Source organism: Leucopleurus acutus, assembly GCF_964270905.1.
Source record: "Leucopleurus acutus genome assembly, chromosome: 8".
NCBI classification, from domain to species: Eukaryota; Metazoa; Chordata; class Mammalia; order Artiodactyla; family Delphinidae; genus Leucopleurus; species Leucopleurus acutus.
Window position 1 is genome coordinate 49,838,312 of NC_139151.1, and position 144,179 is coordinate 49,982,490.

General features: G+C 39.6%; 2 protein-coding genes across 6 annotated transcripts; one reads left to right on the forward strand and one right to left on the reverse strand.

Annotated features, from left to right (window-relative positions):
• Nucleotides 1-1,700: 1,700 nt before the first annotated feature.
• On the reverse strand, nt 1,701-15,405 carry DDIAS (DNA damage induced apoptosis suppressor; the record flags this gene model as incomplete). The annotated part of the gene is made up of 6 exons (XM_082844122.1): nt 15,360-15,405; nt 14,420-14,466; nt 13,955-14,083; nt 7,054-7,215; nt 5,426-5,543; nt 1,701-4,301 (listed from the first exon to the last, which is right to left on the reverse strand). Exons 3-6 carry the CDS (start codon nt 14,065-14,067, stop codon nt 1,701-1,703), a joined length of 2,994 nt encoding a protein of 997 aa, XP_082700248.1. The 5' UTR covers nt 14,068-14,083; nt 14,420-14,466; nt 15,360-15,405.
• A 6,248-nt stretch (nt 15,406-21,653) lies between these two features.
• On the forward strand, nt 21,654-92,650 carry PRCP (prolylcarboxypeptidase). Of its 5 annotated transcripts, none has more exons than XM_082844920.1 (11): nt 21,654-21,707; nt 23,134-23,316; nt 51,950-52,090; nt 55,641-55,742; nt 58,850-59,031; nt 59,268-59,425; nt 60,119-60,291; nt 75,744-75,908; nt 82,697-82,884; nt 91,698-91,919; nt 92,016-92,650. In XM_082844920.1, the coding sequence occupies exons 2-10, from the start codon at nt 23,149-23,151 to the stop codon at nt 91,912-91,914; spliced, it is 1,494 nt and encodes a 497-aa protein (XP_082701046.1). In that variant the 5' UTR covers nt 21,654-21,707; nt 23,134-23,148; the 3' UTR covers nt 91,915-91,919; nt 92,016-92,650. The 5 variants fall into 5 exon arrangements, with proteins under 5 accessions (XP_082701046.1, XP_082701047.1, XP_082701043.1 ...); XM_082844921.1 differs by having other exon boundaries at nt 91,698-91,914; XM_082844917.1 differs by having other exon boundaries at nt 21,673-21,754; nt 91,698-92,650.
• Nucleotides 92,651-144,179: the final 51,529 nt, after the last annotated feature.

Here is a 144,179-nt window from a genome sequence, read left to right on the forward strand (position 1 = left end):
CCTTAAAAAGGTTCAGCAAAGGGACTTCCCTGGTGGCGCAGTGGTTAAGAATCTTCCTGCCAATGCAGGGGTCACGGGTTTGAGCCCTGGTCCAGGAAGATCCCACATGCCGCGGAGCAACTAAGCCACATGCCACAACTACTGAGCCTGAGCTCTAGAGCCCGTGAGCCACAACTACTGAGCCCGCGTGCCACAACTACTGAAGCCCACGTGCCTAAAGCCCATGCTCTGCAACAAGAGAAGCCACCACAATGAGAAGCCCGTGCACCACAATGGAGAGAAGCCCCCACTCACCGCAACTAGAGAAAGCTCGTGCGCAGCAACGAAGACTGAATGCAGCCAAAAATAAATAAGCTAATTAAAAAAGGTTCAGCAGAAACAACTATATATATCTATAGACACAATGGAAAAAATACACCCATACATAAAAGGCAAAATGTTAAATGATTGAATCTAGGTCGTATGTATAGATGCTGTAACATTGTATCATTCTTTCAACTTTTTTGCAAGTTTTCAAAATTAAAAGTGGGGGAAGGGGAGAGAGCCAGTAGAGCAAGACGATAAAGATGGGTATAATGGATCAACAGCCCAAAAAGAAAGATTAGCACTAAATAGGAGGTGTGCATTATTTTTGAGGTTAGAGGAAGAAGAGTTGTGGGTGAGTCGATACAGACAAGTGGGTAAGTATGGGTGTGGGAAGGTAAGGGAATACAGGTGATCTCCGTGAAGTACGAGGCAAGAGTAGGTAGGTCGGTGGCACGAAGAATGGTGAGTATCTGGAATAGTTGCTGTGGGGAATGGCAAAGGGAGCTGACCAGAGACGCACAAATATTTTACAGGGTGCAGCTGAGGTGCTGCTAAGGACGTGAATGTCTAGAAACTATTCTTCATTTTTGCTCCTTATTAGCCCTTTGAGCTTATCTCCCTATCAGAGACCTGTTTACTCTTCTAGACCATGAGTTTCTGAGGTAAGAGCTTGACTTTCATTTTTGAATTCCCAGCATCTAGCATAGTGCCTGGCATGTAGTAAGCATTCAACAAATAATTACTGGATAAAATAGTGACAGTTTCACATTTACCTCTAAATTGTAAGTTTTTATTGACCTTTCTTCTTATCCCCAGCCCATAGATGCTGCTGGGTTAACTGATTCTCTGCCATGCTCCCAGAGCAACATAAATTTAATATCCGTTAAAAACTTCTATCATCGCATTTACTGCATTGTATTGAAATTGTCCATTGTATTTCTGTCTTACCCAGTAGACTAAAATCTTTTAAGATCAGTGGCGTTGTAGCTTTGTATCACAAACTCAGAACAGTAGTTGGCTTAATACATGGTAGACATTTTCTGATCTAAGCTGAACAATTAAGAAAGACTTTAAGTTTTGGTTTGCAAAGGTTTTATTTCTGAATGTATGTGTGATTTTAACAAATACTTTCAATAAGCAAAACTGACAATATTACATAAGTACAATCAATAATATAAGATAAAGTGCCAAATTATCTGAAATCAGAGTATTCTGGATAAAACACTGGGAAGAACAATGGCTTCCCCCCATATAAAAAGGCACAACAGCACCTCTTTTCTATTTGCTTCTCTTCAAGTGTTCAAAATGGTAAGAATGCTTTCCATGACACTGGAGGCAAGAGTTTCCAAACAGACTTACCTTTAAAAGCTCAGAAATTGGGTTCAGGTGACATTTTATGAGAACAATTCAGGAGACCAAGCACTTTTAGTTTCAGGCACTGAAGGTGACCAACCTTCTGAAAATGGAAGGCAACATTTGACTTCTGAATGCGAAGCAAGTCCCAAAACCGACTCCTTGAAAATCCAGCCTAACCCTGTACTGTTATAGTCAGGAGATTTCTGTTCTGCTGCTGTAAGCATATTCTTCAAATTTAACTTTTTCTTAATTAAGCATTTATCAGTTCTTTGTTTGACATATTTCAGTTTTTTTCTTGGTAACTTTTTTTGATCAGGAGAATTATAAGCAGATGGGCATTTCCTTAGACCCATGGCCTGGAATCCAAGCATTTCTGAAGGAAATGCTTTTTGTGTGGTAGGAGGGACCCATTCATCAAAATCAGTTTCAAGGTACTTAGCAACAGGACAGTTGTTGGAGATCTCTGGTTGTGTAATACTAGATATAGTAGGGCTTCTGGATTTCTGGCTGGTTGTCTTTATATTTTTTGGACAGCTTGGGGTGGTTTGCTGTGCATCATTTACAGTGGAAATCCTTGTCTTTTTATAGTTAGCATCAAGGTCCAAATAAAAGGCAGGTAATTTTTTGAAAGCTCCTGTCATTCCATGAATTCTAGTTTGGTGGAATCCTATAACTGGAGTTGACTGTGAACATGGAACAAAGTCTTGGCTATCTTCAAAATCATATTCTGAATCTGACTGAAAATGAGGTGGAGAGGGACATGTTTTTAGATACAGAGAGGCAGATGTGTTTTGCAAGGATAATTTTTGTGAAGACTGGCTGGAGTTTTCAGAGAATGATCTCAATGAAAAATCAGATTCTGTATGATGACTTTCTGCCAAAGACTTTCCCCACTGTAACAAAATATCCTGTGACTTTTGGGTCATTTCTGTTGCCATGTCCATTTCTTTAGGACTATCATCAAAGAGATCAGCAGAAGCATTGTAGCCACCTTCATGACCAGCAGAACAGTTTGCTGTTAGGTTATTACCAGTGTGCTCATAAGACATTTCTTTCAATGCGTTCGTACTTCTATTTGGCATACTGCAAAGAGCTTCTAAAGGATATGTGAGTTTCCTGCAAATTGTCAAACTGTCACCCTGGTTCTTTGGCCGCCTACAGTATTGTTTATTTTCTAAGTTGTGAAGGTTGGAAACATCATTATATCTCCTAGAACTCAAAGTTGTCAACTTTTCACTCATTTCGGATAGTGATTTTTCTCCACATCCATTAAAATATTTGCTATTGAGACAAGAATGGTCAGTCTTTGAAGTATCGTGCTTAATTGAAATTTCAGCCTCATGTGGTGGAATTCTGGTAGACTTAAGAGTAACTGTTGTGCCTGAGCCTTTTGAAGATGGAAACAGAACTGACAGATAAACATTTGGTAGAAGATTTTCAGAAATGCCTCTTTCACTACTACTTATAGAGATAGTCTCTGCTGTGTTCTCTGGTTGTGACTCCTTATGAACGCTAGGACTTGGATTTGCTTCACAGTTGGAAAGGAAGTTATTTTTGCTGGAGTTTGCTTTGACTGTTGCTTGTGGTGATCTTAAGCCTACAGGTGGTGCATGCAAGGATCTAGTAGTTCTCTGTGGAGTCACGGATATCCTGCTGTGGTCTGCATGTAATTTACTGACGTCATTATCTAGATGACATTTCCTGCTACTGCCATCTGTCTGGGTTATAGCAATCTCACTTTCGATAGCTGCCAGAAATTTGTTTAGGCTTTCAGAGAGTGGAAGGTCAGCCCAGATCTCAGGGTCACAGTCCTGAGAACCCCCAGCTATCTCTTCAAGTCTGAGTGATGAAGGTGGACAACACACAGATCTCTCCTGAAAGCTAGCGGGAGTATCTACATCATGATACTGGTGACATGTTAGCTCACGCTGGGAATATATATTCTTAACTTCCACTGCACTGTGGAAGGATTTTGTATTACTTGGCTCAAGGGGCTCTTGCACTTTCAAAGGGAATAAATTAGAACCAGGAACTCCAATTTCATGATGATTGCTATGAACCGCACTTGGCTGATCAGCTTGTAAGCCAAGTTCTTCACCCAGCTTTTGTGCTGCACTATTTTGATCCATATAAGAAACAGGGCTCCATAAACCCTGAATGGTATCATGGCAGCTATTGGAACCAGTGGCCTCTGCAGAGGAGATGCACATTCTGTTCTGGTGAAGAGTATCAATGGCCTCGCTTTGTTCTGAAGCTGAAAAATCATCATCATCTGTTAGTTGTGAAACAACGGAAGTCAGTTCAAGTGATAGCTGCCAGAATCCTGAAAAATCATCGCTGCCATGGAACTCAAAACAACAAGAACTGCTGTCAGGGCCACATATGCTGCTGACATCGCTATTTGAATTTTCTAAAGCAAGTAGGTGGTTATTAGGTGCCTGGGAGCCACAGCGAAGTTTCCTGATATCAGAAAGCTGCAAAAGCCGATGGAAATAGTCAATGACAGTGAAGCCTACGACACCTGGGTCTGGTAGAACAATCTGGCAAGCTACTAGCGCTTTAACTTCTCTCTTGTGGTCTGAGCACTGCTCTAAGAGGTTACTGGAACCTGAACCTTGTCGATGTTGGCTTTCAAAATTCTGTGAAAGAAGTAAATGAATTTAAATCAGAATAATATTTTCTTCCTTTGACTCAAATGTGAAACAGGGTTTTAAAAGGTTAAAAACAGATGCAACTATAACCCCCACCCCTGTAATTTCAATTCCTCTAGAGTTATAGGGTTTAACGCTAGAGGAATTGAAATTATGGGGAAGTAAACCTTGGAGTAAAGAGACTTGTCTTTAAATTTTGGTTCTAAAATTTCCGAGTGTTGGGACTTTGGACAAGTTATTAGGAGCCTTAGTTTTCTCATTTATAAAATAAGGATAAAAATGCAGGATTACTGTATTAGCAATAACACACAAAAAACTATACTGCTTAGCAAATAGTAGTTGCTCAATAAATGGTAACTACTATTATATTTCTCATTAGCTTCCATAAGCTTTCAGTGTTTAAAGGAATGTTCTCACTTTAAAAAAAAAAAAAGAAGAAAAAGCCATCTGAGATTTTAAGAAAGAAAACCTCTGTAGCTTCTGATTTCATCTTCCCTTTGGGTTTTCTCACTGTTCAGCTGTGAAGTGCTGTATTCCGCTTTTTAAAACACTGACTGCAGTGTAGGCAAAATACTGATTTTGTTCCCTTTAGCATACAAGAGACAGAAAACGATTACTCCTTCAGTCAGCACATTCTCTGGACTTTTTCTATAGTCACTTTTATAATTATTTAAGATGATCCTTCCTAACCTATTCTTACAGTTATCAACACTCAGTTACTTTGCCTTCAAGGTTAGTTCCCTCTTTCTCCTTTTATAGATAAGATTAAAAAGCTAGAGTTGACGAAAGTTTTACTACAGAACCTGAACTGAATTTAGAGGGTACAGTAAATACCAAATATCAAAACAAAATATCTAACACTTGTGAATTTAGAATAAATTTAGATTTTTAAAGTTCTGAATGCATTTGAATGGGGCTCTTCTAACTTTTGAAAGAGGAAGTTGTCATACATGGTATTTTAACAGATCACCTATAGCCTATTTTTACAAAGCTTAAAGTGCTTCCACAGGCTCTCACACTTATGACTCCTAAAAACTATTTAGAAAATTAAAATCATTTCATTACAATGGAAATGTTAGCATAATAATAAAAAGAAAGCTAGTCTCAATTACCGTCACTCCAAAAATAAAGCTTTGTCCAACAAAGCAAGTTTCAACTGCTTTAGTTAATAAGGTCTGAGCTGCATCACTGTTCAGTGTTTCTGGAATTTCATTACGATCTTGAATGTACCTTGATTGGAAAGAAAATAAAAAATGGGAAGAGATAAGCTTTGAAATTTTAACTTTCCACAAAGACGACACAATTAGTTTGAAAATACAGCATGAAACTTTTGAGTTACATATAGGGGGAAAAAAAAAGTGACTTTAAGAGCTACGCATTTTGTTCCCTCTAGGTTCTTATAGCCTAGAAAGACAAAAACAACTGATCAAATGTGAATAAAGTAGATGCCTGCCTAGTAATCAGGCCCAGCAATTATTCTAAAAGTGTCAGTGGGAGTAGTGCTGGGATCTTTAACCCTTCTCCTCAAAGCAGAGGGGGAAGTCTTTCCTCGTCGCTGGCAATCCTGGCTGTGGTCCCTTGGCCCTCCCTTTCTTCAAATCGCTTTGCTCTCAACTATAAGGAGATGAACAGAGATTTCCTCTATTAAGTATTAGGGGAGGAGGGCAGAAGATTGAAGGGGAGAAAAAGCTTCAGTTGCTTACATATCTCCTTACATTCTCAGAACATCTTAACAGGTCAAACTATGCAGATGAACTTGCAATGCAAATGAAATAAATGACAAAATTCAATTTCTGATATGCAAATATTCCTTCAAATAGCTTCTTCCACCTCAAGAGACCTTAGCCACTTGATTTGAAAAATCCTTCAGTTTGAAACAATTTTACTTTCTTTTTTTCTTTTTTCTTTTTTGCGGTATGAGGGCCTCTCACCACTGTGGTCTCTCCCGTCGCGGAGCACAGGCTCCGGACGCACAGGCCCAGCCGCTCCGCGGCACGTGGGATCCTTCCGGACCGGGGCACGAACCCGTGCCCCCCGCATCGGCAGGCGGACTCCCAACCACTGCGCCACCAGGGAAGCCCTACTTTCTTATTATATATTTCTCTAACTTGGATTAGAGTTTTGTAATTTAATAGTCTAATTACAGTTTGGTTGGAGCATGGTTTAACATCATCACAATAGGTATTCAGTAAATAAACATCTTTCTATTTCTCACTTGATTATCTTTTAAATGAACTGATGATCTGAGGTCGAGTGATCATCTGTTTTTACTAAATGCATATTACCTTAAAAACACATATCTTTGGGGGCTTCCCTGGTAGCGCAGTGGTTAAGAATCCGCCTGCCAATGCAGGGGACCTGGTCCGGGAAGATCCCTCTACCGCGGAGCAACTAAGCCCGTGCGCCACAACTATTGAGCCTGCGCTCTAGAGCCCGTGAGCCACAACTACTGAAGCCTGCGCGCCACAACTACTGAATCCCGTGCGCCACAACTACTGAATCCCGTGCGCCTAGAGCCTGTGCTCCGTAACAAGAGAGAAGCCACCACAGTGAGAAGCCCGCATGCTGCCACGAAGAGTAGCCCCCACTCACCACAACTAGAGAAAGTCCACAAGCAGCAACAAAGACCCCACACAGCCAAAAATAAATAAAACAAAAAAAACAAAAAAAACCCACGTCTTCAAATTCTATTGATGTACTAAAGTAGTAGCTAGGAAAAAGAATGTTTAAATATTCTTACCTGTGCAAACCAGTGGCTGTAAGACCAAAAAATGCATCTAAGCAGCTTCCAAATACAGTAATACCAAATAATTTGTTTGATTCTGCAACTTTTAAGGCAAGCTTATATCTGTAACTGGCATTTTCAGCTTCACCAGTAGAGCCACATTTTGGACAATTAGACCTGGAAAAGTGGAGGAAAAAAAGCATAGAGACGTTCACTTACTTTTTTTTAATATGATGTAAAACAAATCTGGAAAAGTAAAGATTAAAAATAATATTTTATGTACAAAATGTACAAGTTACATCCTTCTTAAACGATTTCAGATCAACCTCTTTTGAATTTTCTCTATTCATAACAGTTACTTTACTGATTTAAATTAAGTAGCACCAAATTGATAGAAATTGAAGGAAAACTGTGTGTGTGTATGTGGGGAGAGAGAGGGGTGTGGGGAGGGAGGGTGGCTGGTTGGTTGTTACTGGGTAGCTAAGTCATCATTAACAAATGAGGCATATTATAGTCTGTGGTTGGGGCTGGGGGCAAACTAGATATAATGAAGCAAGCACCACACCAACAGAAGACCTGAGTCTATCTTCTGTTAAAAGGACAATGAATAATCTCAAAACATTTAATAAATATTTATACACAAAGTACCTAGTCATATTTTTCTCACTATTATAAGAATAACTTTACTTTCTTTAATTTAGTTCACTGAAATATGCTGAGAATTTATTAGATTACAAAAAATAGGTACAAAACATCTTGTTTAACTTGTTTGTAAGGCAATTATGGCCAAAGGCATTCTTTTTTGGGGGGGTGGTGGTGGTGGTTCATGTTTAATAGTGAAGATGGCCTAGGTCATGTTTAGACATTAGTTGGTTTTCTTTTTTTCAAGTTTGAATTCTATCAAACACTTTTTTTTTTTTGGGGGGCCAAATCCTTTCTTATCAAAAATTACTGTGTATGGGCTTCCCTGGTGGCACGGTGGTTGAGAATCTGCCTGCCAATGCAGGGGACACGGGTTCGAGACCTGGTCTGGGAAGATCCCTCTACCGCGGAGCAAATAAGCCTGTGTGCCACAACTACTGAGCCTGTGCTCTAGAGCCCGCGAGCCACAGCTACTGAAGCCCGCAGGCCTAGAGGCTGTGCTCTGCAACAAGAGAAGCCACCGCAATGAGAAGCCCGTGCACTGCAATGAAGAGTAGCCCCCGCTCGCCACAACTAGAGAAAAGCCCACGCACAGCAATGAAGACCCAACACAGCCAAAAATAAAAATAAATAAATAAATTTATAAAAAAACAAAACTACTGTGTGTCAAGTATAACACTACTGTTATGTACTAGCAGTCTGGTCTTAGGATAGATACTAAATCCCTTAAATTTAGATTTCCTCATCTGTGAAATCCAGGGTTGAAGAAGGATAAAATGAGACAAAGTATAAGAAAAGAAAGTAAAGAAAGAATCTAGTACAGATCTTGTCAAATTAATGTGTTTAGTCTGCTTCTCCCTCATAATTATATTAAGTATTGTGATGGTTACCGTCACTTCTACTTATGCTTCCCCTCTTTTCTAGTTGTTTGCAATATCTTAGAACTCTGCTATCCATTTTTCACATTCTTAATTTAACAAATTGACCCCTTAAAACATCTTATGGTAATGGTTAATCCTAGAACTGTTTTTTCTTCATGTCGCTAATGATCTGGCTTAAAAATGTGCATAGAAAATGTTAGAGACAGTTGTATAAATTTGATTGCTCCCAGACAGCCACTAGGGGGAGCCTGAATTCCATGGCTCACAAGGTGACTCTTGAACAAAGGTTAATCCTTCATATAGGAAGTTACTGGGGCTTCCCTGGTGGTACAGTGGTTAAGAATCCGCCTGCCAATGCAGGGGACACGGGTTCGAGCCCTAGTCCGGCAAGATCCCACATGCCGCGGAGAAACTAAGCCCGTGGAGAAACTAAGCCCATGCGCCACGACTGCTGAGCCTGCACTCTAGAGCCTGCAAACCACAACCACTGAGCCCGCATGCCACAACTACTGAAGCCCATGCGTCTAGAGTCTGTGCTCCGCAACGAGAAGCCCGTGTAGCCCCCGCTCGCTGCAACTAGAGAAAGCCCACGTGCAGCAATGAAGACCCAACGCAGCCAAAAAAATAAATAAATAAAAACAATAAATAAATTAAAAAAGAAGTTACTGATTCATCATCATTACATCTGCGCTAATTATTAATTTTTTTTCCCACACTGATGATGGATCTGTGCCAATCCATTCATAGAATCTTAACCAAATTGGCTGGAGTTTGTGTTGTAGTCTGGCCATAGAAGGAAGTGAAGGTAATCGACTTACTGGGGCATAAAACCTCATTAGTACCAAGCTCTAGTGAAATGAATTAAGTGTTTTAAATATATATTAGAACTTCTTTAAAAATTATGTACTAATAACGTATTCAGATCTAATGTAAAATTCTTAGCAAATCTTACAATTAATGTGCATCAGTGTTTTACAGTTTACAAATGTTTTCAACATACATTATTTCCTTCTGATACATAAACAAGGCATTTACTCCCATTCACAAACTGGGAAATTGGGGTGAATTTTTGCCCAATGTGACAAAGTTAGTGATTTTTATGACCAAATCCAAGGCTTTGGATTCCTTGCCTGGAGTTCTTTCTTGTATAACTGTAAGAACAGTATGGTTAATAATGAACTACCTTACAAATACAGAGTATCAATGATAGCCTAAGAAAGACTAGTATTAATGCATTATTAGCATTAATGCATATATACACTAAATTATTTATACTTTTATGTTATATATAAAATGAAGATATTTATGTAGTTTCCTTTAATCCTTTTGGGAATAAGTCTGAATTGAAATAAATGTTAGTATGGAGTAATACAGATCACAGCTTTTCAAACTTCAGTATGTATACCAATCACCTAGGGATCTTCTTAAAATGAAGATACTGATTCACTAAGTCTGGGACAAGGCCCAAGATTCTGCATTTCTAACAAGCTCCCAGGTGATGCCGATGCAGCTGTTCCTCAGACCACATTTTGAGAAGCAAGGGTAGAGACAACACATTGAAATCACAGTCCTCTGATTTAACTTCTAGAGGCACCCCTATTTCCAAAATGTCATTTGTTATGGAATAGCAGTTTTCAAACATATTTGGTCTCAGGGACCCTTTATACTCCTAAAAATTATTGAGAATACCAAAGAGCTTTTGCTTATGTGGGTAATATCTATCTATATTTCCAATTGAAAATGAGAAGTTAAATGAAAGTGAGAATTCTAAAAAATACTTATTAATACCTTAAAAAATAGATCCATTGCATAGTTAACAAAAAGAACATATTTTTACAAAAAATAACTATGTGTTCCAAAATAAATCAGTGAGAAGAGAGTGGCATTGCTTTATATTTTGCAAACCTATTTAATGTCTGTCTTAATAGACAGCTGGATTCTCATACCTCCTTCTCTGCTCACTCTGCTGTGATATCACATGTCATGGAGCCTCTGGAAAATTCCACTATGCACTTTTACGAGAATGAGAGTGAAAAGGCAAATTATGCCTTAGAATTATTATGAAAAGTTTTGACCCCAAGAAGCCTCTGAAAGGATCTATCTAAAATAATACTTATATTTGCTACCTTTTTTGTTTGATACCAGTTAAAACATTCTTTCATTCATTTATTTTTCTAGGTTAGTGTACTTATATTTAGCCCCAAAGTAGAAAAATTGATGAGATTAGTAACTCTTTGAAAATCTGATGAAAGCAATGGACTCTCTTCTCTCCCAGAAAACTGCACACATAACCATAACACACAATATTTTACATATTTCACAGGTAAAGGTAATGAAAAATATTAAAAAATAACAGGAAAAGAAAGTTCTTAGTGCAGAGACAGATTTCTAGACCAAAGGGATAATGGGTTCCTTTAAGTGAATCAGAAGGGCAATTTACATGTTTGGCCTGGCCAGATTGCTTATATGGACAAATGAGTCCCCTTTCTTGCTCATAATTTTTGGGAGTACATACACCTCCCCCATACATCTATAAAACCATATATATATATATATATATGTTTGTTCCTTCATATGAGATTACCATATTCACATATACAAATGTGTACATATATATATATATACATATTCACATATATATGAATATGATAATGAAGGACCAAACTAACTTTTATACAGCTGACCCTTGAACAACACAGGTCTGAACTGTAACAGGTTCACTTATACATGGATCTTTTCAAGAGTAAATACTATATAGTACTATATATTCTGTGGTTGGTTGAATTCTTGGATGTGGAACTGTGCATATGGAGGAACCACAGGTATGGAGGACCTGCATAAATGGAGGAACTGCACATATGGAGGGCCAACTATAAGTTATACTGTGTAGAGGGTTGGCGCCCCGTGTTGTTCAAGGGTCAACTGTACATATAGTTTTTACATTTCTATTTCTTTATCTGTATCTTTATGTCATGGAATCTTTTTTGAAAAGAAATCTAATTTGGAACCCTAATTCAAGGCTGAGAATGGAGCTGTTGTTGAAAATAAAGTGGGGGCCCTAAAGCCCTACCTACTAGTCAGCACAATCCACTATTACTTCTCTAATCCTATCTCCTTCTAGAAGCATAGAACCCTAAGGCTCTGCAGAACAGTAATTTGAAAACCACCACTGGTCTAATCTTGGAGGTTAACAAGAGAAAAAAGTTAATCCCATAAAACACAAAACGTATTATGGTGGTTGTCACTAAGGATTTGGGGTTCAATGAAAAACTTTTAGGGAGCAGTCTTTTTGTTCTTCACTGTCTCTAAAATCTTCTGCAAAGGCTACAGTGTGGAATTCCTCTGTCATAAACTTGCTGTGCTGCAGCAGTGAGGAATTTCTGTTTCCTGTGCTGGCTTACAACTGACTCCAGGTAAGAAAAAAGGAAAGCAGAGATAACAGTAGAAAAGATAAGCACTGGAAATTATGGGAATAGACTTTGTGTAGCACTGTTAATGTAATATCTGTAGAGGAGAGGCTATATTTTTGTGGACTACATTTCCACAGGCAAGGACAAAGTGCTGTGGATTTTATGTGACTAAATGGTCCAATTAGAGCTCAGTTTTCTGGGGGCATCTTAAACTCTGGGAAAGAGAGCGGGAGGTATCATTCTGGATACAAATTTCACTGCTAATTTAGAGGTAATATAGTAATTATGGATCTAGATAGCAGTCAGACTGTTTAGGCTTGAATATGTTTCTGCCACTAACTATCTGGCTTTGTGATTTGGGGCAAGTTATTTTACTTTTCTAAGCTTTAATTTTCTCCTTTGAAAGTTGGCATTAACAGTAGCATCACCTCACAGGGCTGTTGTATTAAAAGATATAATGCTTACAAAGTTCCTAGTACCATGTGTAGCATATAGTAAACATTCATTAATGTTATCTATTGTTATTACCAGTCTAAAGAGGTAAAAATGGCAGTATTGTTCAACCTAAATGGTTGTTATAGATTATCTTTAAAAGAAATGACTTGGGGGAAAAAAACTCAGTTTTAAAAATGTTTCACATTTATATATTACTAATTATGTATCACACAATGTTTGAAGCATTTATTAATTCACAACAATCCTATGAAGCAGATATTATTAGTTTCCCCATTTTGAGATCCAGATAATTTAAGTGACTTGCCCAAGGCTACAAAGCTTTAAGTGGCAGGGTTGAGAGTTGAACCCAGGCAGTCTGGCTCCAGAGAACTGTGCTTTTTAATCACCAGGATATAATGCAATAGGTAAAGTATACTTGCCCAAGATCATACAACTGTCAAGTGCCAGAGCCTATCTACAACCCTGTTGTGTTTTCCGAAGCTTGAAATCGTTCCATTTTACCACACTGCTTCTAAGAATAGGTCCTGATCAAAGGAAAACAGTCCCTGGGTTTTAGTTTTTTCAGAAAATAGGTAGGAACCTGAAAATGAGTGAAGCTAAGTCTAGATCGAAGACAACCTAGACACTATCACATTGTCATTTATTCATTCATTTAACATTTATTGTGTATTTTCTATGAACTAAACCATAGGCTGAATGCTGAGGATTTAATGATGAATAACACAAATAGGTTCTTTCTCTCAATTTACAAATGAGTACTTGAAAGAATAGCTTAATAAAGAAATAGTGAAAACTACTGGAAGGATGACTTAAGAGTCCAGGTGTGGGTTGGAACTGTCAATTCCTCCCCATACAATGCTAACTAGACAAAAAAGACTAGTTAAGCATATTGCTGGCCTACTACTCTACTTACATACTACTAGGTACTTACTAGATATTCTTATTCTCACCCCTAGGAAGAGAGAATGTATTCTTAAGGAGCTCCAACCCTAACCTCTCACCTGTACTCTATAAAGATCAGAGAAGAATCCTAGGCTCTCAGCTCTAGTTGGCCTGAATCTGGGCACCATAATAAAGTATTATGTGCCAAGCACAGTTCTAGGTGCTGAAGGATACAGAGGTTACAATAACAAAGTCCCTGTTCTCAGGGAGTTTACTCATTTATTAAAAAATAATCTGGAGATTATGCAAAAATAAGCAAACAATGAACAAACAAAAAACCCCTACACTATTTCCAGGGATATCCCAGAAGTGTATTAAGTTTTTGCATCAGGCTTGTGACTTCCTCCCTGAGAAATTAGTTTTCTTCTCTGAAGCAGGTACTTAGTAAAGACTTGGAGATAATGTGAAACATTCCTCTAGTAATAGAGGATTACCAGCCAATTCTATTCCAGGATTTACAGAAGAACCAATCTAAGAGAATCTTACGTCCTGATACATATTTAATCCTTACTTGCCTTTGAGCCATAGGAAATCTACAGTGTACACTTGCATTTTCTTTCTCACACTTTCAGGCTTTATTTTTACCTTTTGGAGACCAGGAGTATTCGAGAGAAGCACTTTTGACATGAAGGATATATAAAACTAGAATTCTGGAGAGCAAGAACTGAGGCAAGAAGAAATTTTCTTCTTCTATTCATGTGTCCTCACTGTGGTCTGCAAAACAAAATAACCACGGGATGAATGGCAAATCTTTAATTGCATGTGTGTAATTCATTTCTTAGGAAAATCACTTAAACTTCACTGCAAAGTCAATAGATGTTTTTTTTTGTAGTAAATGTTAGTGTATTGGAAAACTAATGTTCTTTTTCTGTTTAATTAAGAAAATAAGATTTAAAACAGAGTAGTTCAAGCAAATATTCTGTTTTTGAATAAATGCTCCACCCCAGTAATTCAAGAAAGGTATCATTTAATTTCTTTCAACATCTTTATAAGAAGAGCTATATAGAACTTGTTTCCACTATTAATAGAAAGGAACTTAAATGAACTTACAGGAATGTTTAAAAGAAACGAAATTGGTGGGAAATAGTTCTTTTCAGCTGGAAAAAAAAATCACTTCATTAGATTTCAGTATGTACATTTCTACACAGCTTGAAGAGGAAAAAAAGACAATTTAGAGTGTACAGATAGAAAAATAAAAATGTTGCATGGTCAAATGAGAGTTCAAAGTGCTTTATGAGCCTTGTATAAAACACGTCAGAGAAGTAAAACAATAAAATAGCAGTTCGCCTCTTTTATACTTTCCTTTTAAAAACTCAAATGTTGGTTTATTAAAATTTTTAAAATTGATTAGCTTATTTATAGCATAATATAAATGCTCTGAAATAAAAATCTCTGTACATGTTCAAGATAAAGCTATACCAATAAATTTTCATTTGTAAACACACGGCAAAAGCTTTTAATTTCTGCAAATGGGCGAAACTGTTTCTGAGACTGGCATCAGCAAATTTTGACAAAGTGTAAGTCATCAGTTTCAAAATCATAAAAGAATCTTTTAGGTATAGCTCCTCCTGAGGATGATCACGAATTTAGAAATGTGGTTATGGAATGGGTATCTTAAAATGTTACTAATCCTGTCTACCAATCAAAATATTCCTGTGAAAATAAAATCTTGCCACCTAAGGCAGTAAGATGGAAACGTACAAAGATTATAGATAAATGGATTTACATAAATCACCGATCTATGTTATTAAAGTGGGCATAGAAAAAAAAATCTAACTCTGCTTAATTCTTGTTGTTATCCTTGTTTTTGAACCCTTAGGTATACATGACTAATAAGGTTCTACCAAAAGCAGATATGTCTTCCTAGATTTGGCTGTCACTTTAGGCTACATGGCAATCTCTAAGGACAAGGTAGAGGAGGTGATACAGGATACAAGGAAAAGGCAGAAAGAAAAGGCCAGAGAACACTGCTATTTTTAGTGCTACTTACCTCAAGTTCCTTTCACCAATGCAACAAATGATGGAATGTATGTCAGCAAAGGCATCCTCCCTCTACACTTCCTCTAAAATCCAGTTTGGGGTAGGGTGTAACAAGGTGGTACACCTGCCTAAGAGCTAGGAGAGATAAAACAAGGCAAAACTCCCTCCTGAAAATGTCATCTTTTACCTGATTAAAATCTTGCAGTTTAGAATGAAGCCTCAATTCCTCACAATGCCTGTCAGGCCCTAGCTCATCTAGCCCCACCTCCTTGACCTCACCTTGTACCACTCACCCCCTTAATCACTGCACTTCAAGCCATGCTAGCTTTCTTTCTGCTCCTCAAACACACCAAATAATCTTTCTTAGGCTTCTGTGCTTACCTTTCTCTTTGTCTAAAATGCTCTTCCCTCAGTACTTCAAATAGCTGGCTCATTCTCATCCTTCAATCTTTAATGTTACCCCTTAGAGAGCCCCATTTCATCTCAGGTAAATACTTCCTTCCTCTTAGTTTCTATGATATCACACAGTTTACTCCTTCATGGTACTAATCGTGCTCGTGATATATGCAATCATGAAAATTATATATCAGATGATACATGCTTACTTGTTTTTGTTAGTTCTACCCCCATTAATCTTAAAGTTTCATGAAGATGGAGACCTGGTCTATCATGTCACCTATAAATGAAAAACATATATAAGCAGAAATATTTGGGAATTAATTTCTAAATTAATTGTGCAAGCACTAACTGCTGTTATTTTTAAAGGAAGGAAGGTTAAATTGTCATTATTTAAGGGTTTACTGCCCTCTAGTGGAGAAATAAATAAATTTGAGAACTGAAATGAAAAAGGTCATTGAAGTATTTTTACTATTTGCGTTTCACTTGGTAAATTCCAGCAAATGGCTAAAAGACTTTCCATTCATTGGCTGGTGAAAAAAATGCAATAAGATCCTTTTAGACAGTCACTATTAGTTATTCCTTTTGTTATTTTCATAGTATTTCCTTATGATTCTTGTCATCTAGTTTGTTTTGCCTCTCTCTCTACTGCCTGACTTAAAGTATGTTGAATTAATGTTTGATGGATAACTGAATGAAGCATCAGGAATGAGCGAATATTAAAGTTAGGAAAACATGATCACAGACTTAGGAACAATTCCATATGTGGTATCTATTGCAATTTATCTTTCTTCTTGATTTTATTGGGAAGGATGGTGATATTGCATTACATTACTTTCAGTTCCATCACAGTCAGCAAACCATATTCCAAGTTAATAAGTCCAATATATTTACTTATTTATCAATCATTTATTGTGCAGCTGATAAATACCAGGTGATGGGAATAATATAAGAGATGGACAAAATATACAAGGTCCCTACCTGGTCACTAGACTTATAGTGACCAATAATCACACCAAAAAACTGAAATTGTGGAAAATTCTATAAAGAAAAAGTACAGAATACCATGAGAAAATACAACAAGGGGACTGATCTAGTCTTAGCTTGGCGGGGATGGGGAGAAAGAGAATAGTTAGGCACACAGATAACCTTCTTTTAAAAAGTACTTTCTCTCAGAGTTGTCAGATTAAAGGTGATTTTTATTTCCATTTTAAATATTTTCTAAATATTTCTTATTTAAATATTTTAAATATTTCTTATTTAAATATTTTATAAATGTATTACTTTTTTAAATTAGAAAAACCAATAAATATAATAAAAACCTTGGGGCCTCTTAATCTCTCACATATAAAAGTAGAAACAGGAGAATGAGATGGAGAGAGAGGGAGAAAAGTATAAATGTTAGGGAATTAATTAGGACCTCAGTTGGCTTTTGTTTTGACGGCCAGAGATTGCTCAAGTCAATGTCCAGGACTGAAGACTCTGATAGACTTATGCTTATGAAAATATGCTGGGTCCAGGTGGACATATTATAGTGCATTTTTAATTTAACATGGAATACTCTGGACTACTTGCTTTCTCTGTTTCTAGCCATGGGAGATGAACTATAATCCAAGATGCTTTACTAATTTATCACAAAAAATTACTGTCACAAGGAAGGAACTCATCTTAAGCCCATATCTTCTTTTGGATAAAACTAGATGTTAAAAAAAAATATTAAGCTAAATTATAAACAAAGTTACTTGAAGAAGGGGCATTAGGTGAAGCAAATATTTAATGGAATCATGCTAACACAGGTGATGCACCCTTTTCACACTAGAGATGCTTTGGGTTCTCAAACTTTAGTGTGCATCAAAATGACCTGGAGGGACTGATAAACCACAGATTTATGGGCCCCAATGTCAGAGTCTGATTTCATTAAGTCTGGGATGAGGGCCTGAGAATTTGCACGTCTCACAAGTTTCCAAATAAGGCTTATGTTGCCTACACGTGAAAACTACTATTAAGGCTTTTCAGCTTAATTCCCTCATTATCATGTTTTTAGAAGTTAACTTAATAGCCTATAAAAAAATCACGCTCATATATGCACACACACTGATACAGTTTTTTCCTCCTTTGGACTAGATTAGAAAATCCAAAATAATTGGTCTACTAGAATAATTCTTCTTAAGTGTTAGATCATGGAGAAAAAATTTAATTAAGTATTTAATGTGAATTAGCCTATGGGGAGGGTGGTGAAGAGAAGTGTAAGATGTGGATTCTATTTTAATGAAGTTTATAACCTGGTTGGGCTCATAAATTCTTCTGAATGCTTTACAGTTCTCTCTCTTATACGATTATCTGATCCACTCAGAGAAATTAAGTAACTAATTAAAGGTCAAGAAGCAGGTAGCATCAGGTCTGGAATTCATGCCTTCTGATGAGTAGCTCACCAGTCTTTCTAGTCCATTACATTGTTTGCTCAAGCTTCACACAAACTATTTGTATTTGTTTCAAGGCTGTGACCAAAGGATGAAATCACTCCTTTAAAAAACGACTCCCCACTTCTAATGGCATACAGAAAAGGAGATGTGACTAACTCTTCTCCCTTTCTTCATTCCTTCCCAAACTGTTCCTGCTTTGCAAGAAAATCTTTGTCACTTTGTTGCTCTCAGATTTCCCGTTTCACATTTTACAGGACAGAGTCCTCAGCTATGGAAAGGGTGGGTATTCTGAGTTGCTTTATTAAGACTAACTAATGGTCTCCTCGAAGGGTACATACTTTGTCTAATTTTCTAAAGGCAGTCATAACAAGTCCCTGAGAAATGATTTTCTGACGTTAACATGAAAAATCTGGAAAGGGGAGAGGCAGGCAGGAGATAAGAAAATTAAATAAGCAAAAACCAGACAAAACCTCTTTTATTTGGAGAAATACTGGTGAAAAATATTTTTAAAACATTAGCCAGGAAAATCTTAGTGAGTATAATGCACAGTTTGTCCACTGCATTTATGATAGGTAAAGTACTATTCTAGGGATGGGGAAGGGAACAGGGTTACAGATAGAAAAAACAGGCTCTGTGTTCAAAGAATTTATAATCTATTGGCTAAGACAGACAATGTAGAACTACCAACAAAGTGACACAAAGGTACACAATATGTGTAAGTTCCAGACTTCCATATCTCAACTGCTTATCTGACAGCCAAATGTATTTGGATATCTCATAGTCATCTCAGGGCTTAATAGGCTAAAAAAAAAAAAAATCTGAATTCTTAGTTTCCTTTCAAACCTCTTTAATAGTAATTTTCTCCATCTCAGTAAATGGCAGTACTCTTCAACTAGTAATTCAAGCCAGATACCCAGGAGTCAAGTCATCTTTCATTCCTTTCTTTCCCTCAAGTCCCACATCACATTCATCAGTCTTTTTTGACACCCTTCAGTCTATTTCTGCATCTAAAAACCATCATTCTGGGACTTCCCTGGTGGCACAGTGGTTAGGAATCCGCCTGCTAATGCAGGGGACATGGGTTTGAGCCCTGGCCCGGGAAGATCCCACATGCCGCGGAGCAACTAAGCCCGTGCGCCACAACTACTGAGCCTGCACTCTAGAGCCCGTGTGCCGCAACTGCTGAGCCCACGTGCCACAACTACTGAGGCCTGCATGTTCTTGGGTCCATGCTCCTCAACAAGAGAAGCCACTGCAATGAGAAGCCCGCGCACCGCAACAAAGAGTAGCCCCTGCTCGCCGCAACTAGAGAAAGCCCACGCAAAGCAAGGAAGACCCAACGCAGCATAAATAAATAAATAAATAAATAAATACATAAATAAATAAGAACCATCATTCACTCTTCCCCTAATATATTCTACCACCAGCTTAATCCAAACCACCATCATCTCCTGCTTATGCTGCTGTATTAGAATCCTGACTGTGTGATCTGGTCCCTGACCATTTCTCCAGACTCATCTCATAAAACTGTTCTTTCTGAACATGATCCAGCCACACTGGTCTTTTTTTAGGTTCTTGAACACTAAGATGCCAAGCTCTTTCCTGCTTTAAGGTCTTGGCATAACCTATTCACTCTGGAATGTTCTTCCTTTCTTCTGTTGCATGGCTGTCTTTTAGGTCTCAATTTAACTGTCAACTCCTCAGAGAGGCCTTCTCAGACCAACCCAAATCAAACAAATTCCACTTTACTCTTCTTAAGTCCACCCATAAAAGGTTTAAGTTCCATTAGAACAGGAATCTCGGACTGCCCTGGTGGCATAGTGGTTAAGAATCCGCCTGCCAATGCAGGGGACATGGGTTTGATCCCTGGTCCGGGAAGATCCCACATGCTGCGGAGCAACTAAGCCCGTGCGCCACAACTACTGAGCCCGCGCACCTAGAGCCTGTGCTCCACAACAAGAGAAGCCACCGCAATAAGCCCGTGCACTGCAATGAAGAGTAGCCCCCACTCCCCACAACTGGAGAAAGTCTGCGTGCAGCAACGAAGACCCAATGCAACCAAAAATAAAAAGAAAATTAAAAAAAAAAAGAAAGAACAGGAATCTCACATCTTGGTCACCATTGTAATCCTAGTACCTAGCAGTTCTTGGAACAGAGAAGGGAGGCATTTAAAAACTATCTGTAGAATGAGTAACTAACTACTGGGTGCTTTGTGACCCAATCTTGCAGGGTTAGGAAAGGCTTCTTAACTTAGAAGGCTTCATAAACGGAGACCCAAGGAATGAGTAAGAATTAGCTGTGTTGGTGATGGGATTTAGAAGAGGTCTGGAGGTGAGGGATAATGGTGCATTTGAGGAACTCAGAAAGACAAGAAGGGCCCTGTGAACCATGTTAAACTTAAACCTGAGGGCAAATAGGAGGGGCTGAAGGAAAGGTTTTTAATGGGGCATGCCAGATCAGATTTGTGCTTTATCAGCCTCCAATGTGGTGTCTGGATTGAAATGTAACAAGATTGAAAGAACAAGAACCAGCTGGGAGGCTACTGGCATAGTTATGTAGTAGTCGTGCTGAACCAAAGTAATGACAGTAAAAGTGGCGAGAAGTGTATGGATCTGAGATATTCAAGAGGCTGGTATGACTGGCTGGATGTGAAAGATAAGAAAGGCACCTAGAAAACTTTCAAGTTTCCCAAGGGGGAGGGGGAATAGGGGAGAAAAGGATTGCGAGTTTGGGATTAGCAGAGGCAAACTATTATATATAGAATGGATAAACAACAAGGTCCTACTGTACAGCACAGGGAACGATATTCAATATCTTGTGATAATCCGTAATGGAAAAGAATATGAAAAAGAATATATGTGTATAACTGAGTCACTGTGCTGTACAGAAGAAATCAACACAACATTGTAAATCAACTATACTTGAATAAAATTTTTTTTTTTAAAAAAGTAAACTTTCAAGTTTCTGGTTTGAGCACACTGCTCAGTTAAGCTCTTTCCCTCTGGGTCGTCAAAGCAGTTTGGAAAAGCCAGCTGCCTACTTACCTCCGAGCACCTCAAAAGTCGCAAGTAGCACCTTTTCCTCCCTGTATGTCCGGTTCCAGACGCTCACCCGTGTCCACCTGATGGCACATACAAAAGCTAGCTGAGTGACTGCAGCAGCACTGTCTCAAATTAAAATAATTGACCTTCTTACTCTTTTACGCTCATAACCGCCCTTTTCTAGAAGAGACTGACTCCTGAAAAAACAACATAGAATGCACTGAGTCTCACTCAGAATGACGTTAAGGGTCTCGTTAGGAGTCTCCGGCCCTTGCTCCCCGAGAACCTCCTCTTCCAGCTCCTCACCTGAAGCACAGGACGGGGATCCTTGCCCGGGCGAAGCACAGTGACGCAGACCCGCAAGACTCAGCGGTAAACGAGCGCCCTCCAATCGAATCTCCCGCGCTTCCTTCCGCCGGAAGTGACGCTATAGCCGTCCTTCCTCAGAGCCAATCAGAAGAAGGAGCCGCCGATGGTGGAGATTTAGCACAACAGCCTGTGAGCCTTTGCGGATGACCGTTTTTGTCAGACAGGGTTTGACGAAGGTTCTTTACCGACTGGGGGAGCACTAGTACAGTCTGTAAAGTTGGTTTTCGGGTAGCGTTGAGCCAGCTGGGCGTAGGGACCCCAGGAAGGGGTGGGGGTGGGCGGGAGCGCCCCTTGGACCGGGGTTCAGCGGGCTGACTGGAAGGAGAAGCGGACGTGGGTGCTGGGGGAGCCGCGAAGACAAAAGGGGCCTCTGCCGGCTAGGGATGGCACTGCCGGGGGGCGGGGGGAGGGGAAGGCGGGGCTTGAAGCGGTTGCGGGTTGCCGGAAGAAGAAAGGAGGCGTAACGTGGAAGAAGGGCCCTGGATCTAGTGGGATTCCCGGGCGACCTCCGTTGTCGGTGAGGGATGGCCTGTGTGGGCTACATGGAGGTTTGGGGTGACCCACCAACAGAGTACCATAGGAGGTGGTTAGGCTGACATCATGGAGGTGGGGTGCAAAGGAGCCACACTCAGCGGTCTGCGAAGCCAGTGCTCCACCGCCTCCTGAGTGACCTAGTGCAAGTCCCAGCACCTCTCGAGCCTCAGTTTCCTCAGCTATAAATGGGAATAACAATCATACAGGACCCACAAAATAGGTGGGATGGTTGAGTTAGATGAGATGGTGCGCCACTAAGCCTAGTGCTGTAGTGAACCATCAATAAATTGTCATGGTACTGCCCACTGGGAAAAAAAGAAAAAGCACACAGTGAGAGTTGTGAGTTAACTTTTATTGGGGACAAAATGAGGACTAGAGCCCGAGAGACAGCATCTCAGATAGCTCTGTGGAGCTGCTCCAAAGAGGTAGGGGGGAAGGTCAGTCACAAGGAGCAAATGTCACCATTGATGATCTTAGTGCTTTTCTAGATATGAGAAGATGCAAGAATTTGGGCTCATAAAACCTCCTAAAACTATATCTGAAAGGCCTGTCCTGCCAGTTTTTCCCAGAGCACAGAGTGCCTCATTCCTGATCACCCTGAACTCCTTTTAGGGTGTGTTGAAGGTCAAGGCTGCAGTGGCTAGTGACTTAATCCTTGTAGAGGCTGATGGCAAGTACCAATTTTTAGTTGGCTATACTATTATCGATATTATTACTATTATATGGAATTTGTGGAGGACAAGGCTGTGGCAATGGAATTAGAGTGCGACCGGAATAAAGGTGGTCTCTAAAGAGGGAATGGTACAAGAGAGAAGTAAAATCTGGTGGCACCTTCTGGGACGGGGACAGGGACGGGGTCTGTATGGCTTGGGCGACCCGGGTTTGTGCGGAGTTGCTGAGGGGCGGGGTGTGGCTTTGGGTTCCCCCCGGGGAGGAGGGGCTTGCTGCCGCGGGCGGAGCTGCGGGCGGGCCCGGCTCGGGCTGCGCGAATCTGGCAGTCTCCCTTTTACCCTCTCTGCAGCAGCCAGCCTGAGCCATGGGGCGTCGCTCCCTCCTGCTCCTGCTCCTAGCTTTCCTGACTCCTGGGGCCGCCACACCGGTACCGCCGGCCCTGAGGGCCCTCAGCAGCCTGCACTTGTCAACCAGCTTCAGATCCCGTCCCGCTGTTGCCATGAAGTACTCGATTCACTACATCCAACAGAAGGTAAGGGGGAAGGGGTTTGGGGTGGCGGAGCGGGTGGCGAGGACTGGCTTCGTGGTTCCCAGGCACCAGAGCTCACCCGAAATTTCGGACCCCTAATGCCTAGGACTTGTCTGAACTTTGGCTTACACTTTACAGATGGTGGCCCCAGGTCCCCAGTCTGTTTAAATTCTGTCCTCCCATTACCAATGATTTATTATCAGTTCTGGCTCTACACTCTCTTCTGTGATTGGCCACAGCAGTGACTCCAACGCCTTCTGCTTCCAGAGGCTGCCCTAATGAAAACTCCTTTGGCCTCCCGCCAAATTCAAATTATTTAATCCCAACTCTGGCACCTACTTCAAGGTGACAGTCATCCTTTGTCCCAAAGCAGCCCCTAAATTCAAACTTCCACTATCTTATTAGATAATATCTAGTATTTATTCAACCTAAATTACCAGCCTGTTGTCTCATGTTCAGCTCAGAGTTGATTTTGTAGACCTTTTTAAATTTTTTTATTTTTTAAAAATAATTATTTTATTTTTGGCTGCGTTGAGTCTTCGTTGCTGAATGCGGGCTCTCTCTAGTGATGGCGAGCGGGGGCTACTCTTTGTTGTGGTGCGCTGGCGTCTCATTTCGGTGGCTTCTCGTTGTGGAGCATGGGCTCTAGGTGTGCGGGCTTCAGTAGTTGTGGCACGTGGGCTCAGTAGTTGTGGCTCGCGGGCTCTAGAGCGCAGGCTCAGTAGCTGTGGCACACGGGCTTAGTTGCTTTGCGGCATGTGGGATCTTTCCGGACCAGGGCTCGAACCCGTGTTCCCTGTGTTGGCAGGCGGATTCTCAACCACTGCGCCACCAGGGAAGCCCCGTGTAGCCCTTTTATTAAGAGTTTTTAACCTTCCCTATTCTCCGTGAAACTGAACATATATGTAGCTCACACTTGTAAAAGAAGTTATAGGATTTTCTCAAGATTTGGGGAGGGGGGTGGGGGTGAGCATCTCTATAGTTCTGAAGCCTGAGTTTAGGGGTTTAAGGTAGGCATAATGCCTTTGTGCTTGGCTGAAGCATGAGGTAGGTATTCCCTGAGAAGCCTGGATGAAGAAGTACATCCTGTGTGAAATGACAGGATCCCTTACAGTTCTGTATTTCTGGGAGCCTGTGAAAAGATAGGCAAAGATTTGGGAAAGGTTGGGATTAGAAGTGCAAGAGTCTGAGGTTTGGCTTTAGGAGTCAAATAGACCAGGATTCCAATCTACTACCTCTGTGACCTTGGGAAGTTTCAAGTACTTCTCTGTGCCCAATTTCTAGATCTCCAGAGGATTTGGTGATGGTTAAATGAGAGCAGATCACATGTCCCTAGCAGAGTATCTGGCCTCAAGTAAGCACTTATTAAACTCATGGTTACTGACCTATGAATTCTGAATAGGAATTTGAGATAGAGGGATGGTGTGAACTTATAGAATAATTTGTAAGAAATTGTTTTTAACCCAGAAATTTAGAGATTATGAGGAAGAGAAAGCATTCTAGTTTTAGCAGGAGTACTAGGAAACAGGGGTCTTTTTCTTAGGCAACTCTCTAGGCTACAGTTTCCTCATTTGTAAATTGAGAGATCTGGACAAGGACCAGTGTGTTTCACATTTTACTGAGGAAAATTAAGGGCTCTTTATGGAGCTGTCTCAAAGGGATGGGGAAGGCCCAAGTGGAATCCAAGTTAGGGTACCCCAGAACTCCCTCTCTCCCTGACCTCTTTCAGCCTGAACTTTATGTTTTTATCTGTTTTATATACTGGGATATTGCAGAGTTCCATAATTAAAGTGAAATTGAAGGGGAACTATTGGAATGAAGATCTCTACAATCCTTTTAGGAATGATGAGAGAGAACTATCAGCAGAAAAGCGGGGTAGGGATGAAAGGGTAGAAGAGACTGAATGATCTCTTAGGTCCTAATTTATATTCCTTCACTGTGGATTCCTTTCTTGACCATTTCACTCTTTAGATATATAAGTTGAGGCCAGTTCTTTTTCCATTTTTGGTGATTTATAAGATCTGGCCTTAGCCATGTTTTGCCCTCTGGCTTATATTTAGTTCATATTTTAGGACACAGATTCTACAAATGTTTTATTACCATGATAATTTTCTCTACATCAACTCCAATTGAGTTTTATTTCATTTTTTTGAGAAAAACTTTCACATATGTATTTGTTGCATAATAATGGTTTTATAGTAATTGCCAACTTTTCTGGACCATAGATTTTTAGTTGGGACTGAAAAGTATGTGTAAACTCAACTTTAATTTTTTTAGTTAGAGCACATGAAATACTTTTATGCCTTTTAATAATAAGCAATTATTATTATAACTAAGGTTTAGTTTTTTTATTTTTATTTTTTTTTGCAGTATGCAGGCCTCTCACTGTTGTGGCCTCTCCCATTGCGGAGCACAGGCTCCAGACGCACAGGCTCAGCTGCCATGGCTCACGGGCCCAGCCGCTCTGCGGCATGTGGGAACTTCCAGACCGGGGCATGAACCCGTGTCCCCTGCATTGGCAGGCGGACTCTCAACCCCTGCGCCACCAGGGAAGCCCCTAAGGTTTAGTTTTTATTCAAGGTTTAATTTTCATCAAACATTATGATAATTTTATTTATCTGTGGTTATATCTGTCCAGCTGACCAAGCGATTCCCAGCTGTCCTTATATGCACATAAGCTCCATGAATGGTCTTGGTAAAAAAGCTGAGCCCTCCTTCATAACTCTGATTACTTGCAGAATGAAGGGCCAAGTCCTTAGTATTGTTCCTCATTTCATAACCCCAGCTGGTCTTTCAGCTTCATTTCCTGCCATAGGCCCCCGCCTCCCCGCGCCTTCCCTGTACACATATACTTTTAGCAACATAGAACATAGAATTGAAGTTGACTGTGTCAGAAATTGTGTCTGGAATACCATCCCTCTTCTCCGCTAGTTAAACTCATACCTCTAGCCCAGCTGAAATGTCAACTTTCTTGACTTTAGTTGGTCTTTTTTCACATGTACTATTTTGTATGTGTCTCCTCAGCTAGATAGCACTGTCCAGTACCCAGAAGAGCCCATAAAAATATAAAGTACAAAATAAATATTTGTTGAGGGAGTGAATGGATGACTATCCAATGAAAACCCAAACAAAGCAAAGTCTACCATTATTTAATTGACACAAATCATTTTTTGTTTATTTTTCTTTTTATCTTTTAATTCTGTTCTTTACCAATTATATTTCCTCTTCTTTCAGCGTCTTCAAATGTTGTTGATTTAGTAGGAATATTTGATTTCTTTTATCCAAAATAACTGAATCAGGAGACCAGACAAAGGATAAGCACATCACTCGGGCACATCAAGGCTCTGGGTACATGTGTGATGCCAGTGTTGTAAAAGGCTCCTTGGGATGCATGGCTTGTGGTTATGAGGTTTCCCTACTCTTCATTACCCTCCTACTCCCACCCGAGCCCCTCTGACTGGAATGTGAATCCTGAGGGCATTTTACTATGTGATGTAGTGAGGAAGGAGAATGGGTCCTTTCAGGCTGTCATTTTCCTCACTGGTGAAAATAGAAATCAGTGTTTACTGAATTAGTCAGGGTTCTCTAGAGAAACAGAATCAATAGGATGTGTCCGTGTGTGTGTGTGTGTGTGTGTTTATGTATATCTTTCTCCACAGAGAGAGATTGATTAATTTTAAGAACTTGGTTCATATGATTGTGGAGCCTTGTAAGTCCAAAATCTGCAGGGTTCGCCAGTGGGCTGGAGACCCAGGGAAGAGTTGCAGTTTGAATCCAACGGCAGTCAATTTGCATAATTCCTTGCTCAGGAGAGGTCAGTCTTTTTTTTTTTTTTTTTGGCGGTACGCGGGCCTCTCACTGTTGTGGCCTCTCCCGTTGCAGAGCACAGGCTCCGGACGCGCAGGCTCTGGACATGCAGGCTCAGTGGCCATGGCTCACGGGCCCAGCTGCTCCGTGGCATGTGGGATCTTCCCAGACCAGGGCACGAACCCGTGTCCCCTGCATTGGCAGGCGGACTCTCAACCACTGCGCCACCAGGGAAGCCCCAGTCTTTTTTACTATTTGGGCCTTCACCTGACTGGATGAGACCCACCCACGTTATGAAGGGTGAAGCTGCTATACTCGAAGTCCACTGATTTAAATGTTAATCCCATCCAAAAAACATCTTCACAGAAACATCTAGAATGTTTGACTCTTTTGGGCACCATGGCTCAGCTGAGTTGACATGTAAAATTCACCATTACATCTACCAAGGTTGTTGTGAGGGTTAAATATGGTAATTCAGGAAAGCACATGCATGGTGCCTGGAACATTAGGAAATTAAGGAACTTAATAGAGTAAATGCTGGTTCCTCCCCTGCTCTCTCTTAAAACCACACTCTCCGTAGTGCTATACCTTTCAGGTTGATCCAGATGCTGACAGTTGTGGTAATGTCTGTTCTAGAAACCTAGTGGTCAGTCATCTACACTCAACTATTCTTATTTAACTACTGAACAGTGTTTATGTGAGAGCTCTGCATCTTGGCCCAGCATTGAACTCATGGCTGCTGACTCCTGCAGGGCCTTCCCACAGCTCCTTCCTTATCTACTGTGAGACCATCACAGTGGACTAAGCTATTTTGATTTATGTATGTCCCTTACAGTTCTACTTTCAATTCCTTTTCTGGGTTTCCCTTTCTTGTCATGGTGGCCCTGATGTCTAGTAAAATGGAGCTGTGTCAGGCCTCTTGGAAGGGCCTATTGCTTTTTCTCCTCCTCGTCCTCTTTTCATTTTTCCCTTCTTCTCTTTTTCTTATTGGTTCATCTGTTGATGGCCTTCCCTTGAGGCCTGGAGCATACCGTCACAAATATTATGTGAATTCTGAACTGATTTCTGTTTTTGCTCACAGAATCATTGTCAGAAGGGGTCATTGTAGTCCACCCCTTAGATATGATGAATTGACTGTGATCAAAATTATGGAGGGTTAAGAACTTGATAGAGCTTGAATACCATACAGGTTTGAGAATGAATTCTGTTTCTAACACTACCTGAGTAACTTCAGACAAGTTACTCTGAGCCTCCATTTTTATAATCAGCCAAATAGGGATAATTATACTACTCATCTCACAGACTTCTTGTGAAATGAGCTGATATGTGTAAAGTGCTTATCAGGCACAGTTTAGATCACTTGGTAAACACTCAATAAATGGTAAATGTTATTTTTATTTTATCTTGCAGTTTCTTAATATGGCTTTTAACTTACCTCCTCTCCACTCAGAATAAAATATTTAAGTCATTCCTTATCATACCTAAAATAATTATTCTTGAAAATATGAAAATCTTTGTGAATTCTTTTCTGTTACATAAGTAGTACATATGTGTCTTTTTACCAGTGGGATATAATATAGTACATTTGTAAATGAGGCATAGAAATTAATTTTTTTCCTCACTTGAAATCATTTTCTTTCACATAAGACTGATATATAAAGAAAGTCATCTGAAGCTATTTCTATTTTTTTTCTATGCTATTTTGAGTTTTGGTAAATTGTGGAGGGGAAAATATATGATAATAAATGTATCCTTTTAGGTTTTTGCAAATACCTTCTCTTCTTGATAATAATACTAAATCTAACCTGTCTTTCTGATAGAAGAGTTTTGAATATTTTATCAGTTAATGCTAAAATGTAATTTCAGCAAAAATTTTAGATTTTGTACTGTCATGTTTGTATCCATCAGCATACAGGGACTTTGTGCTTTAGCCACATAAAACACATTTTCAAAATTTGAGTGCTAGTATCAGCCCTGCCACTAACTTGTGTTAATATTGATACCTTGGGCAAATTGCTTCGCTCTAGATCTCAGTGTACTAATATGTAAGATAAGAAGATTAGATCTGCTGATCTCTGATGCATCTGTAATTCTGTTCACAACTGCCTCCTGTCTATAGGGCATTATATCAGGAGCTGTGGAGATGTAAGCACAAGTTCTATTTTTTGCCCTACCCATTAATTGCCTTTGGTAAATCAGACCTAAACAATTTTTCCATGTCAACTTTGAATAAGATACAGACTCAAATCATGTAAAATGTTTTTTAAATTAAAAATTAGCTCTCCCACTGATACCATATTTATAACATAGAACATTGTATTTATGTTTATGATTTTAAAGTTTGCTTGGTTGAAGGTGGATTGGAGAAGAAAGAAGAATCAGAGGTAAGAAGAATAACTGATGATATGTGTTATTTGTTTTCCTTCCCAGTGCCTTGCATGGTACCCTCTACATAGTATTTCTTAATAAAGATTTTTTGAATAGAAAAAATTGGCTATAAATTAAAATGAATATGGAGTAAGGGGGGAGAGTAAATTGAAATATGCAGTGCATAAGTATCTAATGCATTAATAATAATAATAATCTGCTACCATTTATTGAAATATTTATATGCTCTAGATACTGTGCTAAATACTTAATAGACATTCACTTATTTAATCCCTGTAGCCATCCTACAAGGTAGATGCTATTATTGTCCAGCTTTATAGGTGAGAGAACTATCATACAGAGAGGTTAAGTTACATGTTCAAGGTAAACCACTTATCTGTACCATTTTGTTTTTCTAAAAATAAACTCATGAGTTCTAAAATGAATGTCATTACCCTGCTTGTTGTAGTAAGCAGGATAGGCTAGGTTGTGCTGCAGTAACAAAACTCCAAAATTTCAGTGATTTAATCCAATAGAAATTTGTGGCTCACAGTGTATTTCCATTCAGGTGAGCAGAGGGTTCTGCTCATTACATTCACTTAGAGACTGAGGGTCTGATAGAGGCTTCCTCTCAATTTATGCTTTCACGATCAATGTAGCAGTGGAGAAAGAACATAGAAGGCTTCTGCTAGCATGTAAATGCTCCAGCCTGGAAATGATAGGTCACTTCCTTTCATAAGTCATTGGCCAGAACAGGTTACATTGCTTTCTCTAACCACAGGGTGGGGAGACAAAAAGTATTGACTCTGGAGTGCCTAGAAGGAGAGAAGGCACTAAAGACTGCCATACTTAATCAGTCACTTACTCACCTACCCATCCACTTACTCAATGTTTATCTAATTCCTTTTATATTTCAAGCACCAGGCTAGGTCCTGGGGAGGCAGCGATGATTACATCCTGGAGGACTTCACATTACATTTTTTGACCATTCCAATAGCACATACTTAAGTTGTATCTGAAAAATATGGAAAAGCACTAATAAATTTGTAATGTCTTGGCATTTATTTGATGTTACGGAAAAACCCGAACGAACATTTTGGCCAACCCAATATATGGCTGCAGCTCACAGATTGCTTCAAAAAATAGCCCTAAAGTGAGGCTGTTCTACTTAGTATTTTCTTGCTCAGCTTACCATCATCATATATATGTACATATACACATATATGTACACATTGAAGCACATAATAAAAAAGGGAATTAATTTATTCATATTGTCATTCAGTAATTAAAAATAATTGTTTTGGGGCTTCCCTGGTGGCGCAGTAGTTGAGAGTCCGCCTGCCGATTCAGGGGACACGGGTTCATGCCCCGGTCCGGGAAGATCCCACATGCCATGGAGCAGCTGGGCCCGTGAGCCATGGTAGCTGAGCCTGTGCGTCCGGAGCCTGTGCTCCGCAACGGGAGAGGCCACAGCAGTGAGAGGCCCGCGTACCGCAAAAAAAAATAATAATAATTGTTTTGCTTTTTTTTTTTTAATAAAAGAAACAATATATAGATTTATACAAAAAATCTTACTTGTGCTTTGTAGGTATTATATAATTGTCCATCAAAACAGGAAAATTCTGCATTGATAATATATATTTTATTGGGGAATATATAAAAATCTTTTTTTCTTCTAGTTCACAATTTAAGAAAAGTCCTAGTTATTGTTTATGAGCAGCGAACAATGAAATTTATTGATTATCTAATCTGGGCCAGATATTATGCTAAAATCTTTTACATACTGGTTAATTATTACAATCACTTTTAAAAATAGATGGCTTCATTGAGGTTCATATAGGCTAAATGTCTCGATCAAGCTATTAAGGGAGAATATTGTGAGTTATATTTTAATCTGTTGCTTCCAAGATCTATGACCTTTCATTCAGTTGACACCATGATGCCTCTATGTTGTAAGCAGTAGTAACAAAACTCACATCTCTGTATCTATTTATATTCCACATTCAGTCTTTACAACAATCCTGTGAGGTAGATATCATCCTCATTTTTAGATGTGAAACTACCAAGGTTCAAAAAGATCAAAGAAGGAAACATCCAAAATAGCCTACTTGTAAATCTACTGGTTTTTCACTGTAAATATATCATTGTAAGTGATTTGTGGTGTATCCATTAAATGGAATATTATTACCTGTTAAAAATGATGGTCTTGAAGTATATCTGATGATGTGGAAAAATAGTCATGAATTAATGATGTGAAAAAAACAAAATGGAAAACTGAATGTACAATGTATTTCCAGATTCATTTACTCAATTTTTTTTTAAGTGCCTACTATGTGCCAGGCACTATTCTAGGCAGTGGGGAAAGAGCATTAAAAGCATTGGGAAGAGCAAGTACAAAACCCATGAGGTAGGTGTGTGCCTGATGGGAAAAACTGCAAGGAGGCCAGTATGGCTGGAGGGATGTGCCCAAGGGAGAGAGTAGTAGGGGATGAGGACAGTGAGGAGGAGAGAGAATGTACATACTCCTCTAGTAGAGAAGGAAGGCAAATGAACTAGGGAAATAGAGTTTGACTGCAGGGCCATTGTGAAGTCTCATGCAAGTTAGTAAGACCACATGACATGGCTGTATGTTTCTATAGCTATATTCAGTTTCTTGGGTATGGGTGTGGGGTTGGTGGAGAATGCTTTTCAACTAGGATTTTGCCCTTTTGCCAAATGAGTAAAACAAAATGAGAGAGAGACATGGAAGCTGAGGGGTGTATGCAAAGGAGTTATGGACCACAGGATTTAAGCCAAGTAGGGAGGTGAGTGAGGATGGGGTGAGGGACAGTGAAAAGGTGGATAATGTGAGGTTGAAGGATTTGGAGAATCATAGTAGAAGAGGGAATGAGCTGGAAATATAGAGGAAGTAGAATGCTTAAAATTGAGGGTGTGGCAGGATTACAGTTACTGGGAGTGACAAGGTCTAGGGTTTGACCATGGGTTAGTGACCAAGGTAGGTGAAGGACAAGGTCCTTGGAGGAGAGGAGCAAAAGGAACTAAAGGGCCAAGATACTGAAGTCACTAAGAGTTTTTTTTTTTTTAGTAAGTATTTATTTATTTATTTATTTATTTATTTTTGGCTGTGTTGGGTCTTCATTTCTGTGCGAGGGCCTTCTCTAGTTGTGGCAAGCAGGGGCTACTCTTCATCACGGTGCGCGGGCCTCTCACTATCGCGGCCTCTCTCATTGCGGAGCACAGGCTCCAGACACGCAGGCTCAGTAGTTGTGGCTCACGGGCCCAGTTGCTCCGCAGCATGTGGGATCTTCCCAGACCAGGGCTCGAACCCGTGTCTCCTGCATTGGTAGGCAGATTTTCAACCACTGCACCACCAGGGAATCCCATCACTAAGAGTTTTGAAAGGAGTTATGTTGGAGCGACAGTGAACAAGGAGCTAAAATCTTCAAGGCATGAAAGGAAGTGAACCAGGGGTCAGTAGATGATTGTAGTGAGAAGGGTAGTGGGGTGTTATAGTTTGATGACATAATATTTAAAGGTAGCGAATTGGGGAAGACGGAGGAAGAATTAGGAACAATGGAAATACCTATTCCACCTTCAGACCCAGTGGTGGGAGAGGTTTGAGAGAAAAATCAACTACCAATTGAGAGGGTCAGATATGTTTAACAATATGTTTATAGCGGCACAGAGAAAGAGTAGAAGAAAATATACTAAAATAGTAACAATGGTGGAAAGATGTGTGATGTTTCATTTTATTCTTTATACTTTTCTGTATTTTTCACATTATCTGTGATGAATCTGCATTGTTTTATAATCCATTTAAAAAGAGTATTATTAAAAAAAAAAAAAAGCAGTTGCCCTGTCCTGGCTCACACAGGCAGTATGTGGCAGTGTCAGAACCTGGGCCTCAGGACTCCAGACTGCACTACCCAGCACCACATCTCTGGGTAAACGCTCAGACTACTCTTGTTTCTCTTTCGTTGCCTGGCTATGGCTGCTTTGCCATTTTTTCCTTGAATATTTTACATCCTTATCTTCCATACACAGCTGAAACAAGGATGAAGAACTCATTTGAGTGGAGATAGAGGAAAAAAAGAACAATGGCCCTTTATAACCCCATTTCAACCTAAGGTTTTACTGAAAGGAAGGGGAGAAGAGGGTGACAGGAAAGAAGAAAGGTTTCCAGAGGAATTGTACATGTTTCAAAGAGACGGGGAGGAATTCAGGCCACCTAAGTAGAACCAAGGCATATATTTTCCCTAAGTCTCCAACCCCTCCTATCTGTACTTTTCACAGATAGGAGCCCATGGTTCCTCTCATGGCTGCTTTGCAGATCATTCCCAAATCCATAATTGTAGATCGATCTGTCTTTGTCTCACTTTTGACATATTTCTCTAAGAATAATCATAATAGTAATAATCGAAAATATTTATTGGGCTCTTACTATGTACAAGGCAGTGTTCTAAACACTTTACATATATTAGCTAATTAATTCTCACAGTGACCTCACGAGGTCTCGGTACTGCTATCCCCAATTTATAGATGGAGAAACTGAGGCACCAACTGCGTTTTAATTACTACCTCATCTGCCTCCTTATATTTCTACTTGGATCTGTAGTTCTAACTCAAAACCAGACTTATCTGGTTAAGTGGTGACTTTCTCCTGGTGGCGCTATTATCATTTAAAAAAAATTATTGAGGGCTACATATATGCCAGGCATGGTTCTTGAGACAATAGTTGGACTGCTTGTGTGGAGCTTATTTTCTGGTTAGGAAGTAGATAGTAAGCAAATAAACATTAAATAAATAAGATAATTATAGATTGTAATGATTGCCTTGAAGGAAATAAGCAAGGTGATATGTATGTGTAAATATGGGGTACAGCGGATGGGAAAGGCTTATCTCAGGAAGGTTTCTCTGAGGAAGGGACACTGGATCAGAGAGGGAAAAGAAAGTATAAAGTCCCTAAAGCTTGAAACGTCAGGTATTTTTGGCTCTTCTTTCTCCCATATTCTTTGTAACAACAAGTTACGTTGATTCTATTCTCAGAGTATATCTGTTATTTTCACTTGTATGGCCGTCATGCTTTGTTGCAGCTTCTATTACTGCCTTCTTGGACTGGAAGAGTCTCTTAACTGGCCTTCCTTGCAACCTACAGTTCCCCCTCCACTGCAGTCCCCATGGGCCACATTAATCACCTCCCCTCCAGTCAAACCACTCTTCCGCTCAGGACCTGCAATGATTCCTGATTGTTTGCTTTATTAAGAACAAAATCCTGTATGTTTGAGGCCTTCCACCCTTTGGCTGCAACCCACCTTTCCAGTTTGCTAATCTGTTCTCCACACATGCCCATTTCTTTCCTGTTTCTATGCTTTAATCCACATTGTCCCTTTGCCTGGAATGCCTCTCCTCTGGCCCTTCCCTCCTTTATCAACCCCTTGCATTTTTTAAGCCCCATCTCAGACACTGCCTCCTCCAGGAGCCATTTCTTAATCGCCCAGAAAGTGTGTGATTGGTCAGATCTTTCTTTGTACTTCTCTCATGGCATGTGTCTTACTCTAGCCTTGTGTTAAAACCTTTTGTTCCCTTTTTAAAGCAGGAAGCCTGTCTTGAAGGATCCATACCCCTCCACAGCATACAGCACACTCTTTTACTTAGAGTGTCATCTGCACAAACGTTTTTTGAATCTATATCTTCCCCCTTCCCTTTTTCTGCTTCTCTGCACATTGCGGTAAGGAAGGGGTGTGTATGTATAGGGAAGGAAAGAGTGTGGAAACTTGATTCTCAACTGTCTAAAAGGCTTTGGGGGAAGAAGGTAGGAAGCCAGGCAAATAAAAACAGGCTTACTTGTTCTCATCCTCTTATTTGGATGATCTGGAAGCTGGTTGTACTGACCCTTCTCCCAAAGTATCTACATAGAAGGAGTCGTGGGAGGGAGTGCCGCAGCCCCTGTTTTTTCTGCTTTGTGTGAGGATGTGGGCTAGGGGAAGGGTGAAGAATGAATGTATCAGAAACAATATCTCCTTAAAAGCTCCTTCTGTGGTGGCTGTGTACTTGCCTTTGTTTATTAGAGAGCTAAAGTAAAGGGAGTACTTTTTATGGTTTTGGCTTTTCATTTGTAAACAGAGGCTAATTAACTATGTGTATTTGTAAATCCTTGCTTTCTATTGTGTATGAATCAGTTAGTTCCAAGTTGCCCTTCAGTGCTGCGACTGGAGAGAAGCAGCTGCCCTGTCTCTGTCAAGCTCATGATCTCTTTCTTGCTGCTTGTATTGTGAGGACTGCCCACGTGGGGTTAAGATAAGGCAGATTTATTAAAGTCAGATTTCTTTAGGAACTTTTCCCAGAGCAGCCCTGCAGTTTGGTTATATGATACAATTTATATGTATGAAAGTATAACTATTACAGAAGTTATGATAGCTAACATTTATAGAGTAAAGCAGCACAGTTATATATTCATTCAACAAATATTTATTGAACTCTCCCTATGTGCCATATATGGTGTCAATAGCTAGGGATAAGGGGAAAACAAAAACGTACATCATAAAGCTTACAGTTTAGTGGGAAAGAAGATAGTGACAAGTAATTACAAGTGTGATGTGTGTTTTAAGGAAGTAGTTTGCTGCGGAATCTATGGTACGGTCCTAAGTCTTGCGTATTAGGGCTTCCTCTGGTCAGTAATGGTGTTAAAGCAGAGACAAGAAGCTGAGTAGGAGTTGGCAAGGAGAAGGGAGGTGATGGAGATTTCTGTCCAGGTAGAGGATGTATCATGTACAACATACTAATTTAGGAAAGAGTAGGAGGAATTGAAAGGAGGTCAGTAAGACTGGGACAGGGGGCAGAGATGATGAGGCAGGAGGTGGGCAATCAACACTGTGAAGTCAGTGTTGTCACTATTTCCACTTACACACTCATGGTGTGGGTATTCCTTCTTTGAAGCTTTCATTGACTTTAAGAACATAACTTGGTGTTGAGTTGGTGCTGGGGCAGAGCACTGCTCTGTTCACTATAGTACGACATGTTCACCTTGTGACAGGTACTGCATATGTGCTCTTCATATAATTATCTTAAACCCTGCATGAAGGTACTACATCTCTTTTACAGAGGAATAGAGGGCTCAGAGATGAAGTAATTTTATTCATGATCACATAGCTGATAAATGATAACACCAGGATTTAAACTGAGCTTTTGTGTCATCAGAACCCATACTCCATGTTGCCTCTGTAATAGCTGTATTTCTGGAATAGATAGAAGATTTCGTAATTTATGGTCTGATTTAGAGATAGTTGTGGAAGTCATATTATATTAAGGAAATCCAGATTACACATTAATAAAGTTGAGGAATAAGAGGAGTTTCAATTCTCTTTTTAACAGCAAGTTGGGTGATTTTGGAGAGTAAAAAGAAACATAACAGAGTTTTTAACAATACAGAGCTTTCTTCTGGCTTTGGTTTTCTGTTATGGAAAGAAGAATTTAAATGAATGGGATTATAGGATTATATGGTAGCTCTAACTACCATATGATCCTGCATTCCCATTCCTAGGCGTATACACAAAGAAAACCATAATTCAAAAAGATACATACACCCCAGTGTTCATTGCAGCACTATTTACAATGGCCAGATATGGAAGCACCCTAAATGTCCATCGACAGAGGAATGGTTAAATATGTGGTATATATATACAATGGAATATTACTCAACCATAAAAAAGAATGAAATAATGTCATTTGCAGCAAGATGGATGGACCTAGAGATTGTCATACTGAGTGAAGTAAGTCAGAGAGAGAAAAACAAATACCATATGATATTGCTTATATGTGGAATCTAAAAAACATGTTACAAATGAACCTATTTACAAAACAGAAATAGAGTCACAGATGTAGAAAAAAAACTTATGGTTACCGGGGGGGAAGAGGGGGCAGGGATAAATTGGAAGATTGGGATCGACATATATAACTACTATATATAAAATAGATAACTAATAAGGACCTACTGTATAACACAGGGAACTCTTCTCAATACTCTGTAATGACCTACATGGGAAAAGAATTTTAAAAGGAGTGGATATATGTGTATGTATAACTGATTTACTTTGCTGTACAGCAGAAACTAACACAACGTTGTAAGTCAACTCTACTCCAATAAAAGTTAATTTAAAAAAATGAATGGGAACTACGTTAGTAGCAGAAGGGGACTATGACACCTGAGACAAAATGTACTATGAAATATTTTTGGGTGGCTCTGTACATTCTAGAGTAAAGGATGTTAAGAGACCTCCATTGATGATCACAAAAAGGCATTCTCCATGGGGAATAAAGTAATGAGGTCACTACTGTGGAACTTTGTCCCCTTAAGCTTGGTGCTTAATACAGTTTACCATAAATACATTAGCAAATCCTCCATTTTAAGCTTTCCCAGCAGTCCATGTACAAAATTTGGCTTGGAATAAGTTAATAAGAATTCATATAAAGGTCCCTAATCTATGCTGCATGGACTAGTCCCTGCCATATCTTCATCTTCCACTCCACTTGCAGAGGGCCTTGCATGTTCCCCCTCCTACCCAGTAACTCCAAAGGACAGAGGTCACTGTTTGGCACTCTGTTTTTGAAAGTCTCCCAGTCTCTGGGTTAGGGAGTCAAGTCCAGTTAACTCTACCCATGTATTTTGTTTTCTTTAGAAGTCTGGATATTGGTCTCATCTTTAAACACACTGTTTAGAATAATAGTACTAGGCTCCTGTTTATTTAATAAAGTGTTATTGTTTTAAAGGATATTAGACTGAAAATTTAAGCTAATCTCTTTAACCAGTTTTATGAGAAGGCCGGCTATTTGAACCATTGTTTTGCCACCTAAGAGGAAATAAGTAGTTCCTTGAGATGTGGATTTATAATCTTCAGCATATGAAGTGATGAAGGGGATATCACAGATTATTTTAAATTTCTTTATAAATAAGATATCCAAAGCTACCGTGTTTCATTGCTGCAGTATGTACCTTTCCTCAGAGCTACGTAGTTTATACAGCAATGAATGTGTACCAAAAATATATTGCACTGTCCTAGCACTGGTTACTGGTAACTGGGCAGAAAGTCAAAAGCAAAAGCATATCCCATACTAGACCACAACATATTTGGTGTGTGAGATGCTCTCACTGTCACCAAGTCATTACCTAAGAGAGCTGAAAAAAATTTTATTTAAAATTTTACTTTGCAAGGTTATGGCTTTTTAAGTGAACACTCAGAACAAATTGCTGAGGTTTCATATATTAATTTCTTCCTTCTAAGTGGCAATATTAAACACATAATATAAATTGTGTATGTTCGTGTGTGTTTTTGGAAGTGGTTTCAGACTTGGGAGGTGCATGCTAATAATACACTGCAAAATATATTAATAATACACCAAGCTCTCACTTCCTGCCGGCCCTTGCTGGGCACTTGCATGGATGTATTATCCAAGTTAATCATCACAAGACACATCTGGGATAGGTATCATTATTATTATTATTTTTTATTTTACGGATAAGAAAACAAACCCAAAGACATGAAGTACCTTGTTCAAGTTCAGCTAGCTCTAATAGATAGCAGATTTGGCACTCAAACTCAAATCTGTCTTCAAATTCCCATCTCTTTCCACTACATCACAGAACATTTGTGGTTTTCAGGAGGAAAACAAAAAACAAAGTGTTTGAAAGATGCCCTTGGTACTGGTTAGATTTTATTAGTGTAAAAGCACGTGTGTGTTTTGTGTGTGTGTGTATTTAAGCCTTGACACACTTTGGCATTTTTGATAAGTTTTGCTGATAGCATATGACTAGCATGTTTGGCCAGCATCATTGTGATTTAATAACCTAATTTAAACAAGGAACTGCAACCCAAACAATGGCTGATTCATCAGATAGGAAAGTGAGGAAGTACTTGTTATCATTTGTCAGTTAATTTTTATTTTTATGCAGTTTGAACCATGGGTCACACTGCAGACACTGTGCTTTAAAACTGTCGGAAACCTCTGTCACTTCCTGAGCACTGATGGCCTCTTCCTTTGAGGGAGCCGCTCATACAACAATTTTGGAAAGCAGTGATGATGACTTCCTTCTCCTTGGCGTCGGATGCTTCCTTTCTCTTGAACAATTGGCTTTAAATGACCATGACTGGTGCAGCCAGTGCAGACCAAAACAGGCTTTTTGTTTGCCTTTATATATAGTCTAGACTATATAAATATCTAGAAATGACCACACTTTAAAAGAGAAGGGAATTCATATTTACCGAGCATCTCTCCATGATCTCCTCAAAGGCAACAATCTTGGGTTTCACTCATCTGTGGTTCTGGGAGGCCACAGCACCAAGCTCTGTATATGTGGAACTGAGCTGATGGAATGACACTGCGTATTATGTCCTGTTTTATTGCAGACATTAAATGCAAATATCTGACCTTAGGCAAGGTATAGAAGAGCCTATTGCTGTTACTTATATACCCCCAGTGGTTTGGTCCATCTCTGAAGAATGTGAGTGTTACCATGGTGAAATGGATGTTGGCTGAGATGCTAGGGGAGTTACTTTCCAAAAAATATGGATCATGGTTTTTAAAGATTTCCAGAAAGGCTTTTTGCAGTCAAATTCTATAACATTGCCATATCCTTTTATTAATTTGAATTTATAGTCATTTGTCTGTAGTGTCTATTCTTCATGTGACCTTTCTCTACTCCACACTCAAGGCAAATATATATGTACACTTTTTCCTGTTGGTCTTCCTGCAAAGCTTTATTCTTTAAATACTTCAATTTTCGAGGTGTCTGGCTTGTTTTAACACTCGCATGTTCCCTTCTGTTAAAAAATGTCTCCCTCTAGGAAGCCCTTTTTTGTTAATTGGAAAAATAGTGAGGTCTTCTGTTGGTCTTTTGCTCCTAATTCATACTCCAATTCATTTACTGTCCCTCCTTCATCTTTGATTACACATATCTAACAAGTGCAGGCAACTTTAGTTGACGTGCAGATTCCATGTACTTCATTTAATTCCAAACTGACTGAATCCATGCCTCTCAGGATATCTTGACTGCCCCATTCCTGGCTTAGCTAGTGTAGACTTAGGCAATGGAAATACATTTTAGGATCAACCTTTACAAACATCAATGTGCTAGGAAAAAAATCTCTAACACTTGTTATTTATTATTGACACTTTGTGCCATGCATTACACATTGGTCATCTCATTGTTTTGTACACACTATGCTGGGATGTGGTTTATACAGTGCTGGTATCTCTCTGCTTGGAATGGTTTGTCTTTCTCCTTTCTTTGCTTGGCACGCTCCTGTTCATCCTTTGCTGCTCATGTCTTGCACCACCTTCTCTGTGAAACTTTATGGGACTGCTTTTCTTCTTTCCGATGGGCTGGGTAATTGACTTCATCCCCTTTGTGTCTCCCATTGCACTCTACAGGTACTTCTGTGCTACTACTCTGGATTGCAATGATTTGTTTATATGTTTGTGTTCCCATTAGCCTGTGAGCAGCCTGAGTGCTGGGACCACATCCATCAGTGTATCTTCAGTGTATGCGCTCAACAGCTGTTTGAATGAATAACTGGCCCAAGCTGAAGTGGTTACTCCGTCTTCTGAACGCTGTTGGGTATCCCTTAGTAGTCTTACAGATTTTTCCTTTGGTAGTTAAATCATTCCTTTCAGGGATTTTTCCTTTCACAGGGGCAGGTGGGAATAACACACATTCATTTCCTCTTTACTTGTTTTCTTCCTTAGTGTTTATGTGCTTGCATAATAGCAGGGCTTGTAATTGAGATTTCCTGACTTGGATTGTATTTCTAAATACTAAGGAGCAAAAGCAGGATACTGTAAGGGAGAAGATTTATTTCTTGTTTAATACTCATCCATTTTGAGAATGAACAAAAAAGACTTTTTAAAATGGGGAACTCTAAGAGGTACTATGCTATGAGATGAAAACACCATCACTTACAAATAGTGGTAATTACCTTTTCATTGTAGCCTTCTAGAATTATAGCTGTTTTTTTTTTTTTGCGGAGCACAGGCTCCGGACGCGCAGACTCAGCGGCCATGGCTCACGGGCCTAGCAACTCCGCAGCAATGTGAGATCTTCCCGGACCAGGGCACGAACCCGTGTCCCCTGCATCGGCAGGCGGACTCACAACCACTGCGCCACCAGGGAAACCCTTGAATTATAGTTTTAAAGGAAGGGGATATTCTTTTTTTTTTTTTAACATTTATTTATTTGGCTGGGCCAGGTCTTAGTTGCAGCATGTGGGATCTAGTTCCCTGACCAGGGATCAAACCTGGGCCCCCTGCATTGGGAGTGTGGAGTCTTAACCACTCGACCTCCAGGGAAGTCCCAAGGGAGGGGATATCCTATAGTAAGTAGTGTTGACAGACTGTAATTCTTACCCCTGAATAATTTTCCTAAGAATGTGCTGTTTCTTTTCCACTGATTTTTTCCTTCCCTTCCTTTCTTTCCTCCCTTCCTTCCTTCCTTTCTTTTTTAAATGAAATGAGCCTTTGAGGCGAAGCTTTTCTTGGTTATATACTTTCTGGCAGCTCTTTTCTCTTGTAGAAGATCCTTTATGTAAAGGCTATCTTGCATGATTTTTTTTTTTTTTTTTTTGCGATTCACGGGCCTCTCACTGTTGTGGCCTCTCCCGTTGCGGAGCACAGGCTCCGGACGCACAGGCTCAGCGGCCATGGCTCACAGGCCAAGCCGCTCCACGGCATGTGGAATCTTCCCAGACCAGGGCACGAACCTGTGTCCCTTGCTTCGGCAAGCGGACTCTCAACCACTGCGCCACCAGGGAAGCCCCTATCTTGCATGATTTTTACTGCCTTAGTAAAGATAGAATTATACTTGGGGAAAATGCATTGTCAAATTGCTTTTTAGGTTCCCCAGGGTCACATGTTAAATGTTGTAAAAATATCCATATGGTTGTAATGTACTTTTGTGTGTTTTTTAAATACAAAAAATAAAATTATTGATGGCCATCAATCCTCAGGGGTTATTTGCTATAATTCAATAAATTTTGAGCCTTTACTGTGGTCAGGGATATATATACTTGAATCCTGGCAACCTTGTCAGGAAGATATTAGTAGCCCCTTTTAGAAATGAGGCAACTGAGGTTCATAGATGTGAAAATATTTGCTGGAATCTACCTCACTGGAAAGTAGTACAATCAGCATTTCAACTCAGGATTGCCAGACTACAAAGCAGGGCTTTTTCCACTGGATAAGGAGCATTTTCCTCTGGGCCTAGGGTTGTCTTGGAAGGCTTTACAGAGGGGACAGTGCTTGAGTGAACACCTGGATGCATGGAGGGTGAAGTAGGAGTTTTCTGTAATGACGTGAGGGAGGAGGACATTCCAGGCAGGGGTAAATCTGTGTGCAGCATATTATATCCAGATGATATGAAAAAGCATGTTATATCCAGATGATTTCTGAATTTTGAAGAATTGAGAAAGCATATTATATCCAATGATTTCTGAATTATGAGAGGGGCAAGTGGCAGAAGGTGAGGTTGGAAAAGAGGTGGGCAGGGTCCCAGCACAGGCATTGTCAGCTTCTCTGAGTTTGCCTCTTCTCTAGCCTCCTCTACTGGCAGTTAGTTGGGTTGTGTCTCCTCTTGGCTGCCGTAACAAGCATCCTGTGCATAATGTGCATCCCTTGGTAGAGATAGTTTCTTTACTCACTTGTTTCCACTAGTCTGTGTCCTCTTTAAGAGCAAAGACTGTGCTTTTTATCGTATCCAGTATAGCCAGACACATGCAGTAGGCACTCAGGAAGTGATGGGGTATGAAAGGGCCTTGTCCTTGCTAAGGAGAATCAATATTAATCATGGTCACCTCTGTTTGCCACTCTTCTACTCTTTCACAGTTGAGTAGGATTTTAACTTGGTAATTTTAGGATCTCTTCACATTTCCTGAGGCTAACACACCTGATAGAAAGCTAACAGAGGGGGCTTTCCCTGGTGGCGCAGTGTTTGAGAGTCCGCCTGCCGATGCAGGGGACGTGGGTTCGTGCCCCGGTCTGGGAGGATCCCGCGTGCCGTGGAGCAGCTGGGCTCGTGAGCCAAGAAAGCTAACAGAGCCTCACTGGTGGCCCCAAGGGCCCGGAGTAGAGTTAACTGGTATAGCCCAAGTCCAGCCTGGGTTACTTGGTCTCCTGGTGTCACATCACACTTCTCACTTTTTCTGCTCAGTTCAACTCAGCAGTCATTGATGGAGCAAGTCCTGTGCCCATTGTACTTTGTTCTATGAGGATTCAGACATGAACAAGAAAAGGGAGGCAGTATGGCACGGTGCAGCCTCTTCACTTCATAGGGTTCCTGTGACGAACAAATGAGAGAATGTACATTTAGCCCTTAGTGCAGGCCTTACATTATTCACAGGGCAGGTGGGAATAATACACATGGTTTTGATTAATAGATTCTAGCATCTTATTATATAGGGTTACTTTAGTCTAGGGTTTATAATAGTATAGCAGGTGTACGACATGTGTAAATAGGTAAATACAGTGCAAAGGCTACATTTGAAAAGCACTATAATAGAGCTGAAATTACCATGGAAGCACAAAGAAGGCAGGAAGACCAAGGAATGCTTTGTGGAAGAAGTGGCATTGAATAGAATCCCCTTTTCACACAGTTGACATACCTAACTAGAAGGCTGTGGAGATTAAAGGCTTAATTAACTATTGCCTGTTCTGAGACCCCTTCTCTGATCACCCTATTAAAATTAGGTCTATCTCTGTTATTCTCTGTCAGAGTCAAACCTGCACAATTACAGTTTCTAAGTGTTTCTTCTTTTTGAAATTTATTTTATTTTATATTTTATTTTATTTACTTATTTTGTCTGCGTTGGGTCTTCATTGCTGCACACAGGCTGTCTCTAGTTGTGGTAAGCAGGGGCTACTCTTCGTTGCGGTGCACGGGCTTCTCATTGCAGTGGCTTCTCTTGTTGCAGAGCACGGGCTCTAGGCGTGCGGGCTTCAGTGGTTGCGGCACGTGGGCCCTAGAACGCACAGGCTTCAGTAGTTGTGGCGTGTGGGCTTCAGTAGTTGTGGCTTGCAGGCTCACTAGTTGTGGCTCGTGGGCTCTGGAGCGCAGGCTCAGTAGTTGTGGCGCCTGGGCTTAGTTGCTCCGTGGCATGTGGGACCTTCCTGGACCAGGGATTGAACCCGAGTCCCTTGCATTGGCAGGTGGATTCTTAACCACTGAGCCACCAGGGAAGTCCCTCTAAGTGTTTCTTTATTTGTGTATTTGCTTGTTTATTATCTGCTTCTTTCATTAGACTATAAGCAGTGTGAGGGCAGTGACCATATCTACCTTGTTCACTGTTGTATCTCTAGCACTAACCCCTGGTAGGCACTCAAGAAATACTTGTTAAATGAATGAATGACTGTAAACAATGACTGTCATTTATCTATATATCGTATTAGCTCTGGGCAGTTGCTATGCAGGACTGTGGCCTAATGACAAAAGCACCTGAAAGTAATCAAGGAGCAGCTTGGTCCTGTTTGAACTTGCTGCCATTGTTCTGAGCTTTTTGGTTTCAGCTGAGGATATCCTTTTCCCTTCCTTTATCTTTCTTACAGCGCCCTTATCATTCAGACCGGATGAATGCTGAAAACAATGAGTAGTCTATAGAGTGTATTTTTAAGATGATGATTAAGAGTCTCTAGAGGCTATTTTATAGTGAAACCAGGACTGAAAATTGGATGTTGGAGTTCCCCAGAAGGAAAAAGCTCAGGCTGCTACTTTCTTCAATGCTTCCTTTTGTGTATGATCTTCATGTGGGCATTTTGTAAAGTTTAATTTTTTGGAATGCTAAAAGCCTTTAAAGTCATGTATTAGTGTAATAAAAAATTATTTCTTTAAAGCAATCTCTAAAGAGAGAATGCTGTAAGTTTTCTGTTTCAGCAGTTCTCACGGTATGATTCACAGAAGGTCCTTTGTGGGGGAGGAAGAGATGCATTTTAGCATTGTGTAGTAGTATCTTCTTTGTATACACTACTTTTTAAAAATGTAGTTTATTGATTTGACAGAGGTAACTAGGTAAAGATTGTGGTCCCTGATGTCTTTTGTCACACCAGAGAGGAACAGAGACCATCAGCTTTGAGAACAATTACATTCTCACGTTGTATAATTTCTTTAGTTTCTGGATGAAAAGGGTAGAAGTAAAATCTGCTTTGTTCACATCCATTAAATGCTACTGGGAGCCTGATGGCCTTGGAACTCTTTCACCATTTTAGCAGGGCTCTTGCTATTTAGAATGCCCAGAGTCAGGGTCAGTGCAGAATCAGTTATTAAAGGACAATAGTGGTGGTTATAGCTATTCAAAAGACTTCCTTTTGTTGATTGCTGTTATGCAAATACTACTGATGTCATACATTGGGTCTTTTTTCATTGTGATCTTTCCTGGGTGTATTATGATTTTAGAAAGTGGTGTATGATGTTATATATATTATATATATAGTGACTGAAGAAACCTGGCTTATTTTTCAGTCTTACCATGATCTCTTACCTGGACCTTTCAGTAGCCTTTTGTTTACTTTTCTCCCTTTCTTTATCATCTCATTCTCCAGGCCAGTCTCCACAGAGCAGCCAGAGCGATCTCTTTAAAACATAGATCAGAATAACTCCTACAGCTCTTTAAGGCTTTCTCACTGCTCTTTGTGTTAAACTCCCTACTGTGGCCCACCTGGCCCTGAGCCTCATCCCATACCACAATGCTTCCCCTTGTTCACCATGTTCCAGACACTGTGGTCTCCTTTCTGTTTTTACAACATGCCAAGTCTCTGAGCCTTTGTATTTTCTGTTCCTTCTTTCTAGAGTTCTTCCCCTGGCTGGCTTCTTCAGGCTTTACCCCCAGTGCCACCTCCACAGAGAGGCCATCTATGTTAGTTTCTTAGGGCTGTTGTAACAAAGTACCACAAACTGGGAGGCTTAAAACAACAGAAATTTATTTTCTAACAGTTTTGGAGGCCAGAAGTTCAAAATCAAGGTGTCGGTGTGATTGGTTCCTCCTAGGGAGAATCTGTTCTATCTCTCTCCTAGCTTCTGGTAGTTGCTGGCAATCCTTAGTGGCTTGCAGTTGCATAATTCCAGTGTTGTCTTCTGTCATCATGTGGCTGTCTGTCTTTTGTATAACTGTGTCTTCACATGGCCTTCTCTTTGTATCTGTCTCTGTTTTTCTTCTCTTCTTATAAGGACACCGGTTATATTGGACTAAGGGCTAACCCTATTCCAACATGACCTCATCTTAATTAATCATATTTGTAATGACCCTATTTCCAGATAAAGTCACTTGCTGAGGTTCTGGGAAGAACATGAATGTTGGGGGAGACATTATTCAACGCAGTACACTTTCCCTGACTCTCAATTTAAAGTAGGCTGAATTAGTGGATCTATATCTATAAACATACTCACAAGTTATTTATTTCTAGCCATTGGTGAGCAAGGCACTTCATTAGACCACATTTCATGCATTGTGCTCAATTCTGGGCACACCGTCCATGAAAGGGAAGATAATTGAACTAGGATGTGAATGGGGTTGTGAAGATTTTAGAAATCATGTTATATGGGTAAGAACTGGGGTTTTGCTCAGTTGGAGAAGAGTAGATTTGGGAAGTCATCACAGCCCTCTGCAGGAGGACCATCCCTTCAGAGCAGGGGGAATACGGACAATTGGATTGTAAATTACATACATACACAGGTCTGTATCCTGTACTTGAGAAGTATGGTTTTGCCTTTTTGGGGGTGGGGGTCTTTATCGTTTTACCTTTTACCAGATACCAGCCTCCATCTCTTCCATCATAAAGGAAGAAAAACATTAGTTTGTCCCCCTCATCTGCGGTTTTCCTTTCCACAGTTTCAGTTACCTGCAGTCAACCTTGGTCCAAATATATTAAATGGAAAATTACAGAAATAAACAATTCATAAGTTTTAAATTGTATGCTGTTCTGAGTAGTAGTATTGCCACAATAAACTATTTAAAGGTTGTTGTTCTCTTTATTCCTTCTTGCCTACCCATTCTCATGGATCTCTTTATCCTCTACAAGGTGAAGAAGGGAAGCATCTCTTGGAATTTCTAGGACCACATTCTAGAAAGGACTGCTGTGTGTGACTAGAGGTGTTTTTACTTTTTGAGGTCATGCCTGTGTGGCTTTTACAGTGCTATTAATTATTTTAGTTATCTCAATACACTAAATTGAAAAAACAATTAAAAATTCCAGGTTTGCCTCTGACTTGTAACCTTGACCAAGGCACTTGACCTCTTTGAGTCTGGTTTCTTCAGTTGAACAACGCAGATAAAATGGCTTCTATGTCCCTGTCTCCTTTTATGTTGTGATTTATAAAATCTCTGTGCAGGAGCACAGGACTGTAAGTGGCGTGCAGGCCTCAGTTCTCAACAGCAGAGGGCATGCTGCACCTAGTATGCTGGGTCGTTAGGTATTGGAAAATATCTATAGTTGTGTAGCCCGAAGTTGATATCGTTGATAATTAGGAAGAGTCAAGAAAATTCTGCAAATTAATGTTTTGTAAATGATATTTCACTACCTCTTTCTAGCTGTTTAACATTTAGGTGAAGCACTCAAGAGATAGGAGATTTTGACATTCTAAGGGTATGTCCTATAATTCTGTGAAGAGCTTCATCACTCTCTGCCTTATTTACCCCATCTAAGTACTCCATGCTTAGGATTGGTGTGCAGATGGGATGGAGTGGAGAGCTAACATTCACTGAGCATGTATTATATACCAGGGACTATACCTAATACTTTGGATATGTTTTCTCTAATCTTCACAGCAATCCTTTGAGTTATGTGTTATTATCCTTATTTTATATAGGACAACAGTGGGGCTCACAGAGGTTAAGTGACTTGCCTGAGGCCCCACAGTAGGAATTCAAGTTTAGATCTGTTGACTTCTAACCTGCTTTCTTTCTGTCATACCAGAGTTCCACCCGCTTTTCCCCAAGCTAAACAGTTAGGGATTGCTAGGAGCAGGAGTGCCCTGAGAGCAGCCACAGAAGGAGGTTTGGCTTTCTCTGTCTAAAGTTCTTGTGGCTCTTGTAATTCTAGATACAGGCTCTTCCTCTGGCGAGAATTTTTTCACCATATACATTTAACATGATATATACAAACACATACCCATGTTTTCAAATTTGAAACCTTTAGACTGTATTATTGAAATAGGTTTCTTTGTGGGCTGCTTTTAAAGGGAACGGTGATATCTCATTGTACAAGGCTAGGCTCTAAAGTCAGTGGGTAAGTTGAAAATCACTATGGCAGAATTATCTTTGAGAATACCAGGAGAAGGCATCTTGTTAGAGAGCTGTGTACTTCCTTCCTTTAAGTCCAACACAGCTAGTCCTTCCTCCTTTGTTGAAACAGATGATGGTTTTTCCTGTTGAGCTTCAAATGATGCAGTTGGCTTGTATTTAGGGGCCATGTTGGGTGGTAATTCACATCTTTAAACATCAGAGTTTCATTCAGCATACTGAGATGCTTACATATTAGAAGTATTCTGAAACCTAGATCAAGAGAAGGAATAGCAGATTCTTGTCTTATTTGGGGGCTTATGCTAACTCATTGTTCTCAAAATGTTAGCTGTACATCAGAATTACTTGGAGGGCTTGTTAAAACACAAGTTACTGAGTTCTACTCCCCACAGTTTCTAATTCAGTAGGCCTGGGATTCAGCCAGAGAATTTGCATTTTTAACAAGTCCCGGATGAAGCTGATACTGATATCTAGGGACCTCATGTGGAGAAACACTACTAATTTGAATGGAAGCAAGTGGAATCACTTGTCTATCTTCCCTTCACTGTTTGCCTGTTTCTCTTGCTCTTTTTTACTTTTAGGCTTAGTGGGTATAATTGAATTAGTTTAAGTTAAATCAAGGAGCTGTGGCTCAGCTAACTCTTTATCCTGTTGCTTAGTTTACTACTTGGCCTAGAACAAGTACTTGGCCCATTCAATAGATGCTTGTTGAATAAGTGATTGAGAGAGTTAACATATGTCATGGGAGGGGTTTTTTAGCACATGGACATCATTATTATATACCTGTTCCATACAGACTGCTTATTTTACTGAAAGGTAGATAGTCTTTATATTAGAATAGCTTGTATTTTAGGACTATATATGGTGATGATCGTGGACATTGGGAAGTGTGCATTAGGTGCAGTTTTGAGAAACTTGCATTTTGGGACCTCTGGTATGAATGTGAAATATGCATGTATATGTGTGTGTGTGTGTGTGTGTGTGTGTGTGTGTGTGTGTGTAGATGGAGTGGGTGCAGGAAGTTCCATCTGTTTTAGAACGGCCAAGGGAAATCTTACAAGATCTGGATTAGGTCAGAACCAGCTCCTGCCCCAGGAAGGCTGGAGCAGTACTGGATCAGCCTATGTGTGCCCCAGAGCACCCTGCATTCTCACTCCTGTCCCTCCAAAGCACTGAAGAATTCAAACACTATGACCCTAAAGGCTCAGTGGGCTCTGTACTGTTGGGTAACTCTTTAAATTCAGATAGTTGTTTATGAACTTTACCATATTATAGGGTTTAATAATTGTATTTTTTAAATGGTGAGTTTATTAAGAGAAGGGTGAAAAAGCTCAAAAAATATATTTAAAGTGCAATGTAAGCTTAAAATTGTGTCATTCTGACATGTTTTATATTGTATCTCACAAAGTCTCAGTATCCAGTGTGTTTTTTTCTCTCAGTGTAGATTATATTTTTTCCTTTAAATTCATTTTACTTTTTTATGCTGAAGTATTTTCAAGTAAATTATAAACTGCATGACGTTTTCTCTCTAAATCCTTCAATGTACAGCTGTAGAAAAAGAAAAACATTTTTTTATGTAGCCAAAACAATATGATCACTCTTAACAAAATTAACAAGTCCTTAGTCTCACCTAATGCCTAGTCCATATTTAAATTAACCCAGTTGTCCCTAAATTGTCATTTATATCTTGTTTGTTCAAACCAAGATACCATCTGGAATCATGCATTGCATTTGATTATTATGTTCCTTAAAATTTATTTAATCTAAAACAGTCCTTTTATCAGGATATTGCCTTGCCTTTTTCTTGTAAAATGTCTTACCTTTGGATTTGTCTGATTGCCTCTTCAGAGTATCTTCAGTTTGTTTTTCTACCCTTTGTATTTCCCAGAAACTGGAAATTAGATCTAAAGACTGGACTAAGCTAGAAGTCGAACATTTTTGGCAAGAATTCATCCTAGGTGAAATGTGCTTTGTGTTGTACCATGTGAGGAGATACATAATTCCTGCTCACACCACTATTAGTGATGCTAACTTTGATTACTAGGTTAAGGTGATGACAGCCTGATCTTGTGACAGTATTCTCTATGGTATTACTTTGGAAATAATATGAATGTTCATTTTCCTGTCATCCATTCTCCTAATGCTTTTAACACTATTTGGTAATTCTTGCCTGAATCAGTAACTTCACTAGGGTTTGCCAAATATCATTTTTCTAATTCTGTCATTCCTTCTGCATTAGCTGACATTTGGTAAAACAGAGCTCTTTTTCATCAACTGGGACTATTTGGTACCCTGAAATATAATTCTATTGGAAAGGCAGGTTAAATGTTGAGTTCTTTACTTTTTTTATTTACAACTTCTAAGTGAGGAGTTGGTTTAATAAATAACTTAAGTGGTGGCGAATGAATATTTTTCTTGCTTTTTCTTTTTTGATATCCTTATGGAGTAATGGATTTTCATGAATTGAACATTTCAATCAACTACAATCATTATTCTTATGTTCAATTTGTTTTATGTTCAATTTATTAAAACTTTAGCCAATGATAGTCCTTTGTAGTTGTCTCCTATATTTGTTAGATATAACTCCATTAATTTTTGAGTGCTTCCTTGCACAGGAAGATGCATTGGTTTATCTCGTAGCTTTCTTGTCCCAAATGTCAGGCAGCCATTTCACTAACAAGCCCTATTCGTTTTAGTGGGGAATAGTATTAGATACCAAAATCCTGGCCCTTGGAATGTTAATTGTTATTGGGGTGACAATGTTTATAGACCTTTTCAGTGGTCTGTTTAGTCCTTGAATTTTGATATTAAAAGTTTCAATAATGAAAATTCAGGTAGTAAGGAATGTCTGTATTTTAAAAATGAATAGGTTCCAATTAATAGGTTCTACTGTTTCATTCAATTTTAACATTATTGTTTTTAAGTAGCTACTTGATTTTATAATTGTATCTTTTGTCTTACACTGAAAATCTTGACCACCAATAACATTGCTTTATCTTAAAATATAAAGAAAATAATTTCAAAATAACAATATCAATATTACTACTACTAATGAAACCAAGTGAAGTTTAAATTTTTTTGTGATTTTTGTAGCATAGATTGATTTTAATGGAGGAATAAATATAAATACTTGTTTGATATTTAATTACTTTCCTTTGAAATATGTCTTGTCTGTTTCTTTTTTGTCATAGGTTGATCATTTTGGATTTCATACTGATAAAACTTTTAAACAACGGTACCTAATAGCTGATAAACATTGGAAGGAAGATGGTGGATCTATACTTTTCTACACTGGTAATGAAGGGGACATTATCTGGTTTTGCAATAATACGGTATGTGCAGATTTGTGAAACTCTGGGCTCAATTTCCTTTTTATTATGATCAACTGGAAAAAATCTTTTGCAGTATATATGACTGAGTATTTCTGTATTGTGAAGTTCTTTAAAAAATAACAAAAAGATAAACTCATGAATAATAGAAAAACAGAAAAAGTACATGAATAGGCAGTTCACAGAAGAATAAATACAGATATCCAACAAGCCTGTTCAGCCTTAAAGAATTACACATGAAAAGAATGAAATACTCTTTTTGGACAATTGAATTTTAAAAGATTTAAAAAAAGAATCCCAGCTTATTTAACGATTGAACAAGGATATGAGGGAAATGGGAGTGGGAATGTTATGGCATATAGTTTATTATTATTATTATGGTCTCTAGAATGTGAACACAAGGGCAGGAATTTTTGTTTGTTCAGTGTTGTATGCTCAGATCCAGGGCTGTGCTAGGCATATAGTAGGTACTCAATAAATATTTGTTAAATGAATGAATTAATAAAATCTAAACAAAGCCAGTGCAAATAAGAAAAAATAATACAAGTTTGATTGTCAAATAGGAATGGACAAAGGTAAAACTGTAGCTATATTTTAGCTTTCCTGTTCTACCATTTTTCTTATATTTGTGAGGGTAAAAAAGTGTAGCTGTTATCTTGCTTCCCTGACTATATATTCTGTCATCTTTTATAGTAATGCTTGAATCTGTTAACAAAACTTAATTTAGGAGGACACATGGAAGGAAGAAATTTTCCTTTTTAATGTTCCAGAGCTAAGACTAGAAAATGGGAACTTTCTACCGAAAAGCTAGTCTGTGAATTACCTTAAAGTGAGGACTGAATCATATTTTCTCCACTGCCAATGTCTGGCATGGTGCCTGGTATTCAGGAGGTCTTAGTAAATGTTGAACTGAACTGCACTGAAAGCAAAGATATGAACCCAATTATACTGTGTTATCACATTCCACATTTCTGATTATTTCCTTAGGAATGCTAATAGTCTAAATATGTTAGTTGAAAATAAAATAATTCCCTAAGAGCTGAGATCCTAGATATCTGTCTCTCTTAGATGAGTGACAGATGAAATCAGGACTTACTTTCCATCAGATTCCTGCTCTGTTATTCTGTGAAACAACTGAGGCTGCCTTGTCTCCCTTTCTCTTTCTAATGTGATTTCTCTTTTATGCCAAGGCCACGGGGCAGCTTCTCGTATCCAGTTATTTTCCCAGCTCCTGTTCTTTATCATAGGTAGGCAACTGTTCCTGCCTCCACAGACCCCACTGCTCTGACAGGCACTGCAGCATAATTTAATAAGACTTGCTGGGAATCTCTGACGTCTGAAGTGGTAGAAAGGAAGAGCTACTCAGGGTAGGAAGAGTTCCAGGTACCTGATAGAGGCAGATCCTAGAAGGACAGATCTTGACCCTTTCCCAGCCCTAGACACACCTTCCTTTACATACTAAAATGTTTGGGTTGCATATTTACATATTCTGGACATTTATTTATTGAGAGGCAGTATAGCATAGTGGTCAAGAGTGAAGATGTCAGCCAGTGATAAGATTTGAATTCTGGTTTTGCCACTATGCTTTGTGATTTGAGTAAGTTTCTTATTCTGTGCCTTAGTTTTTATATATTAAACGGTTATAATAATGTCTAGTTAATTGAGTTGTTATGAGGGCAAATAAGAATTAGGAACTTAGAACAATGCTGACACATAATGTTATTTAATATTAATATGTTACATGGACCTCTTTTGAAAAATAAAAACACCCTGAAATAGGTGCAGGTAAATAATCAATACAGTTGCTTCCTCTCAAACCCTGAGGTCAACTCCTCTGGCTATTTTGGTGGATGATCCTTACCCTTAAGAAGCTCATAGTCTGGTAGGGTCAGACACACATGTAAGCAAATATTGCAGCAAAGTAATAGAGATCTATACCTAGCACAGTGGTGTTGAGCGGAGGGTGTGATCAGTAAGCCATAGTGGGGGCAGGCAGAGGAGGGCATCTTGAGCTGGTGTTACAGAATCTGTAGATTCATGGCAGGGAATGAGCAAGGTGTTAAGAGAGAAAATGGGGGTTATTGAAACCATCACAGATACCAGGTTAAATTCTCTGTCCTCACATGCATACAGCCCTTTTAATTGTTCATTTATTGGTCAAGACAAACAAAAAAACCTTAGAGGTTCTTAGTCTTTGTCAGGGAGCAACAGCTCATTAAAAAGCAATAATGTACACAGGGAATGACAAATCTAGTCGATTTGTCTAGATCGACTGTGCTAAATCTAGTCGATTGAAGTTGGGCACCTAGAATGCTTTGTTAAGAAGGATTCTGAAGGCACAATTTGAGGTAAGTGAAAAAATGCAATGGTTGATTAATGACCAGCATTATGTGTGGAAATAAGGAGGTCTTACTGCACTTGATGTGGTTGTGTTCTGGAGCCAGATGGCCTGTGCTTGAATCTTAGCTCTGCCACTTTCTAGCTGTGTGACTGTCACAGGTTATTTAAACTCTTGTGCTTCAGTGTCCTTGTCTGTAAAATGGGTATAATCAAAATGCCTATCTCTTAGATTGTTGTGATAATTAAGTGAATACATATAAAGTGTTTAGAAGAGTATCTGACAAGTTGTAAGCACTCAATTAATACTAGCTATGGTTAGCTACTATTTATCTTCATGTAAATAAGATTAACCTAAAACCCAAGGGAGTCCAATATGTTTATTTGTATTGTTCTCTTTCATGTTATAAATAAAAGTTATCTGTGAGTAGACAGATAACTTAGTTATCCGCAGGTCTTTCCTAGATTTTTTGGCACACAGTGCAATTTGAAGGCTATTTTAGACATAATGTTGATTCTGAGGCTAGAGTGTCAGAATAAGGAGAGTTGGAATGACTGGTAGTTGAGCAACTTGGGCTTATTTTTAATTGTTTCGCTCTAATACTGTTAGACCTTCGCGGTCTCCTAGGAGTTTCGACTCGCCCAGGAAACAAGAAGAGTCGGAAGTCGATGCAAAACGCAAGAGGTTTATTGAGGGCCGGTGCACCGGGGTTCCTTGGTCCTCACGCAGGAGGTCGAAGAAGGAACCCTTTTGGGCGCGAATATGTCAGTTTTATAGGTTCCCACTTCCCCGTATGTAAATTATAGATTTGGTTGTGTTCTCCTGCTGATTAGTCCCGGCTTAGGCTCGGACCAGAGAGGGAACTTGTCCCCAGCTGCCTGATTGGTCTTTGACAGACACCTTTTTTACATTTTGTTATCTCCCTCCTTCTCGGAAGGGGGCCGGACATCCTGGAAATTCACCCATTGTCTAAGAAGCCCCTATTGTCTGGAGAGTTCTTAATCATTAGCTGGAACAATGTCCCTCGAGTCCCACAATACAGTGTGAGATTGATGTGCAACAGTGAAACAGCAATTATATTGTTTACCTGTGAAACAAATATGAATTGTGCAGCTTCTCAGAGAACTCTTTTTGGTCCATTTCATGAGTTGCAAAGAGATTCAGACTTTTTTTCACGACCTGATTTTATCCTGTGAATTTGTAAATTCCTCCTAGGGGTTCATGTGGGATGTGGCTGAGGAACTGAAAGCTATGTTGGTGTTTGCTGAACATCGATATTATGGAGAGTCCCTACCCTTTGGTGCCAACTCCTTCAACGTAAGTGTATTTTCTACTTTTAAGTTTAGAACATTTTCTAATTACATGTCCCACTGTAAGAAAGAAATGATAGCTTTAAGTTGAACTGCCTGAAATTTCAGTAATTTGTATTTAATCTTTACTTTTTATGTATAATGATCAGCCTTTAACTCAGTGTGATGAGGCTAGCCTTCACCAGGCAAATCTTAATCTATGGCTGCAGAGATTGGAGGGAACTTTTCAGTGTTTAAAAAATGTCAGTAAATAATCTGCTTTATAAATTATACACTTAAATTATTGGGTCTACCACTGGAAAAAAATGTAATGAGTGCGCAAATGTTTGCTTAGTAAGGTGTTTTTCAATACAATAAGGACAAATCATCACTGTGATTCAGTGAGGCCAGCTGGCCACTTGGATTCCCTTCTGGCCTTTCTGTTCTCACAAGGAGCTTTGGCCTCAGCCAAAGCTACAAATCTACGCTTAATAAGCCAGGCGCTTAATAAGCCAGGACACCTTTTCCTCAACTGAGTCACTCATGTACTACCCTTGTGATTCTGGCTATATGAATTTGCCATCTGTATTATTATTCATTGACTATTTTTCTTTAAATAACTCACTTTTTTTTTTTTTTTTTTTTTTTTTTTTTTTGCGGTACGCGGGCCCCTCACTCCTGTGGCCTCTCCCGTTGCGGAGCACAGGCTCCCGGACGCGCAGGCTCAGCTGCCATGGCTCATGGGGCTAGCCGGTCTGCAGCACGTGGGATCTTCCCGGACCGGGGCACGAACCCGCGTCCCCTGCATCGGCAGGCAGACTCTCAACTACTGCGCCACCAGGGAAGCCCCTTTTCTTTTTTTTTTTTTTTTTTTTTTGATGTGGACCATTTTTAAAGTCTTTATTGAACTTGTTACAATATTGCTTCTGTTTTATGTTTTGGTTTTGTGGCCTCGAGGCACGTGGGATCTTAGCTCCCCACCAGGGATCAAACCTGCACTCCCTGCATTGGAAGGTGAAGTCTTCACCACTGGACTGCCAGGAAAGTCCCACAACTCACTTTTCAAACTTAGTGTTATCTTAGTAAGGCTTTATGTACTATTTTTCTCTAAATTACATTGAAATAAAACAAGTATTACATTAAAAATGTTTGCTCACTACCTAAGATCATCATGCATACCACCGTTATACACATACCATGCTTTTGGAGAAATATGAGTTAGAAATGATTGGGGTTAATCATTTTCTAGGCTTCCTGTTTTGAAAGGACTTTTTATTTTTATTTTCAGAGGTTTTATTATCTCATGTTATAAATAAATAAATAATAAATAGTCCTTGTTTTATAAATGAAAAGCAGAGCAATTTGCTGATATTTGTTAGGCTACATAGGAAACTCTATCCTTTAGCTTATTATTTTGCATAATTATCTGATTAGGGGAGTTGACAGGTCCTGAAACCATTGGGAGGTAGTCAGCTTGTTGCAGGTAGAAACATAACCTCCTCTCCTAGGTCCCTGTGGTTCATATGTTGCTAGCAAAATGGCGGTAAGGGCTGTCTTTGATATGCTTCCTTCCCTTCATGTACTCACAGAATTTGTCAGTAGCGTAGGGGAGTATTACAGATATACTGTGAGAATTGGGAAAAAACTGCACTCAGCTATACATAGTGCCATGAAAACTGGAAGTAAAGAATAGTGACAGACAATGAGAGAGAAGGTAAGAAGCCAGAAAGCATACATCTTGGATAAGAGGGAAGGTTAAAGGAGTAGGAAAGAGGAAAGATGGAACTCTGGTTCCAAAATATACCAGGTGATGGGAGTAGTCAGAGTGGTGAGACTAAAGTATGAAGGTCAAATAGGATAGTCTGATATGGGTATGTAGGTGTGTTAGTCATCTATTGCTACATAACAGTTTACCTTAAACCTTAGTGGCTTAAAACATTTATTATCTTACAGTTCCTATGGGTAAGGAATTAGGAGTGGCTCAGCTAGGTGGTTCTGTTTCAGGGGATCTCATGAGCTTAAGATGTCAGTTAGTGCTTCAGTCATCTGAAGACTTGAGTGAGGCTGGAGGACCCTCTCTGCTCATATGGAAGATCCACATGAGTGACAAACTGATTCTGGGTATTAGTAAGAGGCTTCAGGGTATCCCCTCTTGGGTTTTTCCAAAGGCCTGCTTGAGTGACCTTTTGACATGGCAGCTACCTTCCCTCAAAGTTGACAATCCAAGAGAGCAAGGTAGAAACTGCAGTGCTTTTTATGACCTGACATTGGAAGTCACATATCACTTCTGCCACATTCTATTCGTGTTAGAGCCAAGTCACTAAGTCCAGCCCAAGTTCAAAAGGAGAAGAATTAGTTTTCACCTTTTCAAAGGAGACACTTCATTAGCCTTCTCAGCTAAGCAGGACTCTCAGTTCCACCTCCCTATACTGCAATGAGGAAATTCTCCCTAGGTAGAGAACTAGATGATCATGGAACTTACTTGCGGAGTATCCTTCTCTCAGGACTCAAAGTCTTGTGTTGCTTGTTTTCCAATGTCTGAAAATAGTTGTTCCATAGGTTGCTGTTTTTCTTTTTTTTTTTAAACTCCAATTTTATACTTGTACATCAGGCAGGCTGATTTGTTCCAGTTGTTGGTATATCAGACGTAATAATCATCTTTCTGATGAGGAAGGATGAGTTTTATTTTTACTGATGATTCTTACTTCAGTTTTCCACAGGATTTAGTTTACCTTTGCCTATATGGTAGCCATTGTAAATGTTTCAAGATTTGAAATAAAATTAGAATAGAGTAGTTGTCTGTTAAGATTAGTATTGTATTCTATCACATTTGTTGTTAACTGTTACTTACAGTTTGTCTCTGCTGTTTCTACTACCTCAACAAGGTCTTTGGTAAATAGCATTTAATAGAAATTACATTGAATGCAAAATACATTATCTTCTTCCCACAAACTTAAAGTCACTTTTTCATGAGTTTAAATCAGCATTGCTATTGCTTTGACTGGGCGTTTTAACTCAGTTGCCTAGAAATTCTATTTGGAGAAAAGCTTATCTGGCTTTTTTCTGGATCTATGCTATGCCTAAGCTGCTATTATGTGCACATTTATACCCATGTTCTTTGTTATTTTTCTTTAGGATTCCAGACACTTGAATTTTCTGACAACAGAGCAAGCTCTGGCTGATTTTGCAACGTTAATCAAATACTTGAAAAGAACAATCCCAGGAGCTAGAAATCAACCTGTCATTGCCCTAGGGGGCTCTTACGGTGGCATGCTTGCAGCCTGGTTCAGGATGAAGTATCCTCATTTGGTGGTTGGGTAAATGCACTTAAGTTGGATGTGAGCACTTTCTTAATAATTGTCAAAGCAACCGTAGGGATTTGTTTTGGGTAAAACATGTTCTATTCTGTTGTACTGAGATTTTTCATTTCTATTTCATTAACAGCTGTTATTTTTCTCACCATTTTTGTTCAATATAAGTTTCAATTTTAAAACTTGAATTCGATGAGTTACATTTTTTTCTTTTCTCCTTCCTTGGACTTCTTACCATTTAGAGCTCTTGCATCCTCTGCCCCCATCTGGCAGTTTGAGAATATGGTACCTTGTGGTGTATTTATGAAGATTGTAACTACAGATTTTAGGAAAAGTGGCCCAAATTGTTCAGAGAGTATCCGCAGGTCCTGGGATGCCATTAGTCGACTCACAGAAAAGGGTAAGCTTTAATTAAGAGAATGGAATCTTGGGATTTTTTACCTTTTAAGTATAAAATTTAACACTTCCCACTTTCTAAGTAAACTTTTTATATATTTAATTATAACATATGTATTTAAATATAACATATAGAAAAGTACACAAATCAAAATACACAGCTTGGTGAATTTTTGCAAGGTGAATATATAGTGTAATGAGTATGCAGATCAAGAAATCCCCTCAGAAATCCCCTCAAGCCCTTTTCAGATACTACCTCTGCATTTATCAGGCTACACTATCCTGCATTCTAGAACCATAGATTAATTTTGCTTGCTCTTGAATTTTTTAGTAATCAGAATTGCATAGTATGTATTTTTTGTCTCTGCTGTCTTTTGCTCGGCACTGTCAGATAAATCCATTTGTATTATTTAGTTGTAGTTTATGCATTCTCATTGCTCTATATGTTCCATTTGTTTATTTACAAAAGGGAATGATTCAGAATACTAATTCTGGTAAGCTTCATAAAGATAGGCAACTTATCTATCACGAGATTAACCAGTTCTAAAAATATTTTGTTCAATGTTGAAAAAGCATTCTTGGAGAAACTGTATAGAAGACTGAGTTTTCTAAAATACCAAGTGAAGAATGAATGATCTGTAAAGCCCTTCTGTTGAGCAGTGCTTATTAGATTCCAACAATTTGATTCTATTCTCAGGTACTGGCTTGCACTGGCTTTCTGAAGCCCTTCACTTATGCACTCCATTAACAGAATCTCAGGATGTTCAGCATTTGAAAGACTGGATCTCTGAAACCTGGGTGAATCTGGCAATGGTGGACTACCCTTATGAGTCCAACTTTTTACAGCCTTTGCCTGCTTGGCCTATCAAGGTAATAGGAAAATGTCCTTTCATCACTTTTAATCACATACTTCTCTCTCTCTCTCCTTTTTTTTTTTTTTTTTTTTTGGTGCATTCTCTGACTTTCAACATCAGAGGAAGTCCTAGTGACAAAGGGGCTCTGAAGTTAGTCAAACCTCAAACCTAGGCAAATCCTGGCTTTTGTCACTTTCTGGTTCCTCAAACTTGGACATGTTACCTAGCTCTTCTGAACCTCAGTTTTCTCATTTGAATAATGGAGATAAAATGCAGAGATTACAGAGTTGTATGAATTACAACTCTTAGACCTAAGAACCAACTCTTAGAAATAAGACCAATAGTTGCTGTTAATGGAATAATTACTATGTACCAAATTCTGTGCTCTGCACTTCATATACACAGTTTATATATGTGAGACACATAGAGCTATATAATACATGGTCTGTGCTTAATAAATCGCAGCTGCTATCAAAGTGCTATGATTCAGTCAACTGCTAACACATTCTAAGTGCTACATATATCATAAAGGCATGATCCCCACACAGCAAGGTAGAGTGGAAAGAGCACTGACTCTGGTTCCTTGTTCAGAACTACCATTTACCAGCTGCGTGATCTTGGGCAAGTCTGTTCTCTTCTTGGGCCTCCGTGTCTTCCTCTGCACAATGGGATAACAATACCTATGTTCTCAATAGGGATGTGCTGAGGATCAAATAAAATATTGGATGTGAAAACACTCTGGAAAATTTAAAAACACTTGACACAATAAATTTTAAGGTTCTTTTCATGCCAGAATTCTTTATTGTATGTGTTCTTTTTAAGCATTCCTTTGTAAAGAGCATTCCTCTTAGTTTTAAAAACAAAAGCTGGCCAACTTGATGGTTATTAAATTTAGAGAATACAGCAGACTCTACAGCTAGAATGAATGCTGTGAATGTAGATAGAATTGGTAATACAAGAACCAGGTTTCAAAAGCACTTTTAATTTAACTGTCCCTTTGAATTATTAAATGCACACCTTGTTTAAAACTTTGTAGCCTAAATGGAACAAGATCATTTGCTATTAGAGATATTTTTCTTCATCTAAAAAGTAGAATGACCAGTGAGTATATTGCACATAGCAAGCCAGAGGTAAATGCATATTGAATTAAATTGAATTTTGACAATACAAAGTTATTTTAAAGAACAGATCTCTCCCATGGTAAGAAAACCTAGATCAAAATAATGAGAAAAAACTAAATCCGAACCAATGAGTCTCCATAAATGTCTATGTGCTAATAATGTCTTATCTTTCTGTATTATTTTACTATTTACAAAGCACTTTCATATATACTATCTCATTTAATCCCCACAAAAATACTGTGGGAAAAAAGAGTTATAATTCCAGTTTTATGGAGAGGATATTTAAGCTCAACTAAGAGGTAGTGGTAGAGGATATTTAAGCTCAACTAAGAGGTAGTGGAAGTGGGATTTGAACTCAAGTCTACCATTGTTCAGAGGCTATGATCTTCTCCCACATTGCACTGAACTAGAAGACTTGACTGAAGATTTGGGTAGATTGCTGGCCACAGTGTGACAACTATCAGATTTAACTTTGAACTCTGTGTACAAAGTGAGAATTACATTTGCATCTTTATGCCCACTTGGAGAACAACTGAGTTGTCAGATGATAAAAACATATGGGCAATTCCCTCATTACTTAGAATAGGGGTTGGCAAACTTTATGTGTAAAGAACTATATAGTAAGTATTTTAGGCTTTGTGGGCCATGTAGTTTCTGTCACAGCTACTCAACTCTGTAGTTCTAGCAGAAAGTAACCATAGACGATATTTAAATGAATGAGGAAGACTATGTTCCAACAATACTTTATTTATAAAACAGGCAGTGGGCTGGCTTTGGCCTGGGGCCTGTAGTTTACCGCCCTGACTTAGAAAAAATGCCAGAGGAATACAGCTTTTTAATATTCATTTGTTTGTGATTTGGAACAGTGAACAGTCTAACTGGTTTTATCTCTGCTTCTTTAATGTTCCTTTTGAGATATTTTGCTGTTGAGTCTTAAACGTAAATATATATTCTATCCTATCTCTCTCCTAAATAATCACTCAAAATTAGTGGAGTAGATCTCAAATATTTTGTCATCTGTTTTTGATTTAGCACAATCTTTCTTTTATCTTTTGTGTACATATGTATTTTAAAAGTTTATTTTATTTTTTTTTATTTTTATTTTTTTGCGGTACGCGGGCCTCTCACTGCTGTGGTGTCACCCCGTTGTGGAGCACACGCTGCGGATGCGCAGGCTCAGCGGCCATGGCTCACGGGCCCAGCCGCTCCGCGGCATGTGGGATTTTCCCAGACTGGGGCACAAACACATGTCCCCTGCATCCACAGGCGGACTCTCAACCACTGCGCCACCAGGGAAGCCCAAAAGTTTATTTTTAAGGCAAGATAACGTTGTGTCTTTGCCTCACAATCACCTTTCACTTCTTTTTTTTTTTTTTTTTTTTTTTTGTGGTACGCGGGCCTCTCACTGTTGTGGCCTCTTCCGTTGCGGAGCACAGGCTGCGGACGCGCAGGCTCAGCGGCCATGGCTCATGGGCCCAGCCACTCCGCGGCATGTGGGATCTTCCCGAACTGGGGCACGAACCCGTGTACCCTGCATCGGCAGGTGGACTCTCAACCACTGCGCTACCAGGGAAGCCCACCTTTCTCTTCTTTTATCCAGGACTTGTTTTTGTCATTTCCTCCAGTTAATATTTTTTTTACCAACTTTATCCTTTCTTTTGACATACTAAGGAATTCTTGATTGCTTATGATATATTTATAATTCTGTTTCCTGCCTGCACCCCACCGAAAGTAATCTCTCTTTGACTTTTGCTTGAGAAACTTCCATTGCCTACATCTATCTCTAATTTTATCCTATCTGATTTCAGAATTTTTCCACTACATGCCTCTCTTCCCAACTCTTAGCTTCAGATCAATTTCTTTCACTGTTCATTCTGTTTCTCCTTTCTTGACCCCCTCTCTGTTCTCCCAACCCCCTAATCCCTGGAAAACTACCCAGTTGGGGACTGCTCTTTCACTTGGATAGTTCCATTTAACCAGGACTCCTCCTCCCTCTGATACACTTCCTCCTTTTTAAAGGGCTGACAAACAGTCGTCCTTTTCTGAGCCTGTAACTCAGGCTTAGGATGGTGAGATAATATGTAATAGTTGGGTTATGAAAAAAGCAGGTGATTTCCAATTCTGCCTGGACCTTGTACAGTTCTGAAGTATCCACATGCAGCAACTGAATGCCATTTTCCATGTCAACTCAAATATCATTCTTTCTAATTTATCTTTGAGCCATGCACACTCAGACTCCATTTGCTTTTGTTTACTGTTAACAGAAGCTGCAACATTCATGCAGAAATAATCATGGACTTGGCTGATAGAACACAAGGAAGAAGAGAAAAGGGAAATAGAAAACCTCTGTGTCATTTGACTGCTCTGTCAGCATAAAAACTGCTAGTTCTCAGTTCTCAGCTTAATGACCAGTTTTAAAGGATACTGTAGAGTTTGTCTATTTTGGAATCATTTTTCAGCTGATAACTCACCAAATCTTTTGGCTTAGCCTCCTGAGCATGCAGATAGATACAGTGAAATAATAAGATATAAGATGGAAAATCTCTTCCGTTTGTCTTGGTGTTTGATAATGTATGCGACCTCTCTGGGTGGTTTAAGCGGTTTAGGTGCATTCTATGAAAAGGGAGCTTTTAATGACAAAACTAATGTGATTATCTGAGTGAGGGTGAGAGGCGTATTGAAGCCTTAGAGAAAGAAAATCTGTTAGAAAAGCTGAATGTATCTGCTTAATCCTTTCTCTAATGTGGATGGACCATACTCTCTGAGAAGAGATGGGTTTTTTTAAACCTATCTTCTTTCCTTCTCCTTTAAAAACATTTTCTTTGCCTTCTTTTTCTCTCTTATTCAAATGCTTATCCTCATAGGTACAGAGACACTTAAAGCTTTTAAACAATTCATTATCTTCACTTTCTCTGGTGTACATGGGTCAAAGAGCAGAACCTAAATATTTGGGTACAGAGTTGATTAGTTTGGTACTAAGATTACAATGTTCTACTATCTCCATAATTTCTACACTCTTTAACACAGAATTATTAAAATGGACCTCATGCTCTTTTTACATTTTTCCTGAATGTTCACATTTGTTCTAGGAAGTAGAAAGTGAATTAAGTCTGTCCATTTCCTGAACCTCATTTTGCTCTACTCTTTTACAGTTTCCTTTTCACTATTGCATAATAAGAAGTTTTATAATTTTATATTGCCACAGAATCCCTTCTATCTAAGTTTCTACCTAAAACAAATAAACTTAGAAAAATATAATCTAAGAATAAAAAAATATTTGTTTAAAAATTAAGCATGAGGCTACAGGTATGTTTAGGTACTGTACGTGTTGTTATTTTTCTCTTATATTATAACTTCTAGGTTGAGTGTGTGTAGTGTAGTGGTTACAAATGGAAACTTCAGAGTAGGTCTGCATTTGAATCCCCGTTCTGCTACTTCCTAGCTGTTTGACTTTGGAGAAGTTTCTTAACCTCTCTGTGCTTTAATTTCCTCAACTGCAAAATGGGGATAATAATAATTATAGTGCTTCTTAGGGTCATTATGAGGATTTAATAGGACGTAGTGTATAGTAAGCACTAAGTTGATGCTAGTTATATGCATATAATTGTTATTATATGATGTCAAAGAGATATTCGTATACCAGGACTTTGTAGCCAAAGTTTGGGTTCAGAACTTATATTCACAGTTTTAAATTTGGGTATCTGTAGCAGACCTCTTTGAGCTTATTTCCTTCCCTGTGAAATGCAGATGGTTATTATATGTTTCTCCCCGGGTCATTGTAGGGAAAGCACCTGACCTCAAGGAATAGTCAATAGTTTTACTAGCAGACTCAGCCCCAGCTGCCCCCTTATCAGTAGATTTATAGTCTAAGTAGGAATGCTGTGCCTTTTGTAGAAATTGTTTAGAAGATACTGTTTGCTAGTGTCTACAAAATAAATGGAAAGTGTAGTACAGGGGCTACCTCAGTGCTGAGTATTTCGGATGGCAGTGGTTGGCAGAAAATCTTTCCTTGTCTGATTAGATCACAGTCCCTAAGTAAATAATCAACAGACCAAGTGCTTGCCCTCATCAGATGGGTAATACCTGCAAATTATTAGGCGTAAGCTGAAGTGTTATATGAGGTTGAACCAAAAATGCCAATATTTGTGTTTGACTTATAAACATGGCAATTTCATATGGTTCGGCTTAACATTTACATATTTTGTGTATCCTATAGATCTTTAATAAAAGTATATGAATATATCCTGTTGAATTACTAGTCTTTAAATAAGCATGGGAATAGTGCTGAGGTTTTGCTATTATAATTTAAGTATTTTGGGGAAAACTTTATTTACTCTTGGCTACTAAAATTCTTAATGGAATTCCCTCAGTATCCATGGTATCCTCAGGGGATTGGTTCCAGGAGCCCCTGTGTATACCAGAATCCATGGAAGCTCAAGTCCCTTATGTAAAATGGTGTAGTATAGTCAGTGGGCCTCTGTATCCATGGGTTTCCCATCCGTGAATTTAATCAACCTCAGGTGGAAATGTCCATGCATGGATGCCAAACTTGTGGATATGGAGGGCTGACTATATATTTATTGAAAAAAATCCGTGTATAAATGGACCCACTCAGTTCAAACCTGTGTTTTTCAAGGGTCAACTGTACATAGAGAAATGTAGAGAGTGTGTCTTTTATCTAGAGGATGATGCTTAGACTCACAGAACCTTTGAGTTAGAGAGGAAATTTAGAAACACCTAAAACAACAAAATTCTCTTATTTTAAATATTTGTAAACAAATTTTAAGTGATATTTTTCAGGCCTACTGTCTATCTTACTGGTAGAGTTATCAGCTGGTACTTCCTTCCTATAAGGCAGTTTGACATGATGTAGCAAAGGCCTAAAAAATGTTTATTTCCTTCAAACCAATAATTCCTCTAAGAATTTATCTCAGGAAAACAAGGGTAGATAGGTAGATAGATAGATAGATAGATAGATTTAGCCCCAAGGATATTTATTGTAGCCTTACTTGCAATAGTAAAAGATTGGGGATGATTCAAATGACCAATTATAGAGTTTCTTCAACTATTCCTCAACTCCCCATCCTGATTGCTCCCCTGTGAATTTCCTCATGTTGGTCAGTGTCCTTATTAGAGTGTGGTGCTCAGAATTGGACACAGTACTCCAAGGGTGCTCTGACCTCACAGAGGACAGTGGGCCCAGGATTGCCCTTAATCTGGACATGGAATTTCTATCAGCAGAGGCCAAGTTTCTGACCAGGATGTTCTCTCTGTGTAAGTGGGGCTGCCAAAACCCAAGTATTGTCAGCTGGTGCCAGTCCCCAGCCATGCTTGTGTCTCTTAGGGAGTGACAGTAACTGCTGTTTGCAGAGATGGCTATTCATAGGGACTCCTTTTCTTTGCCTGACAGAGGCCCAGTGTTCTAGCTCTGAGAGGGGATCTGATGCCAGCATGTGAGTCACACTCACTTGTTACTGTTCTCTTCGAGAGTATTAGGCCACTTGCTGCTGCATATCAGCACTCCCTTCTCCCCCTGCCCAGCTTGCACTGTCACCCGGCCTCATCTACCATGCTGTGCTTGAACGTAATGCTCTTCTCTGCATTGCATGGGTCTACTCCGTAGTTTTGTGCTGTATTTTGAAAGAGCTAAGTCCAGTGGGGGTGTCCACATGCAGGAAAGAATGCTGATCAACTGTTGGCATTAGATAGTTTAGTAAATTCTATGATTGGTTCTTGATTTCCATATATTCTTGAGTATATCTAATTGGCATATTTCTCAGGAACATTTTCTGAGAAAAGGGCTATGCAATTAGGTATTTTTGACTTACCATGAATAATTGAGAGTTGTCAGAATAGCAAAACAATCTTTTGCCTTTTCTCTTCAACATGCATTTCCTTATTGCTTTAGGCTTGATAGGTTTTTGCAGCTTTCAGTTTAGTTCAGTTCCGTTTCTTTCTTTTTTTTACATATAAATTAATTAATTTATTTTTAGCTGTGTTGGGTCTTCGTTGTTGCACGGGGGCTTTCTCTGGTTGCGGCGAGCGGGGGCTACTCTTTGTTGTGGTGTGCGAGTTTCTCATTGCGGTGGCATCTCTTGCTGCGGAGCACGGGCTCTAGGTGCATGGGCTTCAGTAGTTTTCACGCACAGGCTTAGTTGCTCTATGGCATGTGGGATCTTCCCAGACCAGGGATCAAACCCATGTCCCCTGCATTGGCAGGCAGATTCTTAAGCACTGCACCACCAGGGAAGTCCCAGCATGGTTTTTTAAATTAAAAAAAAAAAAATTTTTTTTTTTGGATTCTACATATAAGAGAGATAGATCATATAGTATTTGCCTTTCTCTGTCTGACTGATTTCACTTAGCATAATGCCCTTAAATTCTACCCATGTTGTCACAAATGGCAAGATTTCATTCTTTTTTATGGCTTAATAATATTCCATCGTATACATGTACCATATCTCCTTTATTCATTCATCCGTTGATGAACATTTAGGTTGTTTCCATATCTTGGCCATTGTAAATAATGCTGCAATGAACATGGAGATGCATATATCTTTTTGGATTAGTGTTTTTGTTTTCCTTGGGTAAATACCCAGAAGTGGAATTGCCGGATTTTATGGCATTTCTAGTTTTAAGTTTTTGAGGAAGCCTCCATACTGTTTTCAAAGTGGTGTACCAATTTACATTCCTACCAACAGTGCATAGGGTTCCCTTTTCTCCACATCCTTGCCAACACTTGTCATTTTTATAATAGCCATTCTAATAGATGTGAGGTGATATCTCATTGTACTCTTGATCTGCATTTTCCTTTTGATTAATGATGTAGAGCATCTTTTTATATACCTGTTGGCCATCTGTATGTCTTCTTTGGAAAACTGTTTATTCAGATCTTCTGCCCATTTTTAATAGGATTTGTTGTTGTTGTTGTTGAGTTGTATGAGTTCTTTATATATTTCGGATGTTAGCCCTTTATCAGATATATGATTTGCAGATATTTTCTCCCATTCAGTAGGTGGCCTTTTCATTTGTTGATGGTTTCCTTTGCTATGCAGGACGCTTTTAGTTTGATGAAATCCCACTTGTTTATTTTTGCTTTTATTGCTTCAGGAGTTGTGGCTCACAGGCTCTGGAGCGCAGGCTCAGTAGTTGTGGCACACAGGCTTAGTTGGCCCGCGGCATGTGGGGTCTTCCCAGACCAGGGCTCGAACCTGTGTCCCCTGCATTGGCAGGTGGATTCTTAACCACTGTGCCACCAGGGAAGCCCCCCATTGTATATTCTTGATTTGTTTGTCATAAGTTAATTGACCATATATGCATGAGTTTATTTCTGGTCTCTCTATTCTGTTTCATTGATCTATGTGTCTGTTTTTATGCCAGTACCATATTTTTTTTTGTTTTTTTGTTTTTTTTGCGGTACGCTGGGCTCTCACTGTTGTGGCCTCTCCCGTAGCAGAGCACAGGCTCCGGACGCGCAGGCTCCACAGCCATGGCTCATGGGCCCAGCCGCTCCGTGGCATGTGGGATCTTTCCAGACCGGGGCATGAACCCGTGTCCCCTGCATCAGCAGGCGGACTCTCAACCACTGCACCACCAGGGAAGCCCCATATTGTTTTAATTAATACAGGTTTGTAATATAGTTTGAAATCAGAGAGTGTGATGCCTTTACCATTGTTCTTTCTCAAGATTGCTTTGGCCATTTAGGGTCTTTTATGGTTCCACACAAATTTTAGAATTTTTAATTTTATTTCTGTGAAAAATGTCATTGGAATTTTGATAAGGATAGCATTGAATCTGTATATTGCTTTGTGTATGGATATTTTAACAATATTAATTCTTCCAATCCATGAGCGTGAAATATATTTTCATTTATTTGTGTCTTCTTCAATTTTTTCATTAATGTCTTGTATTTTTTTTTTTTTTTTTTTGCGGTACGCGGGCCTCTCACTGTTGTGGCCTCTCCCGTTGCGGAGCACAGGCTCCAGACGCGCAGGCTCAGCAGCCGTGGCTCACGGGCCCAGCCACTCTGCGGCATGTGGGATCTTCCTGGACCGGGGCACGAACCCGTGTCCCCTGCATCGGCAGGCAGACTCTCAACCACTGCGTCACCAGGGAAGCCCAATGTCTTGTATTTTTTAATATATAGGTCTTTCATGTCTAAAATACCTCCTCCCAGGTATTTTATTCTTTTTTGTTTGTTTGTTTTTTTGTTTTTTTGGTGGTATGCGGGCCTCTCACTGCTGTGGCCTCTCCCGCTGTGGAGCACAGGCTCCGGACGCGCAGGCTCAGCGGCCATGGCTCACAGGCCCAGCCGCTTCACGGCACGTGGGATCCTCCCGGACCGGGGCACGAACCCGTGTCCCCTGCATCGGCAGGTGGACTCCCAACCACTGTGCCACCAGGGAAGCCCTATTTTATTCTTTTTGATGTAATTGTAAATGGGATTGTTTTCTTAATTTCTCTTTCTGATAGTTCATTATTAGTATATAGAAACAGAAGATTTTTGTATGTTGGTTTTGTTTCTTGCAAGTTTACTGAATTCATTGATTTTTCTTAATAAATTCATTAATTTTTCTAACAGTTTTTTTTTTGGCCACACCACACGGCTTGTGGGATCTTACTTCCCTGACCAGGGATCGAACCCATGCCTCCTGCAGTGCAAGTGTGGAGTCCTAACCACTGGACTGCCAGGGAATTTCCTCTAACAGTTTTTTGATGGAGCCTTTATGGTTTTTTATATATAATATCATGTCATCTGCAAATAGAGGTAGTTTTACTTATCCTTTCAGATTTAGATGCCTTTTCTTTCTTTTTCTTACCTAATTGCTCTGGCTAGGACTTCTAATAGTATGTTGAATAAAAGTGGTGAGAGTGGGCATCCTTGTCTTGTTCCTGATCTTAGAGTAAAAGCTTTCAGCTTTTCACTGTGAGTATGATGTTTGCTCTGGGCTTGTCATATACAACCTTTATTATGTTGAAGTATGTCCCCTCTATACCCAGTTTGTTGAGAGTTTTTATTTTTAATCATAAATAGATGTTGAATTTTGTCAAATACTTCTTTTGCATCTGTTAAGATGATCATTTAATTTTTATCCTTTATTTTGTTAATATGGTGGTTCACATGGACTGATTTATTGATGTTGAACCATCCTTGCTTCCCTGGATAAATCCTACTTGATCACGGTGTATGATCCTTTTAGTGTATCATTGAATTCGGTTTGCTAATATTTTGTTGAGGATTTTTGCATCTATGGTCATCAGGGATATTGGCCTGTAATTTTCTTTTCTTGTGGCATTCTTATGTAGTTTTGGTATCAGGGTAATTCTGGTCTTGTAAAATGAACTTGGAAGTGTTCCCTCCTTTTCTATTTTTTTGGAAGAGTTTAGGAAGGATTGATATTAATTCTTCCTTGAATGTTGGTAGAATTCACCTGTGAAACCATCAGGTCCTAGACTCTTGTTTTTTTGAAGGTTTTTGTTTACTGATTCAATCTCCTTACTAGTATTCAGCCTGTTTGGATTTTCTGTTTCATCATGATTCAGTCTTTTTTTTTGGCTGTATTGCACAGCATGTGAGATCTTAATTCCCCAACCAGGGATTGAACCTGTATCCTCTGCAGTGGAAGTGTGGAGTCTTAACCCCTGGACTGTCAGGGAAGTCCCCCATGATTCAGTCATGATAGGCTGCATGTTTCTAGGAATTTATGCATTTCTTCTAGGTTGTTGAATTTGATGACATATAATTGTTTATAGTACTCTGTTATGATCCTTTGTATTTCTGTGGTATCAGAAATACACAGGATCTGTAGTATCTGTAGTATCTCCTCTTTCATTTCTGATTTTATTTATTTGAGTTCTCTCTCTTTTTCTTGGTCACTCTGGCTAAAGATTTGCTAATTTTATTTTTCAAAATCCAGGTCTTAGTTTTATTAATTTTTTTTCTATTGCCATGCTCCGGACTGCAGTGTTTCCTGGAGGGGAGCTTTACATGTGTCTGGTGCCCTGGCTTTTATGTCTGGCACCCCAGTTTTTGTGGCTCCCACCCAGGGGACACCCCTTGATCACCTGGCTCTGGTGGCTGGGGGGTTGGGTCTTACATTCCTGAGTCCCATGGGACTGTGCTATTGGAGCTCTGGTTCTTGTCAGGCTGCCACCCTCAGGGCACTGCATAGACAGCAGACTGAGGTACACCCCCTAGTCTTTTTGTGAAGGAGACTTCTTTGCTTGTTTGGAGCTTCTGCCTGAGGGGCAGGCTTCAGGTTTAACACGTATTTAGTGGCCTGCAAAGCTGCTCTTAAGGGATGTAGGCCATGGATGCCATCTTGGTGCTTTCCCTCTGCCTTGCTTCAGCTTGCTGATATCACCTAGAAAAGAGCTTATACACTCATCTGGAGCCCTGTTTTTTGTGACTGCCCAGTGGACACTTCCAGATCACCTGACTCTGGTGGCCAACAGGGCTTATGCTTGCAGTCCCACAGCACTGTATATATTTGCATACTTTTAAAAGCTAGTGCTTGAGGGTCTGGCTTCTAGTCATCCCGCATGAAAGGGCTAAGATCCTCCCTTTTGGGATGCTGACAGGTTTTGGCATGTCCTCAACTACTTGGAGTTATTAAAAATATAATAGGCTGCTTGGATAAGCACAAAGGTTTGAAAGACACCCAAGAGCTAAGGCAGGGTTGAACAGCAAGGGTCATCTCCTACACGAGGCCACTCCTTCATGACTGGGAGAGGTGGTTTTTTCTATTATATAGAAACTAACACAGAGAGTCAAACAAAATGAAGAAATAGAGGAATATGTTCCAAATGAAAGAACAAGATAAAACCTCAGAAAAAAATCTTAATGAGAGAGATATTAATTTACCTGATAAAGAGTTCAAAGTAATCGTCATAAAGATGCTCACTGAACCAGGGAGCAAGAATGGATGAACACAGAATTTCAGCAAAGATATGGAATATATAAAAAAAAGTACGGGCTTCCCTTGTGGCACAGTGGTTAAGAATCTGCCTGCCAATGCAGGGGACACGGGTTCGAGCCTTGGTCCGGGAAGATCCCACATGCCGCGGAGCGGCTGGGCCCGTGAGCCATGGCTGCTGAGGCTGCGCGTCCGGAGCCTGTGCTCCGCAACCGGAGAGGCCACAACAGTGAGAGGCCCGCGTACCGCAAAAAAAAAAAAAAAAAAAAGTACCGCATAGAAGTCACAAAGCTGAAGAATACAATAACTGAAAAAAATTACACTGGAGGGGTTCAACAGCAGATTAGATGAAACAGAAGACAGGATCAGTCAACACAAAGACAGGGCAGTAGGACTTACCCAGTCAGAGCAGCAGAATGAAAAAAAGTGAAAATAGCTTAAGGGACTTATAGACTAACATTTACATCAGGTGGTCTAACGTTCACATCATAGGGTTCCCAGAAGGAGAAGAGAGAGAGAGAAAGGGGCAGAAATCTTATTTGAAGAAATAATAGGTGAAAGCTTCCCTAATCTTCCAGATCCAGGAATCCCAGAGAGTTCCAAATAAGAGGAATCCAAACAGACCCATACCAAGACACATTATAATTAAAATGTCAAAAGTTAAATACAAGGAGAAAATATTAAAAAACAACAAGAAAAAGCAATTTGTTACAGGCAAGGGAGCTCCCATAAGACTATGAGCAGATTTTTTAGCAGAAACTTTGCAGGCCAGAAGGGAAAGACACACTATATAAGGTGCTGAAAGAAAAAACCTTTCAACTAAGAATACTCTACCTGGCAGTTATCATTCAGAAGTGAAGGAGAGATAGAGTTTACCAGACAAGCAAAAGCTAAAGGAGTTCATCACCATTAAACCAGCCTTATAAGAAATGTTAAAAGGTACTTCTTTAAACTGAAAAGAAAGGGCACTAAGTAGTAACAAGAACTCATATGAAAGAATAAATCTCACTGGAAAGGCAAATATATAGTAAAGGTAGTGGATTAATTACTTGCAAAACTAGTATGAAGGCCAAAAAAATCAAAGGTAGTAAAAATAACTATGATTACAGTAACTTGTTAAGGATATACAAAAGAAAAAGATGTAGAATGTGACTTCAGAATTATAAAATGGGGGAGTAATAATGTTGAGCTTTTCAGTGGGATCAAACTTAAGTTGTTATCAACTTAAAATAGACTTTTATTGATATAAATTGTTATATGTAAGCCTCATGGTAACCACAAAACAAAAACTTATAGTAAATATACAAAAGATAAAGAGAGAGGAATATAAACATACCACTAAAGAAAGTCATCAAGCCACAGAGGAAGAGAGCAAGAGACAAAGAAAGAAAGGAGCTAGAGGAGCTACATAAATAGCCAGAAAACAATGAACAAAATGGCAATAAGCACATATATATTAATAATTACTTTAAATGTAAATGGACCGAATTCTCTAATCAACAGACATAGAGTGGTTGAATGAATAAAAAACCAAGACCCATCAATATGTTGCCTATAAGAGACTCACTTTAGATGTAAGGACACGAACAGACTGAAACTGAAGGGATGGAAAATGATATTCCATGCAAATGGAAACCAAAAGAAAGCTGGGGTAGCTATACTTATATTAGACAAAATAGACTTTAAAATAAAGACTATAATGATATACAGAACAGTGTGTTACATAATGATAAGGGAGTCAATTCAACAAGAATATATAACATTTGTAAATATTTTTGTGCCCAACATAGGAGAACCTAAATATGTAAAGCAGATATTAACAGACCTAAAGGGAGAAATAGACAGCAGTACATGAACAGTAGGGGACTTTAATACCCCACTAACATCAATAGATAGATTATCCAGGCAGAAAATCAATAAGGAAACATTGATTTTAAACAGCACATTAGACTAGATGGACTTAATAGATATTTATAGAACATTCTATCTCAGAGCAACAGAATATACATTCTTCTCAAGTACACATAGAGCATTTTCTAAGATAGATCAAATGTTAGGCCACAAACAAGTCTTAGTAAATTTAAGAGGATTGAAATCATATGAAGCATCATTTCCAACCACAGTGGTATGAATCTAGAAATAAATTACACAAAGGAAACTGGAAAATTCACAAATATTTGGAGATAAAGCAACATGCTATTGAACAACCAATGGGTCAAAGAAGAAATTAAAAGAGAAATTTAAAAACTACCTTGAGACAAATGAAAATGGAAATGTAACATACCAAAATTTATGGGATGCAGCAAAAACACTTCTGGGAGGGAAGTTCATAGTGATAAATGCCTACCTCAAGAAAAGTCTCTAATAAACAATCTAAATTTACACCTCAAGGAACTAGAAAAAGAACAAGTGAAGCTCCAAGTCAGTAGTAGGAAAGAAATAAAGATTAGAGCAGAAATAAATGAAATATAGACTGTGTACTTCAGCTTTAACATCACTATCTAGAGTTCAATATTTGTTTATAAATTTTTTGAGGTAAAATTTACATAAAAATTGTGTGTTGTTTGTTGTATAGTCCAGACCCCTGTGAAGATAAGAAATATTTTCATAACCTTGAAATTTCCCCATGTCCCTGACTAGTCAGTCCTGCCTTCGCTCCCAACCCCAAGTATTACCTGTGACTTTTAGCTCTGATTATAGTCGAGTGTTAGGAGTATTTTGAACGGGGGAGCTGCCTGATATGCTTCTTATAATGTTACAGATGTAGGAGCTTGGTGTAGTTTTTCCAAAAGAAATTTCATAAATTTTGCATTTTCATAAAAATATAGTCATTCATTCAGCAAACATTTAGCTGCCAGATGCCTTGCTAAGCACCATGGGAGACATTCTGGAAACAAATGAGTGCGGTATCAGCTCTGATAGAAATAAGCACAGGATGAGGAGGCACAAAGAAGGGAGTGATTTCGTTCTCCCTGACTTGAGGGCATAGGCAACAATGGCCTCATAGAGGAGGTGACACTTGAGCTGCGTTGAAAAAGATGAGTTGGTGTTTGCCAGGCAATAGTGGAGTGGGAAAAGGGCATTTCAGTGTGAGCGAAGGCAATGAGGAGGGAAAGAAGTTGGTGTGGTGGGAATGGTTTTGCTAGGCTGGAGCAAAGGCTGCTGAAGATAAACCTAGAGTGGTAAGTGGGGAGGACTTTGCATACCATGCAAATGACTTTGGTTTATTTCTGTAGTTTGGGGAGTAATTTGAAAGGTTTATTCATTATGAAGGTGGTTATATGCAATAGATAGAAATTGTCAGGCAATGCCGTTAGATGCTTAAGATTGTTTTATGATCAAATCAAACTCATATTTCTTCTTTGTTTTATTAAACTGTAATATTATATTTTTATTCGACTCTTCTCCCTTTTATCTCTCTAAAATGACAGGTAGTGTGCCAGTATTTGAAAAATCCCAATGTATCTGATACATGGCTGCTGCAGAATATTTTCCAAGCTCTGAATGTATATTACAATTATTCGGGCCAGGCGAGATGCCTGAATATATCAGAGACAGCAACCAGCAGTCTGGGAGCCCTGGGTTGGAGCTATCAGGTAAGTGTGTATATTTCCCCAAGTGGAACTTACTTTTCACTGATATGGTTGTGCTATAACGGAGAATTTGCAAGATTTTATCACCTGGATCCAAATCTGAGTTCTATTACCTTATACTTTGAGACTATGGATAAGTTTCCTCATTCATACATTCATTAAATACCAATTCCATTTTTTTTTATTTTACTGAAGTAAAGTTGATTTACAATGTTGTGTTAATTTCTGCTGTACAGCAAATTGACTCAGTTATACATATATATATTCTTTTTCATATTCTTTCCCATTATGGTTTGTCACAGGATATTGAATATAGTTCCCTGTGCTATAGAGTAGGACCTCGTTGTTTATCTGTCTTATATATACTATATATACTAGTTCAGTTTGGTATTTAATCATCACAGAATATATTCTGAGTACTTACCACCAGTCAGGCACTTTTCTAGGCTCCAGAGACACAAAGGTAAATGAGATACGATCTAATCATCAAATATAGCTTGGTGGAAATGATAGGTAACTAAACTAATGTTACAATAGATCTTGGTAAGTCCTATAAAGGTAGCATTTTATGGACACAGAAAAGAAGGGGGAGTCTAACTTGATTCTGTCTGAGCCTCCATTCATTCCTTCATCTGTACAATGAGACTAGTAATAATAATAGTAATACTTTCCTCCAGAGTTGTTTTGAGGATTAAATATGATAATAGATGTGAAATGAAGCAGTTTGCAAAGAAGGAATGTATAGCCCCAACTTCTTTTTTTTTTTTTTTTTTTTAACATCTTTATTGGGGTATAATTGCTTTACAATGGTGTGTTAGTTTCTGCTTTATAACAAAGTGAATCAGTCATACATAAACATATGTTCCCATATGTCTTCCCTGTTGCGTCTCCCTCCCTCCCACCCTCCCTATCCCACCCCTCCAGGCTGTCACAAAGCACCGAGCCAATATCCCTGTGCCATGCGGCTGCTTCCCACTAGCTATCTACCTTACTACGTTTGTTAGTGTGTATATGCCCATGACTCTCTCTCGCCCTGTCACAGCTCACCCTTCCCCCTCCCCATAACCTCAAGTCCGTTCTCTAGGAGGTCTGCGTCTTTATTCCTGCTTTACCCCTAGGTTCTTCATGACATTTTTTTTCTTAAATTCCATATATATGTGTTAGCATACGGTATTTGTCTTTTTCTTTCTGACTTACTTCACTCTGTATGACAGACTCTAGGTCTATCCACCTCATTACAAATAGCTCAATTTCGTTTCTTTTTATGGCTGAGTAATATTCCATTGTATATATGTGCCACATCTTCTTTATCCATTCATCCGATGACGGGCACTTAGGTTGTTTCCATCTCCGGGCTATTGTAAATAGAGCTGCAATGAACATTTTGGTACATGACTCTTTTTGAATTTTGGTTTTCTCAGGGTATATGCCCAGTAGTGGGATTGCTGGGTCATATGGTAGTTCTATTTGTAGTTTTTTAAGGAACCTCCATACTGTTCTCCATAGTGGCTGAACCAATTCACATTCCCACCAGCAGTGCAAGAGTGTTCCCTTTTCTCCACACCCTCTCCAGCATTTATTGTTTCTAGATTTTTTGATGATGGTCATTCTGACTGGTGTGAGATGATATCTCATTGTAGTTTTGATTTGCATTTCTCTAATGATTAATGATGTTGAGCATTCTTTCATGTGTTTGTTGGCAGTCTGTATATCTTCTTTGGAGAAATGTCTATTTAGGTCTTCTGCCCATTTTTGGATTGGGTTGTTTGTTTTCTTGTTATTGAGCTGCATGAGCTGCTTGTAAATTTTGGAGGTTAATCCTTTGTCGGTTGCTTCATTTGCAAATATTTTCTCCCATTCTGAGGGTTGTCTTTTGGTCCTGTTTATGGTTTCCTTTGCTGTGCAAAAGCTTTGAAGTTTCATTAGGTCCCATTTGTTTATTTTTGTTTTTATTTCCATTACTCTAGGAGGTGGGTCAGAAAGGATCTTGCTGTGATTTATGTCATAGAGTGTTCTGCCTATGTTTTCCTCTAAGAGTTTGATAGTTTCTGGCCTTACATTTAGGTCTTTAATCCATTTTGAGCTTATTTTTGTGTATGGTGTTAGGGAGTGATCTAATCTCATACTTTTACATGTACCTGTCCAGTTTTCCCAGCACCACTTATTGAAGGGGCTGTCCTTTCTCCATTGTACATTACTGCCACCTTTATCAAAGATAAGGTGTCCATATGTGCATGGGTTTATCTCTGGGCTTTCTATCCTGTTCCATTGATCTATCTTTCTGTTTTTGTGCCAGTACCATACCGTCTTGATAACTGTAGCTTTGTAGTATAGTCTGAAGTCAGGGAGCCTGATTCCTCCAGTTCCTTCTTTCGTTCTCAAGATTGCTTTGGCTATTCGGGGTCTTTTGTGTTTCCATACAAATTGTGAAATTTTTTGTTCTAGTTCTGTGAAAAATGCCAGTGGTAGTTTGATAGGGATTGCATTGAATCTATAGATTGCTTTGGGTAGTAGAGTCATTTTCACAATGTTGATTCTTCCAATCCAAGAACATGGTATATCTCTCCATCTATTTGTATCATCTTTAATTTCTTTCATCAGTGTCTTATAATTTTCTGCATACAGGTCTTTTGTCTCCTTAGGTAGGTTTATTCCTAGATATTTTATTCTTTTTGTTGCAATGGTAAATGGGAGTGTTTTCTTGATTTCACTTTCAGATTTTTCATCATTAGTATATAGGAATGCCAGAGATTTCTGTGCATTAATTTTGTATCCTGCCACTTTACCAAATTCATTGATTAGCTCTAGTAGTTTTCTGGTAGCATCTTTAGGGTTCTCTATGTATAGGATCATGTCATCTGCAAACAGTGACAGCTTTACTTCTTCTTTTCCGATTTGGATTCCTTTTATTTCCTTTTCTTCTCTGATTGCTGTGGCTAAAACTTCCAAAACAATGTTGAATAGTAGTGGTGAGAGTGGGCAACCTTGTCTTGTTCCTGATCTTAGTGGAAATGCTTTCAGTTTTTCACCATTGAGGATGAGGTTTGCTGTGGGCTTGTCATATATGGCCTTTATTATGTTGAGGAAAGTTCCCTCTATGCCTACTTTCTGCAGGGTTTTTATCATAAATGGGTGTTGAATTTTGTCAAAAGCTTTCTCTGCATCTATTGAGATGATCATATGGTTTTTCTCCTTCAATTTGTTAATATGGTTTATCACATTGATAGATTTGCGTATATTGAAGAATCCTTGCATTCCTGGAATAAACCCCACTTGATCATGGTGTATGATCCTTTTAATGTGCTGTTGGATTCTGTTTGCTAGTATTTTGTTGAGGATTTTTGCATCTATGTTCATCAGTGATATTGGCCTGTAGTTTTCTTTCTTTGTGACATCCTTGTCTGGTTTTGGTATCAAGGTGATGGTGGCCTCGTAGAAGGAGTTTGGGAGTGTTCCTCCCTCTGCTATATTTTGGAAGAGTTTGAGAAGGATAGGTGTTAGCTCTTCTCTAAATGTTTGATAGAATTCGCCTGTAAAGCCATCTGGTCCTGGGCTTTTCTTTGTTGGAAGGTTTTTAATCACAGTTTCAATTTCAGTGCTTGTGATTGGTCTGTTCATATTTTCTATTTCTTCCTGATTCAGTCTTGGCAGGTTGTGCATTTCTAAGAATTTGTCCATTTCTTCCAGGTTGTCCATTTTATTGGCATAGAGTTGCTTGTAGTAATCTCTCATGATCTCTTTTATCTCTGCAGTGTCAGTTGTTACCTCTCCTTTTTCATTTCTAATTCTATTGATTTGAGTCTTCTCCCTTTTTTTCTTGATGAGTCTGGCTAGTGGTTTATCCATTTTGTTTATCTTCTCAAAGAACCAGCTTTTAGTTTTATTGATCTTTGCTATTGTTTCCTTCATTTCTTTTTCATTTATTTCTGATCTGATTTTTATGATTTCTTTCCTTCTGCTAGCTTTGGGGTTTTTTTGTTCTTCTTTCTCTAATTGCTTGAGGTGCAAGGTTAGGTTGTTTATTCGAGATGTTTCCTGCTTCTTAAGGTGGGCTTGTATTGCTATAAACTTCCCCCTTAGAACTGCTTTTGCTGCATCCCACAGGTTTTGGGTCGTTGTGTCTCCATTGTCATTTGTTTCTAGGTATTTTTTGATTTCCTCTTTGATTTCTTCAGTGATATCTTCATTATTAAGTAGTGTATTGTTTAGCCTCCATGTGTTTGTATTTTTTACAGATCTTTTCCTGTAATTGATATCTAGTCTCATGGCGTTGTGGTCAGAAAAGATACTTGATACAATTTCAATTTTCTTAAATTTACCAAGGCTTGATTTGTGACCTAAGATATGATCTATCCTGGAGAATGTTCCATGAGCACTTGAGAAAAATGTGTATTCTGTTGTTTTTGGATGGAGTGTCCTATAAATATCAATTAAGTCCATCTTGTTTAATGTATCATTTAAAGCTTGTGTTTCCTTATTTATTTTCATTTTGGATGATCTGTCCATGGGTGAAAGTGGGGTGTTTAAGTCCCGTACTATGAATGTGTTACTGTCGATTTCCCCTTTTATGGCTGTTAGTATTTGCCTTATGTATTGAGGTGCTCCTATGTTGGGTGCATAAATATTTACAATTGTTATATCTTCTTCTTGGATCGATCCCTTGATCATTATGTAGTGTCCTTCTTTGTCTCTTGTAATAGTCCTTATTTTAAAGTCTATTTTGTCTGATATGAGAATTGCTACTCCAGCTTTCTTTTGGCTTCCATTTGCATGGAATATCTTTTTCCATCCCCTTACTTTCAGTCTGTATGTGTCTCTAGGTCTGAAGTGGGTCTCTTGTAGACAGCAAATATATGGGTCTTGTTTTTGTATCCATTCAGCTAATCTGTGTCTTTTGGTGGGAGCATTTAGTCCATTTACATTTAAGGTAATTATCGATATGTATGTTCCTATTCCCCTTTTCTAAATTGTTTTGGGTTCGTTATTATAGGTCTTTTCCTTCTCTTGTGTTTCTTGCCTAGAAAAGATCCTTTAGCATTTGTTGTAAAGCTGGTTTGGTGGTGCTGAACTCTCTCAGCTTTTGCTTGTCTGTAAAGGTTTTAATTTCTCCATCAAATCTGAATGAGATCCTTGCTGGGTAGAGTAGTCTTGGCTGCATGTTTTTCTCCTTCATCACTTTCAGTATGTCCTGCCACTCCCTTCTGGCTTGTAGGGTTTCTGCTGAGAGATCAGCTATTAACCTTATGGGGATTCCCTTATGTGTTATTTGTTGTTTTTCCCTTGCTGCTTTTAATATGCTTTCTTTGTATTTAATTTTTGACAGTTTGATTAATATGTGTCTTGGCGTATTTCTCCTTGTATTTATCTTGTATGGAACTCTCTGTGCTTCCTGGACTTGATTAACTATTTCCTTTCCCATGTTAGGGAAGTTTTCAACTATAATCTCTTCAAATATTTTCTCAGTCCCTTTCTTTTTCTCTTCTTCTTCTGGAACCCCTATAATTCGAATGTTGGTGCGTTTAATGTTGTCCCAGAGGTCTCTGAGACTGTCCTCAGTTCTTTTCATTCTTTTTTCTTTATTCTGCTCTGCAGTAGTTATTTCCACTATTTTATCTTCCAGGTCACTTATCCGTTCTTCTGCCTCAGTTATTCTGCTATTGATCCCATCTAGAGTACTTTTAATTTCATTTATTGTGTTGTTCATCGTTGCTTGTTTCATCTTTAGTTCTTCTAGGTCCTTGTTAACTGATTCTTGCATTTTGTCCAATCTATTGTCCATTGTATCTCCAAGATTTCGGATCAACCTTACTATCATTATTCTGAATTCTCTTTCAGGTAGACTGCCTATTTCCTCTTCATTTGTTAGGTCTGGTGCATTTTTATCTTGCTCCTTTATCTGCTGTGTGTTTTTCTGTCTTCTCATTTTGCTTATCTTACTGTGTTTGGGGTCTCCTTTTTGCAGGCTGCAGGTTCGTAGTTCCTCCTGTTTTTGATGTCTGTCTCCAGTGGCTAAGGTTGGTTCAGTGGGTTGTGTAGGCTTCCTGGTGGAGGGGACTAGTGCCTGTGTTGTGGTGGATGAGGCTGGATCTTGTCTCTCTAGTGGGCAGGTTCACGTCTGATGGTGTGTTTGGGGGTGTCTGTGGCCTTATTATGATTTTAGGCAGCCTCTCTGCTAATGGGTGAGGTTGTGTTCCTGTTTTGCTAGTTGTTTGGCATAGGTTTTCCAGCACTGTGGCTTGCTGGTCGTTGAGTGAAGCTGGTTGCTGGTGTTAAGATGGAGGTCTCTGGGAGATTTTCGCCGTTTGATATTATGTGGAGCTGGGAGGTCTCTTGTTGATCAGTGTCCTGAAGTTGGCTCTCCTACCTCAGAGGCAGAGCCCTGCCTCCTGGCTGGAGCACCAAAAGCTTTTCATCCACACGGCTCAGGCTTTTAAAGAAACGGTATGCATCCAAATTTTAAGCCTCTCTCTCCAGAAGTTCCTTAACTTCAGACAAGTTCTTTAACCTTGAGAGCCTCTGGCCACAGGCTATCCGGACCCTCTCTCTGCGAGCCCCAAGCTTCCTTTTCCTCCAGACCCTTATAACTCTAGCCCCAACTTCTGTGACTTCTCAGCTGAGCCTTTCCAGGAATAATGAGAGGTGGTATGGCATAAAGAACAGGGGCTCTGAAGCCAGACTCCCTGAGTTCAAACCCTGGCTTTACTGCTTACAAGCTGTATGACCTTCGTCAATTTCTTTAACATTTTATGCCTCATCTTCTCACTGGAATCTCTCCTGGTTTGCTTTTTCAGACCTGCACAGAAATGGTCATGCCCTTCTGTTCTAATGGTATTGATGACATGTTCGAACCTCACTCGTGGAACTTTAAGGAATTTTCTGATGACTGTTTTAAACAGTGGGGTGTGAAACCAAGGCCCTCTTGGATCCCTACTATGTATGGAGGCAAAAACATCAGTTCGCACACGAACATCATTTTCAGGTGAATTTTTGCTGATCCAAAGAAAACTTTGGTTGACGGAGACATTTTTAGAATAGCTGAGAAAAGAGAACCAGGAAAACGCTGCACAGTTACAACAATATAGAATACAGCAGTGGTATCCATCATGTTTTTCTACTTCTTGAAAGACAGAGGATGCTGAGAGGTGATATGAATTTTTGCTCTATTACCAGTATGCTTAAAGGCTTAAAAACAACAGCAGCAAAGTTAAAATATTAAAAAAATACTCTCCAACACAAAGTGAAGCATATCTGTTGTTCTCAATTTGTGTTACTATTGTTATCAATGATAATAAAAAATTTTAATATATATTTAACAAACACTTTTTTTTTTTTTTTTTTTTTTTTTTTTGTGGTACGTGGGCCTCTCACTGTTGTGGCCTCTCCCGTTGGGGAGCACAGGCTCCGGATGCGCAGGCTCAGTGGCCATGGTTCACGGGCCCAGCCGCTCCACAGCATGTGGGATCCTCCCAGACCGGGGCACGAACCCGTGTCCCCTGCATCAGCAGGCGGACTCTCAACCACTGCGCCACCGGGGAAGCCCAACAAACACTTTTGAAGTGCCCACTCTGTTCTGTCCCAGGCACTGTATGAGGCACTTTAAATAAATTACTTAATTCAATTCTCACAACAACCCTTGGAAGCAGTTTTTATAGTCCCTTTTTTACTGAGGAGAAAAGTGAAGGTCACTGTGAGCAGTCACTTGCCAAAACTCATCCAGCTTTGTTTTAGTTACCAAGTGATAAAGTCAGTTTGCAACCTTGGTGTGTCTGACTACAAAACCCGTGTTTGTTCTTCTGTTACACTGCTGCACTAGTAGTGTCATATTTGGTATTGGTTCACGTTGGAGTTAATTGAGTAGACTTTATGTGTCTGATTGCAACTTCAAAATTTCCATGTTTTGGCTTGAATATTAGGTTGTTAGTTATTAAAATAGCAACCATTTAATTAAAAATTTCCCCAAATCTATATGGAGATAGTAGAGAGATACCTGTACATATCCCTTAAACGGGACCTATTGTTTAAATTGTAAATGTCATTCTTTTACAAACTCTTCTAAACAGAGTTACATTTGACCTTTTAGACATGGCCAATAGCTTTTAGGAGTGAGGAATGCTGTTTTGACTGAAGGATCACTCTCTGGGTTTAGGTCAGTGGCACTGCCCATTTTGCAAAAGAGCCTCTGTCTTATTGGGTTCATGCTATTTTCTCACTCAGTAGGGTACCTGCCCCCACTATATGGAAAACTTAAAGATTCTTTTTAATTTCCTGAAATTGTTTTCCTTGTCCTCAATAGGAGTCTGCAAAACTATACTTTTCATCTCAACCTTATGAAGTGACAGTTGAGCAAATAAGTATATTTAAGGTATTTAAGGAAACTGCCAAGTTAGGATGTTTGAAATCAGGAAAACATGAAAGGACTGAGAGGACTGAAAAAGGCTTACGTATAAGCCTTGGGTGTCCAAGGTCATCTTTGTTGCCTCAGAGGAGGAAGTACTTTGTCATGTTCTTGTTTTTCTTTAGGACCTTACCTCCAAGTAGTATTTGTATGGATTTCTCTAGCGTGCTGATGCTGTAAGCTCAAAGCTGAAGTTCAAGTTGAATTGTAAAGTGGAGTCTTTAAATCCTTATATAAAGGTTTTAATATCTGAGTTTTCATCAAATACATTATCCTTTTTGATTGGATTCATCCAATCAAATGAGTATTTTAGTGTGTATTTTAGTGATGAGTATTTTAGTGATCCATTTGTCCTTTTATACTGTTTTCCTCAGGGTATCAAAATAACAATCGTCATCATCATCATCATCATCATCATCATCATCGGTGGAAAGGATAGATTTTGTGAAAAAAGGTTGAGGAGTAGAACTGAAGCCAGTAGGTGGAAATTATGGCTCAGTGTTAAAAACTTCTAGCTCAGTGTAAGAAAGGACTTCCTAACAGAGTTGTGCAAAGGCAGAATGAGCTGTCTTAAATTACTTAAGCTCTTTGACCCTCAGTTTTCTCTTCTGTAAAATCACCCACAGAGTTGTTGTGATGCTTAAAAAATTTAACCTAGTGAAGTACTTGGCCCAGACCTAGCAAATATATATGCTCAAAAAATGTACGTTGAATGAATAAATGGAAGTATACTCTCAGCCTGTACTTTACCTTCTAGCCAACAGGGGACTTATCTGTCCCTGAATGTCCTTTCCTTCCCCTTTTTTCTTTTTCCTAAGGCTCGGGCATCCTCCAAGAAACCTTCCCTGACACCTCCAGGGAGGTTAGGTTTCCCCCACACACTTAGCTCCGCTAAGGCCTGTGACTATCCCTTAGCGCCCTGTGTGGAAATTATCTGTTTGTGTTTCTATCTGCCCCATGAGACTGTAAACTTCTCAAAGACAGAGACTTTGTCTTAATCATCTCTGTGCCTTTAGCACCTGCTACAGTGACTGGCACAGAGTGAATGCCTAATATGTTTGGTAAGGATGAGGAATGATATAAAGCTCAGAAAGGCTTCAGAGGCATGTGAAAGTTTAAAGGCAGAACTATATGAAAATGCTGGTTTATCTTTGTGCAGTGGCAAGACTACTTTTAAAAAGAAATCTTTTCCCATATGCTGCTAGGTGTGAAGAATTCAATGTAAAACTTAAGTTATTTAAAAATTCAAAATTCTACTGCTTTTCTGAAGAAAGCATATTCTGAAAGTAAAAGAGCAGCTTTAGGTGTGTCTGTTCTGTCTACTTAGTGGCCATCAGCTAGAAAACATTACTGGTTGATGAGTAAGAAAATGTCCAAGGAACCATGTGGAAAGTGTATTTTATGTTCATGCTTCTCTCAAGTCACCTCACACAAATCCAACTGTGACTGCTTTTCTGGTTAGAAAATTCAGTCTGTTTTTAATGGTTGGATTAGAGATTTGCCAGTTAAGAGCTTGGGCTTTGAAGTCAGGGAGACCTGGGTGCCATTCTGCTTCTACCCTGAATTAGCTGCGTGGCCTCAGGCAAATAGCCAATTTTTATGAGTTAGAAATAATGACTACCTGCCAGAGTTACTTCGAGAAGTAGATAGATTATCATAGAAGTGAGCACTGTGAGGGCAGAGGTTTTGTCTGTTCATGGTTAAGTCACCTGTACCCAGTCAGTACCTGACACATAGTAGGCACTCAGTAAATGTGTTGAATGAATGAGGATTTAATAGTAGCTATTAATAGTTCCATTTCAGCAATTTTCTTATTCCACAGTGGTTTTGTTGGAAGGATTTATTTTTTCCCCAACTCCAGTTGGTAAGAAATTATCTTACAAATGGTCATTTTCAGTTATTTAAATATAAATTCAAAAAGGAGTCTCTGAGAAGCTGGTTACTTTAACATCATTTCTCAGGCAAATTAATTGTTGCCAGCAATTAAGTGAGGCTCACTGTTGGGAATTTTATCCAGGCATCTAGATTCTCTCATGAAAGCCAGTATTTTTTTTTCCTGTAAATTTCCCAGTGACTGGTTTAGCTTTCACATGTCTAGAACCAAGAAATTCAAGTCCATGTGCATCTTAGGTCTCTCAGCAACTCCAAACACTGTTGCTAAGCCACTAGGCTGATTCAGATGACCTTTTAAATCAAATGCAGTTTGCTTATTATGTGGCTGTTGGGACAGCTTTTTTGTTTTGCAAATAATGGAGAGTTTCCTATCTGGGTTGGTCCTGTCAAATTGCAATAATGATAAAGGCCATTTGTTCACTTAAGAGAATCCAACCCCTTGTGTAGTTTACTTTAAAAATTTATCTCATAGTTGAAAACTAAGGCTCCTATTTTGCATGTGAGTTTTTCCTCTTGTTTTTAACAAAACCCGCCAAAAAAAGTACATTTTTGGAGTGATTTTTTCCCCCAAGAATGATGTTGTTAAGTTGCAATTGAATTAATTTTTTTAAGAAGAAAAATGTGGTTAAAAGTGTGGTGAGGGTAGAACAGGGGTTTTAAACTTGTATTTCAAATACACATGTATTTAACGTACCTAAATGCTTATTTCTTTTTTAATTTGTACATTTACCTAGAAAATTGATTGCATTAGTTTTCTGACCAAATTTCTGTGAGAAATGCTATTGCATCCCTTTTCATTATTCATTTACCTCTCAGAAGTATTAACACTTCTTATGCTTACAGAATATGATAATAACTATAATAATGCTGCACATTCATGTGTTTTATAGTTTATACCTGATTTCCACATATATTATTCAACTTGGGCCTCACAATATCTCTGTGAGTGAGGGGCATTATCTTTAAAATAATTTTTTTTGGTAATACACATGAGAATTGAGGTTCAGAGGGGTCAGGTGACTTACCCAAAGTCATGTGGCTTAATAGGGTATAAAACTTAGGTCTGCTGACTTAGTTCATTGTTTCTTGCCAGTATTACACATAACTGAAGGTCAGTCTCTCTATATTTATATGAATCACTTAGGTGAACTCTGCTTTCCCATGTAAAAAGTACTGAAGTGATTTACATGTTCCTAAACTTGCATGCGTGTATTTATAGATCTCTTTTGTGTAGGGCATCTGATGTAAGGCCACAAATAACTACATACATTCTTTTTTCATTCATTCGATAAATGTTTGTATGGCTCCTACTGTGTGCCAGGTGCTGAAGATACAGTAATAAAACAGACAAAAAGCCCTGCCCTTGGGGAGTTCTAGTTTGAGAGATGGATAATGAACAAGATAGCACTTATAAGCATGTTAGAAGGAGATAAGTGCTAAGGGAAATAAAAATAAATAAGGGGAAGAGGGTTATGAAATCTTGGTGGGGGTGGGGAGAAGTTTGAAGTTTTAGATGAGGTGACTAAGGAAGACCTCACCAGGGGGTGACTTTTGTTTTTGTTTTTTGGGGTTTTTTTGCAGTATGCGGGCCTCTCACTGCCGTGGCCTCTCCCGTTGCGGAGCACAGGCTCCGGACGCCAGGCCCAGCAGCCATGGCTCACGGGCCCAGCAGCTCCGTGGCATGTGGGATCCTCCCGGACCGGGGCATGAACCCGTGTCCCCTGCATCGGTAGGCGGACTCCCAACCACTGCGCCACCAGGGAAACCCAGGGGTGACTTTTGAATAGTGATGTGGAGGAAGGAGCTAGCTAGCCACGAGTTCGGTGGGCTAAGAATACTCCAAGCAGAGAGGTAAGCAGAGGCAAAGGCCTTGAGAGGTAAATGTCCCACAGCATGTTCTCCTCCAGGTACAGTGAGAAGGTCAGTGTGGCTGGAGTGGAGTTAAGGAGGGAGAGAGTAGCAGGAGATGAAATCAGAGAGGCAGCAAGGGCCCAGATCATTTAGAGACTTGTAGGTCCTGCATGTTTGGTTTTTACTCTGAAGGAAATGGGAAAACTTGGAGTGTTTTAAGCAGGGGATTGACAGAATCTGATTCAGATTTTAACAGCATCAAATTGGCTGCTGTATTGGTATTAGATCGCAGGGAGACAAGAGTAGAAGCAGGAAGATCAGTTAAAAGGCTCTTCAGCTGGGTTTCCCTGGAGAGTCCGCCTGCCGATGCAGGGGACACGGGTTTGTGCCCCGGTCTGGGAAGATCCCACATGCCGCAGAGCGACTAGGCCCGTGAGCCATGGCTGCTGAGCCTGTGCATCCGGAGCCTGTGCTCCGCAAAGGGAGAGGCCACAACAGTGAGAGGCCCGCATACCGCAAAAAAAAAAAAAAAAAAAAGCTCTTCAGGCTAGAGATAACAGTGACTTAGACCAGAGCAGTGGCAGTGGGGTGGTGAGAAGAGTTCAAATTCTGGGTATATTTGAATTTATAGCTGACAGGATTTGTCGACAGATTAGATATGAAAGAGAGATTAGAAAGTAACAAGTTTTTGGCCCAGCAACTGGAAAGATAAGGTTGCCATTGACAGAGATTGGGAAGATAGTGGCAGGGCTGGTTGGGAGTTGGAGAGTATAAAGAGCTCTGTTTTGGACCTGAAAGCTTGAGATGTCTCGTTAGACTGCCAGGTAAAAATGTCAAGTATATAATTGAATATTGGCCCTGAAGTTTAGGGGAAAGGTCCTGGCTAAAGATATTATTTGATAGTCATTTGTGTATAGATCGTACTTATAGATAATAGGGTTTTTCTTAAATGATTATGCAAATTATGGAAATAATTTCATATGACCTTGAAGATTTGTTATTTCAGGCTTTGTAACAATATCAGCAAAATAGAATGTGCATTAAACAAATGTCAGAACATACATTAAAATGTTCTGTAAGTGATTTCAAGTGATTTATAGATAGACATACCAAGAGGTGCTGTACAGGGAAAAGTGACCTAATACCTACCATGGGCCAGGTACTTAAATCCAGCTGTTTCAGCCCCTGTTATATCCTGAGGAATCTGAGCTTCCATGAGATTAGTAAGATGAGAGGCAGACCTGGGACTGGAACCCAGGTGTGTCTGATCCCAAAGTTTGTGCTCTTCTTACTCTGCACCACAGAAGCCAAGATGGTATGTGCTGTTGATTTCCAACAGCAATCATGTGTCCGTGAAATGCAATGTGTAGTATAAAATGAGCGTTGGAATAGGCTTACAAGATCTAAGTTTGTATCTCAGAGGCTTGATTTGAGTAAGCCGTCTTAACTTCACTAGGCATTAGTTTTCTCATCTCTAAGAGTTGTAATTAAACCTACCTCACATGGTTGATATAATGTGAGGTCAAATATGAAAGGCTTTGTAAACTTTAAACCAGTCAGAAATTGACAAACTGATCTTAAAATTCATCTAAAAATGCAAGGGACCCAGAATAGCTAAATCAATCTTGAAAAGGAAGAACAAATTTGAAGAACTCATACTTCCGGATTTCAAACTTTGTATAAAGCTACCGTAATCAATACAGTGTGATACTGGCATAAACATAGACATATAGATCAGTGGAAGAGAATTGACAGTCTAGAAGTCAGCCCTTATCTGTGTGGTTAATTGATTTTTGACAAGAATGCTAAGACAATTCATTGAGGAAAGAATAGTTTTTTTTAAGAAATGATGCTGGGAAAACTGGATATTCACAGGCAAAAGAATAAAGCTGGATCCCTATTTCATACTATACAAAAAAATTAACTCAAGATGGATCAAATGATTTAATTGATAATTCAATTTAAAATTGAGCAAGGATCTGAGTAGACATTTTTTTCAAAAAAGATATACAAAAGGCTAGTCGGCACATGAAAAAAATTCTCAATACCATCAGTCATTTGGGAAATGCAAATCAAGACCACAATGAGATTCCATTTCACACCCACATAGGATGACTATAATCAAAAAGACACATAATAAATGTTGGTGAGGATACAGAGAATTTAGAACCCTCAGATGTAGTTTGTGGGAGTATAAAATAGTGCAGTCACTTTGGGAAACAGTTTGGCAGTTCATCAAAAGGTTAAGTCATTATATATCCCAGAAATTCCGTTCCTAGTTATATACCCAAAAGAAATGAAAATATTCATCCATGTAAAAACTTGTACACAAATGTTCATAGGAGTAATATTCATAATAGCCAAAAAGTGGAAACAACACAAATGTGCATCTGATGAATGGATAAATAAATGTGGCATATCCATATACAATAGAATATTTTTGGCAATAAAAAGGAAAAATGTACTGATACGTGCTACAACATGGATGAAACGAAAATATGTCAAAGTGAAAGAAGCCAATCACAGAAAACACCCATTATATAATTCCATTTATATGAGATGTCCAAAATAGGCAAATCTATAGAGATAGAAAGTAGATTAGTGGTTGCCTGGGGCTGAGAGTGAGGGGAAGTAGTAGAGGGGAATGGGGATTTGACTGCCAGTGAGTATAGGTTTCTCTTGGGGGTGATGAAAATGTTCTAAAATTGATCGTGTTGATGGTTGCACATCCCTGAATACACTAAAAACCATTGAATTTGTACGATATAAGTGTCCCTTTTGTGGGAGATGAATTATAGCTCAACAAAGCTGTTAACAAATATTATTAGGGATGCTGTCTGTGTTTGTATTGGCTTTTTTTTCAGCTAAATATCCTGTTTCAATAACTGATCCTGTTTACATCATTCTGAAATGTGTTGTGTGAACCAACCAGGACTAATAACCTAATAGCATTTCCTTAATTTTAAAGCTAATGTAAAATGAGTATCTTGAGTAATGCCCAAAAGTTCTGATTCTAGATTTAGAGCAGTTTTTTCAGTCCTACCGCCCTATTTCCCAAAGTACTATACTAAGAGGGACATTTTTTTAAAAAAATGGTTTGTTTTCTTAAAGAGCCAAGAGATAATTAACATTTTTAAATATGGAAATTTTTCTTTATCACTTTGGTATTTGGGTCTTAGGAAAGAAGGAGACTGGCTTTAATTGAAAGACTCCTATGTGCCTGACACTTATTAAACATATCCACATGTAGCATCTGATTTAACCCTTGAAGCAACCTTATGAGGTAGGCCTTGTTAACTCTACAGTTAAGGAGACTGAGTCAGGTAACTTGTGTAAGGTCATACAGCTTTTGAGTGATGAAGCCAGGATAGGAATTCAGTCTTCTAAATTCCAAGTCCCAGTACAATCTAGGTTGATTCATGGGGCATCACCTTCAGTCTTCTCTGGTCCTATTTCTGTACCTGCTTGCAGAAATATTGTCAAACTCCAGGATAAAGCACCTTTCTATATGACAGATTAAATCCTCAGATCAAATCCCCCAGGTTATAAGCTTATAATTTTAGGTGTTATGCCTATAGTAGGTTTCTCCTATCTTATATTTGTGTAGATATAAAAAACTAATAATCTGTTTTTTTTTTCTTTCCCTCACTTAGCAATGGTGAAATAGACCCGTGGTCAGGAGGTGGAGTAACTAAGGATATTACAGACACCTTACTTGCGATCGTCATCCCAGAGGGAGCACATCATCTAGATCTCCGAGCCAACAATGCCTTTGATCCTGTCACTGTGCTATTAGCCCGCTCCTTGGAAGTGAGACACATGAAGCAGTGGATCAAAGATTTCTATGCAAGTCTGAGAAAGATGCACTGAGTAACGTTCGATCATTTTCAGTTTCTTCTTTTAAGTTCATTCCACCCATTCTTCCATTCACTTTGGTTTTCTGTACATAATTACTTTCCCTTGTTTATTAGATTTGGTGTGGTGAAGGTTGAGATAGAAGAGAACGTGATGGTGGTGATAGCAGCCATCCAATGACCTGAGTCCTTGCCATCTTTGTGCCACCTCCAGGAAGAATCTCTTCATGACAGCTTTCCCACACCATCAGTGGCCTTGATAACTAGAGCAGAGTATTGACTGCCTTTCACAAGAGGGGGGAGTCACTTCCTTGGTTTCTCTGAAAGCAGGGATTTATTGGTTTCGAAGTTGAAGTCTCTTTGGCCCATTTGTCACTAGCCCCTCTTCTACTTTCCCAAAAGGAAAAGCAGAAGATGGATAAAAATGATGTAATTGCAGCTGGTAGGAAGGATATCCAGTGCCAAACCAGGAAATGGGAACCATTTCTTTTGTGCTTGATTTAATGACTTTGAACTGTGCTGTAAATAAAGAATAGGGCTGGACCTTATACCTGTGTGTTGCTTCTGAAGCTCACTCCAGCTGTTGGGAATGCTGTGTGCGCTGGGCTTGGCTGTTTTTGTAAAGTCCTTTAATTTTCTCTCTTCTATTTGGCAGCTTTTCTTAGTTCTGGGATATTTGCCACCATGGTACTGCCAGTAAGAAATCTGGCCTTTTTCTGCTCCATTTCTCTTTGTTTCTGAGGTCAGTTTTGTGGTAGTTTGGTCAGGTTTTGCCAGTTTAGGAAAATGACTCTGTTTTCCTTTTCTTTTTACATCTGAGCAGGTTATATTCTATGGTTACTGATGATACTTCAGTAAGAAGCCTTTAAAAACTGATGAATCAGCTATTCAGAAGGCAAAATATAATTATGTTCAGCATTTTGGTTTTTTAATTTTAGTTTCTGGTGATTGTTATGCTGTCATTAAAGCCAGAAGTGTCAGGACACTAAGAGGCAGGTGCACAAGAACTTTTCTGTATGGCTTCCAAAAGACAAGCTGACTAATTCATGCAGGCAGCATATTTGACATTAATAAATGGCTGAGCCGTTCCTATTTCCAAGGGGTTGGCTTCTTTCAAGCAGTTCTTACACTGAGACCTTTCTTCAGAAGAGCTTTTCTAGGATAACAAATAGGGTTGGATCAAAACCTTTCAGGGACAGAGAGAGAGACTAACAGTTTCTACTCTGTTGAAAGATTTCTTTTCCCTTGTTTCCTTTTATTTTCTCTCAGTTTTTTTTTTTTCTTCACTCTGCCTTGGGAACATTTTCTGCTTTTTAAAAACTGTATCTTGAGCTTGAGTATTTCTAAAGCACTTATTTTTTTTTATAAAATGCAGATATAATGTTCATTCTCGGGTGGAAGACTGAAATATTCCCCTTACTTTCCCTGGCATCTGGGAGATACAGAAAAATCTTTGTCTGGTTTCGGAAGCCTTCAGTTCTCATTGTGATAAGTTGTCCATCAAAGCATTTGGTCACTATTTTCATTTCAGCATCAGAGAAAAGTCTGCTGGGGTGGGAATTTAAGGGTCAAGACAATACTAGTTTTTATTCTTTGTCAACTAAGAAGTTATATAATGCAGGGTTTATGGGCTTAATGGAGAATATTCTTACTATTTATTTTAGGCTATATTGATTTTAGGATATTTTCATTGAAACCTTTTTTACTTAAAATCTTTAAAATACTTTGCCACTTCATTTAATATTGATTGTTTGGATGAGTTGCATTTTTGTGAAGAGAAAAGTTGTCAAAAAATGACTGTTTTTTATGTACATGTTTTTTCTATGTACATTTCATGACAGATAGCAACCTTAACTAAAGTTGGCCTAATTATAATATGCTAAAATTTAATTTTAAATTGAAAAATAATTGAAGCATCAAATAAGCCTTATTTAAAGCATCCATCTAATTATTAGATGATGCTTTTGAAGACCAGGAAAGAGAGACACAGAGAGTTGGAGTGTTTTTTATTGTGTCTTTGTTACTCTAACTACCTAGAGTCAATGGGCAGAACTAAAGAAATTTAGAGATCTTTCTTAAGGGATCTGTAGAGTCAAGAGATTATCCAGAGGAGCCAATGTCTAGTCTAGTATATTAGAGAGTTCTGAAGGCAACTCTGATGTCATCCAGTCCAACCACATCATTCGTAGGTGATGGCATTGTGGCCCACAGAGAAGGGACTTGTCTAAGACCTCACAGCTCATTTTTAGCAGAACCCAGCTTTGCATCCAGGTTTGTTTGTTGTTGTTGTTTTGTTGCTTTCACTTTATTGGTGTAGCTTAAATCTTTGTTTGAATTCAAGCAACAAAACCTCATTAAACCAGCTTAAGCAAAAGAGGGAATTTATTGAAGCTATGTAGTAATAGCTACAGGACTTGGGTAATGAGGAATTGTGAAAGAATGGAATTAGGGTCTGGAAAGTCATTAAAAGTCAAGACTGCTACTTTCTCTCGCTTACAGCAGAGGTCACCAGTTGTCAACCAGTGCATACGATTTGCTTTTCTTATTTGTAGTTTGGTTAGCAGTCTAAAGTGTGCATGTGCATCAGAATTACCCGAGGGGCTTGTTAAAACATTGATTGTTGAGCCCCATCCCAGAGTTTGCAATAATATGTCTTGGGGTGGATCCTGAGAAGTTGCATTTTTAACAAGTTTCCAGATGACGCTGGGGAATCACACCTTGAGCACCACTAGTTAAGAGAATTCTGAATTTGAATTTCCTCAGACAAGGCAATGTGCCTTCAGTTCTCCTCACTCCTGTTGTCCTACCTGATCCCATTGGAGTAGGGGAGCCCTGCCGAACGCTTCCTTTCCCATGGCTGCTTCATCTCTGCAGATCAGTTTCCTCTTCTCTGCTCACAAAAGGCCTGTGACGACTTCCCAGAATGGTGTCCTCAGACCCCTGAGGCTGCACCATCTCGCAAGCCCACAACTCTCAGATGGTTAGGGAGGGATAAAATCATAAACGCATGGCTTCAGAGACACACTATTTAGGATGAGGGTGGAGGAAGAGCATCTCAAGCAATTCAGTGTACATCTATCAAACAGTGTTTCTTGGAACATAGGTGTCCAACAAAATGCCAATGACTTACGTAATAGAAAGATCCATAGTTAAGCAAGGTTGGAAAATGATGGGTTAAAGTTAAGTAGTTTTTTTAAAAATCTGTAAATATGCAGTGTGACTTTCCGAAATGGTGATCAAGAATACAACTTTTGGGCTTCCCTGGTGGCGCAGTGGTTGGGTGTCCGCCTGCCGATGCAGGGGATACAGGTTCGTGCCCCGGTCTGGGAAGATCCCACATGCCGCGGAGCGGCTGGGCCCGAGAGCCATGGCCACTGAGCCTGCGCGTCCGGAGCCTGTGCTCCGCAATGGGAGAGGCCACAACAGTGAGAGGCCTGCGTACCGCAAAAAAAAAAAGAATACAACTTTTGCTTACAGAAATGCTCTTACTTACAGAGCATTTACAAGGCATAAGATGTTGTTCTGGAACCTGGAGGATACAATGGTGAAAAAGCAAACACAGTGTCTCTACTAATAAGGTTTACATTCCAGTGGGAGGAAGGCACGAAATGTCAAATTATACAGACAGAGGGTACAATTATAAGTGTTATAAAGAGTGGTGTTATTAGGAAATTTAGCAGGGAATAGTCTGAGCTGGTCTGTGGGAGCAAGAGAATGCTGTTCTGAGAGGTGATGTTTTAGGTTATCTAAACGGTAAATGGGGGCTATGCTAGAAGAGGAGTGGAGAAAACGGCATGCGCAAAAGCCCCGAGTGTAGTATACTCAAGGAACTGAAAGAAGGCCTCTGTATGGGACAGCAGATGACCACATGACCACAGAGAAAGTGACATAAGATGAATCTGGAGACCTGGGCAGGGAGGAAGCTCATTCAAGTAGACCATGATAAGGAGTCTTTATAAGGAATGAAAAACCGTCGACTGTCCTTATTCAGGGGAGTGACATGAACAGATTTTCATTAAAAAGATCACTCTGGCTATAAATTGTAGAGTGTATTGGAGGGGGTAAGCATGTAATATAGGAGGCCACAGTTGCAGTTGTCCAAGTAAGAGAAAGAGAGCTTTGACTAGGGTGGTAGAGGTGGAAATGAGAAGTGGATGAATTTGAGAGAGATTTGGTAAGGAATGCCAGTGGGATTTAGTGATGAGTTTTATATGAGATATGAGTTGGGCAGGAGGTGTCAAGGTTGATGATTTCTGACTTGTGCGCTTGGATAGATGGTGGTGTCATAAACTGGAAAGAAAGCCCCACTGGGTGACCAGGTTTGGCAGGAAGATTATGAGTTCAGTTTTGTCATGCTGAGTTTTATATACTTTTGAAATAACCAAGTGGAGCTAGCTGTCAAGTAGGACTGTTGGATGTAAAGATCTGTAACCCAGTCTGGGCTGGAGAGCCATGGTCAATAGATGGTAATCAAAGCATGGGATGTGAGCTCAAGGAACTATTGTTCAGGAAATATACTTCAGGAGCTGCTACTCTACTGTACTTACCACAATACATTCTTAAGAAGACCCCAAACATCCTAATTCTCCTACAACTGTAGTACATTTGACTCCACTGAGCCAACCCATCACTGGATCCCTGGTACAGCCTTTGCTAAAATTGGGATCTACCTCTCTGCACTCATTTTCCATTCTTACTGCTGCCTTTGACTTTCCTAATAACCTGCACTTCAAACACAAAAATTTCTGTTATTCTAAAATACTGTTCCTGGGCTTCCCTGGTGGCGCAGTGGTTAAGAATCTGCCTGCCAATGCAGAGGACACAGGTTCAAGCCCTGGTCCGGGAAGATCCCACATGCTGCGGAGCAACTAAGCCTGTGCGCCACAACTACTGAGCTTGCGCTCTGGAGCCTGCAATCCACAACTACTGAAGGCCACGTGCCACAGCTGCTGAAGCCCGCAGGCCTAGAGCCCGTGCTCCACAAAAAGAGAAGCCACTGCAATGAGAAACCCATGCACCGCAACAAAGAGTAGCCCCCGCTCGCCACAACTAGAGAAAGCCTGTGCGCAGCAGTGAAGACCCAACACAGCCAAAAATAAATAAAATGAAAAATTAATTTATTTATTTTAAAAAATAAATAAAATAAAATACTGCTTCTCTGTCTGATTCCCTTCTTATCACTACCCTCCAATGTGTTTTCACTGGCAAACTTCTTTGCATCCTTCAAAGCTCAGATCAACTTGATTACCTATCTGAGAGCAGGGACTATGCCTTACTTCTTCTAGTAATCAGCATCTAGTAATGGCATGACGCTGGGCAGCTGGTCTCAGTAGGCCCTCGGTAAATTTATACTAATGGATACCTTCCAGGGTGGAAGGGCCAAGCTTTCTGTTCATCTCTATAGCCAAGCATCTTTCACAGCTCTGATGTGCTCACATGACCTCCTGTCCTGGGCTCCCCTGGATTTTGGAAAGTACTTCCTACCCTGGGCTTCCCTAGGTCTCCAAGTACTCAATACCTCTAAAACTTGGACCCACTGATTTTCCCTCACTTCAACTACTCATGCCCCAGCCTCCCTCTCCTACTCCATCAGCCTGGCACTTTTTATCAAGGGAGCTGAATATAACTCTGCCTTGATGTTAGGTGGGAATAGAACACTGACTAGAAATAGCCATTCAAGTGGATAGATTCTCTGGAGCCACTTTTCAGTGCAAGGGGGTGAAGGAAAGGGCTGGTTCTGACAGATTTTGCTGCCTAATAGTGGAGACACATACAATTGCAGAGCTGAAAAGCAGTCTTGGGATCATTTAGTTCTACATGTGTGTTTAACATGGCTAACGTCTTTAATAAGAAACCCACGGGCTTCCCTGGTGGCGCAGTGGTTGAGAATCTGCCTGCTAATGCAGGGGACACGGGTTCGAGTCCTGGTCTGGGAGGATCCCACATGCTGCGGAGCAGCTGGGCCTGTGAGCCACAACTACTGAGCCTGCGCGTCTGGAGCCTGTGTTCTGCAACAAGAGAGGCCGCGATAGTGAGAGGCCCGCGCACCGCGATGAAGAGTGGCCCCTGCTTGCCACAACTAGAGAAAGCCCTCACACAGAAATGAAGACCCAACACAGCAAAAATAAATAAATAAAATTAATAAATTCCTATCCCCAACATCTTCTTAAAAAATAAATAAATAAATAAGAAACCCAGGCCTGGAATGTGAAAGTTACTTGCTCAAGGTCATACAGCTCACGTGTTTGTTTATTATTTATTTTAAGATTTTTGTCACACCTCGTTCTGAAAGGATTTCAGGTGATCTAAAGATATACAGTAAGCACAGCATAAGTGGGACAGAAGAGATTTAAAAGGGATAGGGATGTAAAATTTATCTAGGAATGCAAATCATAAAGCAGCATTTTTAAAACAGTTTCCACAGAATGCTAGTAAGGCCAGATGTAAGTGGGTGTTACATAAAAAAGAGGTACATGATCAAACTGTTTGAATATGGTTAAAATAAATTTAAACAGATTATCCTTACTACAGAATCTCTCAAAACTTTGATATGCCACGTTCATTGTGAAATCAACAAGAATGTGACATTTCCCAAACTGATCTCGACCCCCTTTTTCAACAACATTTAAGAACTAATGCTCTGCCAAACACACACTGGGAAATGCTGCCATGGAATTCTAGACATTTTCTGATGATAGAGGCCAAGAAAATTTGGCTCTAAGCTTTTTATCAGCCATCTACAAAGAGGAAAACACAGTCAAACAGTTCACACTGTACTTAAGATCAGTCATCCTGGAGAGTCCCAGGCAGGAACTTCCTGAAAGAGCCTCAGAAAGTGGAAAAATGTAATGAATAAGATTTTCAATTTCTCTATACATATTGCTAAATTTCACTGTATTCATTCTTCTATGACCTTTCAGTATAAAGGAAAGTCATAACACCAAAGTATAATGATTAAACTGTAATGAGCTAATGAAATATACTACTGGTATGTATATATATTTGGGGTGTGTGTGTGTATTTGCTGATCTGACTTAATCTAGAAATATATGGATTTTACAGTGTCTGGAGGAACACTCTCAGTCAAAATTTTTCTGAATAGATGTTCGTTGGCCAGTTTAAATGTCATTGTAGATAGTTGAATAAGGGGAAGAATGATGTTTTGTAACAAATGAAGTAGTTTGAAAAACTGCTTCTGAATCTACTCAGACATTTGTATCTATTACACTACTTGGCTCACAGATGAACTATGGGACCAGTGGCAGCTTACCAGCCATGTAGAGGCAGAGCAGAGATAGGGAATCAGGTGATTCTATGCAGTGATGTTTGCATCTGTTAACAAACTTCCTCCTTAGCTTTGGGAGAGTGGTTTTAACTGCTTTTCTTTGTTTTGTAGCCCCTGAAATCTAGATGCAAAGAGCCAAATAAAGGCGTGCAGAAAACCATCCATCAATAACTCCAAGAGAAACTTTTTGCTCAGGTGATATGTAAGGTGCTATGACACTGAGGATGTATAGTAAATGCCCTTGAATAAGTGCAGTACAGTGGAAATAGCCAGATGATTTGATAAATGGCCTCCTTTTTCATTGACACAGGCTATCAGATTATTCTTGTTTCAGAAATCTCACAGTTGATGGGACATTTCATATGTTATCATGATGTCAATTCATTTAGTTAATCATCTACCTTCAGAATGGAAGGTACAATATAAAGCAGTAAAGTAAATCATCTGCTTTATCTCTAAGGAACTCGTGGTCAGTTACACTACCTGTTTTGTCTTCTTTTCTGATGCCACAAAACCCTCACCTGTGGGAGTTTATTCTTTAGGTCTAAGCCAGTGGTTTTCAACTGGTGTCAATTTTACCACCCAGGGACATTTGACAATGTCTGGAGATGTTATTGGTCATCACAAGTCGATGTGTATCTGTGTGTGGGGTGAGGGGGTGGGTTGTACTGGCATCTAATTTAGTGGACATCCTGCAGTGCAAAGGACAGCCTCTCACAACAAAGAATTGTCTGGCCCCAAATGGCAATAATGTTGGTGTTGAGAAACTCTAGTCTAACCTAAATCTTCTCCATTATAATTTAAGGCCCTTTCCTCAAGTTTTACCCAGCAAAGGAGATGAAAAACTGATGGTTTATTCAGCTCATCCAATAGTCTTAAACTCTAAAAATAACAATAACACAGTGTGTAGTACAGACACATTATCTTCTCTAAAATTTAATAACCTTTATTTTGAAGTCTGATTCTTAAGTTACTCCTTGAATTTCTCTTCACTGGGCCAAATAACTGCAATTCTTTGGATTGTTTGTTCATTTATCATTTGTTCATTCAAACGTTTATTGAATGGCTACTCTATGCCGTACAGTGTTAGGTAGTAAGAATTCAAAGGCAAAGCCCTATTGTTTTCAAGAAGCTCACTATTAAAGGGGAGAGACGGTCACAATGTCAGATGATTAAATACTTTGGGCTAAGAATTTGGGTTGCATTCAGACTGCTGTGGGAGCATGAAAGCTGAAGTGATGAATTCATCCTGAAAGTTTGAGGAAGGCTCTAAAGGAGAAGTAACATTTGAACTGAGACTTGAAGGATGGAAGTTTGCAGGGAGGATGGAGCTTGGTGAGAAAGGCAATAAAAGCACTATTTAAAAAAAAATCTTAAGCACTCATCATGTACCAAGGGTTAGGCACCCATCATGTTATTGTGAAAAAGATAGACATAGCTCCTATCATCATGGGGGTTATAAAAAGAAAGCCAAAAGATACCTCCCCTGTAATGCTTGTATCATAGTTTACATGAACTCTGCTGCCTGCTTTTTCTCATTTTGAGCCCCTTAACATCCCTGTGCAGGAAGCAAGGCAGATATTACGTACCTCCATGTTATAAAGGAGGACCATAAGGCCAAGAAAAATGAAGAAACTCTTCCACCCCCAACCACTAACGACAGATCTAGTAAATGGCATGTTCTGATCCCAAATCCTGTGCTTTTCTACCATTCCTTGGTTCCAAATGCAATTTCCTGTGGCAGAGAGGCAAGCACACTCTTTCTACCCACCTCCTTTCTCTGCTGTCTTCATCCCTGGCTAAACTTTTGTTTTTTTCTGGCCCCAGCGCAGAAGAAGTTTTTCAGTCTTCCCAGTTCTGATTGCTAAGGGACTTCCCAGGGAAGGAAGGAGTGAGAATTGCTGTCCTGCCACTATCCATTTGCAAAATAATTTCTACCTTGATTTCCCAGATTTTTTGAGGAATAAGGAAAACTGAGATGTGGAACAGAAAATCCCTTTTGTTTGTCTTGGTGTTTGATAATGTATGCGACCTCTCTGGGTGGTTTAAGCGGTTTAGGTACTTTCTACAAAAGGGAGCTTTTAATGACAAAACTAATGTGATTATCTGAGTGAGGGTGAGAGGCGTATTCAAAGCTTAAAGAAAATCTGTTAGAATAGCTGAATGTATCTGCTTAATCCTTTCTCTAATGTGGCTGAACAATGCTCTGGGGAGCCATTGGTCCGTTCTTTCTTCTAGTAAATGCCTGTCTCCAGAGGTAGGGACTGTTTGCAGCTTTTGATACCCTTATGCTTCACCTTCTCAGCTGCACAAAAGTACAGGAAAAGCCTGGAGGAGCTCAAAGCACTGGCAGAAACCAAGTGTCTCCTGAATGCTGAGGGCAAAATGTACAGCCCATGCATGCTTTCTCCTCCAGCGTGCGAAGAAGTAGGGGCCGCAGTAACCAGCGGGAATGGCATCTTGGAGAAGGGCCCTGTCTTTGTGCCTGCTTTCATTGGGTGCTGGGTGAGGGATCACTTGTGGAAGCTTAAAATCTTACACCTGAGTTTTAAGAGTGGTTGAGCTGCTCCTTTTTGGGGGGTGGGGGTGGGCAAGAGAAGCATAAGAGGGGAGAAAAGTGATACAGGTTTGGGTTCTGCAAATTGCTCTGTGAATTTGAAGCAAAATCAAGGTCCTTTCTCTCATTTGTGAACTCAGGATAATAATACCTGCCACATAAATTCACTGTGAAAACCAAAGTGAAAACCTGAACGTGAATGTGAAAGTGTCACAGCCAGTCTAGAGCATGATCAGATAACATGTTGTACACTTTTATTTTACCTTTATTTAAAGTATTATTTTAAATTCTTGTTCTTTTAAGAATACCTTTCTTTTCTAAATGTATAATTCAGTTTATCTTAAAACATTTATTCGTTACTTACTATGTGCTGGGCACAGTTCTGGGAATACAGATATGAATAAGTCTCTGAACTTTAAGGAAGTCATAATCTTGTAGGGAAGACAGGCCTGTAAAATTCAGCTTGATAAGTATGCATCAGAAGTGATTAATTTTAACCTGGAGTCAATAATAATAGCTAAATGTTATACAATACTTATTATTTGCCAGGAGCTGAGTCAAATGTCTTCCTTAGGTTACCTCATTTAATCCTTGTAGCCCTATGAGGTAGGAACTATTATGCCCATTGCACAGATGAGGAGGCTGAGGCTTGGTCAGATCAATTAAGTCAGTTTTCCACCACCATAGGTGGTGGGCCAAATTAGAGTCCCAAATCTGTCTGACTTTACAGTTATTTATTTATTCATTGTGCCATGCTGCATCTCAAATCAAGGAAGACTTCCCTGAGGAGTTAACCACGGCTGGGTTTCAAAACAGAATTAGAAGTTTTCCAGGTGTATAGAGGAGAAAGGCAGATGGAATATCATAGGTAAGAGAGCACATTGGCTAGAAAAGCATTTGTGCAGAGAGGAGTTAGAAGCAGTTTGTGATGATAATGGAGTGGGCAGGTTGGATGAGTAAGTTGGGGCCAGATTATGATCTTTCACACTGCACCTTTGTGGAAAAAGTATGTAAATTATGTACTTTAATTAATTACTTGATTCATATTTTGTTTATCAAAAAGGGTTTTACAGGACTTCCCTGGTGGTCCAGTGGTTAGGAATCCATCTTGCAATGCAGGGGACGCTGGTTCGATCCCTGGTCAGGAAGCTAAGATCCCACATGCCGCAGGGCAAATAAGCCTGTGTGCTGCAACTACTGACCCTGCGTGCCACATCTGGGGAGCCTGTGTGCCACAACTATAGAGCCCATATGCTCTGGAGCCTGAGTGCCACAACTAGAGAGGCTTCATGCTGCAACTACTGAGCCCACATGCCGCAACGAAAGATCCCACATGCAATGCAGCCAAAAAAAAAAATAATAATAAATAGTTTTTAGAAGGGTTTTGCAGAAAGTGGGAAGGGTAGCCACTTTTATGGTGCAGAATCACAAAATATACTTCAAATTTTAGAATCAGAAAACTTTCATGATGGAAGGCACTTAAGAGATCATGGACTCATTCTATGCAAGAGGAAATCAAGGTTGAATGCGTGTAAATGTCTTAATCAAGGTTATAGAGCAGTTTAATCAGCTGAGCCAGGAATATCTGTGTTTTTCAGATGGATTATGGAGTTAAAGTGAACAATAAATGATAGTTACAGGATTATCTTCAGGTGCATTTATAGAAATTGGTGAATTGAAAAGAGGGATAGGTAAAGTAGATAATTGCAGGGAATGGGAATAAAGTCCTTAGCTGAAGCTGTAGGTTCCCCACTGGCAAACTTCATGACAGCTCTCTTTGAAGAGTGGTGTTGGATATGTAAGTGAGTGTCTTGGCTGAGCTGAAGCTGGGAAACGAGTTTGCCGGAAAACAGAGCTAAGGTATATCTTCCTACGTCTACTTATTACATTTTTTTGGCCACTTTAAATGGGGACCTGGAACAGATGTGAGCTGGTTCTTGTTCTCATTGAGCTCACAGTCTGAAAGATGGGACAGACAAGAAAACAGGTAATTGCAACCAACTGAATTTAGTAATAAAAATAAGGTATAGGATGCTATGGCAGCCCAGAAGGGGCATGAGTAACTGTGTTCTGGATGGGCAAGGAAAAGCTTCCTTGGGTCGGGGTGGGGGTGCGGGGTGCAGGTAGTGACATCTAAGGTAAGACCTGAAAGATGAGTAAGAGTGCAATGCAGGAGAGGGCAAAGAGTGCTCTAGATAAAGGGAACAGTTTAGGCAAATACCCCAAGTAATTTGGGAAAGTTAACTTGAATGTACCATTCCCATTTGGTATAGCTGAAGTGTAGTGTGTGAGGAGGGAGTGATATGAGTTTTCTTCTCTGACCTCCCCTTCCCCAATATGCAAGTTTACATATACAGGCGGTTTACTAGAGAGTGTCACAACTCTGACAAAAAAGATAGAAATGTGTTTGGGAGTACCACAGAGAGCAGGTGTTGACGTGCTAGGAGCACACTAAATGATTGCAGAAAACAAAAACTCCAGTATTCCCCCCTCCCTGTGTCACTACAGCTATCCCACTGACCTGAGAACCAGCCTTCCTAAAGAAACTACTTCTCACCTCTAAGACAGAAAACAAAAGGCATGAAATCAATGCTCTGAATGTAAACGAGACAAATAAATGTCAGTGCAGCAGGAGGGGAGAGCAATAAAGTGAGCAGGCCTGAGTGATGGTGGTAACCTGCTGAATTCTCAGGTCACAGAGTAATTTACTGACTGGTCCTAGGCCACTAGATAATTATCCAGACAGCCCTGATTCTGGTGCAAAGCCTCCTGCTGCTTATGTTATTAATACCAGCAGCAATCAGCGGGCGTTGGTGGGAGCAAACCGAGTCCCCAGGCTGCTGAATGAATGCACAGGCACCTTCCAGGGCCCTCTGAGCTGGACCTCACCAGGAAAACTGGTCGGCTCCAACATTCAGCTCTTTGCCCAGCTGCTCTGTGGTCCCCAGGGAGAGGCTCCCCAAGGGTGGCTGAGGGCTTGGACAAAGGAATAAGATACCCAAGGTCTGGAGTCTGACCACCTTGTGCAAAGAACCTCTGTCCTGTCCCCCCTTGGATCTGACTGGAAAGTGACTTTGAGGCCTCCCCAGAATAACTTAAATTAATATCCGTGGAGCAACGTCAAACACTTCTCTTTGACATGGCGTGGGAATTAGACTCCACCGTGTTTATATGGGGCCAGGGAAAGTGATGGTGTCTGTTTTAGGGTTTAATCATTTGGGAGCTTGACCTCAGGTAACCCTGAAGGGATTTTAGGGGGCAGTTGGTATGGGAGTAGAGCTCTCTTATCCCATATCCCTCTTTAAAATATGATAATGTATGCAAAGTGCCCAGCACATAGTAGACATTTTCAATCAATGTGACTGTACTCCCTCTTCTTCCTCCTATGACATTATGTGGTGAATGGCCTCCTGACTGATCTTTCATTTTCTTTTCCCTTCAGGGCAGTGGTTCTCATTCCGGGACAATTTTGCTTCCTAGAGAACATTGCCAATGTCTGAAGAGACATTTTTGCTTTCATAACTGGGGACAGGAGAGTTAATGGTAATTAGTGGGTAGAGGCCAGGGATGTAGGATGCTAAACATCCTACCATGCACAGGACAGCCCCTCACAGCAGAGAATTAATCAGTTCAAATATCAGTAGTGCCAAGGTTGAGAAGACCTGCTCTAGGAGATTCTGCACACTGCAGCCAGAGTAATCCAACTAAAGACAAATCTTAAGTCACTTTCTTGCTTAGGAAGTTCCAAAGGGTTTAGTCATCATAAATGCATAACTAGTTATTCACTCAATATATAGGGAGCACCTGCCCTGTGGCAGGCACTGTGAGATTGCACAGATACATCTGCATAGGGCCTGCCCTTGAACTGATGATCGCAAAACACTGACTTTCTGTCATCTCCAGGGTAAAGTCCAACCAACTGAGGGTAGAGAAGGAATGTAGGGGAATAAAAAATGAGAACTTGGTTTCAGGACATGAGGAGTGATTCTGCTTGTGGGACATCCAAGAAGATTGCACAGAAAGGACAAGAAGTATCACCGTAGCTGCAGCAGAACTCTCTACAACCAGGGTGGTGGGGGTGGAGTGCTGTGTTTCTAGTTTCAGTAAATAGAACTCCCAACTTCTCAGGTGCCAAGCCTGAAGCCCAGGCTTCCTTCTTGACCCTTCTCTGTTTCTCAGACTCTCAATTCAAGTCTTTTTTGTGTATTCAATGAAGGAATTATGCCCCAATGCTTAAAGTATCTATTGTGTGTAATGAATTAACTTTTCTCCATTGCATCTAGAAATGGCACCATCCTTAAGAGAATTTAAAAAAAAAAAGTCATTCGAAATATTTTCTGTAAGATTTAATTTTATCGGGGGACCGTTGTTGAAAAAGGTTGCCGTGCATCACGTTCCTATGGCTTGTGTTTTAGTTGAACTCATTATTATGATCTTCAAATATTTTTTTCTTTGGAGAAATGTCTATCCAGGTCTTTTGCCCATCTTAAAGTTAGGTTATTTGTATTTTTGCTATTGATTTGTAAAAGTTTCCTGCATATTTTGAATATTAACCCCTTATCAGATGTATGGCTTGTAAATATTTTCTCCCATTTCATAGGTTGCTTTTTCATTTTGTTGATTTGTTTCTTTCTTTTTTTTTTTTTTTGCGGTACACAGGTCTCTCACTGTTGTGGCCTCTCCCCTTGCGGAGCACAGCCTCCGGATGCACAGGCTCAGTGGCCATGGCTCACGGGCCTAGCCGTTCTGCAGCACGTGGGATCTACCCAGACCAGGGCACAAACCCGTGTCCCCTGCATTGGCAGGCGGACTCTCAACCACTGCGCCACCAGGGAAGCCCTCTCAAGTCCATTCTCTATGTCTGCGTGTTTATTCCTGTCCTGCCCCTAGGTTCATCAGTACCATTTTTTTTTTTTTTTTAGATTCCATATATATGTATTAGCATACAGTATTTGTTTTTCTCTTTCTGACTTACTTCACTCTGTATGACAGTCTCTAGGTCCATTCACCTCACTACAAATAACTCAATTTCGTGTCTTTTTATGGCTAAGATTCCATTGTATATATGTGCCACATCTTCTTTATCCATTCATCTGTCGATGGACACTTAGGTTGCTTTGATGTCCTGGCTATTGTAAATAGAGCTGCAATGAACATTGTGGTACATGACTCTTTTTGAATTATGGTTTTCTCAGGGTATATGCCCAGTAGTGGGATTGCTGGGTCGTATGGTAGCTCTATTTTTATTTTTTTAAGGAACCTCCATACTGTTCTTCATAGTGGCTGTATCAGTTTACATTCCCACCAACAGTGCAAGAGGGTTCCCTTTTCTCCATACCCTCTCCAGCATTTATTGTTTGTAGACTTTTTGATGATGGCCATGCTGACTGGTGTGAAGTGATACCTCATTGTAGTTTTGATTTGCATTTCTCTAATAATAAGCAATGTTGAGCATCTTTTCATGTGCCTATTGGCCATCTGTATGTCTTTTTTGGAGAAATGTCTAATAAAGTCTTCTGCCCATTTTTTGATTGGTTGGTTTTTTTTTTTGTTATTGAGTTGTATGAGCTGTTTGTATATTTTGAAAATTAAGCCCTTGTTCGTTACATCATTTGCAAATATTTTCTCCCAGTCCATAGGTTGTGTGTTTTTTTTTAATGGTTTTCTTTGCTATGCAAAAGTTTATAAGTTTGATTAGGTCCCATTTATTTATTTTTGTTTTTATTTCTATTGCCTTGGGAGACTGACCTAAGAAAACATTGCTTTGATTTGTGTCAGAGAGTGTTTTGCCTATGTTCTCTTCTGGGAGTTTTATTGTGTCATGTCTTATATTTAAGTCTTTAAGCCATTTTGAGTTTATTTTTGTGTAGGGTATGAGGGAATGTTCTAACTTCATTGATTTACATGCAGCATCCAACTTTCCCAACACCACTTGCTGAAGAGACTATGACCATTATTTTGAATGCTTTATCAGGTAAATCCCTTATCTCTGTTTCATTAAGGTCTGTTTCTAGAGTTTTATCTTTTAACTTTGTTTGGAACATATATCTCTGTTTCTTCATTTTCTCTGACTCTTTGTGTTGGTTTATGTAAATTAGATAAAAGAGCCAGCTCTCCCAGTCTTGATGGAGTGGCCTCAGGTAGGAGATGAACCTTATTGCTCAGCCCAGCCCTAGCTCTTAATTGTCTCACAAACCTTTGTGATTGTCCAAAGTGCCTTCTTTGTTCTTAATGACTATTTAGTAGTAGGCGTGTCAAGACCTGTCAGTGTGCCAAAGGGGAGGAATGCATTCAGTACCTACATGCAGGCTGATTGGAAGCTGGCCCCTCAGGCAGCAGCTGGGAAAGTATGTATTTAAGTCCCTTTCAGGAAGAAACTGGTAGATGAGCATTTTTGCCTACTCCCTCTGTGCTTGGCCTGAGGTGGTAACCAGGGCGGTGTATTCCTGAAACCATTAAGAACTGTGTCTTTGTTTGCTACAGTCCTGCGGGACTTGTGGATGCAAGCCCCACTGGCCTTCAGAGCCTGGTGTTCTGGGGGCCTATCCCTCAGGTTAAAAGTTAGATCACAAAATGTGGGTCCAAACCCGTTGCATTTCAGGGAGAAGCTGGATGTTGGGAATTCCTTCCCAACTACATGGTGCTGTGCTGGTAGTAGAGTCTATGGTAAGTGTGTCTCAGTTTTTCCTACCTGTTTTGATATGGGTGTTTTCTCATTTGCCTGATGTGTAAGAGTTTCTCAGCTAGTTTCTGTATTTATTTCAGAGGGAACTGCTCTGTCTATAGCTATATGTTTGGAGTGTGCATGGGAGCACGGGAGTTCAGCAGCCTCCTGTGTCAGCAACTTGGTCAAACTCCTGAATGTCCTTAAGGTTTTTAACTAAAAAATAATAGGTTGGGTGTGGAGGGAAAAGATGTATGTGTATATTTTGACAGGAGGGTGAAGTGGTATGTGTGGTGGTGGTGGTGGTGGTGGTGGTGGGGTGTGTGTGTGTGTGTGTGTGTGTGTGTGTATTAGGGGAAGGGGAAGGTAGGTAGTGGATGTGCGTAAAGCCTTCCGTTTTTACTCAGAAGGTTATTGTGATGATAAAGGAGGTTTTACAGGATTTTAGAAAGTTAAGTGCTGTAGAAATGTAGTCTTAGTGCCTGGAACAATATAAGCCAGCCTCTTGGAGATGGCACCACGTTGGGCCAGGCACCAGGATTTTCTCTCCTAACCCCTTCAGAGCTTTGCTTCTTCAAAGCCCTGCCTTCAAAGGGGTTCTCCTTGGCCTAGAAGCAGAGGGGGAGTATAGAATTTATACCATCTATCCAAGTCAAGACAGATTAGAAAGGAAGGCAGGGACACTTCCCTAAGCACTGTGAGCAGGTACTCCCTTGCAGCAGGGAGTGAGGGCCCTGCTTGGTGGTTTGTATTTGGCCTAAACTGAGATGACTTGTTGTGTTGTCTCTAGCCACACAGACATTGCCAAAGGACATTGACTCCTTAATATGCACAGCAGCCAGGCAGTGAGCTTCAGGATAAGATGCTGCTTGTCCAGGTATAGGTATAGGGACTTTACTTTCTCTGGAGGTATCTCAGAAGTGAGGACTAGCCCGGGTATCAGGACAGCTGAATTCAAGTTCAGGCTTTGTAATTCACCAAGTGTTACCTCAGGCAAGTTCTTTTATCATTCTGGACCTCAGTTTCCTTAAGTATGAAATTAAGGAATAGAATTTAAGTTGTAAGGGCACTTACATCATCATGTTTTCATTGTCATTTGTCTCTAGGTATTCTCACTGTTGAGAATAAGAAAAGAGACTTCTCCCCTCCTTTTCCTTAGAGCATTTTCTTTTTTTTTTTTTTTTTTTTTTTTTTTTTTTTTTTTTTTTTTTGCGGTACGCGGGCCTCTCACTGTTGTGGCCTCTCCCGTTGCGGAGCACAGGCTCCGGACGCGCAGGCTCAGCGGCCATGGCTCACGGGCCCAGCCGCTTCGCGGCATGTGGGATCTTCCCGGACCGGGGCACGAACCCGTGTCCCCTGCGTCGGCAGGCGGACTCTCAACCACTGCGCCACCAGGGAAGCCCCCTTAGAGCATTTTAAAAAGAAAACTTACAAATTCTTTCTCTACCCCTTTGAGATGTATATAAATCTTTTAGAAAGCATCTTGCCAGTTTTACAACCCAGGAATGCCTTTCAAGGACTTGGGAACCATCTCTCTTTTTAAAATTGTGGCGAAATATATATATCATAAAACTTACCATGTTAGCCATTTTATTTTATTTTTATTATTATTATTGTTTTCATGTTAGCCTTTTTTTTTTTTTTTTTCTTTTGCGGTACACGGGCCTCTCACTGTTGTGGCCTCTCCCGTTGCAGAGCACAGGCTCCGGATACGCAGGCTCAGCGGCCATGGCTCACAGACGCAGACGCTCCGCGGCATGTGGGATCTTCCCGAGCCGGGGCACGAACCCGTGTCCCTTGCATCGGCAGGCGGACTCTCAACCACTGTGCCACCAGGGAAGCCCGCATGTTAGCCCTTTTAAAGTGGATGGTTCAGTGGCATTAGATACATTCTCATTGTTGTACAATTGCATCACCATCCATCCTGGGAGACTTCTCTTTGAAAAGTAACCATTAAGGGAGACAGAACACCTATATCCCAGTTTCTGGGAGAAGGTAGGAGCTTAACCTCAGTGGGTGACCTGCTTCAAGTTGTAAAACTTCCTCCTTTCATAAAGATATGAGAAGTTTATTTTCTTTTGGATAAAACCAATTAGCAGACATAGATGGCCCCCTCAGTTACCAGGTGGATATAGGATAAACTATATGTGACAAGTCCTCTTACCTGAGGACTAGCTCTTGTTTTGCTTGAGAACATGTTTGAAATGGATTGCATCTGCTTTGGTTTGTTAGGGCTGCCATAACAAAATACCACAGACTGGGTACCTTAAATGACAGAAATTAATTTTCTCACGGTTCTGGAGGCTAAAAGTCCAAGATCAAGGTGTCGGCAGGTTTTGTTTCTTCTGAGGCCTCTCCTTGGCTTGCAGATGGCTGCCTTCTTGCTGTGTCCTCACATGGTTTTTCTGTTATGCACACACACCCCGGTGGCTTTTATTTTATTTATTTATTTTTTAGAATTTTATTTTATTTTTGGCTGTGTTGAGTCTTCATTGCCACCTGCGGGCTTTTCTTTCTTTCTTTCTTTCTTTTTTTTTTTTGGCATGCGGGCCTCTCACTGTTGTGGCCTCTCCCGTTGCGGAGCAGAGGCTCCGGACGCGCAGGCTCAGCGGCCATGGCTCACGGGCCTAGCCGCTCCGCGGCATGTGGGATCTTCCCGGACCGCGGCACAAACCTGTGTCCCCTGCATTGGCAGGCGGACTCTCAACCACTGCGCCACCAGGGAAGCCCATGTCTTTTTGTTTTGTTTATGGTTTCCTTTGCTGTGCAAAAGCTTTTAAGTTTAATTAGGTCCCATTTGTTTACTTTTTTCTTATTTCCATTACTCTAGGAGATGAAAGACGAATCCAAAAAGATATTGCTGTGATTTATGTCAAAGTCTGTCCTGCCGATGTTTTCCTTTAGGAGAATTATAGTATCTGGTCTTACATTTAGGTCTTTAAACCAGTTTGAGTTTATTTTTGTGTATGGTGTTAGAGAAGTTTCTAATTTCATTCTTTTACATGTAGCTGTCCAGTTTTCACATCATCACTTATTGAAGAGACTGTCTTTTCTCCATTGTGTATTCTTGCCTCCTTTGTTGTAGATTAATTGACCATAGGTGTGTGGGTTTATTTCTGGGCTTTCTATCCTGTTCCATTGATCTATATTTCTGTTTTTGTGCCAGTACCGTACTGTCTTGATGACTGTACCTTTGTAGTATAGTCTAAAGTCAGGGAGCCTGATTCCTCCAGCTCCATTTTTCTTTCGCAAGGTTGCTTTGGCTATTTAGTATCTTTCCATACAAATTAAAAAAAAATTGTTCTAGTTTGGTGAAAAGCCATTGATAATTTGATAGGGATTGCATTGAAACAGATTGCCTTGGATAGTATAGTCATTTTGACAATATTGATTCTTCCAATCCAAGAACATGGTATATCTTTCCATTTGTTTGTGTCATCTTCAATTTCTTTCATCAGTGTCTTATAACTTTTGCCTCCTTAGGTAGGTTTATTCCTAGGTATTTTATTCTTTTTGTTGCAATGGGGTTGTTTCCTTAATTCCTCTTTCTGATCTTTCATTGCTAGTGTATAGAAATACAACAGATTTCTGTACATTAATTTTGTATCCTGAAACTTTACCAAATTCATTGATGAGCTCTAGTAGTTTTCTGGTGGTGTCTTTAGGATTTTCTATGTAAAGTATCATGTCATCTGCAAACAGTGACAGTTTTACTTCTTCTTTTCCAATTTGTATTCCTTTTATTTCTTTTTCATCTCTGATTGCTGTGACTAGGACTTCCAAAATTATTTTGAATAAAAGTGGCAAGAGTGGACATCCTTGTCTTGTTCTTGATCTTAGCAGAAATGCTTTCAGCTTTTCACTGTTGAGTATGATGTTACCTGTGGGTTTGTCATATATGGCTTTTATTATGTTGAGGTATATTCCCTCTATGCCCACTTTCTGGAGAGTTTTTATCATGAATTGGTGTTGAATTTTGTCCAAAGCTTTTTCTGCATCTATTGAGATGTTCATATGGTCTTTATTCCTCAGTTTGTTAATGTGGGGTATCACACTGATTGATTTGCGGATATTGAAAAATCCCTGCATCCCTGGGACAAATCCCACTTGATCATGGTGTATGATCCTTTCATTGTATTGTTGGATTCAGTATGCTAGTATTTTGTTGAGAATTTTTACATCTATGTTTATCAGTGGTATTGACCTGTAATTTTCATTTTTTGTGGTATCTTTGTCAGATTTTGATATCAGGGTGATGGTGACCTCTTAGAATGACTCTAGAAGTGTTCCTTACTCTAATTTTTTGGAATAGTTTCAGAAGGATAAGGGTTAACTCTTCTCTAAATGTTGGATAGAACTTGCCTGTGAGGACATCTAGTCCTGGACTTTTGTTTGTTCGGAGTTTTAAAATCACAGATTCAATTTCAGTACTTGTAGTTGATGTGTTCGTATTTTCTGTTTCTTCCTGGTTCAGTGTTAGGAGATTGTACCTTTCTTAGAATTTGTCCATTTTATTGGCATATAATTGCTTGTAGTAGTGTCTTATGGTCCTTTGTATTTCTGTGGTGTCAGTTGTAACTTCTCTTTTCATGTCTAATTTTATTGATTTGGGCCCTCTCCCTTTTTTTCTTGATGAGTCTGGCTAAAGGTTTATCAATTTTGTGTGTCTTTTCAAAAAACCAGCTTTTAGTTTCATTGATCTTTTCTATGGTTTTCTTAGTCTCTGTTGTGTTTATTTCTGCTGTGATCTTTATTGTTTCTTTGCTTCTACTAACTTTGGGTTTTGTCTCTTCTCCTTTCTCTAGTTGTTTTAGGTGTAATGTTAGGTTGTTTATTTGAGATTTTGCTTGTTTCCTAAGGTAAGATTGTATTGCTGTAAACTTCCCTCTTAAAACCGCTTTTGCTGCATCCAAAAGGATTTGGATCATCATGTTTTCATTGTCATTTGTCTCTAGGTATTCTTAAATTTCCTCTTTGATTTCTTCAGTGAGCCATTATTGTTTGGTAGCATATTGTTCGGCCTCCAGCTGTTTGTATTTTTTGCAGTTTTCTCTTGTGTATTTGATTTTTCAAAAAAAATATTTATTTATTTATTTATTTTAGTATATATTTATTTATTTATTGTCCACACCACGTGGCATGTGGGATCTTAGTTTCCTGACCAGGGACTGAACCCATGCCCCCTATATTGGAAGCACAGAGTCTTAACCACCGGACCACGAAGGAAGTCCTCTTGTAGTTGATTTCTAATCTCATAGCATTGTGGTCGGAAAAGATACTTGATATGGTTTTAATTTTCTTAAATTTACCAAGGCTTGCTTTGTGGCCCAGCATGTGATCTATCCTGGAGAATGTTCCTGTGCACTGGAAAAGAATGTGTATTGTGCTGTTTTTGGATATATTGTCCTGTAGATATCTATTAAGTTCAACTGGTCTATTGTGTCATTTAAGACCATTATTGCCTTATTGATTTTCTGTCTGGATGATTGCTCCACTGATGTAAGTGGGTTGTTAAAGTCCCCTGCTATTATTGTCAATTTCTCCTTTTATGTCTGTTAGTATTTGCTTTATATATTTAGGTGCTCCTATATTTGGTGTGTATATGTTAACGAGTGTAATATCCTCTTCTTTTATTGATCCCTTTATCGTTATATGGTGTCTTTTGTTATAACCTTTTAAAAAAGTCTATTTAGCCTGATATGAGTATTGCTACCCACACTTTCTTGTTGTTTCCATTTGCATGAAATATCTTTTTCCGTCCCCTCATGTTCAGTCTGTGTGTGTCTTTACCTCTGAAGTCATTCTCTTGTAGGCAGTATATAGAAGGCTCTTGTTCTTTTATCCAATCAGCCACCCTTTTGATTGGAGTATTTAGTCCATTGACATTTAAAGTAATTATTGATAGGTATGTACTTATTTTTTTTATATAAATTTACTTATTTGTTTTTATTTATTTAGTTGCAGCGAGCAGGGGCTACTCTTCACTGTGGTGTGCAGGCTTCTCATTGTGGTAGCTTCTCTCATTGCAGAGCATGGCTCTAGGCATGCGGGCTTCAGTAGTTGTGGCATGCGGGCTCAGTAGTTGTGGCTCATGGTCTCTAGAGGGCAGGCTAAATAGTTGTGGTGCACGGGCTTAGTTGCTCCATGGCATGTGAGATCTTCCCGGACAAGGGCTCAAACCTGTGTCCCTTGCATTGGCAGACAGATTCTTAACCACTGCACCACCAGAGAAGTCCCAGTAGGTATGTACTTATTGTCATTTTATTACTTGTTTTCCAGTTGTTTTTGTAGTTCTTCTCAGTTTGTTTCTTCTTTTTCTTTCTTCCATTGTGGTTTGATGATTTTCTTTTGTAGTATGCTTGTGTCCCTATCTTTTTAGTTTTTGTGTATACATTACAGTTTTTAAAAATACATTTCATTTATTTATTTTTGGATGAGTTGGGTCTTTGTTGCTGCACGTGGGCTTTCTCCAGTTGCGGCAAGTGGGAGCTACTCTTTGTTGTGGAGCACGGGCTCTAGGCACATGGGCTTCAGTAGTTGTGGCACGCAGGCTCAGTAGTTGTGGTGCATGGGCTTAGTTGCTCCATAGCATGTGAGATCTTCCCAGACAAGGGCTCAAACCCATGTCCCCTGTACTGGCAGGCGGATTCTTAGCCACTGTGCCACCAGGGAAGCCCTATATTATAGGTTTTTGATTTGTGGTTACCATGGGTTCATACATGTCTACTATAACTATATCTACTTGTTTTAAACTGATATGAATTTAAATTAAAACACATTTTAAAAGGTCTACATTTTTTATTACCCTCCCCCACGTTGTGTTTTTGATGTCATATTTTACATCTTCATGTTTATCTCTTACCTGTTTATTATAGTTATAGTTGCTTTTACAGTTTTTTTTGTCTTTTAATCTTCATAGTGGCTTATTTAAGTGGTTGATCCTTGGTCTTTACTCTATATTTGCCTTTCCTTGTGGGGTTTTCCCTTTCTGATATATACTTACTTCTTTTCCTCTTAGAGAAGACCCCTTAACATTTCTTTTAGGGTAGGTTTAGTATTGATGAGCACTTTTAGTTTTTGCTTGTCTGAGAAGTTCTTTATCTCTCCTTCTATTCTAAATAATAATATTACTTGGTAGAGTATCCTAGATTGCAGGTTTTTCCTTTTCAGCACTTTAAATATACCATGCCACTCCCTTCTGGCCTGCAAATTTTCTGCAGAGAAATCAACTGATAGCCTTAGGATATTCCCTTATGTATAACTCTTTGTGTTTCTCTTGATGCCTTTAGAATTCTCTCTGTAACTTTTGCCATTTTAATTATGATATAGCTTGGTATGGGTCTGTTTGGGTTCATCTTGTTTGGGACTCTCTGTGCTTTCTGTACCTGGATATATGTTTCCTTCTTCACATTTGGGAAATTTTCAGCTATAATTTCCTCATATAAATAATTAATCCTCTTCTTTCTCTCTTCTCCTTCTTGGAGACATATAATATAAATGTTGGTATGCTTAATGTTTCCTCAGAGATCTCTTAGACTATTTACATTTTTTAAAATTTGTTTTTCTTTTTGCTGTTCTGATTGGGTGATTTCCATTTTTCTATCTTCCAGATTACTTATGCATTCTTCTATATCTCTAAGTGTGCTATCCATTCCTTCTAGTGTGTTTTTTGTTTTTTTTTTTTAAATTTTAGCTGTTGAATTCTTCATTTCTGATTGGGTCTTTTTATATTTTCTAGTCCCTTGTTAGAATTATCATTGTGTAAATCTACTCTTTTCCTTAATTCAGTTAACATTTTTATAACAAATGCTTTGAATTCTTTACATGGTAAGTTATTTATTTCTGTTTTATTCCATATTTTTCAGGGGTTTTCTCTTGCTCTTTCTTTTTTTCTTTTCTTTAACATCTTTATTGGAGTATAATTGCTTTACAATGGTGTGTTAGTTTCTGCTGTATAACAAAGTGAATCAGCTATACATATACATACATCACCCTATCTCCTCCCTCTTGCATCTCCGTCCCACCCTCCCTATCCCACCCCTCTAGAAGGACACAAAGCACTGAGCCGATCTCCCTGTGCTATGCAGCTGCTTCCCACTAGCTGTCTATTTTACATTTGGCAGTGTATATATGTCCATGCTACTCTTTCACTTTCTCTCAGCTTACCCTTCCCCCTCCCCATGTCCTCAAGTCCATTCTCTTCATCTGCGTCTTTATTCCTGTCCTGCCCCTAGGTTCATCAGTACCTTTTTTTTTAGATTCCATATATATGTGTTAGCATATGGTATTTGTTTCTCTCTTTCTGACTTCCTTCACTCTGTATGACAGTCTCTAGGTCCATAGACCTCACTACAAATAACTCAATTTCATGTCTTTTTATGGCTGAGTAATATTCCATTGTATATATGTGCCACATCTTTAAGCATTCATTTGTCGATGGACACTTAGGTTGCTTCGATGTCCTGGCTATTGTAAATAGAGCTGCAATGAACATTGTAGTACATGACTCTTTTTGAATTATGGTTTTCTCAGGGTATATGCCCAGTAATGGGATTGCTGGGTCATATGGTAGTTCTATTTTTAGTTTTTTAAGGAACCTCCATACTGTTCTCCATAGTGGCTGTAGCAATTTACCTGCCCACCAACAGTGCAAGAGGGTTCCCTTTTCTCCACACCCTCTTCAGCATTTATTGTTTGAAGATTTTTTGATGATGGCCATTCTAACCCGTTTGAGGTGATACCTCATTGTAGTTTTGATTTGCATTTCTCTAATGATTTGTGATGTTGAGCATCCTTTCATGAGTTTGTTGGCAATCTGTACATCTTCTTTGGAGAAATGTCTATTTAGATTTTCTGCCCATTTTTGGATTGGGTTGTTTTTTTGATATTGAGCTACATGAGCTACTTGTATATTTTGGAGATTAATGCTTTGTCAGTTGCTTCATCTGCAAATCTTTTCTCCCATTCTGGGGGTTGTCTTTTCGTCTTGTTTATGGTTTCCTTTGTTGTGCAAAAGCTTTTAAGTTTCATTAGGTTCCATTTGTTTACTTTTGTTTTTATTTCCATTTTTCTAGGAGGTGGGTCAAAAAGGATCTTGCTGTGATTTATGTCATAGAGTGTTCTGCCTATGTTTTCCCCTAAGAGTTTTATAGTGTCTGGCCTTATGTTTAGGTCTTTAATCCATTTTGAGCTTATTTTTGTGTATGGTGTTAGGGAGTGTTCTAATTTCATTCTTTTACATGTAGCTGTCCAGTTTTCCCAGCACTACTTATTGAAGAGGCTGTCTTTTCTCCATTGTATATTCTTGCCTCCTTTATCAAAGATAAGGTGACCATATATGTGTGGGTTTATCTCTGGGCTTTCTTTGCTGTTCCATTTATCTGTATTTCTATTTTTGTGCCAGTACCATACTGTCTTGATTACTGTAGCTTTGTAGTATAGTTTGAAGTCAGGGAGCCTAATTCCTCCAGCTCCGTTTTTCTTTCTCAAGATTGCTTTGGCTCTTTGGGGTCTTTTGTGTTCCCATTCAAATTGTGAAATTCTTTTTCTAGTTCTGTGAAAAATGCCATTGGTAATTTGACAGGGATTGCATTGAATCTGTAGATTGCTTTGGGTAGTATATTCATTTTCACAATATTGGTTCTTCCAATCCAAGAACATGGTATATCTCTCCATCTTTTGGTATCATCTTTAATTTCTTTCATCAGTGTCTTATAGTTTTCTGCATACAGGTCTTTTGTCTCCCTAGGTAGGTTTATTCCTAAGTATTTTATTCTTTCTGTTGCAGTGGTAAAAGGGAGTGTTTCCTTAATTTCTCTTTCAGATTTTTCATCATTAGTGTATAGGAATGCAAGAGGTTTCTGTGTATTAATTTTGTATCCTGAAACTTTACCAAATTCATTAATTAGCTCTAGTAGTTTTCTGGTGGAATCTCTAAGATTCTCTATGTATAGTATCATGTCATCTGCAAACAGTGACAGTTTTACTTCTTCTTTTCCAATTTGTATTCCTTTTATTTCTTTTTATTCTTTGATTGCCGTGCCTAGGACTTCCAAAACTATGTTGAATAATAGTGGTGAGAGTGGACATCCTTGTCTCGTTCCTAATCTTAGAGGAAATGCTTTTAGTTTTTCACCATTGAGAATGATGTTTGCTGTGGGTTTGTCGTATATGACCTTTATTATGTTGAGGTAGTTTCCCTCTATGCTCACTTTCTGGAGAGTTTTTATCATAAATGGGTGTTGAATTTTGTCAAAAGCTTTTTCTGCATCTATTGAGATGATCATATGGTTTTTATTCTTCAATTTGTTAATATGGTGTATCACATTGATTGATTTGCGTATATTGAAGAATCCTTGCTTCCCTGGTATAAATCCCATTTGATCATGGTGTATGATCCTTTCAATGTGTTGTTGGATTCTGTTTGCTAGTATTTTGTTGAGGATATTTGCATCTATATTCATAAGTGATATTGGTCTGTAATTTTCTTTTTTTGTGGTATCTTTGTCTGGTTTTGGTATCAGGGTGATGATGGCCTCATACAGTGAGTTTGGGAGTGTTCCTTCCTCCGCAATTTTTTGGAAGAGTTTTAGAAGGATCGGTGTTAGCTCTTCTCTAAATGTTTGACGGTATTCACCTGTGAAGCCATCTGGTCCTGGGCTTTTGTTTGTTGGAAGATTTTTAATCACAGTTTCAGTTCAGTGCTTGTGATTGGTCTGTTTATATTTTCTATATCTTCCTGGTTCAGTGTTGGAAGGTTGTGCTTTTCTAAGAATTTGTCCATTTCTTCCAGGTTGTCCATTTTATTGGCATATAGTTGCTTGTAGTAATCTCTCATGATCCTTTGTATTTCTGCAGTGTCAGTTGTTAATTCTCCTCTTTCATTTCTAATTTTATTGATTTCAGTCTTCTCCCTTTTTTTCTTGATGAGTCTGGCTATTGGTTTATCTATTTTGTTTATCTTCTCAAAGAACCAGCTTTTACGTTTATTGATCTTTGCTATTGTTTCTTTCATTTCTTTTTCATTTATTTCTGATGTAATCTTTATGATTTCTTTCCTTCTGCTAACTGTGGGGTTTTTTTTCTTCTTTCTCTAATTGCTTTAAGTGTAAGGTTAGGTTGTTTATTTGAGATTTTTCTTGTTTCTTGAGGTAGGATTGTATTGCTATAAACTTCCCTCTTAGAACTGTTTTTGCTGCATCCCATAGGTTTTCGGTTGTTGTGTTTTAATTGTCATTTGTTTGCAGGTATTTTTTGATATCCTCTTTGATTTCTTCAGTGATCTCTTGGTTATTTAGTAGTGTATTGTTTAGCCTCCATGTGTTTGTATTTTTTATAGTTTTTTCCCCTGTAATTGATATCTAATCTCATAGCATTGTGGTCAGAAAAGGTACTTGATATGATTTCAATTTTCTTAAATTTACCAAGAGTTGATTTGTGACCCAAGATATGAGGTATCCTGGAGAACGTTCCATGAGCACTTGAGAAGAAAGTGTATTTTGTTGATTTTGGTTGGAATGTCCTATAAATATCAATTAAGTCCATCTTGTTTAATGTATCATTTAAAGCTTGTGTTTCCTTATTCATTTTCATTTTGGATGATGTTTCCATTGGTGAAAGCGGGGTTTTAAAGTCTCCTAGTATTATTGTGTTACTGTTGGTTTCCCCTTTTATGGTTGTTCGCATTTGCCTTATGTATTGAGGTGCTCCTATTTTGGGTGCGTAAATATTTACAATTGTTATATCTTCTTCTTGGATTGATCCCTTTATCATTATGTAGTGTCCTTCTTTGTTTCTTGTAATAGTCTTTATTTTAAAGTCTATTTTGTCTGATATGAGAATTGCTACTCCAGCTTTCTTTTGACTTCCATTTACATGGAATATCTTTTCCTATCCTCTCACTTTCTGTCTGTATGTGTCCCTAGGTCTGAAGTGGATCTCTTGTAGACAGCATATATACAGGTCTTGTTTTTGTATCCATCAGCCAGTCTGTGTCTTTTGGTTGGAGCATTTATTCCATTTACTTTTACGGTAGTTATAGATATGTATGTTCCTATTATCGTTTTCTTAATTGTTTTGGGTTTGTTATTGTAGGTCTTTTCCTTCTCTTGTGTTTCCTGCCTAGAGAAGTTCTTTTAGCATTTGTTGTAAAACTGGTTTTGTGGTGTTGAATTCTCTTAGCTTTTGCTTGTCTGTAAAGGTTTTCACTTCTCCATTGAATCTGAATGAGATCCTTGCTGGGTAGAGTAATCTTAGTTGTAGGTTTTTTTCCTTCATCACTTTAAATGTGTCCTTCCACTCTCCTCTGGCTTGCAGAGTTGCTGAAAGATCAGCTGTTAACCTTATGGGGATTCCCTTGTATGTTATTTCTTGCTTTTCCTTTGCTGCTTTTAATATTTTTACTTTGTATTTAATTTTTGATAGTTTGATTAATATGTCTCTTGGCGTTTTCTCCTTGGATTTATCCTGTATGGGACTCTCTGCTCTTCGTGGACTTGATTGACTATTTCCTCTCCCATATTTGGAAAGTTTTCTACTGTAATCTCTTCAAATATTTTTTCAGTCCCTTTTTTTCCCCCTCTTCTTCTTCTGGGATCCCTATAATTTGAATGTTGGTGAGTTTAATGTTGTCCCAGATGTCTCTGAGACTGTCCTCAATTGTTTTTATTCTTCTTTTCTTTGTTCTGTGGTAGTTATTTCCACTATTTTATCTTCCAAGTCACTTATCCATTCTTCTGCCACAGTTATTCTGCTATTGATTCCTTCTAGAGAATTTTTAGTTTCATTTATTGTGTTGTTCATCATTATTTGTTTACCACTTAGTTCTTCTAGGTCCTTGTTAAATGCTTCTTGTATTTTCTCCATTCTAGTTCCAAGATTTGGATCCTCTTTACTATCATTTCTCTGAATTCTTTTTCAGGTAGACTGTGTATTCCCTGTTCATTTGTTTGGTCTGCTGGGTTTTTACCTTGCTCCTTCATCTGCTGTGTATTTCTCTGTCTTCTCATTTTGCTTAACTTACTGTGTTTGGGGTCTCCTTTTTGCAGGCTGCAGGTTTGTAGTTCTCGTTGTTTTTGGTGTCTGCTCCCAGCAGGTAAGGTTGATTCAGTGGGTTGTGTGGGCTTCCTGGTGGAGGGGATTGGTGCCTGTGTTCTGGAAGATGAGGCTGGATCTTGTCTTTCTGGTGGGCAGGACCAGGTCCTGTGGTGTGTTTTGGAGTGTCTGTGACCTTATGATTTTAGGCAGCCTCTCTGCTAATGGGTGGGGCTGTGTTCCTCTCTTGCTAGTTGTTTGGCATAGGGGTCCATCACTGTAGCTTGCTGGTCGTTGAGTGGGTCTGGGTCTTAGCATTGGGATGGAGATCTCTGGGAGAGCTTTTGCTGTTTGATATTATGTGAGGCCAGGAGGTCTCTGGTGTACCAGTGTCCTGAACTCAGCTCTCCTACCTCAGAGGCTCAGATCTGACACCCGGACGGAGCACCAAGACCCTGTCAGCCACACGGCTCAGAAGAGAAAGGAAGAAAGAAAAGAAAGAAAGAAAGAAAAAATAATAAATTAATGTTATTAAAAATAAAAAAGTAATAAAAAGAAAGAAAGAAGAGGGCAACCTCACCTAAAAACAAAAATCCACCAATGATAAGAAGTGCTAAAAACTATACTAAAATACAAAAGAAATACAGACAGAACCCTAGGACAAATGGTAAAAGCAAAGCTATACAGACAATGTCACACAAAGAAGCATACATGTACACAGTCACAAAATAGAAAAAGGAAATATATATATATATATATAAAGGAAGAGAGCAACCCAATCAATAAACAAATCTGCCAATGATAATAAGCTCTAAATACTAAAGTAAGATAAACATAAAACCAGAACAAATTAGATGCAGAAAGTAAAACTCAAGTCTACAGTTGCTTCCAAATTCCACCACCTCAATTTTGGGATAATTCATTGTCTATTCAGGTATTCCAGAGATGCAGGGTACATCAAGTTGATTGTGGAGATTTAATCTGCTGCTCCTGAGTCTGCTGGGAGAAAACTTCCTTTCTCTTCTTTGTTTGCACAGCTTCTGAGGTTCAGCTTGGATTTGGCCCCTCCTCTGTGTGTAGGTCGCCTGAGGGCGTCTGTTCCCTGCCCAGACAGGAGGGGGTTAAAGTAGCAGCTGATTAGGGGGCTCTGGCTCACTCAAGCTGGGGGAAGGGAGGGATATGGAATGTGGGTTGGGCCTGTGGCTGCAGAAGCCAGCGTGAAATTGCAATAACCTGAGGCGCGCCATGTGTTGTCCCTGGATCAGGGGACCCTGGCAGTGGTGGGCTGCAGAGGCTCCCGGGAGAAAGATGTGGATAGTGACCTGTGCTTGCACACAGGCTTCTTGGTGGCTGCAGTAGCAGCCTTAACGTTTCATGACGGTCTCTGGTGTCCGTACTGATAACAGCAGCTCCCGCACGTCTCTGGAGCTCGTTTAGGCGGTGCTCTGAATCCCCTCTCCTCGCGTACCCCGAAACAATGGTCTCTTGCCTCTTAGGCAGTTCCAGACTTTTACCTGGACTCCCTCCTGGCTAGCTGTGGAGCACTAGCCCCCTTCAAGCTGTGTTCACGCAGCCAACCCCAGTCCTCTCCCTGGGATCTGACCTCTGAAGCTAGAGCCTCAGCTCCCAGCCACCACCTGTCCTGGAGGGTGAGCAGACAAGCCTCTCAGGATGGTGAGTACTGGTTGGCACCGATCCTCTGTGCGGGAATCTCTCTGCTTTGCGCTCTGTACCCCTGTTGCTGAGTTCTCCTCCGTGGCTCTGAAGATTCCCCCTGCCAACCCCCGTCTCTGCCAGTGAAGGGGCTTCCTAGTGTATGGAAACCTTTCCTCCTTCACAGCTCCCTCCCACTGGTGCAGGTCCTGTCCCTATTCTTTTGTCTCTGTTTTTCCTTTTTTTCTTTTGCCCTACCACGTGGGGATATTCTTGCCTTTTGGGAAGTCTGAGGTCTTCTGCCAGCGTTCAGTAGGTGTTCTGTAGGAGTTGTTCCACATGTAGATGTATTTTTGATGTATTTTTGGGGAGGAAGGTGATCTCCATGTCTTACTCCTCCACCATCTTGAAGGTCTCCTCTTGCTCTTTCAGTTGAAAGCAGCAGTTACTCTGCCTTTTCATTTTGCCTAACTTTCTCTGCTTCTATGAATTTAGGTGAAACAATTACCGATTGTGGTCTTGAAGTGGTGTTCTTACGTGGGAGCATTTATATACAGACTGTGTGTGCCCAATGCCCTTGGTGAGAGAGCTGGATTTGATGTGGACCCAAGTCACGTCTTTCCTCAAGTTGTGCTGGCAGCTATCACCTTGGTAGGGGGTGGGGCTAGAGATGGAAGGGCTAGAGCTGGAGCCCTTTGTAAGGTGAGACATCCCCTCTGCTCTGGCTATCACCACTCCATTGGGGGTATGATCTAATCCCAACTGCTGGAGCAGAAGCCCTGAGGGTCTGACCCAAGCTGGCTCTGTTTCCTTTAATTGTGTGTTTTCCCTTCTCTCCTCACTGGGATGGTTGCCACAGAAGGGAGCAGTGCTGAATCAGTAATTCATAAGTGTAATGGAATTGTAGAATGGGGTCTATTATCATTTGAGGCTGCTAAGCGAAAGTTAGCCAAGTGTCCTCCCTCTAGCTCATCACTTCCAGAAGCATAAGAGAATATAAAGTACCCCATTGGTTTGGGTTTTGGATCCATTCAATTTGCTTTTTCATTTTTGTCCTGACTGTGCCTTGTTCCTTTTGAGACTAATTTGATGCATCAACAGCTTCCCGCCATCAAGCCCAATCTCAGCCATCTTTGACTTCTTTCTCTGGCCTGAACCCCACGTCCAACCCATTGCCAAGTTGGTTCTTCTGTTATCCCAATACCTGTCTCATCTGTTCATCTCCACTCATAAAGCTCATAGTAGCAGCTTGATCTGATTTCACTGGGCCCGCTCCTCAGATTGTCCTCCCAGCTTCCTTAATTTGGTGAAGTGTTACATGATTTTTAACACTCAGATTAAATTTGGCCAGTTTGTTAAATCTGTGCTGAAACTTCCCCTTGAGGGTTACTATACTGTATACTATGCTTTATACTTATTTTTTTAAATTGAAGTATAGTTGATTTACAATGTTGTGTTAATTTCTGTTGTGCAGCAAAGTGATTCAGTTATACATATATATACATTAAAAAAAATGTTCTTTTCGGGCTTCCCTGGTGGTACAGTGGTTAAGAAGCCATCTGCCAATGCAGGGGACATGGGTTTGAGCCCTGGTCTGGGAAGATCCCACACACTGCAGAGCAACTAAGCCCATGCACCACAACTACCAAGCCTGTGCTCTAGAGCCTGCGAGCCTACTGAAGCCCGTGCGCCTAGAGCCCGTGCTCCACAACAAGAGAAGCCACCGCAATGAGAAGCCTGCGCGTTGCAGCGGAGAGTAGCCCCTGCTCACTGCAACTAGAGAAAGCCCGTGCACAGCCAAAAATAAATAAGATAAGTAAGTTTAAAAAAAAGGCTTAAAAAATTCTTTTCCATTATGGTTTATCACAATATATTATTGAATATAGTTCCCTGTACTATACAGTAGAATCCTGTCGTTTATCCATTATATATATAAAAGCTTACATCTGCTAACTCCAGCCTCCCACTCCATCACTCCCCACCCCCGCCCGCTTTGGCAACCACAAGTCTGTTCTCTATGTCTGTAAGTCTGTTTCTGTTTTGTAGATAAGTTCATTTGTGTCATATTTTAGATTCCACATATAAGTGATATCATATGGTATTTGTCTTTCTATTTCTGACTTACTTCACTTAGTATGATGATCCCTTGTTCCATCCATATTGCTGCAAATGGCATGATTTTGTCCTTTTTTATAGCTGAGTAGCATTCCATTCTATATATGTACCACATCTTCTTTATGCATTCATCTTTCACTGGACATTAAGTTGTTTCCGTGTCTTGACTATTGTGAATAGTGCTGCTATGAACATAGGGGTGCATGTATTTTTTTGGATTAGAACTTTGCTTGGATATATGCCCAGGAGTGGGATTGCTGGATCATATGGTAACTCTATTTTTTGTTGTTTAAGGAAGCTCCGTACTGTGTTCCATAGTGACCACACCAACTTACATTCCCACCAACAACTTACATTCCCACCAATGGTGTAGGAGGGTTCCTTTTTCTCCACACTCTCTCCCACATTTGTTACTTGTAGACTTTTTAATGAGGGCCATTCTGACTGGTATGAGGTAATACCTCATTATAGTTTTGATTTGCATTTCTCTAATAATTAGTGATGTTGAGCATCTTTTTATGTGCCTGTTGGCCATCTGTATATATATTCACTTATATTTTGTACACACCTCTTGTAGCGTTCATAATATCACAATGTGCAGTGGACTGAATGTGTCCCCCACCAAATTTATATGTTGAAATCCTCAGCCTCAATGAGATAGGAGATGGGGCCTTTGGGAAGTAATTAGGTCACGAGTGTGGATCCCTCATGAATGGGAACACAGTGAGAAGGCAGCAGTCTACAACACAGAAGAGGACTCTCACAGAACCTGACCTTGCTGGCACCCTAATCTTAGACTTCCAGCCTCCAGAACTGTGAGAAATAAATTTCTGTTGTTTATAAGACACCCAGTCTGTGGTAATTTGTTAACTAGAACTAAGATACAATGTAATTACTTGTTTTTCATGTTTATTGTTCTCACTAGGCTGGGAAATCCTTCAAACAGGGATTAACTCCCCTCCCCCTTTCTAAACTATCATTTATTGATGAACTTCTATGTGCCAAGTACTATTTAAGAATTGTACCTATGTTATCTCATTTTATTGTTTCCTCAGCAACCCCTGGAAATAGATATCATGAGTCCAGGTTAGAGGTGAGAATTGTAAGAACAGAGAGTTTATTTATTTATTTAACATCTTTATTGGAGCATAATTGCTTTACAATGTTGTGTTAGTTTCTGCTTTATAACAAAGTGAATCGGTTATACCTATACATATATCCCCATATCCCCTCCCCCATGCGTCTCCCTCCCACCCTCCCTATCCCACCCCTCTAGGTGGTCACAAAGCACCGGGCTGATCTCCCAGAACAGAGAGTTTAAGTGACTTGCTGAGCTGCGGTTTGGAAATGTCCTCTTTGTATTCTGTTGTTTCATCCAACTCAGTGACCAGGCATGTGGCAGATGTCCATTGCTGAGTGGCAAGCTAAAGTTCCTGAATGTAAACCTCAGTTTAGATACCACCTGTTCTAGGTACCCTTCTGTACCCTAATGTTACCTCTTTGTTGTACATAAATCCTGATCAATCCTCTGTTACCACCCTTATCATTCTGACTTGTGATCTTCCACTAGGCAGGTCAGTTTTCTAAGTGTGTTGAGTCGAGTAGATGGATTACGCTCCTCTTCTGGTCTGAGCGGGCAGGGCTGGGAGGCTGGCCTGCTGGGCCAGCTTGGGAAGAAATGCTCCAGGAGCACCCAGGGCCGAGGCAGTTAATTTGCCCCAGTGGTGAGGAGGAAATTTCTTGTAAAAGCGAGCTCCCCTCAGAACAATGCGGCCTTTTATTTTTTAGCTTTGGAATGGAGCCTAGCTGTCCGTGGAAACAAAGAGAGGAGAGAATCACTGAACCAGTCTCGCACATAAAAAACTGACCATGTCTGTCTTTGAAGTCTCCTTTATGTCGTTTTGAAAACTTTGGATTATAGGGGTGCTTTTTCCTCTTTTTCTTCCTCAGTTCCTTACCCCACCCCAATTTTTTTTCAGAGAAAAGAGAGAACTGGGTGTAAGGGAACCTTTCTTTGAAACAGGGCAGAAGTCATTAATTAAGGCTCCCATTCATTCCTGCTGACACTTGCTCATCAATCAGATTTCCTCTTAGCATTCTGATGACCCTGCTGACCTGGAGTCCTCCATACTGTCTGCCAGACAGAATTGAAACTCAGACCACACACCAGAAAAGAGAGAGTGAGCCCTGGCTCCTGGCTTCCTGAGATGGAGGAGAAAGTGTCTGGGGACAAAGCTGGCTGGTCGGGAGCACTTCGGCATCGAGGTGAAGGTGAATAAAGAAGATATTTTCCCTGCGGAAGCAAGTGTTGCTCACTCACTGAAACAGTGATCTATAGTTGCCCTTCCCTTTCTCCCCCAATCCAGGGCCAGCCATGCAGCTCGGAGCCCGGCCAGCTGAGCCAGGGAAACGAGGCTAGCAGTTTCTCTCTGCCAACACGGCACTTCTGAAAGAAGCTAACAGCTCGAAGCCTTCTTTCAGAAAAGTACAGGGAGCTGTTCTGGAGATGACAGTTGTGGGGAGGGGTAGTCAGCCTGAGCTGTGGGATATTTATTGTATTACTTATTCACTTATTCACTCAATAGCCATTTACCTGGCACCCACTGTGTAGTAGGCATCACACTAGGTACTGAGGACAGAACTGTGAAAGAGGGAGATGCAGTCTCTCTCGTCATGGAGCTTATAGTCTATCTGGGAATGTACCTGGGCCTTTTCTTCAAGAAAAATTGGGTATTTAGGAGGACTGACTGTGGACATGTGCAATTAGAATTCAATGGCTATGTGTTGGTCTCCTTCTGTGTACTAGGCATACTGAATACTGAAATGAGAAAGTAAAAAAAGTGTCCACATTCCATGTCCTCAAGGAATTAACAGAGTAGGCAATGGCAGACTGATAAACAAGCTCATTAGTATTCAGTGTGATAAGTGTTATTACAGGTACATACAGGACTCAGAGGAAATAGAGACTAGTTTATTCCTCATGGAACTCTTTGGCTCTTACTCTGAGTGCAGTGGGAACTGTTGAAAAGTTTTGAGCAGAGAAGTGACACAATCTTACACATTTTAAAAAGTTTGGAGAATAGATTTACAGGGCAAGGCAAGGGAGGAAATAGGAACTCTGGTTAGTAGTTTTATCGCAATAAGCCAGGTTTGTTGTCTTGGACCAAAGAGCTAAAAATGTAGGTGTGGAAAAGAGGTTGGATTGTAGATATTTGGAAAACACAGACAGCAGAACTTGGTGATGGATTCGATGTCTGGTATTAAAGGTGTCAATGTTGACGCCAAAGTTTTTGACGTGAGAAGCCAGAAGTTTGGAGTTTTCATTAATTGAGATAGAGAAAATTTTGGAAGTACAGGTTTTAAGGGAAGATCAAGAGTTTGGCTTCAGACCTGTTAATTTCAGATGTCTATTAGACTTCTAAATAGAGTTATTTGATTAAACAGTTGGATATTTAAGTGTGAAAGTCAGGTGAGAAGTCTGGACTGAATTTATAAATTTAAGAATTGTCAGCCAGGCAGTTGTACTTAAAATCATGAGACTGGATGAGACCACAAGGATATGAGTACATGAAGGAAAGAGAACAGATCTAAGGGCTAAGCCCTAGGGTATGCCAGTGTTTAGAGGTCAGGAAGATAAGGAGGAACCAGAAAAGGACACTGAGAAGGAGCAGTCAGTGAGATGAGGAGGTTTTCAGTTTCTTGGATTCCTAGTAAACACGATGTTTGAAGGAGGGAGGAACCAAATATATCAAATGTTCCTGATTGTCGAAGTAAACTATGATTAAGAATTAGTCATTGGATTTGGTAGTGTTGATTACTAAAGATAAGAGTAGTAGCTATGAAATGGTAGGAGTGAATTCTTGTTTGAGATGGTTTCCCTAGAAAACACAAAGAGAGGAACTGGAGAAAATGAACACGAGACAAACCTTTCAAGAATTTTGCTTTACAGCAAATAAATAAATTAATATTATTTTAATAAATGGAAGAATTTCAGGTGCTGTTATGTAGATGGGGATGATTTTATAGAAAGATAGTAATCAATGACATAAAAGAGAGAGAAGAGAATGACTGGAGTGATGCCCTTGATTATAGGGAGAGGAGAAAGAATCACTATAGGAGTAGACAGGTTGGCCTTTGGTAGGAGGAGACTGTCCATTCACAGTAATGAGAGGGAAGGTGGAGAACGTGGGCACAGACACATGTGTGAGGGCAAATGTGGTGATGCAGCTTCTGAAGTTCTATGTGAAAGGCAGCAATGATGGAAGAGGGGTGGAGGTTATAGAGAGGAAAACATATGAAATACTTATCTGAGAAAGTGGGAGAGTGAATGGATCAGGGAGACAATTCCTGAGCTCTGAGGGTCTGCTCAAGCTTAGGAGTCATGAACTTAATTCAGACCAGTCAGCATAGTTGTGTGTTTATTTCCAGCCAGGTTCAGCTGCTTAGGTGCCGGCTAGGAGAAGTGAAGAGGTGGATCTCGCTGAGGTTGGAATTTTTCAAGAAGAGTACAATGAAGCGAGAAAGGAAAAGAGAGCCGAAGGAGCATGTAAGGGAGAAATTATTATGTTGAATTATAGACGCTAAGCTGGATAGAGATGGGAGGGAAGCCACAGCAAGGTGCTATAGTGGGGAATAGTGAAAAAGAGTAGGATCTATAGATTGTAGGTCTTTGTGGGGTCAAAGGCTTGTTGGAATTGGAATACGCAAACTGGAAAGATAAGAGGTGGTGGTGATCAGAATTGGCATGCTTGGAACTGAGATGAGGTAGAAGTTGCAACTCTTTGTAATAATAAGGTGTAGGATATGACTATGGGGATGAGTGATTACGTTGGGGTGTAAGACAATATCACTGGAGGAGATGAGGTCAAGGAACACAAAAGCCAGGACATGGGGAAAAAAAAAAAAGCCAGGACATGGGGAAGAACAGCTATATGATTATTGAAATTATGTCTCAGTGAAATTATTGAATTATAACTGAGAATAAAACTGAGATACAGTCTCCAGGAAATGAAAGAGCATGACTTAAAGGTCAGGAGGTGACAGCAACAATGAGAGGGTAGAGGGTAGTATGGTCTGGCAACATTATTCAAAGTTGGGAGTTTTAGGAGGAAAGGGTAAGCATGGTCAAGAGACACTAGGATGGGAAAGGAGAACATTTACTTCACCTGGGTCTGTGGTACAAGGGGTTTGGAGATAAGACAAAAACCACTTGAGAGCATTGATGGGTAAGCAGTGCCCTGCCAAGAGAGTCAGAATAAGTTAGAATAAGAAGACAAAGGGACAGTACAAGATTGAGGATATATAGGATTTGCTGATGACTGCTCTGACTTCCAGAGGGATACAGAGGAAGGGTCTCCTCAGGTATTTCCTGAAGTCAAAGGCATCAGAAGTTTGGATATAGAGAGCCAAGTGAGGGATGAGAGCCCAGAGGATGAGGATGCCCTGACTACAGGGTGTCTGACTTAAACAGGTATAAAGTGTATATGAGGTTAAGCTTGAAGGTCTCAAGGCAGATAGTAGTGTGAGGCTGTGAGTGTTAGACAGGGGAAGGAGGGGGAGGTCAGGGTCCCATCAGAAGCACAGAATTCGGAGAGAGGCGGTCTTGTCTGTTTCAACCCAGCCTCCAAAACTCTCTTCTCATTTATAAAGCACAAGGTACTCTGAGGCTTTCTTTTTCTTTTTGATGTGGACCATTTTTAAAGTCTTTATTGAATTTGTTACAATATTGCTTGTTTTATGTTTTGGTTTTTTGGTCGTGAGGCATGTGGGATCCTATCTCCCTGACCAGGGATCAAACCTGCACCCCCTGAACTGGAAGGTGAAGTTGCAACCACTGGACTGCCAGGGAAGTCCCTCTGAGGCTTTCTTCTGACTTTGTTGGTGGATTTTTCTGGTGAAACTGGGTTGCTGTCACTTTTTAAAACCATCTGTGTTGATATTATATAATATAGACCTGCTTTAGCTCTCCGGATAAATTGGGATCTTGGAAAGTGGCCTGGTTGGCCTGCCCCTAAATTTGACTCTAGGAATAATGAATAACTCAGTTTGGCTGAAGAGAATCACTAGATTAAAATAGAACATTTGTGATAGGATATAACTGAGCCAGGATATCTTTGATTTTGAGATGTCTGGCAAAACACAAGGGAGTAACAGTTCATTGAATCTTAATATGTTCCTTGGGCCAGATCTGCTAGTGGTATACATGCCTTTCTAAAAATATGCTTTTTGGACATTCAGATGAATTTTAATATAAATCTTGTTACCTTGTAGCTCCTTGCTCAATGACTCAATGACTCTTTCATTGGGAGGGCAGAGAGACAAGATAGCAGAGTAGAAGGACCTTGGGCTCATCTCCTCTCACAAGCACCCCAAAATCACAAGTAACTGCTAAACAACCATCGATGAAAAAGACTGGAACCTACCAAAAAGAGATATTCTACACCCAAAGACATAAAGAGGTTTAGGACATAAAGGACAGTTTCACTGTCCCTCCACAGTGAAACTGTAGGAGGGACACACTCATTCTATAATCCAGTCCCATACCACTGGGTGGGCGACCCACAAACTGGAGAAAAATTGTATTGCAGTTGTTCTCCCACAGAAGTGAGAGCTCTGAGTCCCATGTCAGGCTCCCCAGCCTAGGGCTCCGGCATCGGGAGGTAGAGCCCCCAGAGCATTTGGCTTTGAAGGCCAGTGGGGCTTGATTGCAAGAACCCCACAGGGCTGGGGAAACAGAGACTCCACTCTTGGAGGGTGCACACAAGGTCTCGCGTATTCCGGGACCCAGGGCAAAAGCACTGGGACGGCAGATACCACCTAGAACAAATTGTCTATTATTCAGCTTTCAGTTTCAGACCTGAATTCATTGATGAATGCTTAGGAGGAGAATATTTTTGAGAATCAGGCATTTTTGAAAGAAAAGATTGACTTCTAAAGGTCTTGAGCTACCTTTATATATCAAACGTGAAGCTTAGATTTCCTAACGTGAACATTTAATTTTAGCGTGGTTTTCAGACTTTTTGACCACAACCCATGGTAGGAAATGAATTTTTAAAATCATCACCCAACATACACACACATGCCTATATTCATGTAAAATTGAAACAAAAATTTCAGGAAATAAAAACGAACGGTACAATTAAAAAATGAGCAGAGGACCTGAATAGACATTTTCCCAAAGAAGACATACAGATGATTAACAGGCATCTGAAAAGATGCTCAGCATCACTAATCATCAAGGAAATGAAAATCAAAACCTCAATGAGATATCACCTCACAGCTATCAGAATGGCTACTATCAACAAACAAGAAATAACAAGTATCAGCAAGGATATGGAGGAAAGGGAACACTTGTGCACTGTTGGTGGGAATGTAAATTGGTGTAGCTACTATGGAAAACAGTATGGAGGTTCCTCAAAAACTTAAAACTAGAACTACCATATGATTCAGCAATTCCACTCCTGGGTATATATCTGAAGAGAATGAAGACACAAATCCGAAAAAATATATGCACCCCTATGTTCATTACAGCATTATTTACAGTAGCCAATATATGAAAGCAACCTAAGTGTCAATCAATAGATAAATGAATAAAGAAGATGTGGTGTATATATACAATGGAATATTACTCAGGAAGAACGAAATCTTGTCTTGCGGCAACACGCATGGACCTAGAGGGTATTATACGAAGTGAAATAAATCAGGCAAACACTGTATGATTTCACTTATATGTGGAATCTAAAAAATAAAACAAATGAACAAACAGAACAGAACAGAAACAGGCTCATAGATACAAAGAACAAACTGGTGGTTGCCAGAAGGGAGGAGGTATGGGGATGGGCGAAATAGGTGAAGGGGATTAAGAAGTACAAACTTCCAGTTATAAAATAAACATGTCATGGAAATTTAATGTACAACATAGGGAATATGTATAATCAGTACTTTGTATGGTGACAGATGGTAAACAGATTAATTGTAGTGAGTTTTTCATAATGTATGAAAATATTGAATCACTGTGTTATACACCTGAAACCAATATAATATTGTAAATAATTATACTTCAAAAAAATTTCAGAAAATAGTATTACTCTTACTTCAGGGGATGCCCTCTAATATTTTCTATTCTGTTCAATTCTATTTTATTTCATTTATAAAAATGCTAGTCTTGGCCCACTAAATTGATTTTGCAACAAATTAATAATTTATAACAATTTAAATAGCTACTATAAATCATAGTCCAGGGAACAGTCAGAGTACACAGGGAAAGGCTCTGACTCATGAGACTGAAGAAATTCCACCTGTCTTAGCATTGTTAATGTTGGAAGAAGAGAGACCATGGAAGAGGTAGGGTAAGATAGACACTGGAGTCATCATGCCCACCCTCCTTTAGGGTACAAGCTTGAGGTGTGTGTATGTCACATTTATGTGTATGAATGTGTACGTGTACCACAGAAGTCTTCAGATAGGTATGAGGGAACGGTAAGCATTGGAACTAGTGGCCTGGGTGCAGGGCCTAGGGATGCTTCAAGTCTCTAGGAGAAGTTGTGCATTTGGGTTAGTACTAAACCTAACCAGAATCAGGAACTGTACAGTGTAACAGTACCTGAGAATTGGTCTAGATAGATGGTGTAAGATAGCACTGCTGGTTCCCTTGGCTTGTAAAGAACACAAGGAATTTAAAAGTTTCTGCTTGGGTTGGTGATGGGGCTGAGATGTGCTGAGAAGCTTGGTGGACTAAACAATAGGGCAGATAGCAATAGAAATTTTGCAACCACGGGCAAATGACTAATAGTTTGAACTTTAATAGCAGCAGACACTGATATGATATCCCCAAAGATCTGATGGCATCAACAACACCTCTGTGTGTACCAGTCTAGGGACCAGACATGAGGGTGATGCATAAGGAACTTCCTAAAGAGATATGAGGGACTTCCTCCGCAGCTGCCCCGGACCTGTGTAACCCTCTCCTCACAGATCCAAATACCATTCCTGGGGTGGATTACAAGTAGGAGGAGAAAGCCAAAAGCCTGAGCATTTACCCCCAAGACATCAAGATACACGCAAGAGACTAGTAGTTGCCTTTTTGTGTCTGGCTTTGCTGTTCAGGACTAATGGTGGCTGAATATCTGACAGGTGATAAATGGCAACCATTTATTTCCCTTTCTGTAGTCTGAGGGTTGGTAACCACTGCAGCAGAGAAGCCGCTGCCCAAAGCTGGGGTGAGGCGGGAGAGGGGGCTTCCGAAGATGCTTGGCCACAGGCAGATACAGTTACACAGGGCTCTGCTTCCAGATCCTTTGAAGGAAGCTCCTGCCTGTAAGCAGACCTTTCTGACCAGCTGGTTTGGTGCCTTTTCCTCCCTGGTTCTGAAGCATCAGAGAGGGTGAGGGTTAAGGGAAAATGCTTTCTTGCTGACTAGAGACCTAGATTGGAAGTCTGAATTATTTGGCTTCCACATTAAAAAAAAAAAAAAAAAAAAGCTCTAAATGAATTGTGAACAGAAGAACTGATGTGTCTCTTATCAGTCTGCTGCCTGTTGACTTTGGCTGGGAGATAATCACCATGGTTAACAAGGCTCTTGGCAGCCAGTTATTATTCATTCCTGACCATTCTCATTCACCATTGTTTTGGCATATAAAACCCTGAAAGAATATGAAATCCCCAGTGCTCTGCTGCGTTGTGAGTTTCTCTTTAGGAACCACAGCATCCTTATCCTTTCCCCAGCTCTCTCTCCCTTCCTCTCACCCCTACCAACTGCATGGGATAAGGAGGGGGCTGAGCAGGTGGCCTTCCAGACCTCATAGCCTCACTCTACCCATAGGAGCTTTATGAAATGACCTACGGGGCACAATGTACTCCGAAGGGTTCCTCTGTGGAACAGTTGAAAACTACACGCTCTCAGATGTTCACGATCTCCAGCTACAAGCCCTGACAGGAGTGAGGCAGTTGCATTCAGGCTTCCTGTTCTGCACCCATTGCATAAGTAAGTACAAATCATTGTTAGCCCTTGTTATCTGTCCTCCCCCGATCTGTGACACTAGAAAGAAGGTGAAGGAGCCCTGGTGCATCCTGTTTGTACAGGTGTCTGACAGCTGATTGAATTCATTTTTTAAGTCAAGCCCCAAGTCTCTGAAGGTAGAGCTAATTTTCCTGTCAGGGAAAGGGTGGTCACTCAAGTTTTCTCAGGCTTGGTCCAAATTTTCTTTGGTCCCTGGGGTAGGTTTGAAGTGCCACAGATTAACAGTGTCCACGTTGTTCTCTTTCTTTAACTATCCTGGGCCACTTACTCAAATTCACGGTGGGAGGATACAAAAGGAGCAGCAGGATTGGCTTCCAGTCTCCAGAGGTAATTTGGGCGTTATCACGAGCTTCCTCCAACCCAGTTCCTTGCTCCCTGGTGCCCAGTTTGTCTCTCATTGATCCCTTGGCTCTTTTTAGTTGACATATTATTTTGGACTCATTTTCCATCACAAGGTCATCATTTTATTTTAAGATATATATATATATATATATATATATATATATATATATATATATATAGTTTATTTAACTTCACTTTCTGGATCCATACATTGCAACTGGGCCTAAAAGTGTTTCCCTGCCAAAGCCCCCATTCCCACCCTATCTTGAGGAATAAATCCTAGGGCAGCCTCCTGTCTGAATATTTTTGTCAGGGAACAGCAACAGGGATGTGCACAATTAAGGAAAGTCCAGAGGAGATGGCAAAATCTGTCAGGAATGGGAAACTGAGCTAGTACGTAAAGTTGTTAAATGTTACCAGGACCTGAGACAGGTGATCAAGACCCAGCTTTTATATTCATGGTGCTCATAGGCCAGTGGAGGGGGTATCTTCCAAAGCAAATAGTTCCAATAGTTTGTTCAATGTTTTAATAGATTTCATAACAAAAACCAAAGGAGAGAGTAATTGTCAGACTGTTAAGATCTATGAGAGCAAAGATCCTGTCTATCTTATTCACCGTTATATATTTTGAACTTAGCACACTACCTGGGACATAATAGTATTTAATATGTATTTGTTTAATTAAATTGATTCAATTATACCAGGTATATCCAATGGCTTGATTGATTCATTCAATTATGTAGTCATTCATTTAATTATTTATTCACTCCTTAAATAGCGTTAACTATTTTTAGGTAGTAAGGCAATTTATCACCACTTAATTTGAATGCAGTTATCCTTCAATAACAGTAGGAAGAATTTTGATTAAATATAAATGAGAGTATGACCTTGGATACACCTACCCTTAGTTGAACAATCATCATGTGCTGATTCCTCACAAGATACATAGTATTGTTCTCCATAGGCAAGTAAGAAAATAGAATTTTATAGAGCTGAAATAACTTGCCCAGCTCATAGAATGGGATTCAAACCCAGGTCTGTTTGCCTGACTCCAAAGTCTATGATAATTGCCTATCCTACACTGCCTGTGCTAGAGCGTGTGGAACCCTAATGTTAGGTCTTGGAGCAGTGGATGGATCTGGACTCAGGCAGGGCCAGGGCTGAGAGAAGAAGCCTCTTAGCAAAGGTTTGTAGGGCCTTGGAACCCAGGTAAAGTAGGCTGGATTCAGGAAACTAAAGTGCAAAGCAGGGAACCATTTGCTAAATTTCATTGAAGGTCATTTTTAGGGTATACCTCTCATTTCCTCTTTTTGCCAATATCTTAATAACACAGCTGCAGTGTGGTGTCGTATGAAGAATCTTAGACTTGGGCCTCCTTCTTTCTACTTGCTGGCTTTGAACATTTTGTCAAGTGGCTTCATCTCTTTGGATTTCTTTTTCCTCAATTTAAACATGGAGATTTTAACGTTGGCTTCACTTTTTGACTAATAGGATAATATGGGAAACAGTTTGTGAAGTACCACACTGTTTGGATGCTGGGGCTCTGTATCCACTGAAGTCTTATTCTTATGTGTTACATTTTCTGTAAAACCAGGGCTTGAAATTGGTCTGTGGACAATAGGCCTGGAAAGCAGAAGTTGGTGGAACGGTGCATGTCAATGATTATAGGGCAATGGGGCATCAATTAAAAATGGACTGCAACCTTCTTTGGGGGAGGTTGTGGGACTTAATGCAAAGTAACAAGAAATGCTCATAAAACAGCTCTTTATGCAGAGAGGAGCCAGTTTTTGCCTTGTTGCTAAGGTCCTGATTGTTTCCTGGCTGTTTTGTGTGTCTGTGTCAGGCCATTCTGTGTGTTCCTTTCAAAAACTTGGTGATATTGGCCTGCAGATAATTAGATCAGTGTCATCACTTTCACTGTCCCCTTTTTTATTCTGCCGGGACAATTTGCATCAAAATAGAAGTGGGTGATAGTCCTTTCCCATTAACAAGGCTTAATTTCTTACTGGGACACAACTTGGGGGAGTTATCACACATAGGGGCTTTGGAAAAAAGTCTCAAGTCAGTAAGTGAGTGAGCCTAGTTTAAAGGGGCTTACAAGACCCAAATGTTCAGATAAGTCATCCACTTCCCAAACTGACCCTTCAAATCTTCCCCGCATGATATAGAAGAGCTTCATCTGGGGCTTCCCTGGTGGCGCAGTGGTTGAGAGTTCGCCTGCTGATGCAGGGGACACGGGTTCGTGCCCCGGTCTGGGAAGATCCCACATGCCGCGGAGCGGCTGGGCCCGTGAGCCATGGCCGCTGAGCCTGCGCGTCCGGAGCCTGTGCTCTGCAACGGAAGAGACCGCAACAGTGAGAGGCCCGCGTACCGGAAAAAAAAAAAAAAAAAAAAGAGCTTCATCTGGGGTTAATCAGGATACAGCTTGTTCCAGAGAAATTTTTGGAAGCCCACACTCTGTAGTGAAATTGGTTCTGATGTTCATAAGCACAGATGTATATGATTTCGTAAATCTTTCCTCAGTTTAGGGCTTATCAAAGAGCTAGACCTAATAAAAACCTCAGTTTGTAACAAAGCAATTTGGGAGAAAGATTCACGTAGTTGTCATTAATTTGCTGTAAAGCAGTGGAGGTATAGTAGAAAGAGGATAGATTTAGGTGTCAATCAGAACCAGATTTAAATGCTAGCTTCACTGTGTACTAGTGGTGTGATCTCAATGACCCATACCCATGGCTTCATGGGGAATTCTCTGTTACCATTAAAAAAATTCTAGCCTGGTCTACATGTGGTTCCACATGTTTTACTGGCTCCAGCCAGAAGTGTGCTTTAGGAGCACATTTAAGAGCAGTTTTGTAGAAGTCAGTCTCTTTTTTTCCCAGCCACTCTGCTTGCACAAAGTTGTGCATGGGTTTAACAACATGGGCCTCCCCATCTGTAAGGCTGACCTACCTATCACTACAGCTGAAAGCCCAACTTGCCAACAGCAAACATGAATGCCGAGCCCCTTACTTCACACTGTACCCAGGGGGTTGATTAAAATTTCCCTTCCATCACTGAGGGAACACATTTTCTTTTCTTCTTTTTTTTTTAAACAAATTTTCTCACTAGAATAGTCATTCTGGGTATAGATTTGCTTTCCTTCCCAAATGCTTCTGCCAGCTCCATCATCTATGGACTTACAGAATGCCTTATTCTCCACCATAGCACCTCACATGTCATCGTTTTGTCCAAGGAAATAATGATTTACAGCAAAAGAGTGAGGCTAAGGGCTCTAGCTCATGGGAATCATTGTTTTTATTGTGCAATCACATATCTATCTCATTATCCAGAGGAAGCTGACGTTATAGGACAGTAGAATATCAGCTGGGAAACAACACTTTTAGAGGTCGGATGCTATCCTACAATTTGCAGTATATGCTAATCTAGTGGCCAATATATGATGCTGTTCATCTCATAGCTAGAATACACAGGCCTGGAAATCAAGGGGTTAAAGTGGGAGTTGCTCCTTTCATCACCCCAAAAATTTCAGAATTTTTTCTTCGCATATTTATGTATTTGGCTACTGCTGATTTTAAAAGTATTAATACTCAAAGAAAGTATGCTTTCATCAGGAAACATGCAATGGTTCCATTGAATTGGAAGTTGAGACTGTCACCTGGCTATTTTGGGCTCCTCATGTTATTGATCTAACATACAAAGAAGGGTGTGACTGCCGGGGTTGAGGTGATTGATTCTAATTTCCAAGGGAAAATTGGGCTGCTGCTACACAGTGGGGAAAAGAGAACAATGTCTGGAAACTAGGGGATTCTCCAGGTGTACTGTAGTGACCCAATAAAGGTAAGACTGCTAAAGCTTCAGACCCTTTAAGAATGAAGATTTGGGTCGTTCCACAAGATTATGAACCTTAATCAACTGAGGTAACGGATGAAGGAAAGAGGAACATGGAAAGTTAGTGGAATAAAAAAAGTGTAAACCTCAACAAGAGCATTGTGATCATTTATAGAAATGAGAATTATAGCAGATATTATTTCACTCTTTGATTTTATGTGTATTTTAGTATATGTTAACTATTTTGCCTCCCTCCTTTTCTCTTATTTTTTATGGAATTGTTTGTTGGGATTAACTTTACAATTTACTATTTAGGCTACAAAATATTCAGGTGCAATTTTGACGGAACTAAAACAGAAGTTAACTTCATCCAGAGATGGATATGGTGGCTGTTGGGACTCTGTCTCCCCTTTTTGGGTGAGAATGTCATCCTTTGTATAAATGTTAGTTGCATCTTGTTAGGAGGCAGCCTGAGGCTGTTACTTCTGTTGTATGAAAATTTAAATATGCATAGAGAGCTTTGATCGGATGCTGAGTAAAGGGGTATATTGTGCATTCTTTTTACTTACCTATTGTCTCCTAGATCTAAGTGCACTATTCTGTATTCTGTACTGTGATGCTGGGGTGGGACTCTGCAAACTACTTTTCCTAGATTTCCTTGCTAGCTGGTTTCCCTCAGTTAGGTTGTGCCAGTGAGAGGCACTGGTGGGAAATTGGAAAGAGAGAAGAGAGGAGAAGGGACTGCCTCCCTGTTTTCAGCTCCCTTTGGTGTCAGCTGAAATTTTGATAGTGATGGTATTGCATCTGTAGAGTGAGTTAGTTAGTATTGCCATCTTAACAATACTGTCTTCTGATCTGTGAACATAGCATATCTTCCATTTATTTAGACCTTCTTAAATTTCTTTCAACAATGCTTTGTAGTTTTCAGAGCATAGGTTTTGTACTTTTGTCAAATTTATTCCTAAGTATTCTATTCTTTTTGATGCTATTGTAAACAGAACTGTTCTCTTGATTTTACTTTTGAATTGTTCATTTCTAGTGTATAGAAATACAACTGATATTTTATGTTGATTCTGTATCATGCAAACTTGCTGAACTAGTTTATTAGCTCTAATAGTTTTTATGTGGATTCCTTAGGATTTTCTATATATAGGATCATGTCGTTAGCAAATAGATATATTTCTGGCTTTCCAATCTGGATGCTTTTTATTTTGTTTTCTTGCCTAATTACTTTATCGGGACTCTCCAGTGCAATACTGAATAGAAGAGGTGAGAGTGGATATTATTCCCTTTTTCCTCATCTTAGAGGGGAAAACGTCCAGTCCTTTATTGCTAAGTATATGATGTTAGCTGTAGTTTTTTTGCAGTTATAGATATTATTTTTGGACTTTATATATAATTTCTTAGTGAAATTAATTTTCAGTCCTTTTATGACTATGAAAATATTGTTCATAGACTGACCCATGCAGTAGGTAGTAAAAGATCTATGGAGACTTGTGTCTGTGTATACATCTCACCCACTGGAAATTCCCGGAAATAACTTTAAGAAAAGCTTATTTTCTCAATTTAGACTAACAGGGCTCTTGAAGCAGATGGCATTTTTGTCTAGAAAAACATAAGACTCTACCTCCATTTCCCTTTCAAATTACAGTTAATTATTTAAGCATAAATAATTCAAACCTCCATTTAAATATTAGCTTACTTATTCCGCCAATAGATTTAAGCAAGTAAATTCATTTCTTCAATGGAAAAATAGCAGTATAACAGGCTGTAACAGAATCGAGAATATTGAAAAAGAGTAGGGCAGAGTCAAGCCATGGAGTTTAGATGGGGCTGAGGCTGGTAGCCTGGGATAGCATGGAAGAATCAAGGAACCAGAGGCCTCTATGAGGTGGAAAAGCCTATGTAAAAAAAAAAAAAAAAGAAGAGGTAAACTAAAAAGTTGGAAAAATTGGAAGTTGTCATCAAAAAGTGAGATATTAGGGTTTAATATTTCAGAACTGAAACATTTTCACATTTGGATCAAGCCCAGGGTCTGACAAGGGTTGTGGGTGATTGAAGCGAAGCAGGTCTCTGTACTTTCCCTATTCCCTGGAACACTTGTCACCTTTCCCTTTGCCATTCCTACTGGCCAACTTCTGCTCAGTCTTCAGGTATCAGGTGTAATATTATCTCAAAGAAGCCTTTGTTGAGAAAGTGTCTAAAACATGGAAATACAGCAAAAAGGTAATTCTATGCCTTTTCAGTGTCGTACTAAAAAACATTATCCAATAAATTTGTCTAAGAATCATCTGATAAAACTTTGTTATGGTTTTATTGCCCTGTAGAACATTAACTTAGCAGTCTTATTTTAGGATTCTATTTTTTTCACTGATTTTGAACTGATTTTGTTATCCTACTCTTTCCCTTACTTGTGAGTTAATTAAAATTATGGCACCCAATTTTTAAGTATTTTAATGAGAATTATATTTTTAACATTTTGAAAATTATACTTTGAGTCTTTCTCCCCATCTTTCTATTATCTGTCTCTCCTTTCTGTTCTCATAGCATCCTGTGCTTACTGCATACATTGCATTTTATGTCTGTCAGTTTCATTCATTTGAGGAATACATATTCAATTCCTCCTAGGTGCCACATACAGTGATAGGTGCTAGTGATACTGTGTTGAACAAGTCAGATATGGTCTAGCCCTCAAGGACTTTTTCTGTTGCACAGCCTTCTCCACTTACCAGAGTGCAAGTCTCGTAAATATAAAGACTATATCTTAGCAGTTATGGTATTCTCAGTGTTTAGCATTGTGCTGGCCTACAAAAGTTGCCCAATAAATATTTGTTGGTTAAGTGCATGGATAAATATTTAACAATGGAAATGTGGCATGCATAGAACTGAGATGCTAGTGTGTTAGATGTACTTGAACATTAAAGTAAACGAAGGCAATGGCAGGTATTAGAGTGGAGAGGCAAACTACAACTCAGTCTTCAGTAAATGGAGAGAAGTGACTGGCTTGTGACAAAACCTTAAATTATAGGAAGTATTTACATGATTGGAAGAGGAGAAAAGGCTGGAACTGGCCCTGGGAATTGAATGAAATGCAAGGCAAAGTAGGATGCTTAGGGTAAATTTAGGTTTTCATTAAGGCAAGATGGTAGATGGAATTTGAGGGAAGAGTTGAAAGATATCATGAGAGTTGTTTTCAATGGACTAGCTTTCTAGAAGGCCCTGAGGAAAAGTTTGGGTTGGAGGGATTGGGAACAGTGAGAGGTTGATTCAAATCAGAGGATGAATGGAGATGACAAATTTTGATCACAACTTCAAGTTTGATCATATAAAAGCTCTCTCTTTCGAGTTCTGTTTCATAGCACTTTATCTCCTGCTGCCTGGTCTCATGGTCATTCTCCTCATTCATTGATGGTGTCAGACCCTGGCTTCCATGCCACTCTCCAGGCCAATGTCTTTCATTATCCTCGTGACATTAGTGTCTACATGGACAAGCCATCCAAAACCTTTGTCTTTCTCTTTATTGAACTCTTTATCACAAATGTTTATTGAATATTTTCTTTGTTTCATTTACTATAATACATAGGGGGTTGAGAATGATTTAAAAAAATCATGCCTCCCATCATCATGAAACTTACTCTGTACTGAGTGACATTGACAGTCAATATAAATGCACAAGGAAATATACAATTGCATTATTTTGGTACCAATGTTATAAAAACAGGTACTACGACAGAGAATAATGCTGGAATCTAATCTAGCTGGAGGGGCAAAAAAGAAAATCTCTCTAAGGAATTAATATTTCATCCAAGCATAGAAGAACAAGCAAGAGTTATCCAGACAAAGAATGGAGAGAATAATTGAAAAACTGCCACATGGGGTACAACGTTCTGGTGAAAGTAGCTCTGGCCTAGGAGACAGAGAGCTTGAGTTTGGTGAGAGTTTGAAGTTCAGCTACACCTGGCTTGGATTGATAAATTGTCTTAGACAAGTCTTATTCCCTTTCTACATGTCAATTTCTCTGACTTTCTCTTTGGAATGTATGAGGAATTGTAATGGCAGATACACATTATTTTCATACTACTTTTATTTTAACCTCCTTTTAAGGAGTATGGTTACTGGATGGAAGGCCCTTAGTTCAGCTGAGGCCTTGATGGATTTGGAGAGGCAAATTCGGAGGTAGGAGTTAGAGAAAGCTGAACTATCCTTTATAATAAAAGGAAGATAATTCAGTTGTGGGTGGTGGGTGGGGACACGCAGTTCAGGAAGGAAAAAACCCACTTTCGAGGTTGTATGTTGTGAATATAGAAAAATGACCTGTTATGCACAACTGTTCCTCCTTATTTTGATTCAGTACTGGGTTCCAGACAGAACTTATCAGATTCTTCTGAGAAGGTTCTCTGAGTAATTCTCTTAGAGAATTAACCCCTTTAGCATTATGTAGTGTCCCTATTTATCCCTGGTATCTTACCTGTGTAAAATTAATATAGCTACTTCCACTTCCACTTTTTTTGATTAGTGTTAGCATGGTATATTTTTCTCGATTTACCTTTAATCTATATGTGCTTTAATTTAAAGTGGGCTTTTGGGGAATTTTCTGGTGGTCCAGTGGTTAGGACTTGGCCCTTTCCTTGCTGGACCTGGTATCCAATCACTGGTTGGGAAACTAAAGATCCCACAAGCTGCGCGGTGCAGCTAAAGAAAAAAAGAAATCCACCAGAAAAAATAATGAAGTGGGCTTTTTTTGTGGATAACATGTGGTCATAATTTTTGGCAATCTGTGTCTTTAA

What these genes read in the sequence shown, in the direction of transcription:
- PRCP (XM_082844920.1), top strand. Translation starts at nt 23,149, where the DNA reads ATGGGGCGTCGCTCCCTCCTGCTCCTGCTCCTAGCTTTCCTGACTCCT. An exon ending in TCTGGTTTTGCAATAATACG is followed by an intron (nt 52,091 to 55,640) that starts GTATGTGCAGAT and finishes AATTCCTCCTAG; the next exon opens with GGGTTCATGTGGGATGTGGC. An exon ending in TAGTCGACTCACAGAAAAGG is followed by an intron (nt 59,426 to 60,118) that starts GTAAGCTTTAAT and finishes TTCTATTCTCAG; the next exon opens with GTACTGGCTTGCACTGGCTT.